At 39.1% G+C, this 105,170-nt stretch overlaps 2 protein-coding genes across 6 annotated transcripts; one reads left to right on the top strand and one right to left on the bottom strand.

Moving 5' to 3' along the window:
• Positions 1–1,109: 1,109 nt before the first annotated feature.
• Positions 1,110–76,499, bottom strand: ATAD2B (ATPase family AAA domain containing 2B). 2 transcript variants are annotated; one of them, XM_048297702.1, is made up of 28 exons: positions 76,262–76,499; positions 60,345–60,499; positions 58,843–58,889; positions 57,662–57,815; positions 55,501–55,603; positions 54,852–54,960; positions 53,578–53,694; positions 52,417–52,492; positions 50,529–50,627; positions 49,483–49,594; positions 48,911–49,026; positions 47,975–48,149; positions 47,105–47,193; positions 46,161–46,320; positions 45,138–45,228; positions 38,984–39,295; positions 35,172–35,304; positions 33,080–33,266; positions 32,273–32,458; positions 31,489–31,624; positions 30,992–31,173; positions 28,275–28,434; positions 25,004–25,126; positions 21,210–21,347; positions 9,534–10,229; positions 7,818–7,945; positions 6,540–6,668; positions 1,110–4,454 (listed from the first exon to the last, which is right to left on the bottom strand). In XM_048297702.1, exons 1-28 carry the CDS (start codon positions 76,415–76,417, stop codon positions 4,413–4,415), a joined length of 4,311 nt encoding a protein of 1,436 aa, XP_048153659.1. In that variant the 5' UTR covers positions 76,418–76,499; the 3' UTR covers positions 1,110–4,412. The 2 variants fall into 2 exon arrangements, with proteins under 2 accessions (XP_048153659.1, XP_048153658.1); XM_048297701.1 differs by having other exon boundaries at positions 30,977–31,173; positions 76,262–76,498.
• Positions 76,500–84,482: 7,983 nt separating this feature from the next.
• UBXN2A (UBX domain protein 2A) lies at positions 84,483–103,705 on the top strand. 4 transcript variants are annotated; one of them, XM_048297655.1, is made up of 7 exons: positions 84,483–84,569; positions 88,304–88,357; positions 89,774–89,909; positions 91,693–91,802; positions 94,118–94,258; positions 98,993–99,157; positions 101,929–103,705. In XM_048297655.1, exons 2-7 carry the CDS (start codon positions 88,317–88,319, stop codon positions 102,215–102,217), a joined length of 882 nt encoding a protein of 293 aa, XP_048153612.1. In that variant the 5' UTR covers positions 84,483–84,569; positions 88,304–88,316; the 3' UTR covers positions 102,218–103,705. The 4 variants fall into 4 exon arrangements, with proteins under 4 accessions (XP_048153612.1, XP_048153610.1, XP_048153611.1 ...); XM_048297654.1 differs by lacking the exon at positions 84,483–84,569 and adding an exon at positions 84,697–84,964; XM_048297652.1 differs by lacking the exon at positions 84,483–84,569 and adding an exon at positions 84,959–85,046.
• Positions 103,706–105,170: the final 1,465 nt, after the last annotated feature.

Raw genomic sequence — 105,170 nt, 5'->3', positions numbered from 1 at the left:
TTACTGATTTAGCTTGCAGAATTTATTCACATGCAGTGCTGGCTTAAAACCCCATATATTACAAGTCCAAATCCTACCCAAGATCCAGAAGAAAAGGCTCTCATTTTTAATTTATTTAAATAAATTATCTGAAGAGCCTAAGGAGGAAACAGAGAATGTGCAGCACTGCAAATTTAAGAAAATACGGGAAATTGCATTTCAAAAGTACATTCAAGGCAGAAACCAACAGCAGAAGGAAGCAGCATTAAGCAGAGAACACTTGACAAATATGAGTGTTGCACAAGCTTTAGGAACACCCACCCTAACTATTTCTCACTAATTCATGCTTTTGAAGTACCACTTGAAGTTCACTAAGTATCTTTACAAGAATCCTTTTGTCAGTTCCCAAATATTTTGTCTCTTTTGACTGGTTATTTTTACAGCCACTGGACCTGAATCTATTCTCTGTTAACATGGCCATCCCCACTCGTGAAAGACAAGAGAGACACAAGACCTGAAGACCTCACTCTGCTTCCTTTATTCAGACTGCAAACCCAAGTGTGGTGCTGGTACCTGCAAGGCCATTCAGGTCAAAACACATCTGCCCATGCTGAGCCCAGGCTCTCACCAATCAACTTCATTATTATACAACAGGTATTAAATTTTGTATCTAATTGTGCTTTCAAAGCTGCATATAAAAGTCAGACATAAAGTTAAGCTACTACTACCCCGTCCTCAACTACTCTTTTGCCCAGGAGCCCTACAGTTCAAGGTACACAGAAAGGAAAAGAGGAAAATGTCCAGGTGTGTTCCGTGTCCTACACCTCAAGGGTTCATCTACAAAAAAACAGAACAAAAAACAAACAACCCAAAGTTTTAAGAACAACTTTGCTAAATATGATAAATAGAAAGGAAAGAGCCTTTGCTTAAAAAAACTCTAATTAGAAGCCATTTCTCTAATGGACAAACACTGAAAGCAGAAGCTGGACCAAACTACTCAAAATAACTGCACAGCAAGATCCCAAAGTGTCACATCTAAACTGCAAAACCAAAGATGTCTGGTAAGGAAAAGACTGTTATCAGCCAGGAGGCAGCATTTCTTTTAAATACATTTTTAAAGGAGCTAAAGCTGTGTTTTCTTGTCATCTTTATTCAAGTATTTCACAGCAGTTATATTACAAATTACAGTAAAATGTTCAAAATTTCCAGAAGTTCAAAAAAATTAAATAACTTACTTCAAACTAACGTAAAATGAAGTCAAAATGCAAAACATCAATTTAAACACAATTATGAATAAAACTATAGAATCCAAAATATACCATAGCTGATGAAGGAAGTCTACTTAATCCACAAAGTAGACACACGTTAATGAAACCAAACAGGACGCCCCAATGTCTAAATAACCCAATGTACAAGATACAAAAGATGCAAGTAAAAGCCCAAATTCAAGCTTATGTTGTGATTACAAAATAAAACAAAAACAAAATAAAAGACTATCAGCTGCAGGACCTGCCATTCAGGAGACTGAAGGGAAAACCAGTGCTGACCCACCAACTTATTCGAAAAAAAACAAAAAAAGGAAGACAAGATATTACAAAACCCAGTAATCCTATAAATACATTGGCATATGACGAAATCAAGTAACAATACAGAGGACACAAAACAAAACCAAAAAAATAATCACAGGTGAGATTCAAGCTTGCAAATACAGTTAACTCCATAGCCATCAACTTCACCCAAGAGCAACTCTATCACTCCAAGACAGCCCCCCACCCCCGGCCCCCAGGGAAACCTCCTCCTCCTGGCTGGCCACATTCCATAGAGTCCAGCACAAGGACTCACACAGGAGTTTATTTGCAATTTTCACAACAAGAAACAAGGAAGAGAGGTCAATTTGTACAAACTCTTGCCAGTGCTATGTAGCAAAAAAATTAAAAACATACAAAGAGTAAACAAGTTTAGACCACATGGATCGATTAACAGCTGTTTTAACTCTATAATCACCAGACATCTGTAAAGGAAAACAAAAACTGAAGTGTGGTTATTTGGGCTAAGAAGGCGAGTATATCATTTTAGGTAAGCTGTCCACTAGAACATCTGATATTAGCTACATTTCTCTAAAACAATATGGCAGCTCCTCAATTAGTAAAGTTGCCTCTTAAAGATTTTTCCCAATCAACAACTGACAGTATAAATTTTCCTTTAGAAACCTGACCTTTTAGAACCATTTTTAATGTTAGGCATCAGCTTAAACTTGCTTTTTACACTCACTGGTGACTAAAATTCTCAATTATTTTAGTTTATATAAATTTATTATCTTCTTAAAAATGAATGCAGTTTTATCTTCCACAAGTGCTGCTGTTACTTGAACAAAAACTTCTTTGAGTAAGTGAAACTGGAATAAATATTTTTAAAAAATTCTGCAGCAAGAACCTGAGACTTGCAAAAAACCCTTTTATCAGAAACTTGCTACAAAAAATCTGCTACATTTCATTTAATCAAATCTTAAAGTTCGTAACAATTTCCATCAAAATACAAAATGCTGTTAATGTACCAGACACATAAATATCTCAAACAGGTATGATGCTAATAAATACTAAATGAAACATGGAAAAAAATCCCATAATCAAATCTGAGATCAAAGAATCTCATTCAAAATGTGGTTTCTGTTTGTTTTTGTTGTTTTTAATCGCACTTTCCCACCTAAAAAATACAGTGTTTCTGCATGGGTTGCATTTAGGTGTAACTAGATGTACATGAATGCTTAAAACCTTTTTCTGCCATTACCTATGAAGAAAAACAGTGGCATCCAGGGGAGAAAAAGATCTAAGAGAGACTGATGTTTAACCATAATGGACAAAGCACTTTGGATTACTGCAGTAGCCCAAGGCCCATGTGTTCTCTCTCTGCAGCACTACCGTGGGATGAGCCGTAGAGGTGGAGACAAGTCCCTAAGCCTGGGTTTGTACATGGGAGCAGCGTGATTACAGTCCTCCATAAACACTGTTGGTAACTAAAATACAAAAAGCTGAGGTAGCTCAGTATCTCTGCAATACTCTGTTTTCTCTAATTAAAAACTAATCACACTGCGTTGCATATTTCTGGACAGACACTTCTGCAGCTACGTAGGGACAGTCACAATGAATGGTTCAGGATGGGAACACCAGCCAACTGCTCTAGAACACTTTCCACACGGGTGTGAAATAAATCAGCCCAGGTAATGTTCTAATACCGAGCTTGTGATAAAACATAAAAACTGCCTAGACTGTTCTCTCCAGTTGCCAGAAAGGAAAGGTGTTGAACTACACAATTCAGACCCAGAGAACTCTTAGAACAGATGGATTCAAAAGGCTCTCCTCCAATCCTTCCAACAGTAACAATGCTTTGCACAGAACAACTCGTGAAATATAAGAGAAGTTTTATTTTCAACTGAGGTTGGGCTCCAGGACTTTGACCAACTCTAATGTCTTCTTACCTGCACTGCACAGTCCAAGCTATATTACAAACACAGACCTTCCCAATGAAACCTGCCAGTATTAACCTTGCTTTCCTTAGAGAAAAACAAGGCCATGGGGGGGGAAATGCTTCATTTTTAGCAACACAGAAGAGTTTCACTGTGTAACTTGTTTCTAAAACAAAATATATACCAATGAAAAAGGAATTTCACCATTTTGGTAAAGTATGTGGCTTTTTCAGTGTGTCTTAGTTTAGTTCTGTAGAGTAAGACAGGCATTATAGAACCATAATACTGGTTGCCATCCAATGAAGAGAATACAATTCGTCCTTTTGGAGATCTTCATTCTGCAGACAGCTTTCTAACATTGCCATTTGCTATAATCCAAACAAATTGCTTAGCCTTATCTTTCTCAATTGACTAAAAGGCACATTAAAGGCAGTTCTAGAGAGCCTCATCTTCAAATTACTGTACATCCAGTTACTCAAGATTCCTACCACAATGCATCACTGCCTTCTTTAGGACAGATTTTTTTTGTCCATAACCCCAGAGAAGAGAAAAATTGGAAAAAAAAATTAAAAAAAGGTTGCCTGTTTAAAAATATTCAACTTAGATCTGCTCTTTCCAGTCCTCTTGTATGTGTTGGTCTTCACTTTGCCTGAAGTTTCCCCAAAGATAACGCATGTAGAGTGAACAAGAGCAGGAATGAGAACAGTTTCTGTAGCACCAAAAATCTCCAAGCTGTGGCATTGTATTCTTTATTTATATCAGATACAACTATATGAAGTTCCGTTTGGTTCTTGTAGGCTGGTTGGTTTCAGGTACCTGAGACAATAGCACCAAATTCAACAGAAACAAAAAGAGAGAGCACTTAAGACCAAGGCTCTGCACATACTTGGTGCAAATGGAAACTGAATGGCTCAGAGGACTGCTCTCCCATGAGCAGTTTGAGAGGATAAACCCACCCATCTTGACGAGTTCACAGGAATGTTTCAAACACATGAACTGTTCTTTCCATCTCCTGCAAGAGACACAGACCATTAACTATTCATAAATACACAGAGCCAGAAATAGAGTTACTTTATGTAGTAGCACTTACTGTGTTACTTTTTCTAATATGAACAAATAAATTTATGAAAACAGATGTTTCTGTTTATTAGCTGCTATCTGCTAGAAAAATATGATAAAAGAGGGAATTCATTAAAGGAGTATTAATGCAGAAAAGCACTCTACTATGACAGTCCATGAGAAAATCAAGGCTTATTAGGGTCACTTATGTAATTAAGGTGCTCAATATATATTAGGATAGCACTGCAGTGGCACACTGCATGAATTCAAGTCTTACTTCACACTTATGCTGTTGGTGACCTGTGGTGATGTGGTTCTATGTTTTAATGGTTTAACTCGGTTACTCCCTTGCCCCCATTCCCAGTTGGTACACCCTGATCTCTAGCCGCTTCCCCAGTGCTCCCTATATGGTTGCTCTCCTCCCCTTGTTCCAGTTGGTTCTGCATCAATCACCCAAACCCCTCCTGTTATTCCCTGAAGTTCGGTGTCCATCACCTAAGCCCTCCCTAATTACCCTTATATGGTCCTTGTCAATCCCCTGAGTTCCTGCCCCTTCTGATACGGCCCCTCTGGAAATCCCTGAAACCTCGACGCCCCATTGGGGCATGTGATCCCTTTTCCTCCACCCCTTGAGACTACTGATCCGCGTGAATGTCTATCCCTGTCCATATCCCTCCCCCAAAGACCCCTATTGGTCCCCTGTCGGGCCATCCCCGTTGTAACTTCTCCCTTTATAAGTTGTTGCACAGGTCTGGTCTGTGCTGGTGCTCCTTGGACTCCCTTTGGGCAATAAACCTGAAGCTGTATCCAGAGGCAAGCCTCCCCACAATCTTTTACCTTCTCCCTAGTCAGGGCTGCTGACAGCCACAGCACCTGGGGCTTCAGCTCCCATGGGCAGAGCTGAACTCAGAGGAGCAGCTTTAAAGCCTTGAGCCTTCGGCTGCTCCCCACTCCTGCCGCACACCGCAGGTGCTGGCCGGGCTGAAGAAAGCGGTCACTGCAACAGTGACCCAGCTGTAACCACATCTCTGCACAGTTTGGATAATCAAAGTAAAGATTGGTCTCCACACACTCCTGCTGGACAAAGCCCTTTTTAATCTAACTAACATCCTGCACAGACTTTCAACATATTTTTAGGTGAAGATGGCAGAGGAATAGCATGAAAATGGTTTGAAAAATATTCTGCAGGAACTCTACAAAAACCCACACTATGGCTTTTCCAGGTTTTGTTGTAAATTATTCATGGGGAAAAATATTTAGTGCTCAGTGATCCAACTGGAAAGTAGCAATTGTTGTCCTTTACTCAGCACGACTGGTTATCAGTTGAATCGGCAAGCTGATCCAAACTCCTCTGCAGTTAGAACAGTGGTGACAGAGGGAATGCACATCCAGAGTCAGGATCAGCCTGTGCCAGTGGTGAAATGACCAACTTGCTGTTCATGTACAGGAAGCCTCGGAGGGCAAACACTTCAGTGGCACAGGATGACAGCAAGGCAGACACCTGGCTTCCACCATGCCGCACTGACCTTCCCAAGGCTGTGCTTACTGATCTAGAGAGTGTTCACACTTCTAAGGCCTTGTATGAAAGTCAGAATTGGCATACTGCATGGAGGAGAGGGGGTAATTGGTTTTGGCCTAGTTACACCAACACAATTAAGGGCCACTGCAGCAATACCAGGTCAGGGTGCCTATGAAATCACCACTTTACATGCACTGTCAGTCATGCCACAAACATGGAGACTGCTCCTATTCCATTTTACTCTGCTAGCATGTGCTTTTCATGCTGCTGTATTCTCTCCTCTTTCCCCTCCCTTTTTTTAGGTTAAATTCTTAATCCTCTTTTGAGGAAAACATTATTGGAAACAACCTCCAGTTTCTAAGTTACTACACTAAACTTTTTTCTTTTTATAGATACCTTCTTCAAAGTCTATTAAAAGTTTTGCCTGCTAGTAGAACAGTAAATTGACAGATTAACAGTTCTTGAAAAGCCTATCTCACAATATTCAGATAAAGAATAAAAGAAGCTGTACAACATCACCTCTATAAGATGTGATTTGTCATAGTCTCTACGGTGTCTGTAGATGCACTGACTGAGGAGTGAATACAATCTCTCAAGTTGGTCAACAGTCAGGTTGTCACTTTTCTTAACCACCAAATCAAGCAGTTTCTGTTGGAACAACAGAAGGTGAAGTTAAGAGGGTTTTTATAAGCAGTTTTAAAATTTTTTTTTAAGGACAAATCAGAAATGAAATATCTTTCTGAAGTCCTCCTTCGGAGGGATACATACAAATGAAATGAACCACACCTGGGTATCAGCAAGGCCACTGCTTCACTATTTATACAAAAAGGACTCAATGTCTCTTTTCACTTCTCCGCTTATACCCATACTTTTCTTCTTGTCTTAAAATTCTTTTACTCAGTATATCTAGGGCAATGTTTGTTATTTTGGAATGCTACTTCATCCTATTTCATCTTGGACACTAATTGTAATAAAGCTAATCCTAAAAACTGCCTTGATGGCTAAAGCAGACATTTTTAAGAAGTTACACTGTCAGGAAAAAAAGCATCACCACATGAAAACATATCTGGACTTCCACAAATGTTGACAAACGAAAAAAAAAATAAGAGAAGGGTGTGGAAGGAGGACACAACACATGTAAAATTTCTCATAACAAAGGTGAAAGTATTTTACATAGTAGCAAAGAGTGACATTTAAGATTTTTTTTTTCCAGTCAAACAATTCTATTGTTTCCAAAGAGATTATCATCTGTACTCCACAGAAAATGGGATCTAAATTTCACAGGTCATAGTAGGTCAAGCTACTTTTTACAACAGAAGATAGCAAATTTTATTGTAATTTTGCTTAAAAAAAATGGAAAGAAAATTAATTAGCAGTCTATGATGCCAAAACATCAACACAAAATCCTATTTCCTTTCCAATCCACTAAGTTTTCTCCACCAAGTATACCTACCACAGGAAGAGAAAAGATGATGTTAGCTCCCAATTACCAGGCACCCAGCAGCTCTGACACGGCCAATTAACACATATGAGTACTGGCAAAAATGGCAATTAAAATAGTGGACTGCTGTGTCATTACTGGATTATAAGGGTAGTAATGATGGGACAGTAAGGATTCAGTAGTTTTATTAACTTTCCATCCAAGAAACACCAATTGACAAATCATTTCCAAAAGTCACTGCTGTCATAATACTTGTTTGCAGTCAAACATAAAGGAAATACTGCTTCAGAACAAAGAAAGGAAGCATTTTTCATGGAGTCCATTAACAGTTCAACTTATTTTTTCAGTTCTGTTACCTTTAGTCTGTCATGGTCAACAACTACAGAGGGTAAGGGATCCAAAGGTTCTTCTGGAACCTGCTCCAAACTTGTGGGTTTTGACTGCTCCACAGCGACTTTTCGCGTTTTCTTGCTTTTGAATATACCTGTAATTTGAAAAACAATTATCAGGATTGTGAGTCTCACAAAATGCAGCCTATTTCTTCACTTCAGCTTGCTTTGGTTGTTTAGTTTGTTGGGTTGTTTTGAATCAAGCAAGATTGTAGCAGTGCAGATTATTCATCAGCTTTGCTGAATTCTGAATGTTTACAGGTGCACAAACCCACAGTTCAGAAACACACACAAAACTGGAAATCTTTAAAACCCAACTCCAAAGTGCCAACTTTGAATGAAAACTGAATTCCACTAAGAGTTCTCATTGCATCTTTCTATTCAACAGCAACAACAAATTAAACAGCTTCTAAGACAAGATCAGATACTAAGCAAATGCTGAAATTCTTTCTGCTCAAGTGAAACAAATCTTCATTTTTCTCTCTAAAGCATCCCATGTCTTCATCACCACAGTATTCCAACATCTGCTCTACTCCCAAATCCTCGTGCTTTTGTTACACATTTCTGTTTTCTTCCACCTTTGTATTCAAGTTATTGACCAATGGTATTGCAAAGAACAAAATATTTTCATATCTCCTTATTCTCTCCCTACATTCATTCACTATTTTTCTCCTCAACTATTTAAAATGCCTTTTCTTCTGAGGACCCCTGCCATTGTAACCATCCTAAAGTATACAAAATTCACCTACCAAATTCAGAAATGTAAATACTCTTAACACATCATGCTCTTCTTGTGATATTCCTAGGACCTTTCTTGTACTCTACTACTTACCCTTAGAGAAAATATGTATGTACAAACACAGCCAACATGTACATAGTAATCTTCTCATAATTCAGATATCTCATTAAAGCTCATTTACTTTGTAAATCTCAGCACTTACTTTTGAAGTAAAGATTTCATTCTTTTAGATAATTCTGAAAAGCTCATTAAAAAGGCAATCATGCATAAGGTTTCTATTTCTGTTCCCTGAGGAAACTATCTCTCTCGTCTTCAAAGGACATGGCCCCTTCTTTTATACACCACCAGGATTTTCCTTCTCCTTCTCTTATCTTTTTCCTCCACTGTTATTGTGTTCACTGTGACTCCAAAGCCAGATACCTTCTTCAACAGATAAACAACAGTTTATCTGGCTTTTGCTAGGAGTTAAACTGCTTCAGCTTTTGCTACAAGCAAGTTTTTAAAGGAATACTATGCTTTTTTATCCAATGTCAATGATACTATTATCGTATTCTCTAACAGAGTAATTCAGTATCTATTATGTGGATCAAAATACAAATCAGATAGAATATACAGACCAAAACATGTATTGTATTTATCTCAATTTATAATATTTTTGAATATATAACTACTGTTTTAATGTTATCTCAGTATTTACATTATTTCCAACAAAGCTGACAAATATAAACAGAGTATATTAGTGTTAGTATGAAGATACAAATTCTTGCCTAAGATAAAAATACAGCAAGTCAAGAGTGCACTTCTGATTTTTCTATATGGAATTAAATGCTGTAAGCATACTAAGAGTTTCAAATAAATAGTCAGCAATAAAATATTACAGTGAAAAATACACACATTAACTTGGATACTGAGATAAAGACAGAAACATTGAAAACAAGTTATACCTTCTTTATCTGCTTCAGCATCTTTAGTTTCAATGTCTGTGCTCTGTAGTGTTTTCTCATTATTGCTGCAATGTGGTAACTCGGCTTTCACCAGATCACTTCCTTGACTTTCACTGGAAGCTTCCATTTTCTCCTTTGGCTGATCTTCAGATAAAGATTTTTGCTTGTTACTAGACCCATCAGTGTTTTCACAGGGTGAAACAGCATCAAGTGATTCTACTTTACCATTATGACAGGCTGAAACAGGTACACCTTCAGAGCTGTGTACAGATGTCTCTCCATTCACACAATCCCCTTTCAATGTAGAGTCCTTCCTTAATTCCTTTTCAGCGCCCAGAGTAACACTGTCAGTTATTAACAGGGATTCATTTGAGCTCTCTTCTTCTGTGGATGCAAAATTGTTTTCCTTTCCTGATGTCCCATTGTTAAGCCTCTGCTCTGCATCTATATCCATAATATCACAGGAGGATTCATCATTTGTCATAGAGAGGTCTCCTGTTTCTTCTCCATTCTCTTCAATGCAGTCAGCACTGATCTCTAGCTCTCCATTTTCCAGCAATTTACTGTCCTCACCATGATTTTCATCGTCAGCAAACTTTGCATCATCTTCATCTTTCTTTAAATTATTGACTTTCCTCTTCTTAATAATGCCTTTGCCCCACTGCGAGCGCCGTCTCGATTTTCTCCGTATTCGAACTGAAAACAAACAAACACTTTTAGATGCACAGGTACCCCTCAGCAAAGAGACCAGGATATAAGAATACGCCGCTGTGTGAGGCAATCAAATATCTTCACACTTCAAGGAAAAATAAGCTGTCTGTTGATTTCAGTGTGAGCAAATCAGAGGTAACAAGGCATTTTAGAAGTATAAGGAGTGGACCCTCAGTCAAGACACTCAATTCCTAAACTATGGAAACAAGCAATTCCTACTTAAAACAGCTAAGCAATGATGTAGAACTCATTCTCATTTGAGTAATGGAGAGTCTAAAGACAGTTATTCTCATTCTCCCTTTTTAGATCTTCAGTGATTTGAAATGATTATACAATAAAACAAATGAAAGTGCAACCCAAGGATTCACAGAATAATTCAGGTTGGAAGGGCCACAAGGAAACCTCTAACCTATTATTCCAACCAGGGTCAGCTGTGAGGGCCATATTGTGTTACTCAACTTGAAGCAACATAGGCATGTGATCCTTTTTTTATTATTTCTGCATCCTTACTCTTTCTTATTTCTTAGTTGTATTTTCTGTGCCTTTGAAAAATTACATAATAAACTATTTTTCAGAAGGCCATTTTATTTTATTAAGCTATCTGCAGTGAAATACAACTAACAGATACACTGACCTAAAAAAAGGCTTTGGTGCACATTTGTAATTTGATGAGCAATTGCAGAAGGAAGACCATTCAAACCTAATGCTATTGTCAACATCCTTTTCAAGAGCACTACACAAAGCTCAGAAGACCAAGGAAGACACTTGGGAAAAGTGAAGCTTCTATGTTCAAATTCAAGCAATGATGAAGACTGTTCTAATTTTGCAAAATTGCTGAAGTTGTGGCCAAGTGACAATAAATGAAAATCACAGCCAATAGTAACCAGAGACTGACAAATTTCCTTCCATTTCAAAATGATTTCTTATGTTGAGCACCTCCATAATGTTCTTTGTATTTGTAAGTTACTTTGTTTTATGGGGTATTAAGTCCTACACCTGTGTCTGCCAATCACACACAGTTACAAAGATCTTGCTTTGAAGATACAAGCACTATGCAGGTACAAGTGTTGGGAATTAATTCACAGACACGCAGAGAAGCACAGTTGTACTTCAGAACATCTCCCCATGAGTGCTGTATGTAAGCAGGTAATTTAACCACTACATTAGGAATAAATCTTAACCTTTTAGCTTTAAAGCTGTCTAAAGATACAATCACACTGCAATAAAAAGTCTCACTTGGAACCTGTATGTATTGTTACAGATTATCTTTATGGAGAACTGCAAGATCTGAGGGGAAAAAAAAAATCCCCTTTCTCCAACTATATTCACAATTTGATAATGACTTCTACAGTCGGTGTCACTCTTTTATTGATGAACTACAACCTACTCACATAACTTTTCAGGAGTTCATGTATTTTTTCCCCAAGATTGTGCAAGAGATTTTCATTAATCACTGAAGCAGAAAATCCGAAACTAAACAGGGAAATGTAAACTTACAGACAAAAAAATAATCCTGTATTAGACAATGGGTGAAGCTTCAGTGCAACTGCAAAGATGGGTAAATAAAACACAGGAGAGTAAAAGTCTTTTAAAGGAAATCTAGTACATCATAAATGTATAAGTAAGTAAGTTGAAATTTTTTAAGATACACCGATTTTGGCTTTTAGGCTGACTTTGCTGTAATTCAGACAGATATATCAGATATATTGTCAAATATATTTGGTATCTTTTAAATCAGTGAATTGTACTTCAAATATTTTACTGGTGGCATCCCTTCTGTTCACACTGTGAGTTCCACCTGGGATGAGAATCCATAATTTGCCTAAACACACAAGTACATTCCTAAAATTCTTAGCTGTGAGAGAAATCACTTTAAAGCAAAATGGAATTAATCCTTGTGTTACCCATCTCATTAAATTTCTAAATTTGGTCTTCCCAAATGAGTTAGCAAGTCCAGCTCAATGTTTCATGCACTACTTTTTGAACAAACATTGTGTGTGTTGTTTTTTACTGCTGTTTTTAATTAGGACAAAGCAACAACAAGAAGTGAGGCAGCAACATCTTTTGGGATGAGAAAGGAAATTTTGGCTCCAGATCCTTAACAACCAAAACATTGCTACGCAAATTTTTCTTTCACACAGACAGCCAAGCCTCTAAATGAGTGAAAAGTTGGGGAAGGAATACAACATTTAAAAACAAAACTGACCACCAGTCTTTCTGTTCTGCTTAATTCCTCCAGGTAAGTTAAAAGGGTGGTACAAGCAAGAGAAGTGTTAACCGTGTGACGAATTGTAGACACTGCCACCAGATTTCATCACCTATATTGGTTCCCTTTATATTTACTGGAAATAAAAAGGCAATACTGCAAGAGTATTATGGACCTGAGAAGCTGCCATATGAAGCAGGAAGCAGTAAAATACATCTCTGAATCCTGCAGGACAGTTGAATATGACTTAAAAAGGATGAAGGAGCTACCACAGGGTAAAACTGATGCAAAACTAAAGGCCCAGTGGGGAAGAACTAACGGGTTAACATATTGCTGCTACCTTAACGTTTATATTTTAGAAGACTGTAAACTATCAAGAGCAGAATGCAAAACGTTTTATTTTCTAGTCAGTATGATTCATGACACACTATCAGCTTCCTGTAGGTAACAGAATGGGACAGCTATTTACAGAAGAAAAACTTTAGGTGAACTTTGTTTAAAAAATGAGCAAGTACAAACAATTGCAACTTAACGCCTTAACACCTTTTCAATTACTCCTTTTAAAACTACTCATCAGAAAACTCCCCATTGATACCCAGTCTTTTGGCACTATTTGTGCCAGAGGCAGTGGAAATACTATTGTCAGAAGAGTTCCGCTTTATAGAGCTGAGTTTCTCTAACTCAAACTATTATAATACCAATTATTCACACATGAATACATTCACTTGCCTTCTAAATTGGCCAACTATTCATTCTATAATCTTCACATAACCTCTACAGATTTGCCAAAGGGATCTTAATTTCAGTTCTAGCTTCTGTCTGGTTTGCTTTTTTGTGAATCAATACTAAGCATTTTTAATGACAATAAGTATCTGTCTGACCACAAGTCACGCCTAACATTTCACTTGGGTTCACATGAAGTTGGTATCAAAACCAAATTTCCCCTGCTCGTTTTTCCCTAAAGCTGGACAATCCATGCAGACAGCATTTTTTAAAGTGCTATGTAATACAATGCAACTAATCCTGAATACAAATTTACATTTTTTTAAGCAGTAGGTGAAGTTTCTCAATTCTTCTATTCCTACGTTAAGGCAATTTCAGAGTCATTTGAAAGACCCATAAACAAGGCAGACGGCATTTCCCCTAGGTGTGATTAAAAAGAAATTCTGTACTGTCCTTACTTCAGAAGGACTAGTCTGTTAAGTAAAATGAAACCTGTAGCAGACTTTCAGAAATTCTGAATTCTTGCCCACTGACAGGTGCTGCTTGGAGATCCTCCAGTCAGATACACTAAGTAATGACAACATCTAGTGAAATCAGCACCAACCCTGTCCAGAGCAGAGCACAGTTCTTGGCTATTAAAAAAAAGTGATAGTAAAAACCAACCAACCAACCAAAAAAAAACCTAAACAACTTGAACCAAAAAAATTCAACTCCTTCCCACTTTCCTGAAGCATTTCTGCAAGACCTAGACATAATTGTGGCCTTTCTGTTTAGTATGGTCTCAGGAAATGAGATCATAAAAACATGGGTAAATGGTACAGAAGCTTCAGAGCTGAGGTATGCACTGTTGCTGTCCCCCAAATCCAGCAGCACAGTGACAAAACTGTAGACTACAGAGAAATGAAGTTAACAGTTGGAAAAGAAAGCAGACATAATTACATGATTCAAAGACTGTCAATTATTAACAAGCAAGTCTGCTTCCCTTAACGTGGAAGAGCCCTAATAAGAGGCAGCAAAGCAGAGATCTTTCTCTTGAAATTTCTGTAGTTTGACTACTACAGTACAGTGAGTGCAGCACAGTATTCAATGCTAACAAGTTCATTTTATACACAGCAGAAAAGACCCTTCCATGCTTCCACACTGCTTAAAACGCATCAGAGAATGTGACTCCTCTTCCTCTGTCAGTAAATGATAAAACTGACATCCATCAAACAGTAAATTCTCTGTTGTTACTTTATTTCATGAAGAATTCCTGAGGATTAAAACCCAAAGAAGATTCTCATGGCAAGCAAGTTCACCATGGATCCAGATTTTCAGTCTAGTTCAGTATCAAGAACCACTTAAAGCAATTGACATGTTTTAAGTTTTTCTTCCGTGATCAAAATCCTCAACACCTTTCTTGTCTTGTGTGCAAAGTAACTCAAAGAGTTTGCTTGAGAAAGCACTTATAACCAGCAACTTACACTCTCTTACGCATCATCCAGGATATCTATGTACCTGCCACAGTAATTTAGCTGCTTCCAGTAGCTCCACATTCCTTACCAAGAGGCACTAAATAGTCCACTTCAAAGTCTCTGGAGTTTCTACTCACAAAGTCCCCAAACTGCAGCCAGAGATAAGCAGCAAGAACAGATCACAGTTCCACAATGGCTTAAAAAGCAAAGTGAGGTGCCAGCTTCCACTAACAAAGCCATTTCTCCCTCCAAAGCCAGCTATAGCATTTCCACTGTCTAATTTGTGCCGGCACTACTGTTCCTGCAGTAAAACAGATAAGGGAACTAAATCCATCTGAAACATTAGGTTGTTGGATTTTTTTCTGGGTTAGTTTTCAACATCTTTGGTTGAGCATTCCAACTCATGAATGACAGTGCTGCCACAGGCAACACGGTGGAAATATGCCACCAGTGACAAGGCAACACAGCCTCTTTAGTAGTGACCTGCAGTTTTACCAGCTTAAAGTGACTGTGGAACTAATCCCTAAAAGATGTCATTTTCTTCACCTAGGATGGAGGGCACTCAAGGCACAGAGCTGACAAACACATGAAAAGAACTGCATACAACAACTTCACATACTTATGATCTTTATCAGTTTATATAACAGCTTATGTTTTGTAAACAAATACTTGAAGAACCTCTGCATTTCTACTCAACAAGAAGGAATCAAGTTTCATAAGGAGGAGCTGAAATGGGTACCAAACCAATCCTGGCTGCAGCATTCCCAGTATTTTCTTCCCCGATCAACTGCCTTCCCCTACCATCCCCAGTAATACTCTCCACTCAAGCTCTTCCCAGTATTTCTCGTGGAACTACCCCAGTGTCTCCTGCTCCTCCCCACCCCAGCTGAACAGGACACGGGACACACTCCCTCTGAGGTGTGCATGCCATGCCTGGCCAATGCCATGTTTTACCTGCTCAACTACCATTTTCAATCTATCACCTTTTCCTGCAGTAGACACGTGAATTTGTCCAGCTACCAATTTTCACAAAAACTGCAGGAACCTAATCTTTCAGCTCTCAACTCCTGTCAAATCTGTCTGAACTCTGCTAAATGATTCAGAAGTTATTAGGGGAGCAGAGATGGACAGAGAGCACAGGTATGATTTTCTTCGGAAACCAAGATAAAAATATAATTTACATGAAACCAGAGTAATTATGTTAGTAAAACACATGGCAAGACAGTCACACTGGAAAATTAAAGAGGAAAATGAAGTCAAAAGAGAAGAGACAATCAGATTAATGTCACCTGTGGAGATAATTTTTAGACTTTCCACCTCTACAGATCTGCTCATTTCCCCTCTGCTGATTAGCTCTGTACAATAGCAAATATTCCAGCTATACAAATCCTTGGTACCTTCAGTTGGCTCTTAAGGACTAGGGAATGACACCTTCCTGCTGCAAGAGAGCCATTAACAAACACAAGAAGGAATGAATCATGGCTACTGGATGGTTTCTCTGTCAAGGAGGCAAAATCTGAAGTTAATAAATGGGTAATAATCCCAAGAAAATCCACAACTTCTGCAGACAGAAACATGAAGTCTTAAAACAATTTAAAGCAAACATTGCCACAGTTTTCAAAACAGAGGAAGGAAGGGATCTATCTGTTCTGAAAACTTTTTATTACAACACTTGCACATACCACTTAGAAAGAAAAAAACCCCCAAACTATTTCAGAAGATCTTTTTACCATGTTTATAAGAAAGGTGATGATAATGCTTTCAAGGACACCTCCTTAAGAGAGACTGAGCCATCTTGCGTTACTGAGTTATAAAGAAGAGAACAAGAGAATGTAAAAAAGTCACTGATCAGGTAAATTGTAGAACCCACTTAGTCGTCTGTCAGAGGAAAAAGACACTTGATTAATTCAACAGGCAGGTATTTAATAGTGATGAAAGAAAATTTCTTTGTCACTAGGTATCACCGAGTTCAAAAGTTTGATGGGATCCCAAAAAAAGAACAGGCAGTCAAGATTTATTAGAACTCCCACAAATTCACTAAATTGCATTTTAAATTAGAAGAATTAAAAAGCCTATGGGGCTTAAAAGAACTGTTAATCAACTTGGAATTATCAGCTACGCTGGTATTTCCTTCAAACTCAGGCATGAAAAAAAATATTTCTCAAATGTTTGCAACTTTCTTTTAAAGCATCTGGTTGAAGACAGCATCAGATACAAGAGATCAAACTACTCCCATCCAGAATGCCAACTCCTACGCTACCCAGAACAAAATGACAAAGAAAGAAAAAGAGACAGTTGTCCCAGCTCTGAGTAAAGATATCCTCACATTCCAGAAAATGTTTTTTAATAGTGTTTATCAAGTAACAGTACTTGCCTCTGTATCAAGTGAGAATTAATCCAAGTCAAATCTGGAAGGCAGAAACAGAAAACAAAAGAGCAGCAAATGTAGAATAAGCGACAAAACAGCAGCTCCTAGGAATTTCATGTTAGCATCTGGATGACTGTTGATTTGCCAATATCCAATTTCTGAGTCCAAACTCAGAACCAGACCAAAAGGGAGAAAATAGTTCAAATAACCAAAACCATATGGTACCTGGTCTGCCATGTCCTTTGATAAGGCATTGCTGCAGTCACAGAAGCCTAAAGTGCAATCACTGACACCACTGTAGCAGAGAGGTCAAAGAAGAGACACTAAACAGATAAAAATCAGACAAAGACTGAGAATAAAATGGTTCCTGAGAAAGACTGTAAATGAAAGACCTTTTCTTTCTAAAAATCTTTTTAAAAAGTAGTCCAGGCAAAACAAAAGCCTTTCCATGATACAGCAGAAACAAAGTGTTCCATAGGACAGCAAAGATCACCATTTGGGGGGGAAAAAGCAAACCAAAAACCAACCAACCAAAAAAGTCCAACACAAAAAAAAGCACAGAAAACATTACTTATTTAGAAACAACATCTTCTGCCATAGTTTTTTAGATCCTTGCTTGGTATCCCTACAGTTCTTTCTAGAGAGACCACTAATCACTTAAATTACTGGGAAAAGTTAGCACTGTGTTTACTTCATATTTCATAAAATGACTTTTATATAAAACTTGTATTTTTAATAGTTTGCATAACACAAAGGATTTAAATTTTCTTTATTTGCTCCAAATGCCATTTTCACAGCTATGCTATTTATCATATGGCACAAAAGACATCTTCTGTATGAAGAAAACATAAAATCTGCAGTTTATCACTACAGTATATTATCATTAAATGCTGCAAAAAAAAGATAAGAATGCAAAGCCAAATCTTCCCCACAGAGTTTATTTATACGTAACACTAAAGGAAGAAAGTGCAAGACAGTAAAATGGTATGTACCATGCCCCATCTACTGGCAGAATGGAGCAGTTGGATACAGTTTTATTATACAGGATCCCAATGATTAAAGAGATGCTAATGCTTTATGAGCTAACATGCGTCTAAACCACTTAATTTAGCAAACACACCAAACTGCAGACTGCTGGTGGTTGTGTTTTCCACACAGCTCCATAGAAAGGGAAAATAAGACCATTCTCAGCAGTGACCAGAGGCAATGGGAACAGCCTGAAATACAAGACACTCAAAATTAAGATAAATAAATTATTGGTTGTGGCCAAGCACTATAAGAAGTTCCCCGGGCATGACAGGGAGCCTCCATTCTTGGAGGTGTTCAAAACACAACTGGACAAAGCCTTGAGCAACCAGCTCTGAGCGGAGCGAGACCAGAAGATGTCCAGAGGTTCCCTCCAACCACTGTAATTCTGTGATTCTATAATCATAAAACTGCTTGTATCAGACTTCTGACATATGTCCCATTTTAAGTTCCCACCACAATACCTGCACTTTTCTCAAAATACAGTCAGTAATGGAAATATTTTAAACTGTGGCAGAACTTCCCCAAATAGATTTTCAGCAACTCCTAGTAAGGCAATATTTTTAAAACTCATCTATACTGTGAGACACAATCCCCGCAGCTGTACCTTCAACAAGGGAAATGGAAGTTGCAGATGAAATGTAATTCAGGAACATGGATCACCATGCCTTCACACAGAAAAATTATTTGTGTGCCCCATTTCCAACAGCCCATCTGGTCTAATCCAATTAACAAAATATCTAAAATACATCAGAAAAAATTAAATAATTCACAAAATAAGGCAACTAAAAAACTAAATAAAGTTTTATACAAAATATATAACCTCAGAAAGCAAACCAACACAATCCCAACTCTCACTCTCTACTGTACTCGCCCTGAACAGGTCCTTAAATTGGGCAGGCTGCTGCACTGTCTGCAGTCCACTCTGTTTTTAGAGAAGATACTTAACAATAATTTCTTTTAGAGTTCTCAGGTTTGTCATCTGAATTAACCTTTTTGCAGCTATTTTCTACAATACTGTGAAAACAAAGCTCCTAAAAAATAGTAATAACTTATCAAGAAAATAATGTTATGATTGGTGATTTTTTCCTTAGAGTCCTCTAAGGGAAAAAATTAATTCAAGTTCAAACAGCAGAAAACATGCAATATTTCCAGAATTATTAACTGAAAAGTACAGTTTTATCCTGTTGAATTAAATTACTTACATGATTTTTCTTGTTACTCTGATTGTGCAATACACTGCAGTCTTAAAATAAAAAATAGTATTTCTTGACCATAAAAAAAATTCCATTCTCCCTCTAAAATAATCTGTTAGAAATCCCTTCTCTAAACTTACTTCTTCCATTCAAACAATCACAATCCACAGTTTCATTTGCTGCTATTTGAGCTCCCCACAATCTGCCCAGTTCTGCTCTCACCCTTCTCTAGCTTATCCTCCAAGTACCCTTTTAAGACTGCTTCTCTTCCTCATTTCCAGTCTCTGCTGAACTGACCATATCAATCTTCAAGAGTGCCCATGTACTACCGGAATTCTTTCTGCAGATTTCTGATTGCTCATCAATTCCTGGTTCTCTCTCCTGATTACTAGATGCATCACATCCCTCCTGGACTAGCTACCTTTTTCAGACTCGGCCTTAAAAGCCATATTTTCATTTGATCATAGTCCCAAACACACTAAGCCTCAAATTTTCTTGCCTTCCAACTAGATCACGAAAATACCAACAGGATCAGTGCCTTAACAGTAACTTTGTTGTTTGCACAGAGACACTGGCAATTTCCTGCAGCTGATAGCTCGAGTTTTCAAACAACTGCTGCTGCCTCAACAACAGAGGGGAAGCGAGTGAGGTAGCAGAGCTGCTTTGGATCCAAGTCACCAGCAACGGCTGCTCTCCCCCTTCCCAAGGGATGTCCAGCTTGGAGGTCTATAAACCCCACCGTCTGCTGCTCAGCATGCACAGCCAGCAAAGTGCTCTGTAGAGCAGCCAGACGGAGAATCTCCATCCTGGACTTTGCAGGAAATGGAAAAAAATGAATTTGGAATCCCTTCCCTCCACTCTCTGTTTTTGCACGAGCTGCCAAATGAATAAAGAACAGCTTGGATCCAAATCATCAATTTATTATATAACAATTTATTCTAACCATAATTCCATACAGTTGACTTTAATTCCTTTAACGGAAGAAATTACAGCTTCGGGAAATAAAATCATACACCTCTAATTAATTAAACCATTTGACATCAACACTATCATTCATATATAAACAATGTTCATCTCTGGGCAGTTATCACCATGCCTAGAAAATGATTTCTCATCAAGGAAAAGCACCATGAAGGAGAGCACAAAGATGTAAAGGAAAATTTGTCTGCTTAAATCTCTCAGTTTGCCACCAATCAGCAATAATTGATAATGCTAAAATTAATATATTAATAATGGACTCCACACCTTCAGCAGGAAAGCCAAGAACAACTATCAGTATGTCCCTCATACTCACTTTCTCTCATAGTCTTATTCTTTATAATGAAAGTATCTGCTGTGTATTTACCAGCTCTAATCAACTTACCTCTTGAAAATAATTAGCAGTGCCTCTGATTACCCAATCACACCTCACAACCCTAGAGATCTTGATCACTTAACTGGATTAATTCAGTAGGCTCCAGGAAGTGTATCTTAACATCCTCCAGTAATGGTTACTGACTATTGAAAACCATTGCCATGAAGGAAAATACAGTTAAATTTGCAATCTCTTCCCTAGCTTTCAGCATGACACTGAATGTATTAAAGGCAGGAACTGAATGTAGCACATGTGAGAGTGTATTAAGCAGTGTAGAGGTATTTACCTGCTAATACACAGAGAGTAAACAAACCTGAAAACTCATCAAACCACTGAAAGGTGTTCTTACTGGATCTGAGCTGTCATACTGAAAACAGTCTTTTACAATGAAGAATGCAAAATACTCATACTGCATTAGAAAAATAGTTATGCTTTACCACAAAATTAGAAATCCTGCTTCTTTACATGTTGGGCAGAGATTTTATGTACTCATAAAAGGAATATTTCTTAAAGTTCCATGTGTTTCGTGCCTACAATTACTTCTGGAGATAATCAGTAAGCAGCAGCAGAGACACATTTCAAATGTCTGCCATTGAAAGGACCTCTAATTTTGCACAATTGTCACCCGAGGTACTTACAAGCACATTTATTTGCAGAGTTGGGCCACACAGCCATGGTGGGTTTTTGTTTGTTCCGAAATGCCTCTTCAACTCTGGCTTCTGTTTTCCGTACAGTGGAACCATGAGGATTTACTTGTTCTGCTGGCACTGATAAGCCTGCATGCAAAAGACAACCATACCTATTTAAATAAACCAAGCTGCAGGAAACAACTGAAGCAAAGAAGAAACTTGGAACACCATACTGCAATACGAATACATCCATTAATATTTAGCTGGACATTCAAAATAAAGATTTGAATCAAGAATATTTGGTTTCTATTGACAAAACAACTTACTGGTTGTATGGTCTTGAACTGTCAGCTCTGATGGACTAGAAAAATGTGACTGTCTCTCACACTTGGGTCCCCAGAGATTGACTCTTCTATCCATATTTCCTCTACAAGTAAATTCTTACGGACCATTTCAATTTTTTCCTTACTTTTAACAGATAATTCAAAAATAAGTGGCAGTTCATAATGGCATTGTATGCTGTATCAAAAAGAGTACCTGAGTAAGAACCTTGTATTGCCACTGTGATCTATGTTATGTAAAATGGATCCATTTCAGAGTCAATATGAGCTCTTAAATTAAGAAAATGCAATTCTGCTTTTAACAAAAAGTATGGTTTGCTTCCTGTAATATAACTTAATCTCATTGCTTCTACTGCTTCATAGGCTTTTTAATTAAATTCTAAAAAGGCAAACTTTCATACTGGTTAAGCACATTTTAAAGATATAAACGCATATCTGAAGTTTTGTATTTGTGAACTAGAATTTCCTATCCATTCACTAAAATGGTCTTCAAAATGTCATACTATGTCTCCAGCAGAAACTGAAACCAAGTGATCAAGAAGCTCCAAAACTGATGGATGCAGAAATTAAAAGATTCACACAGAAACCTTCATCTCACAATTAATAATTACAGCATAGGTTTCTAGGTACTATTCTAAAAATTTTAAACTGTGTATCAAACACATTTCATTACTCAAAACAACTATCACTTCTACCTTTTCATTTGCTGGTCTCCACAAGAAGTTGCAGATTTGAATAATCTATTTACAGTTCTTAATTTACCAACTTAAAACTTGCTGTCCTTAGGTTTAACATCTTTCAACAACAGCACCTCATTTCAGTAATAGAGGAACAAGAAATTCTAGTTTGACTTCTATATACTGATTTTATTGTACAGTTTATCTTCCTGTTACACTGCAGTACTTTTGAGATCACTCACCAGTCACAGTACTAAGTAAAAACGGCAGATGTGTTAAAAAAACAAACAAATGAAAAAAAGTATACCACCCCACAAAACCACCAGAAAAGTTGGGGAAAAAAAAGCAATGTAGAAAATACCTTCCATTTCACAACTATGTAAGATCGCTAAATAACTTGCTAATAAAATTGTGAAGAAAATGGATATGGAGCTTTTTAGCCTTTTTCATCCCTTGCTTAAACTGCCCTGAAAGAGGCACATGTCGAACTCTAGATGAGCAGATGCACTGTGATTGTCCTGATCTGCTGTCTTGCTCAGGATGTTCTTCAGAGCAAAATGAGAATAACGGCAGAGCATTCACATCCCTTCCATCCATTACAATGACCAGTGCCAAGACTACATTCCTGAAGTGTTACCATCCAGGTGTTCTGCACCACCACAATCTTTGACACAACTCCTGATCCTTTGTGTTTGTTTACCTTACAGCATGAGGCTTCCTCAGACCTCAAGAGCTTGATATGTTTTCCTCTGTTCATAAACAGTTAATCTAACACAGCTTCTTCCATGCATTCCAAGTCTTTTGGACTTGGTTTGGATAGCATTCCTTGCTAATCCCATCAGTGATCTTAGCCTTGCACATTCTACAGCTGGACCAACTGCAGAGCTCAGTTGTCACTAAAACCAACAAGTGTTGTCCAGAAGCACAAGCATCTTCAAGTGTCACCTGCAAGTACCTGTGACACTGTAACATTTTCCATGCCAGTGTACTGAACCCACTTTGAATCCTGCCCATTCCTGTCTCTGAGTTGTCTTCTCCCACAAACTGGTGCTGCTCATCACGCACTTGTTACCTGAAGGCCAACTTACCAGCACCTCACACCAATGGTACCTGCTTTTTCTGATTTAACAAGTTCATTGCATGATACCATCAGCCTTAATTATGACTTAAGACATTGCCCTTCTTTCGACAGAATCTGCAGGCTTTGTCCCCAGAAATATCTATTACTGGGCCACTGTCACAAAAAGGAGGGCAGCATTCCAGTTCTTGCAAACTTTCAAGAAACGGCTACAAGCCATAGAGTCATTCTCTGTAACAAAGAGCTCTTAAAAACATTTACTTTAACCTCGGAAGCAATAACCTTTAACAGTCATGGGGTCTTGGATAATTAACCAAGCACAGCTCACAGCATGACACTGCAGCCAGAATTGTGAATATTCTTATAGTTCTAATAGAAAAGTACAGAGAAGAAATGAAGGCATTATATTAGCTCTGTTTTACAACCACAGCGGATTACAATTGGTGCATTTATCCACAATTCAAGACACACATTGCAAGCTTGCACAAAATTAGACAAAAACATGCATGACTGAATAGGAAAATAAAAAGAACTGTATCCATTTTAACCTGAAGAAGAGAAAGCCTATAGACACTTGCATAGTTCAAAGAAATTTATTAATAAAGGGTCCTCAGTCTACCAACAGAAGTATTTCAAGAACCAGCAGCTGAAAGTTAAGACCAGCCAATTCAGCCTAGAAATCAAATAATGGAGCTTTATACCAAAAGCAGGAAACAACTTGCCAAGGTAAAGCTGGAATTATTGAAATCAGTAATCCCTAAATCAGCATGAAATTTTGTTCTAATGTTATAGTTCAGTGATTTTCAACCTTTTTCAACTTTCAAAACTTTAAAACTTTTCCATGGAGGTAGACTCTTTTCATGTAAACAGAACACTGTTCCCACACCAGGAATATGTTTGGACTTTTGATAACTTTCCCTGGTCACTTTAGAAGCTGTACACAGACTTGGACATCTTTGGACTACAAGTTGAAGCCAACTCCATTAACTCAGTAGGTGGCTATATCTCCCAGCTCTGGGCTGTTGGATTGTCAACATCATGCTCCCTTTAATGTGGATGTATGGGTTGTTTCCTAACCTGATCCCTGGCTGCTCAGTTTCTCTGTATTCCTCCCTCTGTATTTCTCTGTTTCCACTCTCTGCAGGCCTTCCTTTTGTGTTTAAGTTTGTCCAGAATCAACTTACTCATCCACACAGGCCTCCTGATGTGTTTGCCTAACTTCCTCTTTGTTGGGAAACATCACTCCTGAGTTTGGAGGAGGCAATCCTTGAGTATTAACCAGCTTTCCTGGGCCCCTCTTCCCTCCAGGGCTTTATCCCATGGGACTCTACCAAGCCAGCTCTCCTGAAGTCCAAGGTACTGAGCTTTGCTGTGCAACCCCCTTGCAACCCTAAGGATCTCAAATCTCACCACTTCATGGTCACTGCAGCCCAGCTGCTCTTGAGCTTTACATTCCCCAGCCCCTCCTTGTTGGTGGGAACAAGGTCCAGCACAGCACCTCTTCTTGGTGCCTCCTCTGTAACTTGGAGAAGGAAGTTGTCCTCTACTCATTCTAGAAACCTCCTGAATTGCTTCTGCCCCACTGTGTTGTCCCTTCAATAAATACTGGGTCCACAAGATCCAGGGCTTGTGAATATGAGGCCATTCCTATCTGTCCATAGAGGACCTCTATATATGTTGTGTTACGATAACTGAAGTTAAACATACCTCTTTTTCTTCTTGCTTCCTTGATTTCTTCACACATCTTATTAAATTCTGGATCCAGTTCAGCAGCAATGATGGCATGAGCAGTGTCCTTCAAAGTACACGCTCTATGTCTAATTATTTTATCTAGAAAACAGGACAGCACACTTTTTTACCACAATTACAAAAATTCCTTAGCATTTCTATGTTGGTTTGTATTGTATATTACAACACTGATAGAAACAGAAGTAATTGGGAAAAACTACAGATGTATGAAAATGCAGATCAATCAAAACCACAGTACACTCAAAAATCACAACCCAGCTATTGAAGAGATATAGGAGTTTTCTAAAGTATAAATTGCTACTTTAATCCATGCTGGCATCTATAAACAAATGCAAATAGTGAATTATGAACACACCTAAATCAACTTGCTATCAGGTGTAGCCAGTTTCCACAGGCAGATCTACACAGCATAATCGAGTGGAGTGCAAAGAGTCCCAAAGTAACAACAGACTTGTCCAGGAATTAATTTACCCACTGGGGTCTAGGAATATTCACAGTTATACTGACTGCAAAATCACACTGGACATCATCTACATCTGTAAGGTAGATCTAGCTCACTTATGTTCTTTCCCTGTTGTTTTTTTCTTTAACCCAAAATTATTGCTTAATTATTATTTAACAACTAATCAAAACCGTGCTAAAACACATTCTTTTATTCCTTACACTGAGTAGCTGTTTCTCATTTTAATCCATTAAAAAAAAACTGGCAAGAAACAAGCCTCAAGTGTGCTACATTTTCAGGCCTAAATTGCCCATGCTGGAAGCCTAAATGCAACTCAGGAAAAAACAGACCAGTTCCCCTACCTTTGAAACACACAAAACAAATTATTCCACTGTTGAAATTTGAAAAGTAATCGTAACTTAATAACTAAGCCCATATGTGGAGAAAATTGACATCTAGAATGTAGCTTTTCAATGAAACCTACAACACTCATTGTTTAACTTCAGTACAAACATATTTCATTTGTCAATCCATCCATACTGAATTACTTTTTCCAGCTGTTGCAGGTACTTCAACAGTTGCCATCAACATTCATGTCTAAAACATATTCTACAACTGGCAGACTTAATGTTTTAATAATCTTTAAAGACAACAATTAAGAATATCACTAAATATTTATTTTGCAATATTTGTAATTCTAGAAACAGCAAACTTTACAGCTGGAAAAACTGCTGAGTGAAAGACTATCCAGTATCCACCTCAAAAGAGCCCAATGTTTTCTGGGGAAAACTACTGCCCACTAAATATACTGGAAGTTGGAAGGTTTTGCCCACATATTTGTGAAGCATTATGGTTTATGATCACCAAAAAACCACCCTGCATTCATTCCAGACATAATTTTGAGATATTAAGCTTCAAAGTTCTGGAGAGATAATAATGTTTAAGAAGGCCTTGCAAAGAAGGAAGGGAGGGGAGGGGAGAGGAAAAAAAAGGAATCAAATCAGGGTGTTTGACTAAACCACCACTTTCCTCTAATCCTATGATGGGCAAGGCTTTCCCCCAAGCAGTGCTTCAAAGAGGCAAACACTCATGTCCAACATACAGTGGTTATGTTTCCATGCCTTCAAGAACATTTCCCAGTCAAACAATGGAGGGAGAAAACCCCAACATGTATTACTACAGAACCTGTCTGAAATTTTATAGCAAAGTACCAGGAAAAAAGCGCAAAGCAACCAGTTTTTGACATCCAGACTGCAGATAAAATCAGTTAGTCTGGTCCTCCCACTGCTTTTCCAGCTTAACAACAGGACAGAAGCAGGTACAGTATGAGTCTTCTGCAAATTCAAGCATGAAGCAGAAGCAAGCATATATGCCCAGCTTTAAAGAATGTGTACATTTATAGGTTAATATTCATTAAATGAATAGATCTGAATGCATGGAATGCTTCCTCCGAACAGCCATAATGTGCTGTTTCAGGTGTGTTCACACAACAGCCCAAGAAATCCCACATGCCAGAAGAGCAAATACATGCTCTGTTGTTAATAGCAGAGCACAGAACAATTTTTCATCACCTCCTATCCAAAACTGAATCTAGGAAGAGCCAGATCAATTTCTCCCAGCTCAGTTCTGACAGCAAGGAAAATCAAAATATCCCTAAAACAGGTGCTCTTCAGATACAGTCAGAATGCCAAGTGCCCACCAAAGGCTTTAATTGGTTCATATCAATTGCCCATTAGAAGTCCTCGAAAGCGTGTTATCAGGAACACAAAATAAATGGACTTTTTTTTAGTTGAAAGAAAATAATGCATCATAAACTGAAAAAATTATCTTCTACGAATATGAACTGGGTTCAAAAGGCAACGTGAAACAAGTCTGACCAGACTATACTGTATCTAGGCCACACATGAGACACTGGCAAAATGCCTCAGAAAATCAAAAATTTTGAGAAGAAAAATACAGAAAAATCAGGCTTTAACCTGGTAAACCAATTTCATAAGATTTCATGAGGAACTTTTTAACACATTGGACTACATGTGTAGATCGACCCTGATGTCCAAATATCACATATATTAAATAGAACCCTACATTAAAAGGGTGCTTTGTGTTGATGCTTTGTTGATGACTCTTGAAGCTGCTGGCTGAAAGGCTTTCTTTTGGCAATGTGCACTGTAAGACAGCCCTAGCAAAGAGCACACAATGATGTTCTTTCCTTAGTTTGGAGTGTGAACAGGTTTTACATGCATTTCAGTCTACAAATTCCTTTTTAATTGAAAGCATCCCATCACATTTTGTCAAGACAATACTGTCTAATGTCTCCTAATCAGCTGCAACTGACTTCCTTGCCTGGTGATTTATCCTGTTTTATTTCTATCCCCAAATACATAGATTTTAATTTCTGTGTACAAATTTCATGTTCTAAGCTAACATGGAAATACAGCAGGCCACTGCCAGATTGTGTGAGGATTCTCTACAGAGCTCTCCAAATTACAGTGGGGTTTTGTTGCATATACAGAGTCCATATATGAAAAAGGAGCTATCAAATTTGAAAGGGAACTACAAAACATAATTTATTAGAGAACAGCTCTGAATGCTGTAGTTTTCCTGCTCTTCTAATGTCCCCCAGGTGCACTACATGCCTTAGAATACTAAAAGCACAGACCCCTTAGGACTTGCTTATCCTAATTATCACAAACCATGCAGCTTATCTAAATGCCAGAATAGCAACAAAATACGGGATTAAATACCAGGCTTTCAGGTCTAGGTAGGCCAAAAGAAGTAGATTCTTACCTCCAGGATCTTTGTCTGGATTGTACTCCAATGCATTGCTGCAGATCAGGTCAATGTCTGTTAGAAAATCCTTGGCTGTTAAGTAGTTGTGTTTATCAATTTTGGTTATTACTGTTGACAGGTCCATTGGCTCTTTGATAACCTCAAGGTAATCTGAAACCTATAAACAAACAGCACACAGAAATGACACAGGACCATATGCATTCTTATTGAACAATGACAATCACATCTTTATACTTGGATTTATTCCACATGCTTAACTCTAAGATATTAACTAAACATTTTGATTTCTAAGCAAATTTATGCTAAAAATGAAAGTTTTATCAGGCTAAGAACATGGCATTTCCAAAGCTGCTTTCCTTCAGGAGCTCACCAATTTATCTTTCAAAATTAATTAAACAGTATTTTTGAGGGAATACACTTTAATGTAAATGTATTTTTCATTTTAGACTGATTTAGTTATAGATTTTTATGGTGCTATAAGACTGTCATGTACTAAAAAAGCAAAACCCATCAGACTAACTTGAAGCCCTAGGAAAAATTAGGGAAGCTCTATTTTGTTCACTTTGTAGGTAAGGTTCTCATTAGACTAAACAGCCAAATTATCAGCTTTTAAATACCTTCTATAAAATAGTTTCTTCAATCACTTGTTAAACAAAGAAAAGTCAGGTTTTATTGATTGCAGATGTTAGATTGGCTGTACAGAAGGACAATCCAAAGAAAAAGCCTTGTGTCAGAGTTTACTATGAGCTTAGATCGTAACTGGAGATTCAGCAACCACCAGGGCACACTAAAAAGTGTTTAACAGAATTAATGATACCATAAGGGTTTCAGCCTTAATAGTCAAATGCATCAGCACAGCTGCTGTTACAAAGTTCACCCAAAAAATTTATGAATTTCTTATTTACTTCAAGGGGAAAAAAATATATATATTTGAATGTTTCAGTGTGATTTAGATTAGAATTAATTAAAAACACTGGCAGCCTCTAAAACAGTACTGCATTTTTTTCTTTTTAAATCACCCACATATGATGGTCACTGCCAAAGCACTTAAGAGTTAAATACATATTCAGATCAAGCCATAATGGTTCTGTAAATTTTTTTTTTTAATATAGTGGCTGCAGACAGATATTACAACATAAACTAATATTAATGCATTATTTCAGTGGACAGCAATGTGTCACTTAATTCCTTAAATACAGATACTGAAATTTATTTTGACAAATTAAAATGGCAAAAATTCTCTTTTGGTCTCCCTTTACAGAAACATGACGATATCTGGTTCAGGGACTGGAAAGCCAAGGCACAGGCTTCCTTTTCTTGTTAGCACAGCATCAGAAAATCCTCACTGGAAGCTGTAAATATTGCTGCTGATTTAGTCAGGAAAATCCTTGACTTATCACACAGCAGCATTCTCTGCAATGCAAGCAGGAGTGGAACAAACCTAACACATTTTCTAAGGAAGTCAAGCAGACAAGCTGTTGTAGAAAAGGAAAGGCTAGTCCTGTGCTGAATGCAGCAGGTGGGACAAAAAGGATTACATTTGACTTCTGGTGCTGTGATATATTAGCGGCATTCTGGCAAGTCTTCAAATAACAAAATCACATTTCTGTTCTCTCCATCTACAAAACATGGACTTATTCCTTCTCTATGTGCCCTTATTCATGTAAGTTTAGACCATAGTCTTGACAGAAAGGAACTACCTTTACTACAAGTATGAAGAGTTTCCTACAATAATGGACCTCCCAAACAGTTTCACAGGAAAAATCAAACCAAGTTACTGCTCAGACCATGCTCACACTGTAGGTTGCCACATTAAACAGCTCACCAGGCTTTCAAAAACAGTCAGCTATGGAACACTATGGAAAGCTCAAATCAAGAGAGGACTGCATCAGCCCATAAAAGACGCCTGTTCCATTCTGCCTGTTCCATCCTGCCTGTTCCATCCTGCAAGGAATTTACACTCCAAATCTGCTTTTTACAATGATGGACTTCTGATGTCCCATATTCATCTTTTAATGTCTTCCAAAAGAGTTGCTTCTCTCTTCAGAAAAAAAGTAGGGATCTTTTTTTGCAGGTAGCAAGCGTGCAATGCTTGCAGGGGGCCAGCATCTGATCTCAAAGTCAGACCAAATACAATCCTATTCATACAGCAGCACTTGAAAATAGATTTGCAGATCAAACCGTCTCATCAGTTAGGTGTGTACAGTCCATAATCGACCAGTTAATGCCTTATAATGTGCTACCATCTGTGATTAATGGCATCCACAAGCATTGCTGCTGAAATTATGCAACAATACTATTAATGCTGAATGCATTACAGAACACAGATCACTTTCCCAGTATTATCATGTTTATGATTATAATGCTGTAAAAGTTTTTATTAAAGAATTTTATTTATGGTTTCAAGTATTTCAGGAGCACTGGCAGGAACAGGAGTGTTGGCATTTTAAAATGCTCATTTCAGTTATAAAAAGCACAGGAATGCACTGGGGCCACTGGTAATAGAACATGCTCCAAATCCTTGCATCATAGACAATGAGGCTGTGACTGTATCATCAGCTAAAAAGCAGCATCTTAGATTGGATGGATCATGAATAAAACATCTATTTTTCTAATTAACTCAGCCATTTCCTTTTTTTATTTTGCATTCTTTTTCTAATATTTTCAACTTCATTGTTTGCACATTACTGAAACAAGACCTCTTCAATATCCACCGGTTTGCTGAAGATGTTAAAGCGTTTGTCTGTGGCCAGCCTCTTGGTGACATCCCTGAGAAACAACCGCAGCTCCCGCAGGGTGTTCTCCTCCTGGTCCTCCATCCGCTGCTTCTCTGCTTCCGACAGCTCCCGGGCAGGACACGGCAGTGCAAGAGGAAGAACTTCCAGAGCACGAAGAGCTAGGGAAAAAAACAAGAAGTCAGACAATGGAAACATTAACACCACAGTGGCTCTTGGGATTATGCCACTCCCAATTTCATTATATGTATTTAATATGCATTGTGGATCTAACTATCACTGCATCCTTGACCCCACAACTCTCCATCTTCCACAACTGTTAACTGTAACTCTGAAATTTATTCTGGGCACTGATTAATGCTGTCACATGGTAATTACACTAACTGTTAACTATCCACACCTTTTTAAAAAGGAAAGGAACACAAAATAAAACAATAGGATCACATTATTATTGGTTTTACTGTAACTTAGTTTACCAGCCTGTTTCCTTCTTGGTGGGGGCATTGCTGCCTCATCAAGAATTAAGCCTTTGAAAAATCGCAATCTGTCTTCTTCACTTGGTCTTTGAATATAAAAAACCTCTTCATACTGGATTCTGAAAATACATTTCACCTAAAAAAAAAAAGCCGTAAGAAAACTGAGCCCACTGAAAAAGACATGAACAATGACCATATTGTAATACTAGTCACAAACTTTTCAAAATCAGCCACATGACAGGAGACAGTAAACTCTACCTAAAGCTGTGTTCACAGCAAAGGGAAGACAAATACTTGTAATTCTCACTGAATTTTCTAAAGTAATGAAACTTGTAGTATCCCATGATCCTAACAATGGCCACTCCTGCAGTAAAAGGAGAATAAAAGGGCAGGAGGAGAAAAAAAAATAATCACAGAAAATGTTAAGGAGAAAAACCAGGAACCCTCCCCCATCTGGAGCCTCAGAAAATGTAATGCTCAAGGTCAGGCCTTTAGACTAAATCTGCATTTAATTATAATGGAGTCATTTGTCAAAAAGAACAACTGACAAAATAAACAATTTTGTCTTCCCAGAAGAGTAGCATGGAGCTTATGAAAATCAGTAATACAGACATACATCCCACATTAAGGAAAATTACTAACATTTAATTATTATCATATTTTCTGTATGACATATTTTAAATTAAGTTAGAAAACCACTACAAAACAAAATGATTTTACATGATTAAAACATTCAGAAGAACACAGAACTCCCTAACAATTCCTCCTTTCATGATAAACGTACCTCTTCAGGCAAATCACTAAACATGGACTCAGAGGTAGACAGTAGAAATATAGGTGAGAAAGATGGTATATCTTGCAGCAAAGTTAGGAAAGTAGCTCTCACAGTTTCACTGACAGCTTCCCACCAATCACCAATATGAGGCATGTAAACTATACTTGGTACTGTTCTTCGAGCCTCACGGAAGATCTAATTAAAAGAAACAGTGACATTTCAACTAAGGAACTAATTGTTACCATCAGTTGTGAGTAACAAAGTTCTTGTGCATTAGAAAATGACTCATCTTCGTGGTATTTTATAGACAAATGTTCCAGCAGAATAGAATTATCTAAAGACTTTCTAAACAAGTGTTTGCGACTCAGCTACAGCAGTCAAATATTTAATGTCAATGTGCCAGGGAGACTACAAAGCAACGACTTTGTTTTAAAAATACTTAAGTTTTAAAAACTGTTTTGCAATTCATGCAATATTCACCACAAGCTATTTGGAAATGTAAAACATTTAAAACTAAGCAAATGAATCTAGAACCACAGCACAACAATCCATACACAACATCAAGCACTGAACACCCAGATTAAATTTACTCAGCACTAGGTATGTGATGAGGGGGCAGGTTAAAAATGTAATTACATTCACTAGTTACTAGAGAGATCTCCATCACCCCCTAGAGACCTTTTTCTTTTAAACAGGAAAATAGAAGGAGCATATGAAAACCTGGACTTTAAGTTACATTATTCCATCTGGCTGCCTTTATATTGATGCAACCAGAATTACATAATTGACTCATTACAAGGGAATCTGAAATATCACCTGTGCACATGACTCTTCAGGCGTTTTGGCACTGACTGAATAAAGAGCTGGCAGGTCGAGCCTGTGTACGGAGAATTTTTCCAGGGTGTGCAATAGTGCTGGAGCAAGGTGCGAAGTCTGACCTGAACCTCTTTCCCCAGAGAGCAGTAATCTTGGTCTGTAAGAGGTTGGCTGGTGATAAGCTGACCTGCAACAGAACAACAGTTACAAAAGTCAATTAACATACCAATGCTATCAATGGACGGATATATAGGAGATATTTTAGAATCCATAAGACTTTCAGTAATGGGTAATAGCTTCCTACAACAGTCTGAAAACATCAACTAACACTACTATCACTCAAAACTACTTCAGGTGCCAGTAACTCAAGATTTGTCTTATCTTTGTTTCCACAACCACTAAATTCAAACTCATCTGTGTGAAGCTATGATATATACTAAATTCATAACAATTTTCATTATAACCAGTTTATTTAAAAGTAATTCCTTGATCATATAAGAAAATTTATTGGACATCCAGTAAAGACAGCAATTGAATCATGTCTAGGTCAGTCCTAACTACTAAAGTATCTCCTCGGTAGCCTCAGGAATCCCAGGTCAACCCTTTCATCCCTTAAGTGCCGCCCAAGATTTTCAAGAACCAATGAACATTTCATTGGTTATTTAAGAAAAAGGACCTGAAGTAGGGTTGAATAAAATCACTATGTGTCATGTATTTTAACATATTTGTTTTAGCATTTGTACACTTCTAGTCAGTAGATTTCTGAACAGAAGGAAAACTTATTTTTTGGTTTTTTGTTGTTGAGAAGAAACTCTAAGCAGTACATACAAAGGATTTTGTGTTTGTTCCTTTCTCTTGGTGTTTTTGCCCAATTTTATGGACAAATGAGACAAGAAGAAAAAAGCATTAAGTTTTTCCATTAAAAGTCCTTTCCATTTATAGAAAACTGATTATTAAACAAGAAAGTTTTTAATTAATTTGCATTTTCTCTCATTAAGGCATTTCTATCTGCCCATCAGTGAACTTGGGCAGTGGAACAAGACTTGCTGGTATTACTTCATGTTAAATATTTTGGGACAGGAATGAACACTGCTGACCTTTGGCTTTCAGTTCTAGTGGTGGTGGTTACACACACAGATAACAATCAAAAATGCTCAGAAAATAGATTAGGGGAGGCTTACATACTTTGCAAAAATAAGCACAGCCTTGTGATTCTTTTATTTAGGCACACATCCACACAAATATATATTGTTGTTCTGGGTTTGACTTCCCCCTTCCCAAGCTCACAACAAAAGCTTAAATTTGGCATTAGAATATTTAACTATGTCCCTCCAACTGTTTGAACTTTAATCCTTATTTTTAAGCTCAACTATCCATAAATTCTGTTCTGGCATTATTATTTAGCACAAAAATTTTAACAGTTTTCCACGAGATGGCTCTACTAAACAGTGCCACTAATGAACAGTTTTTCTAACTTCATTTACTTTATTCAGCAAACTCCCTGCAGAAACTACCACATAAAGTAGTCCAAAACTATTCTTAACACGAAACCAAGAAATGTTCATTATTGTTAATTACTGTAGCCAGTCCAATTTATACAAGATACACTCATCCAAATTTCACACATATTTTCTAAATTCCCATTTTCCTGAAACTTTCCACAAAAAACAATGAAAAAAGCACAGTAAAAATGCTGAATGCATTCATTATACAAAATGCTTCCAAAACAGATGCATACACCAAAGCTCAACCATACTTTGGACGAAGAAAAAGCACACAACCCCTCCAGTATTTTCCCTCATACATCTCTTCTCAGTTCTTAACCTTTCAAATTGAAGTAGTTTGTTAAAATTAAGAATTGCAGTTATTATCTTTACTTCTAACCTACTATTGAAAAACATTTCTGATTCCTGCGTGTAGGATGTGGCCTTTCCCAAGAACACCCCCACATCTAAAACTCTTATCTGTGCACTTACAAGTTTCATTACAGAACACCAATGCCACCCCAAAGCAAACAACTTTTTTAGCTCTCCTGATGTAAGAGTCTCCTGGTTTTATCTATCTAATTATACGCATTTAGAGAAACACTCACATTGTAAAATGAAGGTAGGGTTTATGTATAGCAGCTGATGACTGTTTCTTTGGTGATCCTGAGTGACAGCTCGTCTCAAAAATTGATGAAGCATTCTCATCTTCACTATCATCTAATATTAGACTTGGTACATCTGTTCCAAGAGATGTATTAATTAGAACTTTATCACTTCTAAGTACATGTACAACAAACAAGACAAGATACTACAATTTTCTTTGTGTCAATTATAATAAATCTTCAAATGTAAAAGAAATTAGTTAAAACTGTCTAAGTATCAGCCTTAGGAATAATAAGTACTTATTACTTCAAAAATCAAAACAAATTAAATGCTGTAGAAGTCTAATCATAATTACAATTTATTTTTTTAAACAATCAAGCTAAACAACTTCTCAAATATGAAAAAGTTTAACTTGTTATGAAATACTTCCTTTGGGTTTATTTTACAGCTAGAGGTTTTTTCAAGGATGAAGCTATAAAATGTGTAATTCCTCAGACTATACAGAATTTTGTAATTATTTACTTGTACCAAGTGTCCAAATTCTCATAGGTACACTTTTTCCAAAATTATTCTCAGCATGACTACCTAGACGTGTTTATGAAGAATTGTTTTCCACCCTCTGATAATCTGCTGAAGAATATCAAATTACTTTTTATCAAAATCAGTTCAATGCCTTCCATATTCATATACTATACCTTTACGTAGTTTAATTCCTTTGCTAATATAGTAACACAATGAACTGAAGTACTTTCTATACAGACCTTGAAAAGCAAAAATCTCAAAGACTGATTATATTCACAAGACACACTGCAGAGACTAACAACTGCAAAAATACTAATATGGCACTAAAACAAAACAACCAGGTAACAGTTGAAAATCAGGTACAGCTAATTTAGCTCCCAGAGCTGCAATGGGATTAAGAGTTACCTGGTGTGATTTAATAATGGAAAAGAACTGCTGCAAGATCTTTATTTGCTCCTGGAAAGGAGTTGAGTTGCTTTTGCCCGATGCAAGGCCACTCGTTCTCAGTCCCATCGGGAAGGAAGCGTGCAATGATGGGATGAAAATGGTCACAGCCACTCAGCTGCACAGCAGGAGCACTGCAGAGGCCAGCTCTGCTGAGCAAGAAAACGTTCTGCAATGGATGGGCAGCATTCCTGAGAGCAGCCCAGAGTCACTGTAGCACACTGCTGCTCAGGACAACCACCAGACATCCCAACAGCAGCTCAAGTCAGCCATAGACACTTATGAAAAGAGATTGCTGTGAAATTAAAGTGTGAAGTACAGAGAGATCCAAGTATCATTCTCAAATACACAGTCCGCTGCATGACTTGTTGGCCTAACATGAGGCAATGGCACAGGTCCTGCCACACTGATCAGACGATCACCATGGGACAAAGGAATCTCCTTCAAGGCAGTGTTAAGAGTTGGATGGAGGTGCCATCCAAGCCACAGGAAAAACTGTCCCAGGGTTCCAGGAAAAATTGTTAAGAGACAACAAAGGTTCCCTTAGCTGGCCGTGTGATGTAAGAGAGCGGATTCAGAGTAGGCTGGGCTGGAATGATATTCTGCTGGCATGGGAGGAGGATGTGTCCTATCCCTTGTCAAGGGATACACACCTGACAATCATTCCTCAGGGAACAAAGATGAAGAAGGCTTGCAGACCCCAAGCAGTGGCCAAAAGCTAGTCCACAGCAAGAAAACATGGCACAGAACCTGCTGGATATTTAGCTAAAGCTAAGGGTGGAGATCTCCAAATCAACTGGACAAAGGCCTTCTTCCTCTGGGCTCACTACAGTCCCTAAAACAGACAGGATTTCCAGTATACCAAATGTAGGCACAAGTAAGTCCTACGCTCATGCACTGGACACAGCTTTCACTTCCTAAAATACACAATTATTTTAAAAGGTAGCTCATCTTTTAATCCCAAGCATCAAGTCTCTGTGACGTCCTCTGCTTGAGCATCTGACTCACTGAATTACAAGAAACAGGAATTCTTAGTGAAATGCAGAAAACCTGATGTGCAGATTGTAAGCACATCTGTAAGCATGTGCTGTATACTTAGCTTTGAATTCAAGAAAATTTGAAGCCCAGTTGTGTAATCTACATTGCACAATGTACAATTGTTGTACCTGAAAGTGGATTCTTCTGGTTTTAACAAAGATTAAGCTTGTTATTCAATATCTTCTTGGACTTAAGGCAGTAAGAAAAAAACTAAAGGAAATGCTAAAAGAAACCTCAGTTCACACATCTTCAAAATCAATTACCTACAAACATTTAAAAGTACCCATAGCAGCAAATTATCTAGTAAAACTTCTATTTAAATCAACTAAAGCTTCCAAATTCAATTTGTTAGCAGTAATGAGCAATAATAAATAGGAATGTAAAAAATATAACCAAAGAAAATACTCTGAACTTAAACCAATTCTTCAACAAGAATGACGATCTCTAAACTGGGTGCTACCAACAGGTTAACAGCATACAGAGACTCAAGCATCTTAAATAACTTTGGTTACAATCAAGGGAGCCCAACAGGATCTAACTGCAGCTGCAAGCCAGCTCATTTCCCCCTGCCTACCACCACATGCTCCCAGGGCCCATCTCTGGCCAACTCCAACACTTGTTAAAACCTCCTGCTACCCCATAGTCAGCAGAAAACACATAAGTACATCATTTTTGGATGAGTTTTCTGGCTAAAACAGTTTAACAAAGGACCTGATCTACTCAAGCAAGTGGAAAAGATAGAGCAAAAATGCACAGCTGGGCTGGAGAACTGCAGCAGCCACCATAAGGATCAGCTTAAGCTGCCTGGGCTGCAGGCTGAAAGCGTGCTCTGGAACACGAATGAGAAGAAAGTCAAGAAAGATTTGCTTTATGACTGGGCTGTTTTCAAGTTAATCACACACAACCCCAGGAACTGGGGGGTGAGAATGATCCCAGATAACAACAGTAGACTGTATCAGAATAAACAGATCTCAAAGCCAAGGTATCTTGTTCAACACTTAACTTCCAAGAAATGACCTGGGTAACTATTAAAGCATGTCTCAGAGAACAGTTGGGTAAAAAAACCCCAGCACCTATTGACTCACTGCCAGTCAAAACAGCCAGCCACATTCCTTCTTGTTCCCGGCTTCCTTGGTGCACTCCCACTGCTCCCATTGCAGCAGGTTTCTGGCATTCACCGACCCCTTAGTGAGTTGATTTTACTCACAAATTTGGCAAAAAAAGCTAACTTGACAAAACAGCAAACAGTTCTCCACTTGCTAAGCCAACAGAATCAGCTTGGAAGATCAGGAATGCACCAGGCCAGTTCAGGGAGAGGGAAGTCTCAGGACTTTCTTCTAGATCAGCACATGACATTACATAGGCTCAGGTATCTCAGCTAAACACCTGCTGAGCAGTGAGCCCCCCAAAGCTTCTGCACCACCAGCAAGCACAGGACAAGGGATAGCTAACCAATGTTCAGGACAGGAGCACCAATTTCAGGTCCTGTTACACTCAGCAACATTGTCTCACTATTTTTTTTTTGTTCTGACCTTTAGTTATGCCCCATCATTTCTTGTATTTAAATTGTAAATTACTTTTTTCTTTTTTTGGATGGCACTTACACGCATGGGACCTTACTCTATATAGGTCAGGTCATTAGATTCTACAACAACTTGGAATCAGCAGAAATAATTATGCAACATTCGAGCAAGTGGTATTTACATCCTAACAACACTGAAGGAAATACACATGAGATTTAAGGCTAGGTGGAGAAGCTAAAATACCTGCAAAGTGAAACAGCATTTGCAAAAAACCCCAAACCACATACCTTCACTTTTGTCACCCTGGCTGAATTCAGCGTGAGGGAACACTTTGTGTAAGACCTCGAGGAGCTTAGTGAAGGTCCGTTCCAAGAGCGGCCTGATGACGGGGGACAGCGCGTGTCCTGAAGACGTCACGGCGCGCTGGGAGGCAGGCACAATGTTCTGCATCGCGTGGTAGAAATCCTGCGCGCTGAGGACCACTGAGGAGACGTCCAGCTGCAGCTTCTGACTGCTCATGTAAATCTGGGGGTAGCGGCGTCTCAGGGCAATCAAGGCAGCCTCAGTGCAAAGTGCTTTTATGTCAGCTCCACAGTACCCTAGTGCACACAGAAACACAAACACCTTCCATGAAACAGCACCGCTGTGCCACACCTGTCTCAAGCATGCCTCCAGCTAAAAACAAGCTTATTTAATTAATTAATACTTCATTGTCAGGGTCCACAAAGCACCTGCCAATAGGTATCAGGTCATAATCTGGTGACAGTGTTGTATACCAAGAAATCAGGTTTATTAAGATAATACTAAGAAATTAATTCCACATTGCGGTTAAAATTACCTACATTTTCACTATATCATATGATACATAGTGTATTTTCAGTCTTGGTTTATAGGTCTGTTACTGCTCTTTCTTTTCCCTTAATACTGTATAAAGTATGTGTGCAATTTTAACAGGCTAGTCACTCTCCTTCTTTTTTCCTTTAATACCTCCACATGAACATATTCTTTAATAGGAAAGTAATTTTGTTACACTGAACATCACCAACTTTAAACTTTTACAGTCTGAGAAAATGAGCAGTATAAAGAAAAATGTTTCATGAGTAGAATATGGAAAAGATAAAATCTCTTGTTAAAAAAGCATACTCTGGATTCCTGGAAAAATGTTAACTTTTACTATCGAGAAAAATGTTTCATACTTTTTAGGAGTTTCATAACTTTACTAGTATAATCAAAAGTAGAAATTAAAATGCATTAGAATTTTAATTTAGCCTATCTTCATAAGTATCTACAGGTGGCTACCTATAATTGCTTAATCATCACTAGTGAAAAACACAGATCTGATAATTATGAAATACAGAGAGACTTAATACCTCTGAGTCTTTTGCAGTACTAATGGTTTGGGGGTTTTCCCCAGAGCTAGAAATTAGATTTCAAATTTTTCCATCTTTCTCAGCAAGAGACATTAATATGCCTCTGTATTTTGAAGCACCATAGCTCCACCTTTCAAAAACTGTAAAACAATATTCCAGTGAGAAAAGTCATTTAGAGAATTAGAGTCACTATAGGAAAATGTGTTGCACTGGGGTACTCCCATATAAAAGTTCATGGGTTTGTAATGAAGTGTTTATAGAAGGTAATTAATCAATTCTTTAGTTAAAACTATTCTCACTCAACTGTTTTTTTACCAGACTTCCTCCTCCCCACCAAGTCTTACATTAGTTGCATTTTTTCTACTCTCTTTTTGTATTAAGACAAGGGCATGTTTAGATGGGATATTAGAAAGAAATTCTTTACTATAAGGCACTTGAACCGGCTGTCCAGAGAGGCTGTGGGTGTCCCATCCTTGGAAGTATCCAAAGCCAGCTTAGATGGGGCTCTGAGCAGCCTGGTCTGCTGGAAGCTGTCCCTGCCAGTGGCATGGGGGTTGGAACTGGATGAACTTTATGGTCCCTTCCAACCCAAACCATTCTATGATTCTATAGAAGATTGGTCTTTTGGCAGCATCAAGTCCCAAAACTGACGCCTGCCTTGCTTCTCTCTCTTTAGCCTCCGCTGTTCTTTCAGTGCTGCTGGGACATATATTTTTCCAAAATCCATACAGCAATAAGGAACAAAGCTGATTCCATACACAGTGTTTAAAAATAAAAAAGGAAGCAATTAATATGGAAGACAGACACTTTTCCATCCCCATCTTTAAGATATATAAATTTGGGGGATAAGAATAAAAGAAACCCACTTTCCAGCTATAAAGATGACTGAAATTGGATGAGACTTCAAAACGCACCTTTCTTATATATACTTAAAAATAATTTAAAAAAAAAAAGGCAAAACAAAAATAAACCCACATGGAAGATCACCATAAATATCGGATGATTCCTGCAATTTTTAAACCAAGATTTGCAATTTTATAAAAAGCTTAGTAGCTACAATTGTGTAAATTTGATGAGACCACACCATGACTGTTACCTAAAACATATGTAGCAATTTACAGTCCCAGTTACCTTGAAATAAATACACATTACATTTGAAATATGTTCAGATATATCCACTATATTAATCAATAGACAACTAATTGTTTTCAGCACTGAAGTTATGCGTTTGAGGTTTTTTTAACTTTAATTTAACAGGAAATAAAAACTATGCAGGCACACTCCAACCATGTGAAACTATTAGACAATAGCTACAGGTGCAACAGAGAAATCAAACCAGGGTTCTAAATTTTGCTTTGTTCTTTAGGTATCAGGTATCACATTCCCGTTTAAATTGGTCCACTTCTCATCCAAAAACCACACTAGATTAAATAAAAAATGGGTGGGGGGAACACTAAACCAAAGCTTAAATCAAAGATATGCTGGAGATACGCAACACCCTGAATGCCTGTCAACTTAGAAACTAGTTTAGTATCTTTGTGACAAAAGATTCAACAGCTCAGGAGCTATATCCTTCCCAACTTTTCTATTAACAAATTCTGTAATATCGCTTTCTAACAGTCATTTTAATCACCGCTTGTACATCTCCAAAGAATTGCAAAATTAGGAAATAATAGCCTGTAGCCTATTTTTAAAATTAAATTCTCAGGTGATCAGATACACAATTAGTCTCCATTTCTACTTCTCATTTCTCAGGAGCAATTACAATTGAAGACTAATAATTGGTATCTCTTTTTGAGGGACTCTCTTGTGCATACTGTACATCCATTTCAGTGACAAGGAAACTGCAAAAATCCTGTACCTTGTGAAACATTAAAGAGCTTTTTATTGCTAAGAAGCAAATGCACACTGATTAAGCAGAAGAAAAACATGAGTGAAGTATTGTCAAAACAAAATAAAATGTATCATGCCTACAGTAAATAATCTGATTTAGTTTTTACCCAAATTGACCCTGTAATACAAACTCAGGGTTCAGTGGATTTGCTTCCATTTTTGAAGCATCTCACAAAATATGTTTAATTTGCCAGGAAAAATGTACTGGCACACCTTAACTTAGAACAAAATGAGGATTCCTGCCAAGTAGCCCATTTGCTTCTACCCAGCACCACCACACACTGCTAAACATTTCTGAAGAACAATTTTCAAAAAGCAGGACAGCAAAAACCTGTGTAGGTTTCCAAAGAAGGCACTTTGATCAGCAAAACTTTCCAGCCATCCTCTTCCACCTCTACTGTGCAGAAATTGTGTCCTCTTTAAAATTTCTTCTGCCTAAAACCCACAACAAAGCGCTACTGAACTGGGTGAAGCATTTAGGTAAAAAAATCTTGATCACTTCTTCCACTTCATGTTGTGCAACTCCCTACTAAACTCCCAAAATTACTGTAGGGAAAGAGAGTTGGCAAACAATTCAGCAAGATGACAGAGATAAAAAATAACTACTAGGCTTATTTTAAAAAATTGTGAAAAACAGGAATGCTAATGCCAAAATCTCCTCCTTCATCATTACGTGAGGATAGGAAAGAAAAATCTAACGTTATCCTTTTGCCACAAAACGCTCCTGCAATAATAAGCACAGAATATTTTTAACAAGCATCTTCAGCATGATAGTTTGCTTCTTTATAATTCTATTTAATAATGTTATTTAAATAACCCTTACTATATTGTAAAAATATTCATCTGCAAGATGCCAGATGGAGGAATTCACACTTTTTTAGTTGCTAGTATGTTTTGTTTTCTGCAAGACTGAGTTTGTAGGTATGTCTCTCTGCCTACAGAAAGTTACCATTCCAAACAAGGGAATAAGCACAAGAGATAAGAAAGGATTTATAAAGTTCAGGGTATCTGGGACACGTCTCCAGTAAGGAGAACAAACATAGTAATTATGTGTGTTTACTGAAAGTGCTAATAAGACATGTGTGTGTGGTCTTCTGAGCAATGCTGTGCTGTCCCCAAGCTGCTTCACTTCATCTCACACACATTGCAGTCATGAGGCCATTCAGGGAAGTGGAGTCTTTAATTCTCACATACTCAGAAATCCTCTAAAACGTTGTAATCCATAACACCTGGGACAAAAATCAACCCTCAGGAAATAACCTATTTCTGGCAAGTCCTGGGGCTTTTCCCTTCCAATTTCCTTCTAATTACAACCCTGGATCTTAAGAAGTTCTGGGTCGCACATACACCTGCTTCCCCAAAATCATTTGCTTTGGGAGTATTTCAGCAGTTTTCTTCATTAGGATCCAAAAGCTTGGAGTTAAGTGTTGCCAAGTCTGCTGAACTGGAGAGAGGTATCAACCATGCTGTGCCAAAAGCCTGGCAAAGTCTAGGCAGCTTTTACTTGGGGAAGAGGGAGTGTTGTTTTTGGAGGGGAAGGTTGGTTGTTTTTAAAGAAAATCTGCACACAAGGGGAAATAGCAGACTGGTATAAACTGTATCACAGACATGTAAGTGTACCAATGAGTCCCATTGGTAATGGCCACAAAGAACCTGGAAAGTCTGTTTAAATCATTATTGCAGCTTTTACTTATAGAAATGATGAGGCAATCCCAAGGTGAAGAAGATACACCAGTCTTACTTCAGCTGTTTTGAAAAGTCTTTGTAATACCCCAAAGATTTTCATCTTGGACATATGGAAACACTTAAATTCCAAGATACAGACTGGAAGTCAAGTATACAGTATCTGGAGAGCAGGAAAGCCAAGGAAAACAGAAAAGGGTATTTCTTTTTGTTAGCTGACTTCCACAGAACTGACAGCCTTTACGGAGCACAAAGAAGGTATTCCAATAAAATGTACAAATGGCTTTCCCTATTGTCTGAAATTTTAAAATAGTGTGCTCTCAATGAAAAAATACGGTGAACTTCTAAAAAAACATCTGTGTTCTTTTCCCATCTATTCCCCTCTCTCCCACTAAGCAGCACCACATCTTTGCATAATTCAAGCAGAATTTACATGGAACGGGTTTGTCATGTGCTGTCCTATACCCGGCAAAGCTTAAACTGGAATTTGCTGGATAGTTGTTTTCTCCTCACCAGAAGATGTTGAGGTCTTTGTGCATCAAAAGCGGAGGGATGCTGCTTCGATGAGAGATCTCCCTGTGGATGAAGAGGATAATTCGGATGTACTGTAGCTGACTGAATGGACTGATGTTCAATTTAAAGTTCTTAGATTCCCTGATGATGGATTCCAAAGCACAGATATTTGAGACTGTCCTTTTTCTGAGAACTTCAGTGCTCGTCCAAGCAGATGACTGACAGAGAATGTATCCTTGCATGACAAATTGTTGAGAAGATATTGTGGTGTGTGCTTTAAGGTCATTTCCTCTGTTAAATTCACAATAAAAATATTTGGGTTTATTTCTGATTAGATTTAAACAGCAGGCTTATCTTGAACAACCAACCTCCATTCAGTACAGCAGATCTTTGTGAGCTCCAAAGGTGTATTTAATGTATTCAAGGTGTGGTGGTTTTTTTTCTCCCCTACCTATGTCTACACTTTGAGGTTGTTCTGTGCTAGCAATCTGGAAAAAAAATTCATCTTGAGAAAGACTGGTTAGTTTGCTGGATTTATGTCAGAGGAGAGCATGCCAGTCAGTAAAAAACAAACAAAAAACAAAAACCCCACACACAAGTACTGATTTTTTTTCCTCAATAAGTAGACAGAAAAACTCCCAAGTCCCCCTATCTCTTTTGTAATAATCTAATTTAATGGGAAGTCTACCTGAAGATTCCAATTCCAACTTCATTTTGCTTCTCTTTAAGGGTATGCATCCTATATAAGGACAGTGATGTTACAGAAAGGAAACACTGTTGTATTTTCAAATCACTACTAGCGACTCATTTTGTGTTTTAGTAAGACAGAAATGTATTTTGTTACTACAAAAAGAGTGTTGTTCAAAGTACAGAAGTTTAGAAAGGTAAAGAAAAGAAAATCTTGACACATTTAACATACCTTCAAAGTTTTACACAGAAGAGAAAGCCTCTACAGTAAAAGTACTAACATCATAATACTCACCAACACATTTTTCAGCCAGTTCTCCTAAGAAAGGATCTGACAATTTGGGGTTCCAATCCCTGGTATGAATTTGCAAAATGTGCTTTCGTGCCTGATTTAAAAAAAAAAAAAAGAAAAGAAAATGAGATTAAAAAAACTAGCAAGCCAAAACCATATCATAGAAAAAAGTATTATTTATTCATGTGCATCTGTAGTTACTTTACCTGCTTTTGATGTAACTGAGACACATAAAATAGAACTTAGCACTCAAAAGTCTCTGAAGAGCAAAGCTTTTCCCTTCTTTTTTAATTCCACATATAAGCAGTATTTGTTTCACCAGTTCCACATTTTAATTTCTGTTTAATCAACATTATTATACATGAACTGATCAAAACTCATGTTCTATTAGGAATTGTCATAGTTTTATAATTTCATTTTTAATTACTGCACCTATGGTTAACAGGTTCTACTGTCAAAGGCCTCACCAATTAATGTACTGCTGAGTAGCACAGCACATAAACATGAATCCCAAAACGATTCCAGCTAAAAGTTCTATAAAATCCAAATACATCTATCCAAAAAGAAAATAAAATTAATTCTAAGTATAAATTCATGAAGTATTATGGCGGAGTTTATGTAAGTTTAGAATAAAGAACTGAAATGTTTCTGTTGTCAACATTGTAAAATCTGGCTGTGCATCTACATTTTTTACGTGCTTAGAAGTCGACAAGATTTAAAGTTATTTTCCTTTGCCATAAGTTTCAAGCCCCAAATAGGGTTCATTATACCAATCCATAGTTTTTAGATAAGCAATTCAGTTTATTGTGAATAATTTACCTCTGTTTAGTTTTAGCTATATCCTGAAGATGTGAAGCTCAATACAACTTTATGTATATAATCTGTTTGTACTAAAAATATCGTACTAAAATTAAACATTCTTACAAGCAAGAATAAATATTTTTATTTCATAAGCTTGGCTGTCAGGCATTCAAATGTTTAATATACTAAAGATGCTGATTAATAAATCTCCTTTCCAGGTTTTACCTTCTTGTCAGGCAAGTTGAAAAGAAACTCCCTGTCAAAGCGACCAGGTCTCCTGAGTGCAGGATCTATAGAATCCAGTCTGTTTGTAGCACCAATTACAACTATTTCACCTCTATTATCCAGTCCATCCATGAGGGCAAGAAGAGTAGACACTATAGAGCTAAAAGAGAGTTTTCAGAATAAGAAAGTATAGGAAACACTGCAAGAACTTTTGCATTTTCAAAAGCAACATTAGTAAGTTCAAAAGAAAAAAAGCTAAGCTACAAACAGGTGCACAACAGTTTCAAGTCTCATATGTTCCACTGACCTCCTGGTCTGCTGGCCCCAAATTTCTGTCCTATTTCTCTCAGCAGAGATGGACACATAGATACTACCACCTATAGAATGACAGGTACAAGTGTGCTGCCAAACAGAGCCCAAAACCCAGAACCAAAACTGAGATTGAAAGCAGCTATGAAGAATTTCAGCCAGCAGCAAACATTTTGTAAAAAATGTTTTAAAAAATGACACTCTAGCAACACAAAACATGTTTGTACATCACACCATCTAGAATCAAAATCACAGGTGAGTTCAGTTCATTGATAGAACATTACAGTTCATCATGTTAGAATAAAATTTTTCAACTGGTTATTCTATTGGGCTGGTAACAGACAATCTGTTTACATCACAAAACAGCAAACCAAGGAATAGCTGTGGAAATCTTGCAGTTAATAATGTGGCTCAAGGGTAATTGTCACTGCAATTCAATTCCCAGCAAATTACAGTTTGCCAGAAGGACTGAAAAGATGACTTTCAACACCAGAAAACCAATCTGTCCTTTCTAGTGTAAGTGGGCTTCAGAAAAAGTAAAAACCTTTCCTGGGAAATGAGTAAAATTACATTTAAGAGTTTACCTAGATAAGGTACCCTATACAAAGATAATGGCAGCATAGAAGAAATATTACCTGTGAATCTGATCTTGTCTGCTAGAACGAACTGGAGCCAAGCCATCTATTTCATCAAAAAAGATTATAGAGGGTCTCATCAAGTATGCCTGGTATGCAATATATAAAACAAAAATTGAATTCACTGTTAATTCCTGATTTATCCATCAACACTGAAAACTGGTTTCACTAGAAAGCATTAACATGCTAAACTAACACACATACTGAGACATCTTTGTTAAAAAGTGTAAAGTCTGAAATGAAAACTGAATTTCCAATTCAGCAGTGTTTCAAAGCAAAGCTGAGTGCAGTCTGCTTCGAGTAAGCAAGATGGCACCAGTGTACCAGCTTTACTGTGTGCTGCACAGGTTAAAGACAAACACACACCTTCCAGTCAGTTAGAGAGAACATGATCTTATCTGCTCACAATCTGTTTGTTTAGACATCTCTATCTGACAGCTACTTTTCTTTGAGCTACTGCATTTTACTGCTTTGTGTGATTGTCTGTTCTGTCCAATCTCTTCTAAGCCAAAAAAGAACATTAAAATAGACACACAACCAACGCAGTCATGCAGTTCCCCCTGTAGCATTTATTTTGAACATGCCAGTCAAACTCAAACTCATTGACTGATTTTTTTTTCCCCAATTTTTACCCAAACTACTTTGCTTCTTTAATGGACAAGTCAAGAGACTTCTTTCTCTAAGTTTCCAGAGAAAGAAAAACTACTCAGAATTCCTCTATTCTTATTGTCTAAGTATGCCATTTGGTAAAATCCTGCTTAATTTATGAAAATGTAGTTATTTGTTTCAATTGCAAATACCTTTGGCTACCTAAACCACAAAATACAACATACAGAGAAATCATATGAAAAAAACGTATTTTGTTCTAACCTGATCGAAAAGGAGTCGAAGCTGACGTTCGGATTCACCAACCCACTTACTGAGACAGTCTGCTCCTTTCCTCATAAAGAAAGCCACCTTTTTGTCTCCTTGACTGCATTCATTAGCTAGAGCTCTAGCTACCAAGGTTTTACCTGTTCCAGGAGGACCATAGAATAAACAGCCCCTGAAGATAAATGGATCAACACAGTCACAAACTTATTTTACGTCTCCTGAAAAACTCCAAGTCAAATTTTAAAATGAAGACAGGGAGCCTGGAGAAGAAAGACTTAAGATCTCGTATTATTATTTTGTGTATTAGCATGACTTTATAAAATCTAAGATTGTTTTATGCTTTCAAATCAGTAAAACTTTGATCTGTAAAGAACATTAATCAAAGGCATATTAAGTTTCCAAAGTCTTCTTTTACATTAGTTAAATACCACCTCTTCAAATATTAGAAGTTAGGTAACACTTTAATCAGCGTTTGTTACTTCTTTGGAATGAAGTAATTAAGTGACAAAAATATCCCCACAATGTCAATTTACTTAGATACCATGTATCCATTTAAATCACACAGCAAGATAACTGATTAATAAATATTAAAATCACAGTATAATATTACTGAGAAAAACATCAGCATTTTGCTTGATCTAGTAAAATATTTAATAACATAATGGGAAAAAAAGGCAAGGTACTACTAAATAGAACACATGAGAATTCTTTCTTTAACCAAATCACAAAGTTTACTGTCCTACCACAAGAAAAATAAACTAGATTTTTTTAACTCTTCATCCTGCTTATTACATATTCTGAGACAAGTGGAGTAGCAAACACATAAATCTATTTGAACTGTAAAACCCTTCAGGGCAAGAATCAATCTCCTATGTGTTTTCAATTCTTCAGCGCTTAATAAAAAAATGCAACAGTAAGAGTACATACACCTACCTTGGTGGCTGAATTTTGAATTTTTCAAATATTTCTGGATAGAGAAGAGGAAACACTACCATTTCCTTAAGTGCAAGGATATGATGGCTCAATCCCCCTATACTATCAAAACACACCTTAGGGGGAAAAAAAGCATACAAAGTTTATATTGTAACAGTGTTCCACAAGAGCACCTTTATTTATAAAACATTTGAAAACAAATTAGAAAAAATACTGCATTGACCAACAGGAATTCCCTGAATTTTCGAAGTGTGAAAAAAATAGTTGAGAAAATCATCTCTTGGCTGCCCACAAGAGGTTTATCTGGTTTGCAAGTTAACTGTGCCAGGGACGCCTGGACATCTACAGAGATCCAACCTGAGTCCCAGAGCAAATGCTTTGTAGTCCAAAAAACACAGACAAAAGCTTTGGTAACAATAAAATAAAATAAAATAAAATAAAATAAAATAAAATAAAATAAAAAATATCAGTGAGCTTTTTATGAATTTACTTCAAACTCAGTAAGAGGCTGTGGTCAATTCTGCTTATGCATAACTGAGGGAAGGAAGATAAAAAGCTCTAACAAAACCTACCGATTTATCAACAATCATAGGGTCAACATCAGCCAAACTTGCCCCAACTTTCACACGTTCTCGAAGGATTCCACTAGCTAAGTCTTCTGCTCTGAAGTTTAAAGGCAGGCACCTGTTCAACAACAAACAAACACCAAACAAATACAGTTCTTTTTTCACTGCTTGGAGGAGAAGAACCAAGAGATTAAATGCCTTTTACTACAAAAAGAGATAACCTTCCCAGATTGGTAAACAAAACTAATCTATTTTTTTGTGGCAATCATTGTTACGTATCTGGAAGTTCCTTAATATAGTTTTATGTTTCCATACACATATTTCAATCTGAAGAACCAGGCTGGACAGATTATTTTGATTAAACACAGATGAAACAGTATTTCCTTCCTTTAAGCCCCTACACAGATATTACATCAGGCCAACTACACAGGTAAAGGGAGGAAGAAAGGTACCAGTAAGACACAGGTTACACTCAGAACTACACTTCTGGTACATTGCTTGAATTCCTTGTGATCGGAAAGGGAGCAATGTGGCAGACAGGAAGAGATGGAAAAAAGCTGAGGAAAATTTTATTTCCTGCGGAATTTTCCTACTTAGGTATCTGTGGAGGTGAATAGATTTACTTACAGATCTTCCACTTTTAGATTACTGCTAAATACATGTAAGGTCAAAAAAATAGGCACTGGGTGTGTAGAACGCATGAATTGTTACACAAGAGGAAGAGGGAAGAGCTGGGAGTACAACTGAATTAACTGGGACCAAGTTACACCGATGATAATATTTTAACCAACAGGAGTTATCTTTTATAACCCAACTGAATCAAACAGCTATTCCTGTATTTCCATCTTTTTATCACTAGTATTAATTAATCTACTCATAAGACTCCAAAATCTGTGTTAATATATAACCAGCACTCCTCCTAAACCATGTCTGCAGGTTTACAGGCAAAATCAAAAGTCTCCAGAACTCATAAAACATTACAGTCTAGTTCTGTTTATTTTCTGATAAATAATAAAATCAAACCATTCTAAAGACCAAGGATGTTCTGATACCTATTTCTTGCTCTGGCTATGCTTTTAGATTTTCTTCTTTCAAAACGTTCTTCATCTGAAGAGGTTGTATCGCTGCTGTGAATGGCGTGCTTCTTTCTCCTATGGAAGTGGCAAAACAAACAGAAAACTCAGTCTTTTTTGGAGTAGAATGCCATGTTTTGGTCCTTCTATAAAAATGAAACTGAAATGGCAAGTACAGTACTGATCAGTAAGTAGTGTAAGTACTGAGATGCCTGCAAATTCTAGCTTCATTAAGTATCAAAATAATCTGAGAGGGGAACAACAGCTCTTACTGCCACAGCGATTATCTGATTTCAACATGAACATTACTAGGACAGTAGAGCCCCATAAGAAGTGTGGTCCAGTCCATGTCACCTCAGCACTGTGATTTGAATATTCAATCAATAAGCTGCAATTGTACTTAGGAAAGCTTCCAACCACTTTAGGCACCTCTAACATAACAGACGTACCAAGATCTCCTTACTCAGTTTGGTTTTTCCTTTAAATATTCTTTGAAAAAATTCCATACTTCACAAAGTATATAGTCTCTTTTTATGAGGTTATTAATTCTGAATAGCAGAACAGACCCTCAAAATACCTGTATTTCTGATCTGAATCCATGTAAAATTACTATCCAAAGTCTGAATGAATCATTTCTTATTTTAGTATGACAGTATTTCAGAAAACTGAGTATTTCAGAAATACAACAGAATGTACATTAAATCGTCTGTACAAAAAGGTGTTGAGTTTGATATTGGTTTGGAAAATTCAGCACTTTCTTGCATGAAGAAGTGGGCTACTAGTAAAAAGTCTTCAATTTTAAGTGAATATAGTGAGTTGCATCATCTGTATGAACATGATAATGCACTGAATTAACTGGTTTTTGCCAATGGATAACATGGTCTATCAGTTTTACTGTTCAATGACCAAAAATGAGATACATTTCAAAATATATCAAAGAGAGTATCACGCAATTGGGAAGACTTTTTATGACAGTGCCTTGACAAGAAGGGATAAAATGAGGGCTGAGTAATGAGCAGGCTAAAACTGAAGGGGTAATAACTTTCACACTCTTCATATATAAATAGTAAGTACAAGTCCAGAGATTATACAAAAAAAGTCACACAAGGAGAAAAAAAACAACTCTTATTTGTATTAAGAAGAAACTTTAGAATCCTAAGATTCAGCCGCTACTTTATTTACTTTATGTATTTTCACTATGCCATTAAGTTAAGCAGTAAGACAAGAGTTTCAGCTATGACTAGTATTCATTTACTTGGATTCTGTTCATGGACAGACTTGTCTTTTTGAAGCTTTTATTAAGTTTATTTTTTAAAAAATGTTTTAAGCTGTAATCTCATCTGTTTTGTTACATAAAGCCTACCGACAGTTTCCAAGACAACTTGGTACATTCCAGACTTCTTTGACACAAAACATAAGAGTCAAAAATTATGCTTGCTAAATATTTTATTAAATTGTTGATAATTCTTGGATGGAATTTGAACTGAAAGAAAACAAAAAACATTAACCTGTTTTGCTCAGTTTTGTAGAACAGAAAGGGGATATTTGTTAAACTGATGTGCTGGATTTAAATATTAAATATACAGCCTTACAGAAAAAGCTACATTGTGCCATGCAGAATTCCTTCCAGTACTTGTAGCACACCTGTTTCCATTCTGTTTAGCACAAAGCTTCTACTGGGATTACGAAGTGCCATGACACTCCTGTTTGGATGCTCATCAGGGTCTGAACCTAGGATACAGTTCAAGACCCACTCACATGCATAAATGAACTGTGCAACTCACTCAGGAATGGTTCAAAAATCAAAAGCTACCAGAATGTACTAAAGGAAAGCAAACAAATTACATACCAAAAGACTGACATTTACCTGATATGGCTTCTTCTTGCAGGAGATCTGTGAATATCAAATAGTGTATTTTCTCTCTTTTTTTGATGAGCTGGCACTGTAACATCAATTACAAAAGAATTATAAACTAATCTAAATGCAGCACGTAAGTGCTAGATTATCACTTCATCAATAAGGTTATCACTGGTTTCTCCAAAAGCTTAAATTAAGGAAGTAATTGGGCAGGGGACTTTGTCACTATCACTGTACTTGGCTGGATGCAGCCATGGGAATTCCATCCTCACCCTTCTCAAATTATCAGAGCTGTGTCTGTCATGGCACAGAATGTAACTCATTCAGGGCACTAGCATTTTTAGTTTATTTGCAGGATATGAAACTCCATACAGAAACCTCTTCATAGCTGATAATATGGGACATTTTGAAATTTCTCTGAACAAATAAACCACAGCAGTCCTCTATCAGAGAAATCACATTCTATGATCCTGACTTGCAGAAATGGTTCAAAGCTCCATCAGGGCAAACTCAAACTTGACAGGAAGAAGCATTTCTTTACTGAGAGGGTGGTCCAACACTGGAACAGGCTTCCTAAAGAAGTGGTCGATGCCCCAAGCCTGTCATAAGAGGCATTTGGACAATGCCCTGAATAAAATGGTTTTGGTCAGCCCTGAAGCAGTCAGGCAGCTGGACTAGATGATCGCTGTAGATTCCTTCCAACTGAAATACTTTAAATTTCTCATCTGTGATAACTGCTGCTACGCTATTTATCTACAGTTATGAATTAGGCTTACTACTGAAGAGAAGAAGAGAAGTAGAGAAATAGACTGAAGAGAAGAAGAGAAGTAGGCATAACAGTAACTATTTTTTCTACGTAATCACCCAATTTAATAGATTGTTTTCTGCCAAGTATTTCTTGACTTAAACCCCATTCACCTCCAACCCTGAGCCCAGCAGAGTTCAATGAGGCAGCAATGCCACCACCACTGACAAACTGACAGACTGTGTCTCAGCAGTCCCATCCACGTGGTGAACCACAACAGGTCAGGATGGAAATCACACAGTGCTGCTGCATCCCTGTTACTCGGTCAGGGGTGAAGAGTAGCCATCCAGCTATTCCCTCCCCACATCCATGGTATTCCGCAGGTCAGAAGCGCAGAACAGCATGAGCACTGTCCGGTTCCTCACCTATTGGAGGGGCCTGGTATCTCTCAACAGTTTTTCTCTGTCTGAGATTATACGGCCGATCATTTTCTTCCCCCTCAGCTTCTTCGACTTCTATATCTCCGTCTTCTTCCTGAGACTCTGTTGGGGGGTAAAAATATTTTCAGAACACTTCCACTTCATGTCAGAGCTACTTTCATCCTAAAAAATTAACACTTTAATGGTCACTGAGAATTACTGCCTATATATTAATTAACACTAATTGGCAAATCACTGGAAATTTGAAGACCACAATAAATCTACAGCACATTGTTAAATTTCCTTCTAGTTTTTTACAGAAGATTCTGGAAAGGTAAAAGAAAAATAAATGTATTCAAAACAGCTCTAGCTGGAAAATACTTCAAACATCACTTCTATCTGCTGTATTTTTCCTTCAATAATTATCCCTCAAATTAAGGATAATGCATTTCTTTTCTTTTCCATAGGAGCCTCAATAAATCAAATATTTGACACAGCATGAAAAATAGTACAACTTTATGATTTACAGCATCATTTTTACACAAAGCAAAGGAACACAGAAATACACTTTATACACTTTGTGTATGAAGGCACAACCTAGGCCCATCTGTTAACAGGATCAGAATTTCCATCCATGCATCTCAGAACTAGGACTGCATTCTTATTCATTGGGACACACCACACCTTCCACAGCAGTTTTAGTTAAAAACTGAGACTATGCTGAAACCTGTATGGATGCCTAAAGTTTAAGTCTGATTTCTTAAGGAGGCCAAGCACGATGCTGATCAGGCCATCAAAGTCAGCCACAATCCCTTCTTTCCCAGTAATTTTGGAACCTATTGACCAGTTTCACTCAGATTTTTAAAGTAAAGTACAATTTCAAATACAGCTGTGCCCTTACAAGCCTTCTAAAATGTCGATGGACAGAAAACAGACTTTAATTAATACCTTCCCCCAAAGGAAAGATGCAAGCCTAATTATTACAAATTCTTTCTGGTAATTGCCACTCAGCACAGGAGAAACATCAAGTCAGTTAGAACACACATAGTTGTAGACTACATTCATCACATCTTGGCTTACACCAGATTGTTACAGGGGATGTAAGGAAAGCTCCAGTGACTTAGTGTTATGAAAAATGGAAGGAAGGAAATGTAGTATACAAACATTTAGAAACCAGGCATTGTTCTGCTTTCTGTAGTGCAATATATTGCTACCTTATGTGAAGAAGTTTGTTTTGTAAGTATTTGAGACAAACCTCTACAATTTTTTACAACCCATACCTTCTTCTTCCCCTTCTGTGGACACTTCATGGTGGTTCTGAATCCCATAGCTATTTCTCCTCAGTGATTTCCTCCTCCTTTTCACTCGAGAATACATATCCATGTTTTCCTGGAATAAAATTCACATGCACTCCCATCAGCACTGTCCCATGTCACTCACAGTCTTAGTGCAGTAAGTAATGCTCCACACAATCCCTAGCCCTCAAGTGTTTTTCCAGCAGAGCTCTCCACAGGTAGACTACAAAAGCACTCACTTAACAGTGCTAAAGTAAGTCTCTCAGGCAGAACCTAGTCCATCTAATACAGAGTAACATCAGTATCAAGCCATTTTCATGAAAAAAGATGATGATAGTCCCTGGTCCTGTTTCCAAGCTACCAGAGTATGCTTCAAACCAAAGAAGAACCACCACAGCACAGCATGACAGCATGACTGAATTTGTCAATAAAGAAAACATAATGTCGTGTATATCCATTAATTTAGTTCTGAATTTTAGTTATCAAAGTTTAGTTTATCAAGTTTAATGGTATACACTGAAGAAAATCAGAAACCTTTAGACAGAGCTACAGACAAATGTATGGTGTTTGCAAAAACAAACATGCTCTGCCTTGGTATACCTTTTATCCAAGAGCTCAGAAACTCTGCACTTACGAATTCTGTATCTGTCCACATCCGTAGCCGCTCTACCTCCCCAGATCGCCTGTTCCTCCTGATGTTAATATTATCCATTTCCTGTAGGACAGCTTCAGCAGTACTAAAATATATGCAACAGTTAACACACACAAAAAAGTCAAAACAGTAACATGCAGAACTTTTGACATAGCATCCAACATCTTAAGTTGTCTATCAATTAACTACAAACCCAATCATAATAAAACTGAACGAATATAAACTAAGAAGTATGTAAAAGAAGAAATGCTGATGCTATTAAAGTTTGGGGTTCAAATTAGACAGTAGCATTTTAAAAGACTTTTTAAAAAATTTTGCTCAGTATAAATTGTAGCATATATATTTGCAACTGCTTAGACATAAGATTAGGTGTCAGGTAAGATTAAATTTGCAAAATAAGAAAGCAAAGCTTTTTACCTACAATTATAATACTGCGAATGCAATTAATGCCTCCACCCCATAAGCTTTACAGTTTCTTACCATGGCCTCAGAAAGACACTAGAACATAAAGGATTTTCTTTTTGTTAAATCAGTAACATCTAGAATCTCGTTGTTCCGAATTTGACCTCACTACCATTCCTCATCTACTATTTAATTAGTCAGCATTTTCATTTTCTCGAGTATCTGTAAACAGCTGTCAAAACAATGGTGGTATATAAGCAATAACCCTGGCCAAGATGCTTCACTGCTAAGGAAGAGAACGACACAGTACTAGCCAGGCCAAGTGAATTATTTGGCCACCTGTCCTGAAGACCATGTTACTGCTCTCCATAGTGATTAGAGTAGCTTTCAACTGGAATTTTACTATATTTGTATAATATTTGTAAGACAGAAACTTTCATTTCCTTTTTTTCAAGCTGTTTAAAAGTAAATCTAAAGGGTGAAAGCCTGCCTAGAAAGAAGACAGTGGAAGTTCTGGTGATATAAGTCAGTAAAGTCATGATTTCATTATGAGAGCTCCTCTCAATTTTAAACAATTCTTTCAAAATATCTGTGATGTGTGACAGAACCATTTCAAGTAAAATCATGCTGCAGTTTGCTACCAAAGAAAATAGGGTTGAAAGGGACCTGGAAAAGTCTAAGTGCTCTGCCAGGCAAGAGCACACTACAGAATGCCTAAACAGTTCTTGACAGACTTTTGTCTAACCTGTTCTTAAAAACCTCCAATGATTATGGGACACACTGTTATCAGTATAAGCTCATATAGAGACTTCAGTACCATGATCTTATCAAGTTACAACCTTCATGGTAGACTTTTTCCTACTGTTGATGAAGAGAGGGAGATTCAACTGCAACTAGAAAAATAAATGTAACTCAATGTAAGTTTGCAAACTGATACCAAATAGTTACTGAGTAAGATGAAAAAGAAAATTAAATTAAAGATTCAACAGAATACATTTAACAATAAAGATAATACTTGACAATTAAATGCTTATGTTTAAATCATTTTACAGCACTAGAGAGAGCAGTCTCTCACAGATGTGACTGTTAAAACCTGTTTTACAGGTGGGAAAATCAGGACATATTAAGTGACCTGCCCAAGGCTAGAGAGAAATAGTATTTCAAAAATAAGCATTTCTGGCTCCCATTCCTATGCTCAGACCAGACCATGCCTCCCTGTCTGACCTACTTTGTCTGCACAGTAAATGTCAAAAAGTGACACCCACCCTATGTGAATTATTAACAAATGGTAAAAAACAAAAACAAAAGAAAGCTACAAACTTTTGATATTTTATGATCAAAATCATACAAGCAAAATCTAGAATGCTTCCAAGCACTGCTGCTAATCACCAATTTACATGACATTTAAGGTATCACTACATAAACAGGTTACCAAGAAACAAACTAGGGTGTGGATTTACAGCACTCAGGCACTCTCCAGTAACTGCCAACATACAGCCTTATCCAGGTGTAAACACAGAGTAACTTACTCTTCAATGGAAGCCTGGGAAGCTGCTCTGCATTTAGAGCATGGATACCATGGCAGCCACAGCACAGACCCAGCTGTAACTCAAACCACAATCTAGCTTGTCTCAATGCATCCCCACAGTAAAACACAGACATGGCACTGGAACACAGGGGTTTCTAATTTTAAAAAATCATTAAGGTGCTTGGTGAATACAACTGTAGTATCCCCACATACCTGTTTACTAGCTGATCAAACAATAAACTCTGATTCAAAGTTTCAAATCTGTTTTTCCTGGACCGACAACTTTTTCTGACTTCTATATCTCCGTTTATGCAAGCATGGTCCCCATCTCCCTTTTTTTCCCCTCGAAGGGGGTGGCTTTTGAGAGCTAAGAGAAATTTGTATTACTACTTCAAAATGCAGAAAACAACATTTTCACAAACAAGAATTAGTAAGAGAATACTTAGCAAGGACAATAAACCAAAAGTTATTAAGCACAGTATGAGCTAAAGAACTGTATTTTTTTATTCCTAAAGAAGTTATTTTAAAAGTTATTTCTGCATATTCAAGCTTATTTCCTTAGATGATAATCTTATTTTATGATGAAAATTTGGCATTCAGTTAAGCATTCAATATTTTTACGTTAACGTCAACACTAAAATGCACATTTGGCCTGCAGTTTCAATTCTTAAGTCTTTCAAATACAGTATCAAAAGGTCAGATACAACATATTGACTTCACAAGCAAACCTACACCAGCTACTTTGTACACTGCCAAACAAAGAGATCCCACTGCTGATTGTTCCTTAGGCACCAGAATAAATAATAAAGTACCAAATATGCTTAATGAAATAACACTTTACATAGAGTCAACACAGAACTAAACAAGACAGAACTGATGAAAAAGGGACACATAAGACCAAGTGGGTTTAGCTGAGATAAGCAATGAAATGGCAAGTTTGTAAGGTACAAGCTTTTAGGAAGACTGTTCAAGGTAGCAGGAGCTGCAGACAAGGCAGGTCTCTAAAGCAATAGCGGAGTCAAGTAATGTTAAGAACCACAGAAGGCCAAATTTCAGATGAGCAAAGAGAGTAGGTAAATTAAAGAGACCAACTAGGAGAGGAAGGCCAAAATTAGTTCATAACAGTAATTTGGGAATTAAGGAAAACACTGAGATCATGGCCAAGAGGTCTGAATTGAGAAGAGAAATGGATTTTCATCTAAAAATGTTCCCCATATCCACAAAGAGTATCCAAGATGGTGACAGGAGAAAACTGAGTCAAAACATTAACTTTTCTGGTCAAAATGGTCAAAGTAATCAGTAAAACTATCAAAAACATATGTCACTGAAAATTGTTGACATAAAACTGTTTAATGTGAAAGTTGATACAAAAAGGTTTGCTATAATTCACTTACATAAGCTACGTCCATTTGGTAGTGTAGCACCAGGCTGAGAAGTTAACCTAGGAAACAATCACACACACAAATCACATTAACATTCCTTAGGTCAAGCAGAAGACACAGCGAAAATAAAACTTTGACTGTAAAATGCTCCATGATACTCTGATTTCAAAACCTTTGCGAGACATAGCCTTGGAAGAGTCTGCTTCATGCCCAACACCTTAGTGAAAACAAAACTGCTCAATACCAATTATATGAATCCCCCCAACTGTCAAAGCATCTCTTTGATTAATCTCCCTCATCTTTCCTCATGCCCTTGTCCTGTTAACTCTCCCCTTAAATTTCAGAACAGAACCTTGGTATAGCTCTCCAAAGGCAACCATCATTCCAACACCTCAGATAAACCAATAGAAGTAACAAAACTTTTGGGAAAAGTCTTAGTGACTCAAGATCACTGTTTAGCGCAGCGCTTTGGATTTTGGCAGAAACAACAAAAAACTTCAGATGCAAAGACATGTTGCGGTGGGTTCTAAATGAGCAACAATATGATTTTCAGCACCCTGGCCAAATTTCATTTGACACAATGATCTAAATTCTCCTGGCTGTATTAAATATTTCTTTTGGTATATTGACATTTCTAGGAGGTCCAGTACAACTCTACTCTTATAAACAAAAGAAACAGAAGGTGCACGAGTTTCAATACATTCCCAATGACCATGGCACATTAATATGATAGATTTAATTCATTCTGTTTTTAAAGAGCAAAATAAACAAAAGAGGTCTATTTTGAGATTTACAAAGCTTTTAAGCAAACTTCATCCTAGCAGTCCAGTAGTGATTTAGAGTCACTCTTATACTATACAAAGCATTACAAGAATGATTTTGACATGTACATAAATATGAAATACATATCTACAAAAGAATCAGTATCAACTGAAAGTTTGTGGATCAGGAACATACTGTGTACACTGTCTCATAATTACTTGTAATCATGTGAAGAACCTTATGAACACAAGAATGCTTTGTAAAATACTATTAAATCAGAGTTATAAAATAAAATTAATCACTTCAGCTTCAAGTTACAAAAATGTGGCAGGACTGAGGCTATATTCAGTAAAATTTACTTACTAGGCTGAACAACAATAGAAATAAACTTGACCATTATCCATTCCCTAAAGATGGTAACACTGATTCCCTAATTAAAACGTCAAAAAGCTTGAGTACATAAAAATACCAATTACATTACTAAATCCGGATGCATCAAGAACCTAACATTCAGACAGCATCTCAAATAAAATTACTTTCTATTTTTTGCACAAATATGCATAGAAAGGAAATAGAGATGAGAGAATTGATGTAATCCACATTCCTGGAGTCTTAAACTGAAGAAAATGGTGTGAAAATAACATGCTTCAGAAGTACACTCCTGAGCTGCAGCTGACTGCAGAAGTAGTGTAAGTGGGATAACAAAACAGGAAAAACTGGTATGAGTTCCTTCTTCTCCTGGCATCAATTACCTGGACTGTCCAGTTGAGATGCTCCATTCCTCTCGCTGCCCAGTACTGCGTGATTTTGATTTGTCTTTGCACACAGGATCAGCATGTTTTGAGGTACGTTTGGCAGGAGGAGATATGTGGCTATCACTCAAACTAGCATCACTACCTTCATCTTTCTGAAAAGAAAAAAAGCATCAGATCATACTTAATTGGCTCATTTGCCGATATCCTTACAGGAAAAGGGTAAACTTCAGCTTAGTAAAAGGAAAGTCTCTCTCAAACTCTTAGTGACCAACCTGTGTAAAATGTTAAAAGTGTTTATTCTGAAAACATTAACAGAAACTATGAAAATATTTAATTTCAAATATTAAACTTCTATAATAGTTTTTCTGTATTTCTGAACAAGTATTGTTTCTATAACCCATTGTATTTTTTATATCATAACATGACACTGCTATTTTCACCTTACTTGCAAAAGAGCTAGTAATGCCATAAGGAGAGAAAACAATTGAGGAAAATTAAGATACTTAAAAACACAGCAATTATTTATTCTATTGATGTTGTCTTTGTCTTTAAAACTCTTAAACAAACACTCTTCCTTCTTGTAAGTTTTCCATTACCTTGTTCTACCCGTCAAACGGTCCAGCACACAGCCAGGAGGTGTCCAACATGTTCATTAACAGCATTATGCACACTAAACAGCTTACTCTTAACACCTTTTAAGAAGCACCTAAAGAGTACCAAAAGGGGCCTTTTTTCTGTTGAAGGTAACAGAGACAGAAACTCAAAGATCATAGCAAGGGATTACTTCAGAGTTGTACACAAGAAATGAGAAGACAGCAAACTACAGAGGATCTGCTTCTGTTGAGGTGAACTACTGCAACAAAACATAAAACAAGAATTCTATCAACTACAAATTTTAGCTCATCAAAACAGTCTTGGTGTCATCCAGTGGGACCCTGGGCAAACCTCATCAAGTTCAACAAGTCCAAGTGCAAGGTCCTGCACCTGGTCCAGGCAATCCAAAGCACAAGTACAGGCTGGGTGGAAAATGGATGGAGAGCAGCCCACGGAAGAAGGACTTGGGGGTGTTACTTGACAAGAAGCTCAACGTGTCCCCACAATGAGCTCCTGCAGCTCAGAAAGCCAAAGTGTCCGGGGCTGCATCAGCAGCAAAATGGGCAGCAAGTCAAGGGAGAGGATTCTCCCTGCCTATGTCCCCACTCCAGAGATCCCACCTGGAGTCCTGTGTCCAGCTCTGAGGCCCACAGCATATGAAGGACATGGAACTGTTGGAGGAAGTCCAGAGAAGGCCAGGAAGATAATCCAAGGGCTGGAGCAGCTGTGCTGTGGAGACGGGCTGAGAGAGTTGGGGTTGTTCAGCTTGGAGAAGGCTCCAGGGAGATCTCCTAGAACTTGCCGGTAACTAAAGGGGCTCATAAGAGAGCTGGAAAGCAATGGTTTAACAAGGGCATGTATTGACAGGACAAGGGGAGATAGTTTTAAACTGACAGATGGCAAGTTTAAGTTAGATACTAGGAAGAAATTCTTCCCTGTGAGGGTGGTGAGGCCCTGGCACAGGTTGCCCAAAGAAGCTGTGGCTGCCCCATCCCTGGAAGTGTTCAAGGCCAGGCTGGATGTGGTTTTGAGCAGCTTGGGATAGTGGAAGGTGTCCTTTTCCATGGCAAGGGTTTTGGAACTAGATGATCCTTAAGGTTCCTTCCAACCCAGACCATTCTATGATTCTATGGTTAAAAATCTGAATATCCTTTATTGCAACAACAGAGAACCAATTTTCAAATATTAAGGTCCAGGAATTGTCACTAAGCACTTCAACTATGACAAAAAGATAATTTTATTTATACACACGGAGATCACCACAGAAGTCCCATTTGTTCATCAGGCTTATTAACAACAACAATCTGCTTTATACTCCAGATACTTCAACATCACGTGTCATGTAATCAAGAAAACGAAAAAAGAAAATGCTTAATTTTTAAGAGAGGAGGACAATATCACAGCACAGTATTTAGAAAGTGAAATCCAAATGTATGGGTGCAGTTTGACAAGACAACTCAGCACCACTGTGACACAGGGAGAGTCCATGCACTCCTCTGCCTGACTACACAGCACCTCTCCAATGTCCTCTGATCATCTTCTGATGTTTCTCTGACCCACCCATAAACTAGACCAGCTCACTAGAGCTTCAAAAGCTCACTTTCCTTCTGCTACATGAACTTCCTACCTTGTCAATGATGTTAAGAATTTCATGAGGGATCAGACAAGTACAAAATATAGTGCAAGAAAAAAACACAAGCTGAAGACAAGACCACTGTCTGTAGAAACAGAAAGCTTCAAGTGAAATAGGCTGTCTGCATCACACCTTAACATTTTGTCCCAAATATATATTTTTAACAAATATTAACTAAATACTTATAATACCACTAATAAATTAATACAGTATTCATTATGATATAGTATTTATTTACTACATATGTTAAGGTGATAATACTTATAAATACTTTTGATGATACTAAAAAGTACTAAACACTGAAAACTAGTATTAAATGTTAACCAGCCCACGTTCATATGTCATTTTAAAAGTAGATTTAGCTTTGGTAATTTTTAGCCTGTCAAGATAAATCCAGGGAAGAAAGAGGTCTATACGAAGATTCAATCTCAAGACTCACTTAACTCTAGTTAAAAAAAAAAAAAAAAATCTTACTTTTTTCTTCCTCATTATTTCACTTCTTCAGGACATGAATCAATGTAACTCAAAATAATATCTATACTAAAAGCTCATAATTAGAACTTCAAATTAGATGAAATAGAATTTGGTACTTAAAAGGAAGACTTGGTCAAAGTGGTAGCAGAGTAACAACAACCATTCCTAAATACAAAACACCCACACCCTGCACAGCACTATAAAATACATGGACAGCACCTGGCTGTTTTCCATAACACTCTGAAACTACAAATTACCAACTTTTTACAAAATTTTAATAGCCTGCATATTCACTTCTAAACACTATAAGCATTTGTGTATATACTTTTTGCTTTATTCAGTAATGAGTTTACTTGTGGACTTAGAGAAATACAACCCTGCTTAAGTCAATTTTAGTAACTACTTTCCGAAACTACACAAGCTCCCCTGCAAAGGATAGAAGCAGAGTTTCAAGGTAAGCCACAGAACCAGTTTGAAACCGGCTAAGCAAGACAGAGAAAATGAAACTAGGAAAGATGAAGCAGCATGCAACAAAGCTTTACAAGGGGTAACATTAAAGCTGTTTTGCCAGCAGTGAAATTAGTAATGCACAGGATTCCTTTAGTCCATCTCCACCCCGTTCCATGCAAAAAGCCAAACTCCTCCGAGTCTCCTATCATCACCTTTCTCTATGTTTCCTCCAGTGCCTTGCCTCTGGTCTCATGATCGGCTAGGGTCCCTCATTTGTCCTGTCAGCTGGCAGCTAAAACAAAATACTGGCAATGGAGACAAATTCTGCTACTTCAGATCTCCCTCTGCTACCAATATTCACAAAATTTATAAAAGCTGAGTAGCTTTGAGATCTCTAATGCTGTCAAATGAACATATACTGGCAAATAGCTTCAGAAACTGGAAGAGCAGGCTGTCAGTGTGATCACATGAGCGATCAGTTCCTTGCAGCTGCCTAAGGAACCAGACTAGCAATTAAGGGGTTTATTTAATTAGGTTATTCTTTGTTTAGGCTGTTATTTTCAGCTGAGCCTCACTTGTCTGCATATTAACTCTACACACAAACTCAGCAAGTACAAACCAAGTTAAAATTTAAGATACTCAAGTCCAAATACTAACCTATGTCAGGATACATGCTGTGTAAGATGCACTAACACAGAAAATGTTTTACCATGAAGTAGTGACAAATTTGAAATCACAATTTCCACTACAAAGTTGAAATCACAGAAATTTTAAATAGATTACCAAGAACCCAAGCTTCATTTTCCAGTTAACAGGCAATCTTAAAAATTCAAGCTCTAGGGAATCAAATCACACTTAGACTACCATCCAGAACCTTCACCTACCCACAGCAAAATATGGAGATAGAGTTTTCATAACACTCAAGAGACTACCCAAACTGGGATACGCTAGAACAAGACAGGAAATTAATTTCAATTTGGGAAGCCTTTACAGAGAGCAGTCTATCCACTGCTTCCTCCCATTTATAGCAGAATAGGTCTAATGATTCCACAGCACTCAACTTGCTCCCTCAAGGAACTGGGTCTCAAACCATTTATACCTTTAACGATTAAAAATAGCACTTCAGTTTCAACCCAGAAACTTATTACTTAACGGTAGATATCATGAAAATGTTCTGGGACTAGGAAGGTATGATACAAGCATCAAACTTAAAAATTAAGAAATTAATAATGCAACTGCAGAAGAAGGAACCAATGCACTGAACTCAAAGCTCCTAATGAAACACTGGCACTGAAGCAAATGCACTCACATGCTGAGAGAACACAGAGAATATGAATTAATAAAACCTTCATCATGTCAGAAACTGCCTTCAAGCATACCAAAGCAACAAAGAAAAAGCAAGCACAGAAGAATCAAAAAATGACTTTACATAGTGTCAGAAGGTACAAAGAGAGAAACAAAATTTAGTGCAACCGCATTGATCCAACAGAAAAGAGAGACACAGCAAACTCCAGCTGTGATCCAGAACAACCAGGACCACCTCTTACAGAAAGCACTCTTGCTGATAAGGAAATAACTGGCATTAACAGGATACCATCCATGGTCTAGACTGGCAAAACACAGTCTTCATTATCTCTGGTTTCAAGAGTAAAATGGAATGTGACAACTGAATGAGTACCACAAATCAGCTGTTGAGCTAACATTCAATTTAGGAAGAGACAGTGAGGCAAGATAGTAACACACCTTCACTGAAGGCACTTGAATGATGGTACTGATAAATCTAGAAACAAAAGCTAAAATGAATATAAAGCAAGAAAATATATATAGCTGCATACTTATCTGTATGCTTTCTCTGCTTTGAATGAATAGAAGACAGAAAAACTGTTTATTATAATACACGTTTATGAGCAAGCTACAAATAGCCTGGTATATGTTACCACCTGTAGTCTCTTCTCTATCCATCCCTAAATTTCAAAACACTAATTTGATTCTAACAGAGCTTTATTTATAACATGTAGAGTCCTTAAGTTTTGGAAAACACAAACTAGAAATCAATTAATAAAACTGACCTTTTCCTTCTCAATTTATCCTCTTAGAACAGTGACTAACCAGTACAGTCTTTCAGCAGGACTGAAGAACACACTTACTGGGGGAGTACTCACTGACAGGTGCCTTCAGGTGTACCACAGGAACCAGCTGGCTAAAGCACGACATTTGATTAATTCCCAAATTAAAATACAAAGATTACTTATAGCATCTTGAAGGGGAAAGGGTAGGGGGGTTTTGTTTCTTCTGTGTTTTAAGCTGAATCTCCTGCCCAACAGAATAACCAAAGAAGTCTTCACTATACTGCTGATCTGAACACCCTAAAATAATCCTATCCAGTAGTCTTGGACATAGAGGACGAATACAAACCATCTCTACCACTGGCATCTGCAAGCATGTGAACACAAGTTCACAGAGTTCTCAAGCAAGAGATGATATAACATTCAAACCACAACCACACCTTGCAATTTCTGAAAAAGACTCTGTCTGGTTTGCCACAGGTTCGTCTATACTCAGACACAGGCATGCAGACATGAATATCTGAGTTATCCACCATGGTCAAACTTGCTGTCCTTGCCATACAGTTTGTGGGGCACACCCTGCTGACTGTCTGCCACACCCTGAACACTCGCACCACTGCTCATACAGCTCCTCACTCAGGCAACTTTTCAACACACTCTCCTGAATGTTGCAGCAATTGTTTTTTCTCTTTTCTATGGCCTCTCCCCATGTTTAAGACATGAAATTAATGCACTGACATTCAGTCTTCACCTGACCAATCCTATTTCTCTGCATTTTGTGAAATGCACAAACAGCTTTTCTTTTTAACCCACTAAACAAGCATGAAAAACCCTGAAAGTTACTTTCTCTTAATAATAATGAAATAAACATTTTCAAAAAAATCTGTTTCAGCTATAGGTTTTCAAAAGCCTCTCCCTCTAACTTTAGTCAAATCCTAGCTTCTGGTACTGAAGCATAACTTTTTCCACTTCATTTTATGAAAAGACAACGACTTCAAACATGTCTCAATCTTATTTTTACTAACTTTGGAGAACCTGAATCCAGGTCCTCTGGTTATTTCTAACTTTCTATTTTCTAATTTAAAATACATATTGTGATTAACAACACATCTTCTTGGATGTCCCAGAATATTAATCTGGATTCTTATTTTAAAAATACATGTGAAAAAAATCTGGTCTGCCTTTTCTCCTACCAGTTCATTCAAAGTTCTTGAAATGGACTAGTCTTCTAGAAATTGGCTGTCCATTAAAATATCTAAAATACTCAAGGCTATTTAGTGCATTTAATAAACTTTTATATCCCACAGTACAAAAAGATAAAATTGTCTTTCCAAAGTATAACTTTTATTCATGAAAAAAATGTGACTGTATCCCCAGCACCCCAATTAGTTAAGCTCATGTCTCATCTTTGCCTTCATGTAACTACTCAGTTAACAAATAACTTGGTTTCTCTGAAACTACAACACATTTCAAATACCAACAGAATACAGCAAAACCACTGTCTAGCTGTCTGTCCACTTACTCTGGATAAGCCACTTGTTCCCTTGTGTATCAGTTTCTGCAAAGGTAAAAAATATGGACTAAAACATTAACTCCTAAAAATTTAATAGCATTAAAGATCTGCATTAAGATCTATTGATGAGAGTTAGGGAAGAGCTTAGGTATCCTTCCGAATGCATTTTTGGGCTAGGCATACTAAACAATTTTAAAAAATCAGAAGGTTTCACAATCTGTTCGAGATATTTTAAGTTTTGTTTGGTTCCGAATTCTATTTACTAGATGAACAAATTTTCTCATGACTGCCATCATGTCATCTGACTGGTATCTAATAAATTCCTTCAAATCCTATTTCCATGTTTTGGTTTTTTTGTTTGTTTTTTTTTTTAAGTTCACCACTCTTCACCAAAAAGAGTGGGGGAAAAAAAAAAAGAGTAAAACTCTCCTTATGCTTGGTACAAATGTTCAGTAGCTGAAATGCTCTCAGGACCATGCTCAAACCAGGTACCACACCTTGCCTTACACATCCACACTATGCCCTAATTTCAGGATGACACACCACACTACCACTCTCTCCAGCACCAACAACCAACCTCACAAGCTCCTCTCGTCCCCACCCCAACCCACATTTTCCTGGCAAATGCCCTCAGCCTCTCTTGTAGGGGAGAACTGACTGACTGCTTGGTGGGAAGAGGAAAGACCTGATACACTTGTCTGAGGAAAGAAGGTAACATGACTCAACTTGAGGTCGAGCACAATACAGCAGACTCTATTTGTGATGGTACACAACATATTGCTGCAGGCTGAATATCTACCTTTGTGTCCTAAAACTGCAGTGTAAGAGCACTTTTACTTCAAGGCTAGATTGGATGGGGCTCTAAGCAACCTGGTCTAGTGAAAGGTGTCCGTGCCCATGGCAGGGGGCTGGAATAAGATGATCTTCAACATCCCTTCCAATCCAAACCATTCTATGATTCTGCCCAACTGACAAGAAACTGAGAAATAAATGTATTGGGATTAGAGCACATTAACTACCTTAGTGAGAACTCCAAGTTTCATGAAGACCCTGATATGTTAACCTTGCTGACAGCTTGAAAAAAGACAACATCAGCTTAAAAGAACGCATCTCCTGGTCGCAGTTCTCTAATTTCCACTTGTTTGCACACAGTCGTTTATCAGACATTGGCTCTCCACAGGTGTTAAGGAAAAATAATATTCATGCTTAAGTGCTTGATGATCTTGGAATAAACAACTATTAACGATGTATTTCATTAGTGGTAATGATAGTAAAGAATGCCTCAACTGCAGAATGATCTGAATTACTTTAACATTCAGCTTCTGTATTTTTTTTCAGTGAACAATGCTAATGTCAATAATAGCCATTAAGAACACAAAGAATACCATCATCTAGATTTTTTCAGAAGAATAAATTCTTCCCCACTCGTTCAGATAAAATAAAAAGCCAAACATATTTCTTGCACTGGAAGATCTGCTTTTTTATTTCAACTGATTTCCATTTTACTTCCTGGAACTCTTCAACCCTAGAATTCAGGTTATTTAATAAATGAGAAAGCTTTTGAGAAAAGTTAAAAGTTTACAAGTTAAAAATATGAGCACTGTTAATTGGGGATTTTCACACCTGCAACCATTCCCTCTGTCTGTTATAGAAAAAGACACCTGTTTGTATCCACACTGAGGGAGTGCCTGTCAACAGCTTCACTGTGACACACAAAAAACTCTTGCAATCTACAGGTTACTTGGTTCATGAATGAAAGGGAGAGTGACCTACAGAGCAGCCTCTGCCAAACTGTGACAGAGGCCATAAATAGTGAGCTGAGGTTTATCCTCCCATCATCAGCAGCCCACTCCAAGCATTTCCACCACAAGCACTCTTCTCCTCTGTGCCTTCACCAAAATTAGGGTGACACTGTGAAATTTCAGCTGATAATCAAATCAGAAGGATGGAGGGGAGGCAAGGTGAAGCCAGAGGATGTGGAGAAGAGGATTATTTTCAGCTGGACCAGTAACGTGATCCTGATCCAGCTGATCAAATGGCCTGGCAAGCATTAATACTGGCGAGTCTGTTGTTTTCACAACTGCAGAGTTCACAGCCAGAGCTCACAGCACATGTGAAATCACACACCTGCAGAAGAACAAGTCCACTGAGAAGAGTTCTCTACTTGCTGTATGGGGTCCACACCTCACTTAGACATTTTTCTAGTAGACTCATTTAAGGTAAGTTTTTAAAACCACTGATCCTCCTTGTTTAACACAGAAGGAATACTAAAAGCAACACATTTAATCAGAACTACGTTAACCATTTCTATGAGTTTTTAGACCCTGTTAACAAAGACTTTTAAAGCACAAATTATATTTATGTAATGGATTGAGAATCAAGAATGATTACAACTCTGATGTGGAAAAAACGAAAGCATTCAAATGTTTTTTCCTACTTTCAGTCCTCAAAAGTCCGTTTTGTTTCTGCTTAACAGTCACATCCTAAACAAAGCTTATAGGACATGGCCTCCTTCAACACTACTATAAACCTAAATAAAGAAGCAGAGTGATCTGAATGAGGATAGCAAAGAGGAGAACAGAGTGAGAATCTGTGGACCAGACTGTTCCCCAAGGTTTGAACACGACCAGGAAATAGGCTCAGTAACCTAAGCAAGGAAGTGTCTGTAGCAAGGGAAGCTACAGGAAGGTGGCCTTCTGTGTGGATAAAAAAAGGGGATTAAAAAACACTTCATCACCCCTAGCCAAAATGCACTTGAAGACAGTATTTTCAAAAGAGAAAAAAGAAATTAAAATTGTGTATAACTGTGACATGAAATCTTAAGATTAATCTACTGTAATTTAAATCATAATAAAAACAAAATTCAAAGCCTGAAAGATAAATCAGAGAAATAACAGAGGATAGTTATTAAGTATTTGGAATGAGAGATTGCTGAAGCACGGCAACAAATTTCACCGCAAGTAATCTCTTCCACATGTAGAAAATGAACAGCTTCTTCATTTCAGGTTATTTAAATAGCTTGGCTCAACTATTTATCCATTTTAAATGAAGGAACTGACTGGAGGCTGGAGAAAAGCAAAACGCCCCTCTCCCAAACTATGAAAACACCCAAACCGAAGCATCTGCTCCATGTGCAACTGGACACAAACATTCTATCACAGCTTTACATTAGTTAGGCCATCAACAGACACTACTAGAAGCATAAAGCTGAAACCACAAAATTCAGTACAGGCTACAAGAACCATGGAACTTGGAGAAGCTTCTAAATTATGTAAGTCTAATAGGAGAACTAAAGCCGCCTCCTTCATACCAATTCAGCCGGAGTTGAAGCTATTACAGCATACGCACACTCAGTGCAAAACGAAAAGGCTTACAGAAGATTACACATTAATCTTACAACTGGTTGAAAAGTTGCCTGTTTTAGTAACTAGCAAGCAGAAAGAAACTGAATTTATTCATAAAAAGAGTCCAAGCAAGTATAAATGCAAACCAACACTTGAACAATTTAAAGCAGAATTAATGGTTAAAATAAACCATGAAAATCGCATCAAAGGTAATGAAGACAATATTTCAAGAGTGAAGTCAGACTGAAAAATTGTTTAGAAAAACCAGCAAAGCATGAAGTGTACACAAAAAAAAAGGATAAAAACATATTGTCAGCTCCCTTTGCAATAAATGGGTTCATGAGTGATATTACCCACAGAAAAAGTAATCCATTAGAGCTAAAACATCTAATAAACAATCAGTAATCTTTCAAAGAGTCACAGCTACAAAACAGCACACAAAATTCACAGCAATGAAAGCTTCACTGATGCCTACTTGCTGCATGCTTTGGTTCCAGACAGGTTTTATAGTTTTACAGAGAAATCATTCAAAGCATCATTAGATTGGAATTAGAACTTTTCCACAGCATAGCAATCACTCAACAATTTAGGACAGGATGTGCAAAACCATACCACATGCAACTGAAACTGCAGGGGGATGGAGGTGATCAGAATATAATTACCTGAGCTAATTATCTTGCATAACCCCAAGCTGTATGAAACTCTTGCAAAATTGTAATGGGCTGTCTCACAGACATGGGTCAAACCTTCTGCTTGAAGTTCAAACAGAGACAGTAGATGGAGAAGTAGCTTTTATTAGTATTACTTTGGGACAAGCTCAATATTCAGAGGAAGCAATGCAGCACACAAAACTTCAACACCATTTCCTGAGTACTCTTTGGAGGTCTTATCCACTCACTGGATTAGCCCTTAGATCACTTCCTTTGAAGGCCCTGGAACAGCCTGACAGCAAGGATAGCCAGCTTTTAACAGGATGCACCACTGCCTCCCAGAACAAACCATGGACACTTCAGAGGTGTCCTGACTTCTGAAAGCAGCCCGGACTGATATGGCAGGATATGTAAGAAGAATTCAAACTCAGGATAGCCCTTCAGAACCACAAAAGTATCATGAATGCCAACTGTATGGTATTTTGACAGAACCCTGAACAAAGATTGCTTCCAACAATTGCTCCATTTCCCACTGCTCGCAGCTGTATTAACACCACACAGCCAAGAAATGGCCTGCACGACTCATTTTAGAACACTGATTTTTCCCTGCTAAGTCCCCAAAGAGCAGCAGACCACTAAACCAGAAAGAACCGGAGATTTTATTGCACACCAAAAAGATGAGCTTTCCTGGGAATCTTCCTTTAAATTAAATTGTTTGGAATAACTTCACAAGGCTTTATATTTCAGGATGCATTTCAAAGAACTGTAAAAGCATTAGCCTCAGCACCTTTACTGATATTACTGCAAACTCAAACAGGAAGGCAATGCACTTCTTTAAAACACAGATATTGGACAGGAGCTTTTTTCTTGAAGAGCTTTATATGCAGGTGGCCGGCAAGTGTCATTTCTCCAGAATAAGGAGGAAAATCTAACTTTTTCTATAGCTTTATACTAAACAGCAGAGCATCCAGAACACCATGAGACACTCTGCACAGACAATGAAGAAAACATGCTCATTAGCATCTTTCATAAAGGAAAACTTAATTTTTAGAAAGCTCTACTGGTTACGTTTAAAACTTGTATTTTAAGAGAAATTATAGTAAGTTTTTAAAGTTAGTTTTTTATGTTTTCGACAGCTGACCATTAAAGGTTTTTCGAGGAGTAAAATGTAGCAACGAGTTTATGCTACAAAAGCTGCATTATCGCCCAGAAATCAGAAAACATTTCTATTGCTACAGACTGAGAAAGTACAGCGAGAGACACTGAAACACACGGGCATCACAGGGCACAAAAATGCTGCTTAGCTCTCTACCTTCCCACACTCCAGCACCCGATGTCACTCCTGCAGCCCCTGTTCGCTCCCATTAGCAATTAAGTACAATGGAGAGCTCTAGGTTGCACTGCGCAAGTTGAACGATGTTGGCAGCACTGCTTTTAGTGAGGATCATGTGTTACAATTATCACCGTGCCCTCAAGTATCTCTTAAGGCACTGCTAATGCTTTCTTGGCTAATTAAATTAAGCTAACCTTGTATACATTTCTAAAATGTCTAACTAGCACAGTGACGTGATTTAAGAGTGTTTATTACACAATAAATTCTTGATCAACACTTTTGATTTGTTGTGTAAGAAAAATCATTTCAATTGCCAAGGAAGCGTTACCAGCAATCGCAACTCAGTGTCTGAAAACATCAGACATTAGTAGATACAAAGTGCAAATTTAACCACTTATGGTCACAGGATCCCAAATTTTTTCACAGTACGAATAAAGTCCACTGGATCTGTAAGCCATAAAATTCTATGTCTCTGTAGAAGATTTTGATGAGTTTTTCTTCTCAGAAAGCTTTAGTATAAAGCTAGAACACTTCTCAAGTTTTAATGCTCAAAAGAAAAAAAAATGTATTTTTATATATGTATAATTTGTATAACAATAGAATATATATTTACGTAAGCATAGCTTCAACATCTACTAAATAGCGTGTAAGTCAGTCTTGGAAACAGGAAGAAAATAAAGCCCAGTTTTTCCCCTCTGTACCCTCTCTATGCACTCTGCTATGACATCATCTCAGACAATAAACTTCTTGGCTCCTTGATCCATTTAGTGAGGGATTTTGTTCATTTTAATCTGGCTTCTGGTCAGCAGACAGACACACACGTATTCATCTCCATCACTGACTGCATGGTCGCCAATCAATAATTCAAACCAGTTTACTTTTCAAAGCCTGATGTCATTGCTTTCTCCAAGCTGAGCAAGTACTACAGAGGGAATACACTGAACATGATAAAGGCATTTAGACAATTACAGTCCATTTCCACAAAATGTGTGTTGCTTCCAGATTCAGATCAAACAAAAAAGGACACCATTCACATGTAACTCAGCATAATATTGAAGCAGAATACTAGAAACTCAAGTTCTTGGGAGAGAATTAAGCCTATACTTATAAATGTATGCAAAAAAACCCCCCAAACAAATGAAAAAAAAACCAAAAACCACACACACACACAAAAGTGTATCAGGAAAAGACAAGAGGAAAAAATAAGAAGGAAAGGAAATAGATACAGAAGAGGTAGAAGGCAAGTCCTATCCCCTCATTTGGTCTACTCAGCATCTTACAGGATGCCATTAGGTTATTAACTCAGTTTTTGTTGCTAATAAGGAACAGACAGATGATCTTTTAAAACACATTCTGAAAGTTGGCTACAAGCACTCCCACTGAAGAGCATTTCACAGGAAGTCCAGGTCAGAAGCTCCATGCAAGAAAATTAAATCACACACTGCAAACAAGAAGCATCCCATCTCTGCCAGAGCTCCAAACTCAAGCTGCCTATTAACCCGATTAACTGCTGGTAGCAAGGCTGGTTTCCTGATGTGACACCCAAAAGATTTTAAAAGGACACACTGTTCCAAGTCAACTGCAAAAAAAAAAAAAATTACATACAACTGCATGAAGATGATCCCAGCACGCTTTCTGAACACAGCCTCACTATCTGTCTCCCAACACTCACTTCCAAAAGCAAAGGCTTTGTCTCCTTACTGCTATACTTATTCATGTCCTAATCACTGAGATCCTTCTCTGGCACTACTTCAAGAAGATTCAGAAGCACAGAAAGACACTGTATTGCTGACAGCTCTTACATCTAAAGAATAAAAAGAGTTATACAGAAAGAACTTTAAAATACAGTGAGATATATATACTTTATAAAACACACTGGATGGGGGAAATAAGAAAAAAAACTGTTCTTGGATAACTTCAGCTCATATTTGGCAATTACATCTTAAAAGGAAAGAAAAATTCCACCTCAAACGCATGAGATTTGTTGTGAAGTGAAACAAGTTCATTCCCACACACCAAAATTTACATTTAACTTTAGAAGAAATGCTCTTTTAGAAGTGTGGGCAATATCCTGGGAAGTATTTACAATATTTTACACTATTTTGCACTATCTCCTTTCCTTACACCATGACAATAACATAATGTAAACATTTTAGTGATTTGTAGTTAAAAAAAAACACATTCAGTAATTAAAAATACTTGGAAAGAAGCCCAAGCTAGTTTTCTTAGCACCAGTAAACTCCCTGAGAAGTAAGCCGGTAAGGGTTACTTCAAATTTTGCTTCACAAACCACAAGACCCACGATATGAATAAACAGAAACTGCACACTAGAACAAGCAGAACAGCTTTTTACAGCTATGGTGCTGCATCCCCAGGAGTCCACTGAAATTAAACAAGGAAGAGATAGGGAACAAGGAAAATATGGGGGAAGGGAAAAACGGTGAAGTATGAAAGGACTGAAAGAGAAGCATAGAAGGTATAGGATATCTCATAAGTGATTTGTATTTGGTTTAGTATTTTAGACCAAATGGATGGGGTAAAAGGTTTTCTGAGAATTCCAGGTGTCATCCTTCTGATCTGCCTCTGGCTGCTGCTGCTTCTGTTTTTCTACTCGGCTGATTAACTTCCTCCTTTTCAGGACAGGGATGCGGTCAGTCAGTGCAGGACTGCCAAACACTCGGACCCCCCAATTTCACTTCCATATTTATATTGTTTTTATAATATACACGCAGAGCAGGCAGCTATAAATACTAGTCTAAACCTTTAAAGCAATACACGAAGTTGCATCAACCGAAGAAAAAGTCCTGCCTACAATTCCTCCTGTGGGAGGAATTTCTTCACAGAAAGGATCATTAAACATTGGGAACGGGCTGCCCAGGGAGGCGGTGGAGTCACCCGCCCTGGAGCTGTTTAAGGCAAGACTGGATGTGGCACTCAGTGCCATGGTCTGGTTGACAAGGTGGTGTTGGGTCATAGGTTGGACTCCATGATCTCAGAGGTCTTTTCCAGCCTCATTGATTCTGTGATTCTTCGATAATTAAAAACAAAAATTTGCACGTTTTGTCAACAGAGCTGTTTATAGACACGGAAGAAAGGAGACTCCCGAATTCTTTCTTCCGGTTAGAGTTTACCAAATGGTAATTCCCCAAATCGGGCTGTAGAATTTCACTTGCCGTTAGCCCGTCTAACCAAAGCTACCACAGAGAGTTCGGCTGGGAAAGCATTCAACTTAAACTTGATGGTAAAAATCATACCCTCCGTGCCACAAAAACGGGCCGGGGAGCTTTCCCGAACACCAGCTTCCTCCCGTAGCAGCCGCCAGCCAAATGGAGGTCATTTAGGGAAAAGGGAAAAAAAAAAAAAAAACAACAAACACACACATACACACAAACCAAACCCGGCCGAGGTTTATTGCGAAGTTGCTGCGGGCGCAGCTCCCAACTTTTGTCTAGCGGCGGCAGCGCCGGGCGCGGCCGCAGGGGGAGCCCCGCGCCGCCGGACCCCTCCGGACCCCCGCCCGCCGCCGACCCCGCCGGGCACCGGCACCGCGGCCACTCCGCCGCCCGTGTCCCCGCCGCCCCCGCCCCTGTCAGCGGCCCCCGCCGCCCCGGCGCTGGCCCCGCAGGGACTGCGGCTCTCCGCAGCCGCCCCCCGCGTCCCCGCCGGCTCCGCGGTGCCTCCTCGCCACGGGCTGCCCGTCGGCCCCGCCGTCCCTCCGACAGCCGTCTCGGCACCCGCCCCCCGCCGGCTCCCGTGCCCGCGGCGCCCCCCCCGGCACCAACAGCGCTGCCCCCAGCGACTCCCCGGCCTCGCCGCCTCCCTCCATCCCGGTCCCCCGCGGATCCCGCGGTCCTCACCCGCGCTGCCGCCGCCTCCTCCAGCCCGGCCGCATCTGCCTTGGTGCCCCTCTTAGAAGACCGGGTGCGGGACGAGATGAAATGGCTGCCGGCCCCGGCCGCCGCGGCCGCCGCTTTGCCCAGGGGGCGCAGAGAGCTCTTCCTGGTGTTCACCATGGCCCCGGCGAGGGGGGACACGGGGGGCGCCGCCGCCGCCGCCGGCGCGGAGGGAGGAGGGAGGGAGGGCGGACAGGCGGGGGCTCGGGCAGGGAGGGGAAGGGGAGGGAGAGGGGGAAAGGGGGGGAGGAGGGAGGAAGGAAGAAAAGCCCTCCGGGGAAGCCGCTCCGCCGGGCAGAGGCGCAGTCGGAGCCGCGCCGGCTCCTCCCGCCGCTGTCGCCGCCGCCTCTCGGGCTCAGCCCGGCTCTAACTGGCCGCCATTACTGTCCCTGCTCCCTTTCTCTGCCCGCTCCGCGCCGCCCCCGCCAGCCGCCGCCGGGGGGCGCTGCGGCCCCGGCGCGGCCGTTCTATCCCGGCGCCGCGCGCTCTATGGGCCCGGCCCGGCTCGGCCCGGGGGAGGCGGCAGCGGCCGCGGGTCCCCCGGGAGCGGCTCCGGCTCCGCGGCGGGGCCCGAGCGCCCACACAGCCCCAGGGCCCCGCCGCGGCCTGGCCAGAGCCTGGCGAGCCACCGGCCGGGCCTGGCCCGGCGTGACCCCGCGGGGCGGGAGAGCCGCCGCCGCCCCCTGAGGGCTGAGCCGAGGGCTGGGGAGTTCAAGGGCAGGGGGAGCGGCTGCCCGGGGCCGCGGGGGGTGAAGGGCAGCGCTGGTACCCGGGAAGGGGCTCAATCCCCGGTCCCTGGAGGCTGGAGCCGCAGGCTCTGCTCGCTCAGGGAGGGTCGTGCCAGGAGCTGACAGGACAGCTTGGGCGAACAGCTCTCCCAAGGATGAGATCTCCATAATTTCCCGTGGAAAACTTTTCACGGTCTGATGAGCCTCAATATTAAGAAATCCCTTTGCTCTCCAGGCTATCGGGAGTGCGCCCTTGCTTCTCCCATCGCGCTAGTCACCGGCAGCGTCTCCTGTGTTTTGCTTCAGCGTTGCTGCGCTTGATGTTCGTTGTGCGGTGCTCGGAAAGCTCCTTTCTCCCCACCTTCCTCCTTAGCACACATGCATTTCAGAGGGGCGAAGAATACAACGCATTACCCTACACCGGATGCCTAAATGTTTTTCAGATTATTCACAAACTATAACCCTTCAGCCTATTCACGAACGCAGTACCTTCTCGCCGATGCAAGAATCATTCTCTCACCACTTGTTGCCCTATACAGAACTTACCGCAGTGCCTGCACATAAGCCCCGAAACAAAAGCTTTGTGAAAGAAACGTAGCTGAGAAACACAAGCACACAGTTGTAGGTGACAGAGTCTCAACCTCTTAATTTTCACACTGACTGGTTTGGCACTGCTGGGCAAGTCATTTCAGTGCTTCTTGCTTCTTTAACCAAAAAGAATATCATGAAATTACTGAGCACGTGGTTCTGACTGTTAGGCTCAAGCAAGCCTTATCAAAGTACTTTTATTGTTTAAGGATGGAAAGCACGATAATGTTTTAGTAAAGAACAATTAATTTAAAAACTACTATTCTGTTTTACCTGCACACATCTTTCATACATCCCACATCTTTCTTTTCAAAATTACAGTCTGTAAAAGTATGGGAGAATGTGTACTTAAAAATAGAAAATACGCAACACTGACATCAGGATATATAATAAGAAAACCAGCTTTTTAAATATCCAAGCAAAAAAAAAATCTTACTGTGAATAGCAGCAAATTTTTAGTTTTATGAGATACTACAAAATAGAGTGCATTTCAGGGTAGGAACTATAATGTCTCATCTCACATTTTCTATTTAGAGTTTGTAATCTGTATTAGCAACAGTACTTCATCTCCTGTCCCAGAATCTGCAGTGTCTTTGAAAAGCAGAGTAGTTCTGCTCCATGAGATTGGTCTTGATAGGTTTCATATCATTTTTTTCTTCATTTATTTGCTTAAAGGTTATGAAAGGATGTAGTCATTTCATACACTTGTAGGCTTAAGGAGTATTTTAATTTAAAACCTACAAGGGAGTTTGAGAATGGTATTTGGAAATCACACCCTTTTAGCCTTCAAAAGTAGGAATAGAAGGAAACTGCAAGAGACTGTCCCTTACCAAACACCAGGAGATATGTTCAGTAACAGTATCACTTCATATATATATAATGACAAATAATGTACTTTAACATTTCTGTCCTGTAGTACTGATAGGCCATGAAACTCGGACATGGTTTTCGAATTCTGTTGGTCTGAAAATGAACAGTATGTTGATCTTCAAGTTGTTGTACTCATCACAAAAATATCCCCCATTTTGGGAAAACCAACAGATGAGTGGCCCAAAAAAGAGCCCAGGCTGCAGCAGTTACAGTGAATGTCATAACTCAGGATTGCAGTCATTGGCAGGGCTGTTTGGGGAAGCTTGCATAACATCTGCTTGCAACATGCCTGATTCAAACCAGCACTCCTCCTCTCATGAACACTGATGACTTTTAAAAACTAAAATAAACTTAGTCAAGATGCAAGCAATTTGGTTTTCCTGGGTCCCTGTCCAGATCTGCTTGAAATAACAGAAACTCTCCAACTCAAAAGCTATTTATTTTATATTTGCTAGATAGTTATAGCACAATTGTGTTCTTTTTTTGTTTTGGTTTTTTTTTTAGTGTTCTGATCTCATTCCTGTGAGCCACACGCAGAGAGCACTCTTTATGACGCCAGAGGGACTACTGTAGAGAGATTGATGTAGCTCAAAATCCCTGATCTCTGCTTTGAACATTTGTAGTGCTTCATTCTCATTATGTTAGCATGGTAGGAAACACAGAAAAACATGCTTCATTTTGGATGTTTACTCCCTGTGTTGTTTTTCACAGATGGTTTTATTTACAGGTTTCTTGGTTGTCTTATTCCTCTTAGAAGGTGTGGCTGGTTATTTTGACTCAAATAGCTTACGGCTTTATAGCTTCCATCTCAGCTTCATCACCAGTTTTAGCACTGACAATATATAAAAATCAATCATAAGTTACAAGGTTTGCTTGGTAGCTTTGATTGGATGTTTTTTGGGTTTTTTTTAATGTAGAGAACATGTTAACGTAGGATTAATATTTTGTATCACACACAGAAATTTAAATGTAGTTTTACAATGAAAGATGAATTACTGTAGAGAGGGATTTAGAGTAATTTCACTAATCCAAGAATTTACTTGTTCCCATTTTCTGTATCTGTTGTTGGTTCAAGTGTCATATGAAGACAGAACAGCATTAAAAACCTATTTAGACTCCCTTCAGCACTCTACACGCAGAAAATGTTTGGGGGAAAAAAGTAAGAACTCGGAGTAGTGAAAGACAATGAAAAAGTTAAGGGGAGAAGGCCTGAAGCCACATTCCAGTAAGTATTATATTAAAAAAAAATGTAGAGCTCATTCCCAGTAAGATTTAGTTTCAAGATTTGTAGTTTGGTGTTACAGACAGATGTCTAAATGCTTCTACAAATAAATCCATTGGGAAGGACCATATTTCAAATGGAACCAGTTTATAATGAATGCTGAAGCTTACAGCAGCGTTCAATGTCCTTTTATCTCCAGTTGTTCAGAAAAGAGATTAAGGTATCTGAAAAATGTATTAAGAAGAAGCCATACCATCTGCTGAGGCAGGTACACCTCTGGGAAATTGGAAAAATATGAAAAATTACTTGAGCAAAAGAGTCCCTTTCCACTAAAAAAGAGTTGGGGAATGAAGTAATATTGGGACGTCATGATGTAAAAAGACATTTAAAAATTACCAAGGATGAAAAGCCTTGTTTGCTACGTGAATGGTATTTAATGACACAAGAAATATTTGGAGATGGAAGATTTTGTTTTCACATGTTCCTATTTTACCAGGAAATCAGGAATGAGTTACAACAAAAGAAAAAGTCCTTCATCCCTTATTCAGAACTTTTTCAGAGAGTTTCTTCCTAGTAAGGACCAGAGGGCTCTATTCAGTGAGTTACTATTTGCTTCAATCATGGGCAATTTACCAGAGATTACTTTGCAATATCTCTGAATAGCAGTAACATTCCAAAGAATGGAAATCAAATCATCTTTTCAGGCCTCTATTTATAAGCTCATATGTGCACCTCTCAATCATGCTGTCAACTCCTCCTGGTTTCAGTTGAATTTGAAATAAAAAAAGATTCACAAGAGATCTTGCTTTTGTAAACCCACCCTAAGCCTTTTCCTGCGGGGGATGTTAGGAAATTAAGATTGTGTGGTTATTCCTTTGAGAACTGTCCATTATGAAGATATGCCTATGGGATATAAGTTTGGAAACTTCAAACAAGCACTGTCCAGTAATCAGGATTGGTACTACCTTGAACTGGAACACAGAACATGATAAAATCACTCCACATTGCAGGCATTTTGCTATGTTATTAAAGAAGGCTCATTATTTGAAGACTACCATTGTCATTTAAAAATGGATAACAGTTATGATTTCGAATTAAATAGTTAATGTCCAGCCCCATTATCAGCACACCTATCTGAAGATTGATTTCCACACTAAATAACATCAGTGCAACTTGAAGCAGGATCAGAGAACAGGTTTCTTAGATAACATTAAAAGGGAGTGGTAAAACTTACCTCCTAATATTTCAAAGTTATCTTCCCATCACATGTGGCCATTAGCTTCCATAACATTTTCCCTGTTGAGCTAAGGTCACAGTAGATAGTTTTTCTAATAATAATAATTGTGTGAAATTCACAGGCTGATGATATTGCAGCCAGGCATCTGCAGGGTCTGTTTTTCACTATCATTCAGGCTGTAAATTACTTCCATCTTGGACAAAAGTGGCAAATCATCTCACTTTGGTGCTTATGATCATTAATCATATGAAAGTAGCACCACCAGCCTGTTACTATGCTGGGTGATGAATAGCTTTGTAGTAAAAACCAGACTCTGTCCTAAAATGTTCACAATAAAAATAGGCATTTATGAACACATGTGTAGATAAGCTTCAGCACCATACAAATGCATAATGGCTTGATTAGGATCACATGGCAAGTCCGTCAAAAACATTATTGGTTCATAAATCTTCCTAGTCCTCACACACAATCTTAGCTTTCAAAGTGTGTTTTCTTGTTACAGATCCAAGAATGAGCTCATAAAATACACTACCATGTCATCATTGTAGTTTCACTTGAAAGTGTCTTTTCCCGATATGTTATTTTCAAATGTGTGTTATCTGGTACAAACAGTTGCTCAGGCTGCCTTGACTTTTTCATGGGATTATGCATTTCATGCTAATTTTAAAATTGAAGCTATATTCAATTTTCTTGTGTACTTACAGTCCAAGAGTCCAGCAACGTGTGGATACTCCTTGCAATGCATGGGGATAATACCCTTTTAGTGAATGCTGATTCACCCATGAAACAACGACTTGTTTTTCCAGTGCACAGCTGACTTCCTAGAATCAGTTCCTTAAGCTACTCCCCCCTGTGTGGCAGCCTAGAAGGTTTAACATTCCTTCAAGGACCATTCCTCCTATGCAGAGGAACGTGCTGTCTTAATCAGTGGAATTGCCATTTACAGGATAACCAGACCCTGTTCTCCTATTTATTTTGCAGTCCCAGCTCCCTCACAGTCTGTTCTTGCTCTGTGTACACACACTTACAAAAGGCTTCAGGCAACAACAACTCCTCTCTCAAGTTAAGGTCAATCAATACAGCTGATGTTTAATTATAGGTAGCTGACAGTGTCCTCTGGCATAGGCTAACCTTGTTAAATATAAGGTTTAAAAATATCCCTTCAAAATTAATTTTCTGGTTGTTTTTAGATACCCTGTGTGTGCTGGTTCTTCTGTGACCTTGACAGGACTGGCGGTGACAGCTAAAACCCTGCTTTACTCTGTCAACACTGAGATTCACTCCTACATTATAAAACAAGTTTGGGGGTTGTCGCTATCTTCCATGCCAATGCATCTGATCTCCCCTGACAAAGGGGCATGGAGATGGTCGTATTTATCTCATGAATACCCTGCTAGAGGTTTTTCAGCAGACACAGTCTGGGCTGTTTTCTTCTATTCACCACACAGTAAGAAAAGGACCATTTGCTTCTGTTCATCTAGTGTACTGCCAGAGAATAAGCTGTATGAAATGCACAGAGTCTAAAAGAATTTTAGTGATGTCTTGATTGAAACAACACTCTAACTTAAAAATTTCCAGCTTTAAAGAAAATATTTTTTACATTACACAAGATTTGCAGATCTTTCTTAAGATTTTTGTTACTCCTATGCTTTGTCAACAGTTTGACTCCTGAGCGATGACAGCACTACTTAGAAGAGCTTTCAAGAAACCACTGAATTCTCTAGGACACTGATTCCTGTTGTAGTAGGTCAGCATGTCTCCAGCTGTACTCTGATTTCCAGTAAGAGACTTAATATTCTAATTCAATATGTGATTGCAGCCAGGACGCCTGCACCATTACACCAGGTAAGTCCAACCTCACCTCCTTCTATGCTTACCTTTGGGTCTGTCAAATTGTTGCAGAAAGGGCTCCCAGGAAAGGGCTAAGCATATTACTGAACTTGTGTGTTTAATGAAACAGTGTACTTAAAATATTGAAAGAAAACTTAAAACAGTCCAGCACTGCAAAACAACCTTCTGATGTTTTAGCTAGGGTTTTGTAAATTCTTTGAACTTTTCAACAGTGTAATTATATCCATGATTTAAGTTCTAAATATATAGAACTTGTTTAACAGAATCAGTAACACTTGTAACAAACAAGTGCATTCTATTCGAAAATGTCAAAGTATTTTAAACATTAAACAAAACCAGGGAGAATAGAATCTCAGGAATCCATGTTTTGAAATTTAAGACTCCATGTATGTTAACCAAAACAAAAGGCAAATTTACTATCTTCCCTGAAGATTCATAAGTAGGAGCTCTAATTAGATCTCATCTAGTTAAAACTTAACGATTAATCCAAACTGCCTTCAAAAGGTTCAGTGCATTGTGACGTACATTATAAAGAGAAAGAAATTATAGCTGTCAAATGTCAGATTTTACTTCTGTTACTCACCCATCACGGAACTTTGAGACTAAGCATCTTATTTTAATATTTCTGAACAATGTGATTTTAATTGTTGCAATTAAGGGATTGCAGAAACGTGTCCCACGTGAAGATGACACTCAGTGAAGTATTACCTCTGCTTTTAGAATTACCTTTGATCGCAGTTGTAAATTCGCAGTGGATTTCCCATTAATTAGTGTGAATTAGCTAGTTGTGGCTGTTCAGTTTAGGTTAGTTCCAAGTGTTTTACAGTGCATCGCTAATTATTGGGGGGAAAAAAACCCCAACCCTTATTAAACAGCCCGCAGGTGCAAGGGATGTGTTCACTCTGCTCCGTGTGTGTTACCAGGGGCTGGCAGCTTCTTCGCGCTGTTGGCCTCGGATACTTGGATAGCTCCTGGCACCACGGGACCTCCTCGTCCCGCAGAGCGGCTTCTCCAAGGTCCAACACAGCGCAGGGAACTCGGCTCAATCCTTTTTTCCTTCCCCCGCGGATCCCATCCCATTTTCCCGTCTAATTCACCCTCAGGAGCTCTGCTTCCCAGGCTCCGAGCCGCTCTTTTGTCCTCGATGCGAGGCCTCGGCTGAGCTCCTTTTCACAAATGTCAACACTCGCCCGTAATTAGCGCTCGCCGCACAAGGAGCCATTCCCACTCTCCAAAGGGCTCAGAGTGCGGCTGATCCCGCCGGGGACGCGGGGCCACTCCAGGGCCGGGTGGGTGCCCAGACACCGGGACCATTCCCCACTGTTGTGGATGCCGCGGTTTGACAGACAGACACACAGACCGCGTCCTTTGTTCCGCAGTCGGGACAGAGCTGCCTTCGCAGCCTCTCCCAGGTCGGGCAGGGATGTTTATCTCTGCTGTGCCGCACCAGGTCTTGCCCGGGCACCGCCGCAGCGGTGCGGCGGTCCGGCTTGTTCAGGCGAGCCGCGTCGGGCCACAAACACCCCCAGCCCTCGCCTCTCCCCGGAGGATAGGGCAGGGCAGAGTAGGGCAGCGCAGCCCCCGGGGAAGCCGCGTTTCCCCCCCCTCGCACAGCGGGTGCGAATCCCTACGGACACCCCTCGCTCCCCCCGCGGTACCGGGGCGGAGCTCTGCCCGCGCCGCCCGGCGCCGCCGCGCCTGCGCCGCTCAAGGCGGGACACCGAGGAGTTCCGCGGCGGGCGGCCGGTGCCGGGCTGGGCGCTCCGCGACGGGCGGGTGAGTTCGCTGCGGGGACACGCCGGGCAAGGGGAGCGCGTTCTGCAGAGCTGGCGCTTCCTCGGCTCCTGCCGGCGCTCGGACTTGGCCCGCGGCTGTCCCTGAGGCGGGCGGGCTGAGCCTCCCCGCTGCCACCGCCCGGTGGCTCAGCCCCGCTCGGAATCGGCCGCGTCCCGGAGCAGGAGCGGCCCTCGGGGAGCCTGGCCTGGCCTGGCCTGGCCTGGCCCCTCCCGGGGCGGTCTGGGCGTTCCGCCTCCGCGTCGGTACCGCGGTATTGCCTCATCGCCTAAAAATACCTCCTGGCTGGCCGCCGGGGCGGGGGCCGCGCTCGGCGGGCGGGTTTGGTACCGTCGGGAGGCGCGGAGCGTGTGCCCGGCCTGGCTCTCGGGGTGCGGGTAAGTTCCGGTGTTGCAGCCGCGGAGTTGTCCCAAAATAGATTCTTCGACCTGCTGTGCATGATCCACGCACAGAGCCAAGGTACTTGATTTTTTTGCAGCTCTGAGCGGAAAGAAGGGCTGGATGGTAAATCCACAAAGCCAGCGCGACGACTATCAAAACTTTGCCCTGTTTATACATTTTAGCAAGCAAAGGCACTAATGTTCATTGGCTACAAGTTTACATAGTTCTCTTGTTAATGAGTGTTCTCTCTTTTATCGGTTAAATTACTCCCTTGCTTCTCATGCTAAGTAGTTTGCGTGCTCAGCCTTTCTCTTTTGTTAGATAGGGGGTTTTCTTGAGGGTGGTGTGTGAGTTGCTGGTCACAATTTTGCCCTGCCGGAATTACCTTTTACCCACTTGGAAGTGATTTCAACACAGTTGCTGAGCTGGCTTTATTAGTTTCTTCCTTATCGTGGAAGTTCTACCCAATGTCCTTGTGGCCTGTGAATGCTGCGTTCTTTGTGTCCACTATCACTGGTACATCCTTCATCCCGAGCTTTGTTAACCTCCCCCTAGGTCTAAGATCGTTGAAGCATGTCAAGTCCTAAGCCTTAACAAGGCAATTCTACGGACAAGTAATTTATCTTCCTAACACCTGGACATCAAGGTTGGGGACAGGTTTCTCTCCGAGTGCACAGCTCCTTGAGCCAGCTGGAGAGGAAGTGCGAATGCTGTGCTTTGTACCTGAGCACATCAGTCACATTCAGGCCATTAGGTTTGATGCTCATCTCGCTATTAATTTGCATTTGCCATTTCTCTGTAGCCTCCTGTCCCTTTGTGGCTACAGTGCAATTTTCAGCTGTAATTTCTGTGCAGGGGCAGACTGTGCTGTGCTGCAAGCAGCTCTCAACTGGAGGAGTTTGTTCTGCCAAAGTTAGTAAGGGGTTAGCAGGCTGTCAGGGCAGGGGGCTGCATGTGCTTCTCTGGGTATTGCTGCCCTTCACACCAAGGAAAGCCTCACAGGTAGTTTCTGTTTTGTTTTTCTTGTATTAAAATAACTGGCAATGTGGGCTCAACAGTATTGACCATAAATTATTTGCCAAAACGAATATGCCTATTGAGGGCTGCCTGTTTGGAAGCTCTGGCTGTGAAAGGCCACTGCTGGGTCAGTGGCCCATCTTCCTGGGGCTGGAAAGCCCCTGGGACTGTGTGGGAATAGCCAGGAGTATCCTAACACTAGTTAATAGATGTAGCTGTGGTGGGCTGCTGGCATTTGCAGCTTCTTCCCATGTTTTAAATTTAGTTTCTGGAGGTGGTAGTTCAGTTCTGAGGTACCTTTTGCCACTGACGCAAAAATTACGTACCAAAATTCTTAACATTTTAAGTGCCAATTAGGGATGTCTGTCAGAAGTTGGTGAGAGGAGGTGGTTTGTGCTGGCTAGGTTGACATGCTGAGCTAAAGCGCTTGCAGTGCACTCTGATCACTATGTCCTAATGGCTTTTGGCCATAATAAACATCAATATGCTGTATAGGATGATTCTTCACCTTGAGAGATTAACACAAACATTTCTTCTAAGTGTAATTGCTGTTGTACTTTAGAAGGAACAGCAGCTTTCACAGCTGACCAGTTCTGAATACTATTCATGCCCATTTGAGGCCAGCCTAATGTAGCCAAAGAGCTAATTTGAAGAGCTGCTTTATTGTGTCTGTTTCTTTTTAACAGCTCTGATGACAAGTCACAGAGGATCAACAAAAGCAGATGGCAGGAGGTGGCTCTTGTTGCTTTGGGGAGCAGCCTACTGGAGTAAAAGATTAGAAGATAAGCACATTAACACAAACCACAAAGAATTACTTTGGGCTAAACACAAAAAAACCCTTTGTGCCAGAGTGTGTTAAAACTGAATTTGAGAGAAGTTTGAAAAAATTACACTTTGTAAGCATTCCAATTTCACTCTGCTTACTTGATACTGAGAGTTCTTTTTTCCCAAGTGCAGTCCAAAGTTCCAAGAGCAATGGACAGATATACATATAGCATCATCAGGTACTAGCATGGGCTTGCCTGATAGATGTAGGGCTCTGGCAGACCATTTTGGGGGGGGGAACCTCATCTTGTGTGACATGTCAAAGATGTGCAAAACATAATGTTTTGACTTAATGCATAACAGCACCAGTTAAATTTAAGGCTGACCCTTACAGGGCTTTTTTTGAGGCTTATATATTTTTCCTTAGAACGTCTCTCACAAGGATTTTAACTTCCAGGTTGAAAGAATACCAATATTAAAGTCCCAAGGAGCATGAATTAGTACTGCATGTGGTGGGGTTTTTTTTGGGTTAGTGCTGCAGTGAATGTTGTTTTCCCATAAATTTCACATCTTGTTAAGTTAGATCTCAAGATCACTTAAAATATGTATTAGTGGTGCTCTGCATACTGCTTTGTTCAGGAGTGTGATGGCTATCACTGCTTTAGTTTGATGCTCTGAAAGACAGGCACAATGTCATGACTTAGTCCTGAACCTGCCAGGAGCAGAACATCATCTGTGTAACCCGTGGTTGTCAGGGATAACTCTCTGAACACAGTTGCAACTTAAAATTTCCATTTTCCTGTGGGCTTTTCCAATTTTGGAGTGATTTTGGTTTTTTGAGGATGTTTTGGAAATTTCTGGCTTTTTGTGACTTTCTGTGACTTTTTCCCAAGCATTCAGAAGTGACTGTAATGAGATCAGTGTGGGATTTTTCACTTCTTTTGACTCAGCAGACTCATCCTATAGCATATTTAATACTTACAAATCCAGGATTTTTCTTGTCAGCTAACAGTAGGCCAGGAATGGTAACTCACAGTTTCTGAGTTGCTGCAACAATGTCTTGAGGTAAGATAGGAAGGGGAACCTGACAAATCTTGCCCCTTTAAGTAATGCACAGTTAAGGTGAAGGTCACTCAAATGCCTGCAGTGGCACTGCAGTTTTTCTGCAATTATCTCATAATGCTATGTAAAACCAGGGAAGTTTAAACCGTGCCACTCAGGAAAGGAATGTGATATTTTTTCTCCCTTTGCAGAAGTATGAGCGTGTATGTTCACAACACACTGTGATTATTGTGGAATGTATTTTGTACGTTTATGAAAAAGTAACCTTGCTTCTGAACGTCTGGAACAGATGCGTGGTTCATGTGTCATTAAATTAGAAACTGCAGGAAAACAAAGAACCATCTGGAGACTTGGTGGGAGGGGAGGTTGAGGTTTCTGGTTAAATGTATTATCAACACAGAAAAAGATATAGAGAGTGCTTCAGCTACAAAAGGAGGCAAAGTGTGATGGGTATTTTGTTTGGTTTTACACCATTTTCTTTTTGTAATTAGGGGAAGCACCAGAATGAAAGACATGGACAATATCAAAACTGTAAAGAAAGAATGGTAGGTGCCAGTTCTCCCATCCCCATTTTTCCTCTTCTTTTCCTGCTGCTGTTTGTGTGTCCTGTCATTACTTTTCAAACTTTATGTTAAATTCTAAAATACAGTATTTTTACTGCATTCATCTGCTCCACATATACTGAAAATTTAAAAAATTCTATTGTTTTGCTGGAAGATTTTTCACATACCTAAAATGTTTCCTAGATGCATGAAGCTGTGTAAATATTTTTATTTAAAATAGCAAGGCAGCCCTTCAAATTGCTAACTCACTGTGCAGCTCTGCATCTGATGTGGAAGTGTTTGCTTTTCCAGTTCTGTTTCTGAGGTAAAGCATAATGAATAGCTACATTAATGCTTCAAGTTTCATTTGTTCCATTAGAAAAGTAAAATGGGGACAGCACACTTTTGAAATTTTTTCTTTAAAGTTGTTGAGGTTTTCTTTTGTTTAAGATGTTAATCTCCAGGGATTCTTAGTGTTGCATAGATGCACTGCAAACAATTCCATTTTATGCAAATGTATCTAATTATCATTCCAGTAAGCATTGCTGCTCTTGAATTCAATGTAGAGTTTTATATAAAATTGGATATTTTTTCAAGAGCTGGGATTTTTATTTTCTGAATTGCTTAAAATAGACTTTTCTGAATCTCCAGTAGGAGTAACTCCTGCAATGTTTATGAAAAGACAAAAGAATGTTCTTACTGTGCAAGGTACCTGTACTGAGATAATCATTTATTCAGGTTGCATATTTCTGCACTTTGACTGGTGAAAATCTAACAGAAACAGCTGTCACATATACAGTGTTCTATAAAAAGATGTGGTTGATGCATCTTTTTTAATACCCTGGCAGTCTCCACAGTGTTGAAGGCTTCTAGTGTATTTCTTCAGTGTGCTCCAGCAGTGTTGAGTCGCTTGAGTTGCCCTAATGCACTTTCCAAAGCAGTCATGGTGGTTCTGGGATGGTGCTGGGAATGGGGAGGTTCAAGTGGGGGTGGAGGTGTAAATCCTAGAACAATTTTCTTGTATTTTTTAAAACTTACGGCAAAGGGACCGAAGCTTGTACCACAGGAATGCTTTAAGGAAAGCCCTTCGTTGGTATGCAACTAGGTGTATGATGGTTAGAAATATGAATCATCTAACTTGCATTCCTTGCTCTGGTACCAAGTTTAGAAGCTTTGCATAGATTTGTTCATCTTTTCTGATTATGTTCTTTAGTTTGTGCTTTTGAAGTGGAAATAATAGCAGTTAGAGATTGGTAGGAGGTCTATAGAAAAGGCACAATGCAAAGTTGACCTGATGTTTTGTAGCAGCTGGGTACAGGGGAGTGTGGCTTCCATATTTCTTGGTACTGAGCTTCTGAGGTACCTATTTGTCTTCTAAGGTGTCCTCTGAGGAGTCATTTTTGCTTATTTTTTCTGCAGGGTGTGTAAATCGGGAACCGATGATCAGATTTTGAACGGTACAGAGCAAAACTGTGACTACTTTGTAGATAACCTATTTGAAGAAGCTCAGAAGGTTGGTGCTATGTGTGTGCCCCCAACCACAGTCAAGAACCAGGTAGGCAGTGAAGAAAAATACTCATGTTTGATACAACAGCCCTCCAGGACTATTCTGGAAAATAGATGCCAGAAGTCCAGCAGTCTTCTCCAGTACATCACCAAAAAAGTGCACACAGAATTCAGAGAACTGTAGGAACAACCTCCCATCTCCCAGTAAGCCAGGCCTTTGCTGCTGAGTGCTTTACAGTGGGTTTAGAGTCATTCTAGAACCAAGGCTGGCATTGGCTAGTGCACTTCTGCTTTATTAGTAAGGAGAGTGAGGTGTGCAGGAGTTCAAGGAAAGACAAATACTATTACATAAGAAAGTTATTTAAGGAGCTGCAGCCTTTTTATGCAGAGGCATAGCCCAAATATTTTTCATTTGCTCTTATTCATATAATTATGGTTGTAGTGGGATGTTCAGAGTGGGTTTGTATCTCAATGATTCTGTCCTTTTCATGTTTTTCTGTTACTCATCAAAGACTGGTAAGGGGAGGGAGAAAAGATGACAGAAGAAATTTGGAGTGGGCATTGCTAGAAATTATGTTCATGGATCCTTAACTGACCCTGGAAGAAATGAAATGTCAGGAACAATACCTTAAATTGCAGTCCTGAAATAGTGCTCCAGGGCATTAGTTGTGTCAATGCTTAAATAGGAAGTTGGTGTGGAATAGTTAGTCCATGTTAAATTTGCATACTGGCTCACTGTAGAGGAGCCTTCCCATAATTAGAACTCTTTCCATATGCATTGGTGCCATGAGACACAGGAATTTTTGATGGAATCTAATCTTGCTGAGTGCTGTCTTCTTCTTTTGACAGATTACCCAACTGAAAGAGAAGGAATTTTATTTATTTTAAATAGGAGTTTGCACATGCTATTTATTTATGTAGCAATCACCTAGCAAGTCAAACTGGAAAAAAAAACCAAACAAAAAAAACTCACAAAAAACCTCCAAACTTGTCAGCCTAGTTCAAACTAATTTCCAGCTGAATTCTGCATTTGTCTATACCTCATCTGTGGCTGAGTATCTGTCAAGACAATGTTATTTCAGGCACCTGAATAACTAAATGCAATAACTTAAATGGCATGATGCATTAGTATGAAAATACAATCCCAAATATCCATCTTACAATTGGAGAGATTTCAGTAAACAGTGCAAAAGCTACAAGTTGGAGTAGTGGATGATTTCTGGCAAAGTTAAGGAATTACTGAGAAATTATTTTTTCATTCCCCTAACCACCAAAGCTTTGAATACACCCTGGAATTCCAGGGTAACAGAAGCATATGACTGTCTGAAAGTAAATTTTCTGATACTTGCTTCATTTCCTGAGTGAAAGGCTTCTGCATGCATCATCTCAATGCCTTTACTTTGAGAAGATCCTCCTGAATGATCGGAACAAGGCTTTACCCTAATAAATCCCCAGCTGGACTATTCTGGCAGTTGGTGTTCCAACACCAGGCATGTGTGCTCTCAAATTAGCTCTTGAAGAGTTGCAGCTGGCTGTGATAGTCCAGCTCTTTATTTTTTTTCTCTGTTGAATTGAAGGAGTGTTCTTGACCTAGGAAGCCAAAATGATTGGGGGAAGGTTTGTTTCTAATTTGGATTGACAGAAGATACTTAGAAATGTCACTTACCCCTTGCAGTTGCCCTGCCTGTTGGCACGGGGCCAAGGCAGATTACAGTGAGCCTGCTCTCAGTATTTTTAGTCTATGAAGTGGATGATTTATAATCACAGGGTATGTGGGTATACCAAGCTTCTTTTACATCAGTGTTATAATGAGAATCGTTCTTACTCTGTAGGTTGATGTAATCATTAAACTTTGGAAAAATGGGTTTACGGTAAATGACAGCGAACTTCGGAGCTACACTGATGTTGCAAACCAGCAATTCTTGGAGTCCATTAAAAAGGGGTAAGCGAGTTTTGTGTTCTTAACCAGCCAGAGTTAATGTGCTTTGGGTAGCGCTTAGCTTATGCTCTAAATTTTTTACGTGGCTTTGCTGCACTGCAGTGTCCCTGTAGGAGTACAGGCCCTGCCGGTCTCCTTCCTGCAGTGCTAATGGCTGTTGGAACATCAACAGGTTTAACACAGCTCTCAGTGGCAGTAGTTGTACAGTTGCTGATGAATAGATAAAAGCCAGTGTTGGCAGGGGGCACAGCAGGTACACAATGAAATAAAGAATAAATCAGTGCCCAATAAGAGCTACAAATCAAATGGTATTTTGACTAATGAACTCAATGCACAAGGGGTTGAGCATTTCTGGTTTTATGGTCTTTGTTTTCTTTTTGTTGATGAAAAGCCTTAAATGGGTACAGATGTTCTGTGTAGCATCAAGAAACTCTGATCAGTCTTAAATTTCTGACATTTTTCCAAGTACAAACTTGCTATTGTGTACATATAACAATCTTACATTCATCCCTGTGTTAATAGCCATCTTACATTTTTGCCTGTGTTAAAAGTTAACATGCTGTCCTGATTTTTGCTAGTGTTTGCAATTGTTGCTTTAAAAAAGTTTGACCATACAAAGCAGTGTGATTTTGAGCCTTTAATTTGTAGTCTGTTTCCTCACCCCACACGAATGGAGAGGAGAATATAATTTTATGGATAATGCAATTTAGTACCTCCCTATCAAGCATGTGAGATTACGAAGTCATTATATTTTTCTTTTTCATATTTTGCTAGGCCATCAAAACCACTACTTTTACACTATTTCTCCTGTATGGTTTCACCTGTGTTTGTTGTAACAGCAATTAACTGCGCTCTTTAAAGCCCTTTGTGTGCATTCATTGTTGGGGAAGATGAAACAGGAAAGCCTTGGAAATATGATTGCCTGACAAAAGATTTTGGGAATATGAAAACTACAGGCAACATCGAAATGAAAGCCACTTTTGAAATACCAGGTCTTAGTTACTGAACAACTAGAAAACAATGGTATGGCCGACTGAAGTAATCCCCTCTTGATGGAACAATACCCTCTGCTTGCAAACAGGTCCAAGGGTCAGAGCAGACCCTACTAGCTCAGCAGAAGGGGTCCAAAGAGTAGTTTTTAGAAGTTAAGATGTAACACTCTATGGTAATATAAGAACTCTTATAGGCTGTATGTAAATGCTATAGGATTTGTATCTTGTATTAGATTGGTTAGTGACAATTAGAATATTCAGTGCAGAAGATGATTTATTGTATTGTAACCAGGACTTCAGACATTCTCATTCTCATTCTCACTCTCTCTCTTCTACTCATCCTCATTCTCACTCTCTTCTCATTCTCATTCTCATTCTCATTCTCTCTTACATTCTATTCTCCTGCTCTCTCTTCCACTCTTGCTCTTACACTCTCTCTCTCACCCGTTCACTCTCTTGCTCTCTTGGGCCTGCTCAGAGCTGAGTCTACCAGCTCTGAGCAGTGCCCCAATACCCACGCCCTTTACAATAAACCGGCTGTGTCCCAAGACCTGCCTATAGAGATCTCTCGTCTCCATCCGTCACTGTCTACGTCCGGCCGTCCCGACTGGACCCCAGAACCCCCGTAACCTACAATTCATCAAAACTTTGCCACTTTTATTCCACTCTTTGCCTGTGAAGATGCTAATTATGAGATGGTTTCTGCATAATCATTGATGGTAGAGAAGCCCCTGTGCCAGCTGAGCCACACCACCTGAAATTGTGCTGCCTGCATCAGAGCTCAGAGACAAAGAAAGGCATTGTTGTGTTCTGCTTAATACAATTAAAGCATTACCAAGGTGACGTTACTGCGCTGAAGAGTGGAGCTATTAGCGATAATATAATTTTTAGAAGCTGAGATCTGTGTTTATTTATCAATAAATACATTGTGCCTAAACTCAGTTCTTCCTGTTTAAAAGCCTTTTTCTTTTTGTTTTACTGTGGGGATAAAATAATTGAACCTTTTGCAGCAGTGTATGGCAACACTGAACTTCCTACACCTCACATGTTTAGAGTGGTAACTGCTGAGTAAATTTGAACATCACTCAACAACTTGCATAATAGGGGGTTTTTTTTTGTTATATGCTTTGTAGTTAATTTGCAGTTCAGGAGCTCGAAGTAATATGTATGCACTTAACCTAATTCTTAGTAAATACCTGTGAAGTTTTTTTTAAAAGCATCGTCCTTGAAAGGCCAAATGTTGAACAGTTATTAATCATTAGTCTATTTTGTATACTGAAAACAGTATAGTACTTTTTTTTTTTGACTGGGTTTTTTTTTCTTAAGGGAACTGCCTTTTGAGCTACGAAAAGTTTTTGATAAGGAGGAGATAGAAGTGAAAGTGGAAGATAAAAAAGATAAGGTGTATTTGTCGTCGAAAAGGCCAATATTTCATCCCTTTTCTGGACATGGTTACAGATTAGGAAGGTGAGTAGACTGATGTGATATATGATTGAGTAACTGAAGGGAACTATACCTCTGGTGAAGGATCATAATTCAGGTTGGAAGTGATCTCTGGAGTTTTCTAATCTAAGCTCCTGCGCAAAGCAGGGTCATCTGTGGGGACAGATGAGGTTACTCAGGCTTTTATCTAATTGGGTCTTGAAATCCCACAAGAGCAGAGACTGTGCAGCCTGCTTCAGTGCTGGACTGTCCTCATGGGAAAGAATTTTTTCCTTATATCCAATCTGAGTGCCTCTCTTTGGAATTTCTGTCCACCATAAAGAGCATCACCCCCTCCTGCAGACCCTGGCAGGCTGCTTTTAGGTGCCCCACAACCACCACCATCTCTTCCACAGGCTGAACAAGCTGCTCTCCTCCAACAATTGCTGGCAGAGTGAGTGCTTCATCGTGCAGGCATCTTGGTGTCTCTCCATGAAGCTTGGGGGATAATTGGCTCCCACAATCCACTGGCTGTGTTGATACAGCCAGGATGCTCTTGGCTTTTGTTGTTCAAGGTCTCAATAGCAGAACTGTTTCCAGCTGAAATGCTGTCGCTCTTCTATTCTGTGATTTTAGAGAAAAGAATCTCTTTTAAAACTCTGTGTGCAATAGTTTGAGAAGAGAGGGGAGTATGACAATCCCATAAAAGGAACTGAAGAAGTAAGAGGTTATTTTTCCTTTTCTTAAAATTGTTCAGTAATTAAGCATGTATTTGTTGCAGTAAGGCATTTTACATTTTACACTGATCCATGTCTCTTTCGTAGTTGGAGAGTGTCAGCCACTCATGCCAGTGCTAATACTGGACTTGATTTACAACCAAACAGTAAGTGTATTTTGGAAGGCTGTTGTAGAGCAACAAGCCAGGAGTTCATTTATTTGATCCCTGTGACTTTTGCTTACTCCTGCCACATTATCTGCTACGTATCCCTGTCATGCAAGACTTGAATAAAAGCAGGCGTCAGCTGAAGGAACAGGACACGTTCAGTGACCAGGAGCCTACAGGATGCATCACAGGTGGCACTGCTGACTGCCTGGGGTTCCTGCAGGCTTGCAGACCGGGGTTGCTAAGATGTGATGCAGCCTTAGGTGAACTGCTTGTTTCAATTAACTGGAAAGGGTTTGGCTGCTAAGCCCCAGAGCTTGTGCTGGGGGAAAGCCTGACCTGGGCAGGAACAGCTAAGGCAGGGGAAGAAGGTAATGTGCAGAGCAAAAGACTGATAAAGGTAAAGGATGAGTGGTTCCAGGCTGATTTAGAGAAGCAAATATCTGTTTAATGAGTTTCATCTGTTTCTGTAGCACAGTCCATTCAGTTGCTCCGTGCTCGAGTAGATACAATCAACAGGGAAAAGCTTCCCTTGAGACATGGATGAGATGCTGCAAGACTTGCTTTTGGTGGCACAGAAATCCTGAGCAAATGGGGGTCAAGAACTTAACCTTATTTTATCTACAAGTAGACCTGTTTATAGCAAAACCAAAAGATCTTCAGTGTGCTGGGTAGGTTGTTCAGTCGCTTGTTGTGCTCTGCCATGCCTACAGCAAGTAATGATCTTGCTTCCCAGTAGGCAGGTGAGGTTTCAGGAACATGCTAATCTGTGAATTTTGGTTGACAGGTCTTGTACAGAGACATCCTACAACTTGCTCAGCATTTTTTATTTTTTTCCTACTCTTGCTAGTCTATTCTGTGCTATGCTATCAAAGCCTTTTCCTTAAAGAGAAGTAAATATTTTTGCTGATCTTGGAAACGTGAGCTGTAAGCGGTCCTAGTCCATGAAGTAGTGCTCACTTCCTGCTGTTAATAAATCTCCATTGCATGTATACACCACACTTGCAGCAGAAAAGCTTTGTGGGGCAGTAGCAGAGCTGGCTGAGACCTGGAACAAGTTTTAAGCTATAGAACTCCTTTTCCATAGTAGCACTTGTGTGATTAGTCAGAAATGAGAGAGACAAATGACTGAAGAGTTCACGTCAGTTGATGGCCTAGCTAAACCTCTGCTTATCAAATAAACTTATAAAATTAATAGTGTATACTTGGTCAGTCTTTCCAAGTGGAGGGATTTTATGATGGATGAACCATTATGAATTGGTCTATTGACTGGTTCTCAAAACTTTTGTTGGAGGATCTAGAAATAACATATATGTTGATATAGCTCAGACAAGCTTGATCCTCTTCCTTTTTGTTTTACAGGAGAAATAAGTAAGACTTATCAAAATTTTCCAATGTACCTTGTGAACCTCTGTAACTAATGGTATATTCTGTTTTATCTATCACGGTTCAGATGCATTTCATAGTTTGGGATTATGACTAGATTTGCAACCCCACTCTTCTGTTGAGCTAATCTATGCATCTTTGAGACTGCCTCAGAAACACGTTAATTAAACTATTGACTGAAATCCCTTGTAGCAAAGCGAGCTTGCTCTGTAACCTCATTAGGGTAAAGCATTGTGTGTCAAGCTGCTTAGCCATCAGTCAGGGTAAGGCATGATACCTAACTCCTGGGCTTTTTCTTGTCAGAAAATTGACAGGATGCTCTTATGTCTCTTCAATCTCCAGTTTACATCTTCTGTTGATAATCTTATAAAAGGAATAAGCCTTAAAAGGAGTTATAATGCTTCGATCTCAGGCTAATAAGGCTTAGATTCTTGGGTTTTGGCTTTAGTCAAATCTCCTACCACTAGATGGCTTTATCTGTCAGTTCTGCAAGAGAAAAGTTTTTACGTATAGAAATGCTTGAAATCTTGGTGAATACAGATATTCTAACTTTCTCTTAAATCTTCATTTAATGCATTGGCTCCAGTCTCACACACACTTGCTACTGAAAGAATCACCTCCAGTGCCTGCCGCATATGGAGATGTGGCTGTGAGGGAAGTTGGTTTGGGAATGACACCAAAATCTGTGTCCATGCAAGACGGTTGTCTGAGCTACAGCTGTGACTGATGTAGCCCAGCCCAGCCTGAGCCAGACACCACGGCTGAGCACCCCTGCAGCCTCTGCTGTCCTGGAGGCAGCTCGCTCACACAAGTTCTGCAGTGTCTGAACCAGCAACTGAGCAAGGAGGGAGCAAGAGCTGGGCATTGCTGGACTGAAGTATGACTTGAAATTTAAATTTTTTTTATCTGCTTGCAAGACTGTTTAACATTATCTTGCTGTTAACTCAGGCTTTTCTTCCTGATCTGGAGGGCAATTAAGTCTTACTTCATATTGAGGTCAGGCATGAACAGAAGCTGTCTGTGAGATAGTGAGGCAGGTGGATGGTAGTACATCACCTGTACTTGTAATAGAATATTTTACAGATGTGCCAAGTCCTTGTGCCCCAGCTAATTTCTGTGTAATGCAAAACAATTCTGTCTCCAGTCACAGTGAGCATCTCTTATCTCTCTTATGAATGAATCTCATTATCTCTCATAATAAATGAGATTTCTTGATTCTCATTCTTTTTGCTGAGTTTCTGTGGAACATATAAAAAGTGCCTCTACTGGCTGATATCCTAGAAGTTCGGACAGCACTTAACTGGGCAATAAAAGATTTTGAAATACCTGACTAAACTTGCGCTTAAGACTCCAGCTTTATTAGCCTGAATGTATTAAGTCATTAGCTAATAATTAATGAGCTGTGACTTTACTGCCTTATGAATAAACTAAGACAGGTACAAGAGCATAAAAATGGGGTTTGTCTGCAAAGCAGGTGTGCAGTATAGTTAAGACTGCTACTCTGTGGCCATCAGTTACCCACTTCTCTCTCAGGAAACTGTAACTCACCAATTTTCTGTGCTAAGAGAGCTTTTCTGCAAACTGCCGTGTAGGGTGCTCATGTAGTCAGTGACCACAGCTGAGCTCAGAGGAGAAATGGTAACTCTTTAAATCATTGCTATTCTGCAAGCAAACATCTGGTCATGCTCACAGGAGCTGAGAATGTGCCCATTGGATCAGGGCCAATGAGGACTTAAACTGTACATGCTGAACAAGCTTAGTCATGAAAGAAGCACTAAGGTCTAGACACTGATTCTTCAGAATAAAAATTTTTGCCAGCAGTTTTTTTATTGTTTGTTTTTTAAGACCATGCAGCTGGACTGAGGTCCATGTATTCTGTCAAGTCATTTTATGAATCTTTGCCCCTGTGGTTGGGTCAGCTGCTTAAAGTGCCTTAGAAAAAAAAATCCGAATGCTGTGTGCATCAGTCTGGATTTTTCACATTAAGTCAATTTCTCTGATAGATGAGTAATTCTTCTAAGCTGAGATAGATGATGCTGGAGTCTAAATCAAGGCTAACAACATTCAGTTAAATTGAATTACTGTAATCACATTATGCTGAAAATTAACTTTGAGTATGCAAATTCAATAGTCAACCCCCTTAAAGTTTCACCTATGTGATTAGAGTACAAAAATGCATGAAGAATCTTCAGACAGTTTTGTCTCTTGTATATTCATATTTAATCCTCTGATATTTAAGTTCCTTTCCATCTCATAAAAATCCTAAGCAAACTGAAATTCTTCAGCGTGTTTTAGTCTTTAAGTGAAAATATTGGCATACATGTAGAAAAAAAAATAAGGAAGAAAGAAAAAAACTGATCTTTATGTCAGTATTCCTATATTTATTAAACTAAGAAGTCATCAGTGTACTCTGTCACAGGGCAGAAAGCTTCCGAAGCAGAGGTCTGAAGGGAGATTCAAGCTTACATGTGTGCACAGAAGCCATAACCTCATGTGGCTTTTCTTTTCAGTGCTACTCCAAAGATAATCTCTAAAGTAAGAGATGATCATCAAGGACCTGATGACAAAAGACACCTGCCTTTAGTACCCTTGAATGACTTGGAGCCTATCACCAATGTCCAGATCTGGTTAGCTGATGGGGAAAGGATAATTCAGAAATTCAATGTTTCTCACAGGTAAGATTTATTTTACCACTGTCATGTGTATTTGCATCTGAACTATTTGCCTTAATGCCTGTACACTTAAGTCTCTAATTTCCTCAGTTCACTTAGCATTGGACTGTTCTTCAGTTGTATCTGGAAAACCTTTGAAATCTTGAGAAATCTTTTAGCTGACAAGAGAGGAACATAAGAGGAAAGTGAACTGATGTTAAAAGTCGTCTCATAGCTGAGCACAAAGGAAAATCTAAGGACACTGTAGGAGTTCTTTGTCGGTTAGTGAAAGTTAAGGTGTACATATTACTCATTACTAGAGGAAATAGCTTTTAACATGATGGATCTCTCACAAAACGGCTACATCTGGAACAAATGGCTTAGTATAAAGCCTGCTGGTCATTGGGCATAGACAGCGCCACAGGTGGGAGCTGGAGAAACCTCTGGGGAGGGCTGTAGTCGGTGCACTGGGCCAGGAGGTTCATCCCCTGCATGTCAACATGGACAGAATAGAATGCACACAGTGTGTTTAATTCTTAATTAATAAAATTTCTGGCTCCCAAAGAGGCTTAGAAATGAGCATAATGTCAGAAGGTGTCAGCATAGCGCGTGTATGCAGGAGCTTTGAGAAAGTGGGATTAACACTTTAAATTGTAGAGCTACTGTCTTCAGAGACCTTTCTCAAATCTGAATTTGAGAAATTACTCCAGTGCTATACAGTCATGTCATGTGGAAAGAATTTGTTGCCTTTGCTTCTCTGTGAAGCAATTTAAAGGTATCACAGATTTAATACAACCCAGGCTGCTGTCAAGATAAACTCTGTGTATCTGTGGCTGGTCAGAAGGAAAGCTCAGCTGTTGAAGGTTAATGACTGTAGCTTTTTCTTTGACTTGTACTAATTTATTACTGTTAGTGGCCTGAGATATGAACTGAAACACTGTTATGATGTACTGCTGAAGGGTAAATTGCTATTTTAATTATAAATACTTCACTGAAGGGCTTAATATCTCAAATTATTCCAGGTCCCACACATCTAAGTATATTTACAAGCTTTTTGTCTTCACAGTATATAGCAGTTTGAACACCTTCTAAGTGCTTTTGAGAGGAAAAAAACCATCTGAGATAAGCAGAACCACAGCTTTACTGGTGTAATGCTCTTTTTGAAGTAGTGTGCAATAAATATTCCATCATAGCATAGCCCCTTGCCACAAGACCAGGATGTTTGTGCTGTACAGAGGATTTGTGTATGAGCTGGTAAGAGCTAGAGGGAAATCCTTTTAGAGTACATATCCTTAAGCATAATGACTGCATGCACAGGACTCCTTTCAGTGCAGAAGACAGTCAGCTATTTGTTAACTAACACATAGATTAATAACATGTAGCATGTATATTGCAGTGTCTGGGTAAATTGATTACTTTTAGCTTTTTGCAGCTAGATTGTGTAGGTGCCACAGTAACTGCTGCTGTAGATATGAGTTGATTACTGATGAAAGATTGAAGTGGAAGCATGGGAAGCATTTTAGTGTTGCAGCATGGGGAATTGAGACATGGGAATGTAGCAACTAGGAGAGCAGAGTTGTAGGAATAGCGCACAGAGCTGTGTCCTGGATCGAGTTGTGTCCCCTCTTGAGCACTTCCTAGGTTAGTGTGACCCTGGAGCATCAGGTATGGAGCCTGGAAAAGAACTTTTTCACCCTGAAGTAGGGAGCTGGTGGCTAATTGCCTGATTTGCTCTTGGAATCCAATCAACTTTGATATAATGCATATGTAGGCACCTGTAAATGTCCAACCAAAAATTTAGTCCTGTTTGAGGTTTTTCAAGCTCTTGGCTTGTAAGACCAAGCAGTGTCTCTGTATTGAGGCCTGAGTGCACAGGAATTAGTTTTTATTTTGCTGGCTGTATCTGTCCTGGTGAGTGTGGCTAAGGCATGGATACTTGGGCATCTGTGCTGCTAAACTGTTGGGATGGCATTGCCCCAAGCCAGCCAGCACTTCCTCAGTCAATACCTAGCCATGGTTCAGATGTTAGCTCAGGTCCTGGACCATTCCCAGGAGACAGTAAACCTCATGGAAGACCCTGTGCATAGGAGAGAGGAAGGATGAGTTTAGGCATTTACCAGCAGCCAGTCTGCCAGTTGGCCTCAGGACCAAAGAATGGACATTGTCACTGTGTTAATTTTATTCATACAGATGTATCTTTTCATCTTCATTTTCTAATTAAATTGGTCAATGAAAGAAGCTGATTCTTCCACAGGAAAACCTCTGTCTTGCTCACACAAGACAGCTTGAATCTTTAATGAATTCACTGTGCCCTTGCTTTGAGAGGATGGGACTGTGTTTAGACCTAGTTAATGTATCAGCTGTCCAAATAATTTTTTCAAACCCTTTTTCTTCATTTTTATTATGGTTCCGTTACATGAACCACAAACTGGAGGCATCTTTATTCTAGCTCTTGGCTGCAGAACCCTCAGGTAAGAGCTCCACCAGCTGGTTAGGAAATGGTAGGTTTGGGTAACTACCATCTGAGCCACGGTGCTGCATTTGAGTGCTCAGAGTAAGACACTCATCCGTGTTCCCTTGGGAGTACTCTCAGAGCATGCAGATCTTGGTCCTTGCCTCCCAAGTGGATCAGGCATTTCAGGATACCACCTCATCTATATTGCTGCAGTTCTCTGCTGTCAGGCATTCCATGAAGTGGTTTCATTCCTATCCCATGGTGGCTCTCTGCGTTCTGCACTTGTGTGGGGATTGCAGTGCTGGAACTCTAATGCTGAGTTTTCTTACTTTCTTCTCAGAATCAGCCACGTCAGAGACTTCATAACAAAGTATCAAGGATCTGAGGGAAGTGTTCCCTTCACACTGACGACCTCCCTGCCCTTTCGAGAGCTGCAGGACGAGACACTCACACTCGAGGAGGCAAAGTTGCAAAATGCTGTTGTTGTTCAGAGACTTCGGAAAACAACGGAGCCTTTCAGACTGTTAGTGATAAAAGCACCTGAAAATGACTACAAAACTGCTGCTACACCTAATGGACAGCTCAAGAATGAGCAAAAAACTCCTATCAATAGTACAAGATCAAATTAGCTTTTAACTGACCAAAATCTATCTGCAGGGTGAACTAGGCAAAACCAAAAATGTAACCAGCAATATGTGGGTGGCCTCACATCCTCATGCACTGTGCTCTTAGAGAGCAGAATGGGTGCTGTGCTGTTGTCTGCTATAATAGAGGTATTTTCAGCTAAATTGGGTGATCAGAGCCTGGCTGTATAATGTAGCAGATGGTACAGCAGACCATCCTTAGAATTTCCTTAGGTAAAACCTTCTTAGTTATTTAATAGGTGGGTCTAGGTGGAACAGTTCTCTGAGACTTAACTACTGATAGCGCCTTTTAAGGAAAAATAGTATTTATTTTTGCACTTTGGACTAAAGTGAAACATTTCACATTATAGTGTAAACTGCTGCAGTTTGCATTCTTCTCACAGTAACTCTTAGACAAGCAATACTGCAGGCAAGCTCACATTTGGACTCTAACTTGAAAATCTTCATGATGTAACTTTTATCACAGGATCTGCAGTGTAATAATGTTCTGTCAAGCCTTCACATGGTGGTAGGTGCATGTGTGAGAAGATACAAATGAGGTAGTCTGGTGCATACTGCATATGAAGTGCCTCAAAGTAAGCTCTGAAGGAATTGTTCTTACCAATGGTTGAAGTGGTTTCTGCTTCTTTTGGGCTGCTACGAGTGTCTTGCAGATCAGGTGATGTTAAACTACCTAGCTCATTAGCATAGGGAGCCACTTGTAGCTTTATCACACAGAAACTAAAGTTTTTTTGACCATCACCATGCAGGAATGTTTAGAGGGACACAGTTGGTTTTGTACTGTTTATCTGCCTCTGTCCTGAACTGCCCAGCTGATTGAGACACTAGTTGCATGTGGTCAAGTTTCAAAGATGTTGAAAATCCTTACTTGAAAACTGAAGTTTTTCCTTCCACTTTGCCCTATTTCCATCCAAATCTTTTATTTTGCTATTCATGTACTCAAGGCATAAAGTTTTTAGCCAACTATTCCATGTTTTGCTAAAAGAGAAAACAACATAAAGACTAAATATTTTGTACTGTGTTTACTAAGCATGTGGGATTGTGAATGGAACTAAAATATCCAGGTAAGACATATCCCAGGACCTTCAGTGGGTTCTGACTCTGTGCTACCTGTGCCAAAGGATTGGTTGTTGGGGTTGTACTTCTTTGGTGTGGTTAAGTGAAAGATGGATTTGGGTTTTCCTGGTTTAGCTCTAAATAGAAAATTACTTCATTGGAGTGACTTGTATTCTAAAAAGTAGTGAGGCTTCAAACTCTCCTTCATTCCCAGGGATATAAAACTGGTTTGCTTCAGCATCTCTCATGGTGTGTTTGAAGTGAAAGTCAACTGGGCAAATACCTATTCAGTGTCCTCAGAAAGCAGATCTCTGAAAAGGATGCCTTTATACACTATCCAGTGCTATAAACTTCCTGTGCTACTGTATCATTCAGGTTTATGTAGCAAGTGGTACAATTAAATTTTCTTTGCTCTTGCATTGACTCCTTTATGAAAAACAAAAATAAATGTGCAGACAAATCCACTAGTAAAATTGAAAAGACAGAGCACCTACAGACACAGCTCCAACCCTCAGTTCCCAGAGCTTCCTAAACAGGGCGTTTTATTAATCAGTGCTTTCGAATTCGTCTTAGTGTACAACAGTATTAGAAAATCACATGTGCTTGATTGTGAGCTCAGATGTACTATCTACAAGGTGCATGAAATATCAAAAGTAACAGTGTACTACTATTCATGCATTTGCAGCACAGAAATTTGAAGAAATAATTAGTGTAAGATTGAAATTGAAGGGGGGAGTGTAAAATTTTGAAGTGGGTAAATCCATTTTGCTTGCTATCCTTTGGAAGGAGCAGTAACTATTTTGTATTTCAACGTCCGCTACCAGCATTTTAAGATTACTTACATTACAGCATTACTAAGACCAACTGTGTCTGCAGCTTTGGTGTACTTGAGTGTGCATTTGCAGTTTGAAAGTGTCATTATCTTAATTACAAAATGAGAGAAAATCTTTGAAAAGTCTGAAGTGATGCTGGCTGCATTAATCCCATGCTAGACTAGAAAGTGCCTTTTAAAAAAGGCAACGAACTGTGATTGAGTAACTTATGTCCTAATTTGGAGAAAATCTTCGGAATGAATAGAGGACTCTCCTAAATCTAATTAGTTTTGGTCAAGTTTGTAAAGTCTGGTTAGCTACCCGTAGTGTCTGGACAGCCTAATCTCTTGCTCAGTGCTATAGGCAGCAATTGTGCATTGGTCAAACAACAGCAAAACTGGCTTGATCAGTGCTAGAGTTTGTGAAACACACAAATACTATCAGTTATTCACACTTACTTCACAAGCCTTTGCTATTTTGAGTAAACCCTGTGCCTTAAGATATTCTACAGCAAAATTGAGATAGCCAAGAAAAGAACAACAAAAGGAAATGTTTTCTGTCGATTTTGGCTTTGTGAAGAAACATGGAAATGCAGGTAAAAAAGATTGGATGTGTTATGAGGACAGTGTGTAAAGAGAAAACAAAGAACCTAAATGTTGAATTTGAATGTTAGATGCGTATCTTGTATTTAGCTTGGTACTGGGTAATCCGTTTTTCTGTTTTGAGGCTCATCTGGCATCAGCCTCTAGAGACCCCCACTGGAGCCCAAAAGCTTCAGAGAGTTTTCAACAAGGTGTATTAAGGCCACAATCTCAGTTGAAGGTCTGGTTTTTAGAAAATTCTTCAATGCCTTGTTTTTTCAGAATTTTGCAAATTTGCTCTAATTATTCTTACCAAACGGGATTTGAATGTCAGTATTTCATGGCATGGTTTGCAGTTGCAGCCCAGTACCCACCAGGTGACCCTTGTCAGTAGCAGAGCTCTTCCAATCAGTCACGCCAAAAAGCCCTGGGCATAGAGATTGATTAGTCATCATCTCCCCAAGACAAGCAGGTCACAAGTCGTCCTGT

Source organism: Corvus hawaiiensis, chromosome 3, assembly GCF_020740725.1.
Source record: "Corvus hawaiiensis isolate bCorHaw1 chromosome 3, bCorHaw1.pri.cur, whole genome shotgun sequence".
Classification (NCBI taxonomy): domain Eukaryota; kingdom Metazoa; phylum Chordata; class Aves; order Passeriformes; family Corvidae; genus Corvus; species Corvus hawaiiensis.
Note: the sequence above shows the minus strand (reverse complement) of the source record. Positions and strands in the feature narration are given on the sequence as shown.

Bases quoted from the DNA above. Each gene is read 5' to 3' on its own strand.
- ATAD2B (XM_048297701.1), bottom strand. From the start codon at position 76,417: ATGGTGAACACCAGGAAGAGCTCTCTGCGCCCCCTGGGCAAAGCGGCG. The intron at 47,194-47,974 runs GTTAGAACAAAA...ATTGCATACCAG, and splicing joins TTCGACTCCTTTTCGATCAG to GCATACTTGATGAGACCCTC. The intron at 31,174-31,488 runs GTAAACTAAGTT...TTTTTTCCCTAG, and splicing joins ACCAAGAAGGAAACAGGCTG to CTCTTCGTGCTCTGGAAGTT.
- UBXN2A (XM_048297655.1), top strand. From the start codon at position 88,317: ATGAAAGACATGGACAATATCAAAACTGTAAAGAAAGAATG. The intron at 91,803-94,117 runs GTAAGCGAGTTT...TTTTTTCTTAAG, and splicing joins TTGGAGTCCATTAAAAAGGG to GGAACTGCCTTTTGAGCTAC. The intron at 94,259-98,992 runs GTGAGTAGACTG...TTTTCTTTTCAG, and splicing joins CATGGTTACAGATTAGGAAG to TGCTACTCCAAAGATAATCT.